Source organism: Aquarana catesbeiana, linkage group LG04 (assembly GCF_042186555.1).
Source record: "Aquarana catesbeiana isolate 2022-GZ linkage group LG04, ASM4218655v1, whole genome shotgun sequence".
In the NCBI taxonomy this organism is placed as follows: Eukaryota; Metazoa; Chordata; class Amphibia; order Anura; family Ranidae; genus Aquarana; species Aquarana catesbeiana.
In genome coordinates, this window is record NC_133327.1 from 371844686 (window position 1) to 371988864 (window position 144179).

The 144179-nt window shown below is 43.5% G+C and overlaps 1 protein-coding gene across 1 annotated transcript; it reads left to right on the forward strand.

The window, feature by feature from the left end:
- The first annotated feature begins 11143 nt into the window (after window positions 1-11143).
- Window positions 11144-78855, forward strand: AMD1 (adenosylmethionine decarboxylase 1). The gene is made up of 9 exons (XM_073627087.1): window positions 11144-11631; window positions 49868-49954; window positions 51139-51265; window positions 61881-61983; window positions 62526-62568; window positions 63849-63993; window positions 72694-72786; window positions 72874-73029; window positions 75168-78855. The coding sequence occupies exons 1-9, from the start codon at window positions 11522-11524 to the stop codon at window positions 75303-75305; spliced, it is 1002 nt and encodes a 333-aa protein (XP_073483188.1). The 5' UTR covers window positions 11144-11521; the 3' UTR covers window positions 75306-78855.
- Window positions 78856-144179: the final 65324 nt, after the last annotated feature.

Below are 144179 nucleotides of genomic sequence, written 5' to 3' on the forward strand. Positions count from 1 at the left end.
TATGAAGATTCACAGAGGCTTGCTGATAACAACATACCCAAAGATATGCAATAAATCCAGTAATATCTGGTAAGTACATTTCTTTTGGGGGATTGTCATTCAAGCATCGCGGTGTTGGTTAATCGTCTGGAGTAATTCATTATAATTTACCCTGAACACTTCTCTTTTGGAGCGGATTTTCCTTCATCTTTTTCACATTTTGGCTGCCTATTTTGTCAAAAGTGGACTGTGTATCAAGTTTGAAAGACTTTCAGGATATATAAGCGCTATTAGTGTCCTGTTAAACTGCTGTATGGTCTTGGCCACCGTGCTGCAGCTAAGTTTCAGGGTCTTGGCAACCTTCTTATAGCCTAGGCCATCTTTATGTAGAGCAACAACTCTTTTTTTCAGATCCTCAGAGAGTTCTTTGCCATGAGGTGCCATGTTGAACTTCCAGTGACCAGTATAAGTGAGTGAGAGTGATAACACCAAATTTAACACACCTGTTCCCCATTCACACCTGAGACCTTGTAACACTAACAAGTCACATGACACCAGGGAGGGAAAATGGCTAATTGGGTCCAATTTTGATATTTTCATTTAGGGGTGTACTCACTTTTGTTGCCATCGGGTTAGACATCAATGGCTGTGTGTTGAGGTATTTTGAGGGGACAGCAAATTTACACTGTGATACAAGCTGTACACTCACTACTTTAACATTGTAGCAAAGTGTAATTTCTTCAGTGTTTTCACATGAAAAGATAGAATAAAATATTTTCAAAAATGTGAGGGGTGTACTCACTTTTGTGAGATACTGTATATATTGTTTGAATGTCATCCAGGGAGGATGTTTCAGAAGCAAGGCTTTATGCCCGGTGGGGCCACAAAGTTAATATTTCTGGATCAAGGATGAAGGTGAGTATAAGACCAAGTGGGTTGCATTCATTAACCACTTGTCGACCACGCACTGTAATTTTACTCCTATAGTGTTGGCCGCACAGAATCACATCTATATACGTGATCCTGCATTTTGGGTGGGGGAGTGCATGCCTGCCCACCCGGCTGTGCTGTCACTGGCTCCAACATATGCCGATCAGCGGTTCCCGCCCAATGATTTATGGCCAGGACTCACCAATCGTCGGAGAGAGTGACAGGAGAGAGCTTTATGTATGTAAACAACACAAAGCAAAGTGGGGAATAAAAATCAGCACATCCCTTAGTAAAAGCACAACACATTAAACATAGTTAGGCACACATTTACCCTTTTATTGCCCCAGATGTTAACCCCTTCCCAGCCAGTGTCATGGTATGTTATTAGCACTGATCACTGTATTAGCGTCACTGGAGATGCCAGTGGCAGTTAGCCAGTTCCCTCAGTGTCAACGATAAGTCGCTGATCACTGCCATTGCTAGTCTAAAAAAAGAAATGAATAAAAATTCCAGTATATATCTCATAGTTTGTAGATGATATAACATTCTACAACATTCATGCAAACCAATCAATATATACTTATTGGCATTTTTTTTTTACCAAAGACATGTAGCAGAATACATTTAGGCCTAAATGTATTAGGAAATTCCATTTTTACATTGTTTTTTATTGGATATGTTTTAAAACAGAAAGTAAAAAATATTTTTTTTCGAAATGTATGCTCTTTTTTTTGTTTATAGCGCAAAAAAAAAAAAAAAGCCAGTAGTGATCAAATACCACCAAAAGAAAGCTCTATTTGTGGGGGAAAAACATTATATAAATTTTGTTTGCTTACAGCATTGCAGTGCTGAGAAGCAAAAAATGGCCTGGTCATGAAGGGGGTAAAATATAGTATAGTGCGGGGACAGCTGCTGCATCACATTTTTGTTTGCTGTTTTGTGTGTTTTTGTAGAGCGTTTTTGGAGTGGCACTATTCATTTGAATGGGCCTCCCTCCGCTCCAAAGAAGCTCAGGGACCAAATATTGGCAGAGCCAGGAGCATTTGGCGGTGCGATTTTTTGCCACAATTTAGCGCTTTTTGTCGCTTGACAATCGCGGCATAATTGCACCGCATTTGCCACAAGGTTTAGGAGTGTGTCTATGGGAATGTTTGACCATTCTTCCAGAAGCACATTAGTGAGGTCAGGCACTGATGTGGACGAAAAGGCCTGGCTTGCAGTCTCCTCTCTAATTCATCCCAAAGGTGTTCTATATGGTTGAGGTCGGGACTCTATGCAGGCCAGTTATGTTCCTCCACCCCAAACTCACTCATCCATGTCTTTTGGTAATATAGTGTATGAGGGGTTGGAGGGAGTGTGGGCTCATTAACACTAATGGTTGGTGGGCAGTTAAACCCCTTACTGCCCCCCCCCCTTCCAGCTGCTGAGGCCAGGAGTGTACACATGCTGCAGCAGGAATTCTACCCCCTGACACTTTCAGCAGGCATAGCGCCCACTGAATACAATCCATTAACATAAATAGGGCTGCTCTGCCAAACTGCGTGCAGTGCACTTATTTGCGGCACGCTAGTTTAGCAATCAAGGGGTGAAAGCAGGCAGTAAGGAGGCCATACAACACATCCTTACCATCTGCAAAGTGCTCTGTAAGGAGCTTGTGTGAAAGCTTTTAAGTAGTGATTTTGTGAAATTTCGGCCACCGAAAATAGGATTTTTCAACGTTGCGCCGAAATATAAAAAAGTGCTGATAATAGCTTCCAAAAACGCCCGCGATTTTACCTCGCTAATGGTGCTTCTTATAGGTCATGTGACTCAAAAATGCATCAAAAGTGCAACACAGGTGCATTTTTGATGCGTTCTTGCTGGGTTTTCAATGCATTTCAATGGGGAGGTGCAGTTTGTCAAATATGCACCAAACATGTAGCAAGCAGGTTTTTTAATACCCATTCAAAAGGTGCCAATTATGGCCGACAATCAATTCATATTCATTTAAATTCATTATATTCAATAAAATGTTGAATATAATACAATTATCTATAATATATATATATATATATATATATATATATATATATATATATATATATATATATATATATATATACAGTATTGGGGCATTGTCCTTCTTAAAAGACGGGACTATTTGGATGAAATGAATCGCTTACTATCTGATAGGGACACTTATATCATTCTTAAACGTGACCCCACTTCTGGATATAAAATACAACTTAATAATTTAGTCCAAGAGGGTTTCAAAAAAGGTATTGTGAATAAGAAAGAAATTGAATTTTTGATTCCGTTGGCACCTAAAATGCAGATTACTTATTATTTACCTAAAATACATAAAAACCCTATGCAACCACCTGGTAGACCTATAGTGAGTGGCATTGACTCACTCACTTCTAGGGTAGGTAAATACGTGGATTTTTTTCTACAGCCACTGGTAACAACGACCCCTGCATTTTTAAAGGATTCATTACAGATTATTAATGAAATGTCACAGTTACATGTTGAGGGTGATGTCCTATTAGTGACGGCGGATGTTTCTTCATTATACACCAATATCCCCCATGACTTAGGTTTTCAGGCAGCTAGATATTTTTTAACCAGAGATGAATCCATAAAACAATCCACTAGAGAATTTGTCTTAAAATTACTTAAATTTGCGATGGAACACAATTTTTTCTACTATGATGGGCAATATTTTTTACAACGCACAGGCGTGGCGATAGGGGCTAAATTCGCCCCCAGCCTCGCCAACCTTTTCATGGCATTGTGGGAAAATGACCACATTTTCTCATGGAGATGACCCCGCCTACTTTTTTGTCGTTGATTCATTGATGACGCCTTCTTTCTTTGGAAAGGAGATGTAGATTTGTTGGATTCCTTTATAAATAGGGTTAGTTCCAACCAATGGGGCATCAGGTTCACATATGCATACAGTGTAACCTCTGTTAATTTTTTGGATCTTACAATTACCAAGGCTGAAGGACAGTTGCACACCAAAACATTTTTTAAAATAACCAATAGGAATGGATATATTCCTATTGGGAGCTGCCATCACCCAAATTGGCTTAAAGCTATACCTAAAAGCCAATTTCAGTGGGTGAGAAGGAATTGCTCGCATATTGAGGATTTCTATACCCAAGCTAATGTTCTGAAAAAATGTTTTGAAGGTAAGGGGTATGACTCCAAAGCATTGGAAGAAGACCTTCTGAAGGTAGCCGATGTAGAAAGGGAACAATTCCTTAAACCTAAGATAAGTCAGGACGATAATAAAAAGAAAGGCCATGAATGGGCCTTTATTACTACCTTTTCTTCACAGCACTGTTGGGTGAATAGGATAATGAAGAAACATTGGAAAAATTCTTAAGGGAGATAGGATTATGGGCCCTCTCCTTCCTAATAAACCCGACATTGTTTATAGAAGAAACCAGACTTTAAAAGACAAACTGGCACCCAGTGCTATTGATTTGCCCCCCAAAATTAGTATGTTTGGCAACCTTAAAGGATTCTTTCCATGTAAAAAATGTAAGGTGTGTAGGACTTCCCAAACTATTAAAACAACTTCTTTCACTTCCAATGTTACAGCTAAAGTATATAATATTAAAGATTTCATTACTTGTGGAACTGTGGGAGTGGTCTACCTACTTATTTGTCCATGTGGGCTACAATATATTGGAAGAACAACCCGAGCTCTTAATATCCGGATAGGAGAACATCTAGGTAATATAAGGAGAGGCTTCGTTGGACATAGTGTGTCCAAACATTTTAGACTATACCACAATAAGAATACAGCTTTACTTAAGGTGATAGCAATAGAAAAATATACCCCCCATTGGAGAGGAAATAATTTAAGGAGACATATATCTCCCCATGAAACCAGGTGGATATATGACCTTCAGAGTTACAGTCCCCTGGGACTCAATGTAGAATGGGATATCAATTGTTATATTGACAGTAGATAATAATAATTTTTGTAATTTTTGAAAAAAAGTTTTTAAAATATTATGTTGGATTGGGATATCCCACCCTGAGGATATAAAAGCTAATATTATCTCATATTAATCTTCTCTGTATAGGGAAGAAGAGATCAATATAACATTGTATGTATGTCATTTCTTGCTGCTATTTTACTTTGTATATGGGAGTTAATTAATTTCTATAGGGAACTATTCGTTGAATGGATGCATATATTATTTCTGGTTGGACTGCTGCACGACCTAGAAATGTGTCCCTTATATGCATGCCTTATATACTGAATAGGAGAAATATAAATCAATAATGTTTTTAATACATAGGAATTGCCATATTTTATTAATATTCAATTTGTATTAATAATTTTTTTAGAATATTTTATTTTTATTCTTATTTTTATTTTCTGAATTTAAATATACATTTTTATTCTCTTTCTCCTACTCCAATTTAATTTGGAGATAGAAGATTTTTTTTGGCTAATTTTGAAGTATTTTAGCCGACAAAATGAACTGCTCTATTGGATGACAATGGGAGGAAGATACTGATATGTTACTTCCGTTGTCTTTCCTGCCCTTGGAGTATATAAACGTGATGTGCTGGCGTCTGGTCATGTCTCCGTTCTTAGTGGAAGCCTGTTGAGGGGAAACGCGTCGGGTGGAGCAAGTGTCTGTGACACCATCACGTTCTTTTCCTTTGCAGTTAGCTGGTTTGATCCTCTGCTGCTTTTATGCTAGCTGGAGCTAGCTTTTTATCCGCTTTTTTTGTTCCTGTTGATTGCCGTGTAATTTGGAGTTTACAGTTCAAAGTTTTTCCTGCTTGCTGTGAATGTCTGCCGTGACAAAGTGCTGTGAATATTAGTGACTTTTTAAAAAAAAACCTTTTGAATACATCTACACTATGAAGTCTCCCTTTGTTTTGTCTCCACTGAGGGGTTAAACTTCAGGACGGTCTCTGGAAAGAAAACCCTACTAAGGGTACTATCGTTTTCCTCACCTGTGGATTCGAGCTGTTGAATACCTGTCCTCTGGTCCTTGAAACCAGACAAGGATATCCTTCTTTCTCGATTGAAGTGGAGGTGGAGACCCTTGATGCCGGCAGGCTAATGCACCTGGCCTATTTGATCTCTAAAATCTGAGGTCCAACATATCTGGTAAGCGGCTATCTTAAACTTTTTTTGGGCTAGAAGAACACTGATATTCTCTCAAACACGGAAGAATTGTGGCTGATTTATATCTTCTTACTACAAGTTGGGACTATTGTTTATTTGCCTACCAACAGTTTTTTGCAGTCATAAGAATGCTGATTTTGTGATTTGTATCTATTTATTTTCACAACACAATTGGTTACATGTATTTGGTAAATATTTAAATTCACTTACCGCTCATCACATTAAGATTTGTGTTAGTATACTTTATCTAATTTTAGCAACTCAGTTGCACACTTATTTTGTTACATATATAATTTTTTGTATCATATTACCACTTGCGGATGCGCGCTTGTAATATTTTATGATAGTTTTGGGTCTTTTTGTATTTTGGGCTTGCACAAGCAGCTGCACTGTATTTCTGTTTATTTATTTGGTTAGCGCAAAATATACACTTTTTGATATTCAGACCCTTTGCTCAGTATTTAGTAGAAGCATCCTTTTGAGCTAATACAGCCGTGAGTCTTTTTGGGAAAGATGCAACAAGTTTTTCACACCTGGATTTGGGGATCCTCTGCCATTCCTCCTTGCAGATCCTCTCCAGTTCTGTCAGGTTGGATGGTAAACGTTGGTGGACAGCCATTTTTAGGTCTCTCCAGAGATGCTCAATTGGGTTTAAGTCAGGGCTCTGGCTGGGCCATTCAAGAACAGTCACAGAGTTGTTGTGAAGCCACTCCTTCGTTATTTTAGCTGTGTACTTAGGGTCATTGTCTTGTTGGAAGGTAAACCTTTGGCCCAGTCTGAGGTCCTGAGCACTCTGGAGAAGGTTTTCATCCAGGATATCCCTGTACTTGGCTGCATTCATATTTCCCTCGATTGCAATCAGTCGTCCTGTCCCTGCAGCTGAAAAACACCCCCACAGCATGATGCTGCCACCACCATGCTTCACTGTTGGGACTGTATTGGACAGGTGATGAGCAGTGCCTGGTTTTCTCCACACATACCGCTTAGAATTAAGGCCAAAAATTTCTATCTTTTTTCTTATTTCTATCTCATCAGACCAAAGAATCTTATTTCTCACCATCTTGGAGTCCTTCAGGTGTTTTTAGCAAACTCCATGTGGGCTTTCATGTGTCTTGCACTGAGGAGAGGCTTCTGTCGGGCCACTTTGCCATAAAGCCCTGACTGGTGGAGGGCTGCAGTTATTGTTGACTTTCTACAACTTTCTCCCATCTCCCGACTGCATCTCTGGAGCTCAGCCACAGTGATCTTTGGGTTCTTCTTTACCTCTCCCATCAAGGCTCTTCTCCCCCGATAGCTCAGTTTGGCCAGACGGCCAGCTCTAGGAAGGGTTCTGGTCATCCTAAATGTCTTCCATTTAAGGATTATGGAGGCCACTGTGCTCTTAGGAACCTTAAGTGCAGCAGAAATTTTTTTGTAAACTTAGTCAGATCTGTGCCTTGCCACAATTCTGTCTCTGAGCTCTCCAGGCAGTTGCTTTGACCTCACAATTCTCATTTGCTCTGACATGCACTGTGAGTTGTAAGGTCTTATATAGACAGGTGTGTGGCTTTCCTAATCAAGTCCAATCAGTATAATCAAACACAGCTGGACTCAAGTGAAAGTGTAGAACCATCTCAAGGATGATCAGAAGAAATGGACAGCACCTGAGTTAAATATATGAGCGGCACAGCAAAAGGTCTGAATACTTAGGACCATGTGATATTTTAGTTTTTCATTTTTAATAAATCTGCAAAAATGTCAACAATTCTGTGTTTTTCTGTCAATATGGGGTGCTGTGTGTACATTAATGAGGAAAAAAATGAACTTAAATGATTTTAGCAAATGGCTGCAATATAACAAAGAGTGAAAAATGTAAGGGGGTCTGAATACTTTCCGTCCCCACTGTATATATATATATCCGCCAGCTCCTGCGGATCCTTCGATCCAACTGTCCGCCGCAAAATCGCAGTCCCGCTATAAGTTGCTGATTGCCACCATTACTAGTATAAAATAATTCAAACAAATAAAAATATCCCATGGTTTGTAGACGCTATAACTTTTGCGCAAACCAATCAATATACGCTTGTTGGAATTTTTTCCACTTAAATATGTAGCAGAATACATATTGGTCTAAACTGATGAAGAAATTTGATTTCTAACATTTTTTTATTGGATATGATGTATATTATGTATAGCAGAAAGTAAAAAATATTGAGTTTCTTTAAAAAAAATTGTTTTTTGTTGTGTTTATAGCACAAAAAAATAAAAAACACAGGTGGTGATCAAATATCATGAAAAGAATTTCTTGGGAAAAGTGTCATACATTTTATTTGGGTACAGTGTCGGTTAAAGTAATGCATTGCCGTATTGCAAAAAATGGCCTGTCATAAAGGGGAGTAACAAGAAAAATACAGAAAAGAGGGTGCACCAGCCAGTGCATTATCCCAAGTATATTTATTAATATTAATAACAAATTAAAAACTACTCACAAACGTACGGAAAATTTAAGCTTTGTAAAAGCCACCTTGTCGTGGCAATCAATCCTGAAACTGACAGTCTCCAGATAACAGAGAAGACATCATGTTTTTTGAAGCACATGATTAGAGCCAGCGGCTCTAATAGGCTTCAAAAAGGGTAGGCTTGGGGCGCAGAGCACTGCGTCCTGATCCCACCCAGCTGTGTGACGATAGATAATTAATTTTCACTATTTTAACATTAAATCTTCTCCCGCCAATCAGGAAGCAGGTGTGAGACCTGTTTCCCGATTGGCCAAAACATCAGGCATCCAATAGGATCCCTGGAGCCAGGGAGGAAGCCGCTGGAGCCAGAGAGGAAGCACGCCACCCTGGAGCTGCTGCCCGGACCCTGTTAGCCTGGAGCCGCTGCCCAGACCCCACTGCCCGGACCCGCTAGCCTGGAGATGGTGCCCGGACCCCGCTAGCCTGGAGCTGGTGCCCGAACCCCACACCTGCTAGCCTGGAGGGGGGATGTTAGTGCCGCGCCGCCAGGGGGGTGGTTGTTTGTCACCCCCCGAACAAAATACCCAACAGCCACCACTGCTTTGGGGTCTTTGCTGGCTGTTGTGTTTCGTAAGAATACCTTCTTCCTCAGAGGCTCTGGGGATGAAGGCATTCCTTTGAAAAGAGGCTCTGAGGAAGAAGGTATTCCTTCCGAACATGTCAGCCAGCAGAGACCCCCGATTACTTATCTGGTTATCTGGAGACTGTCGGTTCCAGGACTGATTGTCACGACAAGGTGGCTTTTACAAAGCTTTATTTTTCCATATGTTTGTGAGTAGTTTTGAATTTGTTATTAGTATTATTAAATATACTTGGGATAATGCACTAGGCTATTTTTCTTGTGACTATTAGGGCATCCCGTCTTTGGAGGGCAGCAAGGCCTGAGACACCATCCCTTGTACAGTAGACCACCTGGACGTCACACTAATGCGCAAGAGTCAGTGGCAGCCTGTCCATTAGCCATTGCGTCTCTGATCTACATGCAGGGTGCCAGATCATGGATTCCAATGGGGGGGAAGGGGTGTTTTTTTTTTATGCATATGATTAGAGCCAGAGGCTCTAATAGGCTTCAAAAAAGGGTGTGCTTGGGGCGCAGAGCACTGCGCTCCGAGCTCATCCAGTTGTGTGACAATAGTGAATGGTTATTCATTATTGCCATACTGATCCTCCTCCCAGGCCAATCAGGAAGCGGGTCTTGAGGCCTGTCACCCAAATGGGCTGAAAGGACAGGCCATCCTATTGGAAGCCTAGGAGGAGGAGGGAGGAGGAGGGAGGAGATGCACGGCTAAAGCCACCATGATGCAGAAGAGGAGAGGACACAGGAGCCGCTGCCCGCCGTCCATAGGAGTGCTGTCCGCCCACAACCTAGATGGGGTAAGTGCGGGGCTGGATGAGCGACTGAGGGGGGGGGCTAACCGACCGACCGACCTAGAGCTGGCAAGAGTGTTTGTTTGCTGCTTTTGAACGGGAGTAAACCTTCCGGAGGTCAAGTGGTTAACTAAAAAGTTTATTATGATACAATTATGATACAAGGGGTGGGCAGAAGGGGCGCTGCCCTGGGCCTGGTGGTATCATGTGAGATGGGGGGGTACCACAAGGAGATTTGGGGGGAGGGGATTTGTGTTGGAAGAGGGACTTTGGGGGTAAGTATTGTTCTAGGAGGGGAATTTTTTTTTTTGTGGGAGGGTTGGGATGCTAAGCGTGGTGATTTAGGGGATTTGTTTTGGGAGGGGGAAGAATGTTTGTGCTAGGTAAGGTGATTTGGGAGAAATTTGTGCTGGGAAGGGGGGGGGGGGTTTGGAGTGGTGGGGAGCAGATGTGTACTAGTAGGGGAAATTTTAGGGGTAGATTTGTGCTAGGTGGGGTAATTTTTTTTTTTTGTGGGGGGGGGGGGGTAAAGATTTGTCCTAAGATGGGGGGTTTCAGCAAGGGAGTGGGTTTTTACTGGGAGGAGGGTGAATTAATGCTTATGTTTTTGTGGGGAGATGTTTGCTGACACTTAATGCTCATATCTTATAGGGGAAGGGGGTGCAGTTTGGCATGTCCGCCCTGGGCTCTAGATGAATTTGTCCCAGCACTGCTCTTAGGGTTAAAAAATATTTTTTGCATGGCGTGCGGCTTTAACACAATTTTACCCGTATTGAATGAGAGGCATGTGGTGCAACTCCAGCCTCACTGAGCTAAAAAAAAAAAAAAATCTAGTAAAAAGACACAACACATTACACACTGCTGAAAAGATGCAGCACGACACCAAGCGTGTATAAAAAAAAAAAAAAAAAAAAAAAGCAAAAGGTGCAGCCGGTCTAGACCAATAATCCCATAAAATCCAAGCAGCCAAAATGAATGAAGACTAATGATGGGAAAGCCTCAGCGAGGAATCCGCAATGTGCGGTGCCAGCATGACTAAGAACCGCCCACCTCCCTCCCCCTCCTGCTGCTGGCCGTTACATTCCGCCCTTCCTAGAATCTGCAACCAGACACCAGTAGCGCCACTGATAGCGTCTGGGGGGGCGGAGATTCCGCATGCGACACCCTCTGCGATTGGCGGAAAAGGTAGTACCTCGTGACATCAGACTGAGGTAGGACGGGCCTACTATAAAAGTCCCCCGGAGCCGCGCACTCGTTGCTTTACACAGTATGGCCGGCGATATTAGCTAGCGCTTGCTTTGCTGCGTTCTCTGTAACAGGGGAATCAACGGGAAATAAGAGACTGTAGCGGAGAAACTCACACTCTTATCCATCATATACAGGAAACAACACTGAACGTCACCTTCCCTCACACCAAGAAATTAAAAGAAAAAGCTCTACGCTAACACTACTATTTAAATTGTGAACAAGAATTAAAAAAAAACACAAGAAGAGGAGAGGATTAGACGTGAATCTCTATTTTTCCGTTTCTCGTTATTTTTTTTCTGCGTTGTCGGTGGGTTTCCGGCTGCCGTGAGGCGGTGAAGGAGGAGGAGGGGAGGCGATGGAGGAGAACGGCGCGCACTTCTTCGAAGGCACCGAGAAGCTGCTGGAGCTTTGGTTCAGCCAGCAGGACGAGAGCAAGGGAACCGGAGACCTTCGAGACATCCCAAGGTGAGGAGAGCTCTCCCCGCCTTCTATTACCGGGGTCACGTGTCCTCCCGGTGAGAGGAGCGGCCATGCATGGTGATCCGTGGCTGCCCATGTGCTCTCTCGGGGGGTGTGGGGGGAGGGGGAGCAAAAGGCGCACAGACCTTCCATTTTGATTTCTGCTCAGCCTCTCCTGTCAATGTTGGAGATGGCCACCTATGGATGCAGGGAGGCCCTGCCTGCTTCTACTTCCATGGTGACACCACATGGGGGGAGGGAGGTGAGGTCACCAGGAGGGCACAGTAGTCCTCTTTATTTGTCACATATATGGGGGGCGCCTGTTATGTCATAGAAATAGATGCTGGGTGGGAGGGAGGTTGACAGTCACAGCCCATGGGGGGTACCATGTGCAGCACCCACGAGGGCCCTTTTGGGCTAAGGAACCCATTAGTTTGTTTTTTGTTTTTTGGGCCTGCTGTTATTGTGGACATGACTGACTTATTTCCAGCTGTCGTCATACTATAAATATGTTTTTACGTAGGCCATAGTTTAAATGGTGGGAGCCTCCAAAATTCGTCACTTTAGTGGCCACCACCAGCTTAGTTCTCGTGTCAGCTTGGTGGGAATCCCTGACGTGTTCGTTCCATTTTGGTGGTGTTCATTCATTTGGTGCTCAGTCATAGAGAATGTTACCAGGCCACCCTGCTGCTATTCAGACCACCTGTCTTATGTGCTTGTTGGCCGTTTTGGCGTGAGAGGAGCTAGTGGTTTATTTTTGGGGTGATGGCTTTTGGCAACCATTCCTTAGCTATTCTCAACCTGCGGTCTACGCAACACAAGGATTCCTCTAGAGGCTTGTGGGGGTTCACTGCGCTCCGGGTTGACCAACCTTGCATGTGATGGTACCTGCGTAATTCTGGGTCTGATTACTACTCGGTGAATCCACCAGCAGGACACCAATGACCTTTATAGCTGTTTATAAGGTTGGGGGGGGGGTGTATTTTAACTGACCACCAGTGTCAGGTGTATTCTCACCACCAAAGGGGCTCCCTGATATGAAGGGCTTTGCATATGACGGTGCCTGCGTAGTTCTGGGTCCAATACCACCCAGTTGATCCATCAGCAGGTCCCCAATGACCTTTATAGCTGTTTATAAGGTGGGGGAGGGGTATTCTTTTAACTTACCACTGTCAGGGATATTTTCCCTGCCAAAGAGGCTCCCTGAGATCAATGGCTTTGCATGTGATGGTGCCTGCGTATTCTGGGTCCAATACCACTCAGTGGCGCCACCAGCAGGCCACCAATGATCTTTATATCTGTGGGGGGGGGGGGGGCTGTTTATATATTATAAGGGTTTTTCCCCGGGGAAGAAAGGTTGAGAGACCAGTCTAATTCCAGACATGTGAAGTGGTAAAATTGGTGTTAGGCTAGCCGGACATTATCCAATTTTCTTATTCAATTTCCTTTAGATTTTCCTTCAACTATGTAGTCCAAGGGGCCTGCCTGATTGCAAATTGAAAGTGTTTAGGTTTGACTTCATATTATATGATTTTGGTAAATCTAAAAAAGAATTGTACGAGAAAATTGTATAATGCATGGCCAGCCTTAGAAGCATGAAAAGCTCTGTGGCATATGTGGTTTAAGAGTAGATCAGGTATAAGGCATGATGTGTCCTAATGTATGAAGAGGGTGGGGCTGTGCAGCTCCTGAGCTCACCACTGAGATTTCCCGGGTCGGAGCCCGTGCTTGCTTTGCACACGTTTCCGAATGGCTTCTCTTGCTGCTTGCCCTTATAAGGGGAGACAATCAATGAGATTATGAATGTATCTGTGTGAAAGGTGTATATATACGTATGCCTAGACACATCCAGATTCTGTTTACCTTAGTGTTCTGGAGATTGCAAAATTACAATACAAATATTAATCTATGGAGAGCTTATTTTATCTCCCTTAGATTATATGGAGACAGTGTAGCATAATTTACTGTGGTTACCAACGTGGTTGAAGGAAACTTTGTGTCGCAGTGCTCCTGGCGGCAGTTGTGAAGATATATCACCTCTGCAGGAAAAGGGACCTGTCCTCATTGATTTTTTTTTTTTTTTTTACCATCCACCCTTGTAACCTCATACAGCGGAAAAAAACTGATGGCACTATTTGGACACAACAGTGCTTTTATTTTTTTAGATTTAGAACCTAAGCAAGCAAAGATTTGCCCTGAACACAAAAGATGTGATAGTGATGTCAGGCTGGTGATACTGTAAAGGGTATAGCATACATGAGCAGATTTCCCACCAATAAAAAATGATTCTAGGCCATATTTATTATACGGGATTTATATAGCACCAACATTTTGCGCAACGCTTTAAAACATTAGTCAATACAGGAGGAATCGGAAGGCCCTGCTCCTTTGATCAGTTCTGTGTTCATCTTTCGAATTTGGCAGACAGGTGTTAGTGGCGTGTGTGCAGCTTGGTCCTTTTCTCCATGGGAAAGGAAATGATTGTAAGTGAGATTGCTGGAAATTCCGTTTTGATAACAGTTCTGACATTGAAAAGCACTTGTACGCTGGATTTTATGGGCCAACCTTGAAACACCTACAAAAGTCTTGACAGAAACAGTTCAGGTTTATGCATGTTGCAGTGGAGATTTAGCACAATGAAAATTGAAATTTGTATATAATTAGGTTTAAGCTGCTGCGATCTGATTTTTTTTTTTTGTAGTGCAACTTGAAAGTGGTTTGCATATTCTTTGGGGGGAAAAATTGTGCTGGAATCGCACCAAAGTAGTAGAGGAACGTTTTCCAAAATCGCTCCATGCTGAGTCACATTGATGTGAACGTGCACCATTGAAAACAATGATTTTTTAAAAAAAATTTTATTGTGTGATTCTTTGTGACTAATGTTGCATCTGAAATTGTACTAGCGTGAATGGAGCTATAGTAATTATTTATACTGGTTCTGTAATACCTAAATGAAACAGGAATATAACCTACTGAATGGTAGCATCTAACACTGCCATAAAACCATTTTAATAATTTTTGTAGTTCAGTGTATACAGAATATTGGTAACTAAACACAGCTAGTATTGTTTCCAAAGCCATTTAAAATCCTGCTGGGTTAGAGAGCGCTGTAAAACCTTCATTCTGGCTAGCATGTGCCTGCTGCAGTTACACGTGAGTTAGGTTAGGCCAGCCCCTTACCACACTGAAGTCTTTAGCATCCAATAGGATGACAGTGGTGATATGAGGAATTTGTCAGCTGCCACAGCAGATCCTTTTAACTCCTACCACTCCTAAGGGGAGGGGGGGAGAGGCTTGAGTTATTTATTTTGCTGAATAATGCATAATATTAAACATTATTTAATTACTGCACAGTTGATTTTGGCTGTTTTCTGTAAGCAACCTACTTTATATCAAGAGCGCTTGAGCTTTTACTATAGCGAAGATTATATATATATATATATAATTTTGAGATGCATGTGCAGCTAATTTTCCACAAATGTTATTGTCACTGTGTACAGTGCAGTTAGTGTGAGATCTGATTTCTGTTCAAAATGCAGAACTGCCCTGAAATCATTTGTCCTATAGAATGATTGGCAAATGGTACTACCTTTCACATAGTGGTTTCAATAATACATATTTGAATTTTGTCCAAATTGGACAGTTTGCCCTAAAAATAACCACTGCAAAAAATCACGCAGACAATTACGACGTAGGTTGGGGGACCTTCTGCCCTCCAGCTGTTGAACTACATGTCATATGAAGTATTGCAAGACTGATGGTTGCAATCATGACTCCCAGAGGCATGATGGGATTTGTAGTTTTTCAAAATCTGGAGGGCTGCAGGTTGCCCACCCCGGACTTGGTTAGATTAAGCCTAAGCTCAGTGACCAAAGAGAAAAGCATTTTTAGATGTTAACCTCCCTCATTATGCACTTGAGGTTTAAAACGTAATAACCCCCCTGGAGGAAACAGTTTTACTTCAGTAATACAATGGCACTCGATAATGTAGGTCTCCTGGCGCCAGCTCTGGTACACACTGCCAAAGTTCTCATAAGCTGAGTGATTGATGACCTCTGTTGCTGGATATATTAGTGCTGCATACGGACTACCAGATTAACAGACCTACAGCACAGTGCCAGACTTTTTAACTAAACAGGAGCAATTCAGCTAGCCTGTCTATTTACAAAAAAAATGCCAAGAATCAGAATTCAACTAAGTCCCCTTTCAGCGGGTCTGCCTGCTCAGCTGGGAATCTGTCCGCTGATTCCCACTGAGCAGGCGGATGACAGGTCCGTGTCTGCTCTGCTTATGCAGAGCAGCCATGGACACAGCCCGCTTTCCTCCTTGGGTGGTCGGGTGGAAACAGACTGACTGTCATCCGATCTGATCCGCTGTCACTCGATTTGTCAATCCGATTGTCATCTGATCTGGTCCCCCTTCCGCCACTCCATGGAGGGTAATGGATGGTCTGATCAGTTCCACCTAAACTGTGAAAGGCCTAACTTTCTAGTCTGGATCCTGTGTAATGCTTTAAGATTCCTAAGATGTTGATACACCCTGGAAATTGGTGCATAAAGTGATCAGGTAAATGGACTGGTGATGCAGACCTCACAGGCTTAAAGCGTAACTTTTGTTGAGAAAAAACATTCCCCTCTGGGTGATCTATGTAAATTAAAAGATTTTTAACAAACTTTGTTTCAGATTCCTATCTTTTTTTTATTTTGAAGAAATCCCTGTGTGCTTCTGTATCCATGTGGGAAAGTGAATCTAATGGAAGTGGTTTCACAATTATCAGTGAGCTGTGCACCTGCATGGCTCTGAGGAAAGCTGCTGGGCCTGCATCCCTTTAGACGTCCCATTTCCTATTGGAAGTATCTCACCAAAATGAAATTTTTGTTGCAGGGCATGCCTGAAATCTGATTTGTATCTTAGTGCAGACTTCTGGGAAAATCCGTGAGCCAATCGCACAAGCAGGAAATGTTTCAGGGGGGTTTCTGTACACATTCTGTGTACAGAACACCTCCAGGTAGCCATATAGCATTTTCTGAAAATTACAGAGTTGCCGATTCAGAAGGAAAGGTAGTTTTTAATAACATTAAATTATAATATAACTTGTGTCGCAATTGTATACGCTTTATTTTTTTCTTAACAATTTTTTTTTTTTTTTGCCACAAAAGTGGAATCCTTTAAATGGCATTAGGGGAATCAGGGAAGCTTTAGTTTGGTCTGGAGGAGTTTTTTTTGTAGTAGATAAAATCATTTTAGGTCACTGCATGTTAGTGGTGCACCGAAATTCCGGTGTCAAAACCGAAAATGCAGGTTTATTTAAAAATATATACTGTATTATATTCAACTTTTTATGTTGAATCTGTTTTTAAGTTTTCAACAAAATTAAACAATACAGAATGAAAGCATGGGAGTATCAACCTGACTCCAACGGATGTACAGGTATACATTGATATCACCATAAGAACAACTGAACAAATATTGCATAGGTACGATAAAATATAGTTTAAGGCATGGTAAAATGAGCATTACTGTTATTGATTAACCCATAGTCCACCAATAACAAAGTTGTAGAAAACCAAGCTCAACAGATATGGCATGAAAAATATGGTGGCGCTACCGTGAAAATAACCATAACCTTACGTACATAAAAGTGAAAGGGATAATGGGATAAAGGTAAATAATGGGGGGGGGGGGGTGTAGCCATTTACACATGAGGGCCCAGGAGAAGCAGCATGAACTGTATCTTCTACAAAATCATCAAAATTGGAGGAGAACTGGAAGTGCAATCATACAGTCCACGTAATGGTGTGGAATTCGCTCTTCTCAGCATCCCACGCAATCATGCATTCTAGGTGTTCCTGTCCATTTCACAAGCCCAATCGGCTAGAGAAGGGATCGCTGTTTGGTACTAAGATCTAGAGATAACTGAGCGAGCAGCTGTCAAAACTACAAATTAATCTTTTTGATTTTCTTATAGGAGCCCAGCAACATAGACAGTATAGTTATGCGAGGTTCATTTGGGAATTTTTTTCCCTCACATTTTTTTTTTTTTTTTTTATAGAGATGGAGAATTTTATCCCAGAAGGGGATAATTTTGTTGGCAAGTACCCCATATGTGTGTCATGGTGCCAGGGGCCCGTAAGCATCTCCAGCACGTATCTGGTGCATTGGGATCGATTTTATGTAGAATAGTAGGGCAGCAATGGCACCTAGACACAATTCGGTAATTTCGCTCTTGAGCGTGATAGACAATTTAAAGGAAAGCGCCAGTGTTTTGCCCCATTCCATATCATCAGGAGATGCATTAAGTTCCCAATCCCATTTTGCAAGGAATGGTGGTGGATCTGGGAAAGAGATCTGATATATCTGGGATAGTGCGTGGTCCGGTCTGCTAGATTGGGACAACAGGTGGCCTATTCAAGTCGGTCGTGTTTGGCATTTTGTCCAGAAAGTGTCAATTGAGCATGTTCAAGCCAGGCACCAGATGGGTTATGGCAGGGAGCATGCAAGATAAGGGAATTGGTTTATTATCTCAGTGTATGGCTCAAAAGAGGAACATCAGATTTTTGCCATGAAATAAATTTAGAGTTAAGACAAGTCAGAGAGAGAGAATGGAGTCCAGAGTGGGGTCAAGGGGCTAGGTCTTAGAAAAAACTTGGTAAGGCAACTGTCCCAGATTTGTAGCGTAACGGGCAGTAGGTTAGTAGGGGTTCTGTTCATGGTAACGACGTGAGGTTGGAAGATATCGGGTCATTTTCTAATGACGTCCACAACTTTAGTGGTACCAATCAACTATCCAGATCAGCGACGCTGCATGGAAATAGAACAAGAGGTTAAGAAGAACAACACCTCTAATCTTGGGTAATGCTAAAGTGGAAGGGCCAATCCTAGGCCTCTTATGTTGCCAGATAAAATTATGAATAGTCCTATTGACCATCGGAAAGAAGCCTTGTGGAGTGGGGACAGTGATTGTCTGGAAGATGTATAGAAATTTAGGCAGAATGTTTATCTTGACAGTTATACGGCCAACCAAGAGATGTTCGGTTTATCGTATGTTTTAAGACATGTATGAATGGTCCACACTAGGGGCATTAAATTGAGATTCGACAGGGTAAACAAGGAGGTAGGAATCTGGATTCTAAGGTATTAGGCTTTTGCTGCCATTTAAACACGAATGTAGCCTGAAGTTGGGATAAAGTAGTTTTGGGCAAAGATATGTTGAGGGCCTCAGTTTTCTCATAGTTTTCTTTGAAGTTACTAAGCCAAACTCTGTGAATGTTTCGACAATGACGGGCATAGAGATGTGGATTACAAACATATAATAGGTCATCTGCACACAGAGATAACTTATGACGTTGGCCAAATAGACCCTGAATATTGGGATTTTGTCTGATGGCAAGATAATCCATAATGTGTATAATGGTGAGAGAGGGCACCCCTGGCTGGTTCCATTATGTATCCAGATTGGATCTCCTAGTAGGTCATTAGAGCAAATCCTTGGGATTTCCATAGAGGGCTAGGATCTTGCGTAACATGTTAGACCCAGGGCCCACTTGCTGAAGCGTGCTCTCAAGGAATCGCCAATGAACACGGTCAAAAGCCTTTTCGGCATCGATCGAGATCAAGCAGGCAGGGATTTGGCATTTTTGGGCGTAGTCTATCAGGGTAATGGTTTTAAGAATGTTATCCCTGACCTCCCTCTCATGGGTAAACCCCACCTGGTCAAGATGGACCAGGTTAGATATCGGTGGCAAGACAATTGGCCAATTTAGAGTATAAGCAAATATCGATATTGGTGAAATAGGGCAATAGCTACCACATAATGTAGGATCTTTCCCGGGCTTGGGTAAAACTACTATATGAGCTTCTAGGGCTTGTCTCGAGAAGGGAAAATCAGGGAGATAGTGCTGTGTTTTTGTGAGAAGCGGTAGGAGAGCGTCCTGAAAGGTGAACAGAATAGCTGTCCGGTCCTGGACTTTTATTAAGCTTAAGAGAGGATAATCGCCATCACAAGATCGTCCTCTATAAATGGTCGCTCTAGCTCTTGCGCTACAGTCGTAGGGAGAGTCAAAAGCGATGTGGTGGCGATATACTTGTCTATTTTGGATTGAAAGGTCTCTGAGGACATATTAGGAGGGCAAGTTGGTAGGCTATATAATGTGGCACAAAATTAGCAGAAAAGCTCATTATTTCATTAGGATGATGAATAATCTGGCCATCTGGGCATTTAAGCTCGGGAATAGAGGTAATACTATTCTTGGCATGGAGGGCTCTGGCCAGCATTCTGCCTGGCTTGTTAGCCTCAACATAGAACAGCTTGTGTGTTTTTGTCCCTTATGGACAAAGTCTTCTGTTCGAATACGTGCAGTAATTTAAGTCTAGCATCAGATAAGGCAATTTGTGTGGTCGGAGATTGGTTGTTTATGGGATTGTTCCAGGTCAGTGATACGAAGTGACAGCTCTTGAATCTGAGCAAGTCTGTTTCATTTAAATCTAGAGCCATGTTGAATAAAAACCCCACAACACACATTTTAATGCCTCCCACTGGATCGGGACAGAGGTATTGTCATTACCGTGGTCAAAGATGAAATTGGAAATAGTGGTGCAAATTTCTGTCACACATGTCGTCTTGCAACAGTGAGTCATTCAATCTCCATGTCCAGTCGTGACCAGGAAAATCAGGTAGGGAAAGGGACAGATACACTGGCGCATGGTCAGACCACAATGTTGCCTGTCCTACTTTGAGGTTGGTATGTCAAGGTGTAATGACTTACAAGAAAAAAATCAATGCAGGAGTATGATTTATGAGCTGCAGAGTAGCAGGAATATTCCCTGTCCTTGGGTGGAGGATGTGTCAAACATCCATCAAGTTATGTTGGACCAAAAATCTTTTAACCTATTTGAGTGAATGAAATAGCGCTTCTGCCTGATGAAGTATCCAGTGCAGGAATGAGGATGCTATTGAAGTCTCCAGTGAGAAGGATCACTCCTTCAGCAAAGTCGATCAATTTCTGGAGATATTGAATGGTAAGTTATTTGGTCCTGGTTAGGGATGTATATGTTAGCCAGTGTAGCCAGGTTTTTGCCACTAAGAGAAATTTTCAAAAACTAATATCTCCCACGAGTAGGAATAGATTACTGATTTGTGGAAGGCAATTGCCACCCCTCTATTTCGATTAGGTATAAGTACTATGGAGCCACGTCTGATAGTATTTATTCCACAACAAGGGAATATGGTTTGAGCGAAAATAGGTCTCTTGAAAAAAAAAAAATTACAACGATCTTGGACTTGTGAAAATCATATAATATCTGAGATTTCTCAGCAGGTTTATTCAAGCCACGGGCATTGAATGAGCACAAGTAAGTGGTAGCATACTTCTGAGAGCCTCCCATGGGGTGGAAGAGGAGAAAAAAAAAGGGGGAGGGAAAGGGATAAGGAAATGAGAAATAAGCAACAAAAACAGGGCGTGGCTTGGAGTCAGAGTGTGGCTGCTTATATCTGTAGCTCTGGCTCTACACAGACATCCTGCGTCCGATCCTTTCCCAAAAGGCACCAAATCCTTCCTAAAGAGGGTGGGATCTGGAGGCAGGCATGGTGGTGAATAAATACGTGCCACTCGCGCCCCAATCAGCGGCGGAACAACTGGCACAGTATCGCAGGCAAGATGGTGCCGATCCCTCAGCCAAGCTTGAAGCCACACTGCAGCCCTCTCCCATCTCAGCTCTCTACATCAGGGGTGAGTGACTCACTGCCTGCTGTGTTCCACACTTAGGCTGACCTAACTTCATTAGACTGCCCTACATGCTCTGAAGACTGTAATTCTTCAGGCCCTCCTTCAGAGGAGCCTACCCTGGCTGAAATCATGCTAGCTATAAAAGACTGCAAGGGCTCCCTTACAGTTCAGATGGAAAGCATCCATATTGATTTTTCCCTATTGAAGCAAGATGTGCAAAACTTGAGGGAGCTAACATGGGGGGGGGGGGGATTTGGGGGAAAAAAGCAGCTCCCTGGAGAACACAGTACAGCTGACACTGTGCATACGGCTACTGATGAGCTGGTGTCCCTTAGAACCAAAATGGAGGATTTAGAGAACCGCTCTCGCAGGAACCGCTCTCCGCTTTGCAGGGTTCCCTAAGCGTTCAGAGGGGGCCCGCCCTGAAAGGTTCCTTCACTCCTGGCTGTGAGATGTTTTTGGGATGGAGGTGTTGTCCCATGCCTTCCTCATTGAGCGTGCACATCGCACGTCCCCGAGGACCTTACGCACGCTCAGAAAAGCGCTGTGGTGTTTCCAGCTACTGACGTCACAGGCCGCTTCCTCGGTTTGCTGCTCCGCTCCTCTGCTAGACAGGCCGTGTTCCGTCCCGGCTCGCCGCCAGATTGTGGCATAAGTTTTGGGCTTTCCTGGGAACCGACGTTCGTCCCTCCACTCTCTTCTGAAATACATCCTATCCAGAACATCGTTTTTACATGTAAGTGGATACTTTTAACTTGTCAATTGCAATAAACCTTTTACTTAGAGGCGTTCCTCTCCTTTTATTTTGTCAATTCTCAATACAGTCACCATCCTGCGCCTTGCTAGAGAAAAGGGCCCACTCAAGCTTAATGGTAATATCTCCATATATCCAGATTTCTCCGCTGAAGTTCAACGCCAGCGCATATCCTTTGCTGCGAAAGACCGCCTCCGCGCTGAGGGCCTGCCATATGCAAAGCTCTTCCCTGCTAAGCTGCGGATCATCCATGAGGGTAAAGCTCACGTCTGCACTTGTCCAAAGGATGCTATGGCCTGGATAAATGCTCGTTTTGGGGAAACAACCTAGACAACGCCGCAACTGATCCTGTACTGTAGTTTTTCTTCCTCTCTGCCTCAATACTCATCTCTCCTGAAGCAAGTTTGAGCACCCTTGGTTCACCCTATACTTTTTGCCTCCTATACTCTGTTGCTACAGATGACCTGAGGACTGCACCCACCCCTTCTTTCCTTCTTTGCTGCTATGTTACCCCTGTGACGGAACTGTCAGATGCCATTGTAGGCTATAACACCTGTCTTAATCGGTGGGTAACCCCTGACTTGCCTTATGACTACCACTGTTTGTGCCTTTTTTTACAAGTTACTGTTATATCCTGCCTGATGGAACCTTTGCTCTTACAGAGAGCCTCACTGGACCCACTGCCCCCCCCCCCCCCCCACTTCAGTAGGTGGTGAGGCCACAGGTTTTTGTTTTCTTGTTTAGAGAACCAAAGCTCACTATGTTTGGGATAGCTAAGCAGGGTAGGAGGGAAAGGGGATTTCATTTTTTTTTTTTTTTTTTTCTTTTCCTTTTTTTGGCCCCCCTCACGTTTTTTAGTTGTTGGGACTGACAGGACATCAAGGTTTTTTTCTGCTGCCATTTTTTCTGCTCCTATTGTAGATTCATTTCTGTTGCTACAGTGAATTTTTTCCGGTGTCTCTCTTGTGCAGCAATGTTTTATGTTGTATTGCATCTCCCTACGATCCTCCCTATGTTATGCTGTATATGACTGAATATGGCTAATGTGCTAAAACTGATCTCTTGGAATGTCGGGGGTTTGAACTCTCCTCTTAAGCGGTCCGTGGTATTCTCTTTCCTTAGACATAAGCCGCATATTGTCTGCCTTCGAGAGACTCACCTCACCAGTGCTAAACTGCGGTCCCTTAAACGCCCTTGGCTGGCTACACAGTACCACGCTACACCTCGCTAAAAAACGTATGCTGTCACTCAGAAGTTGTTCGAGCACAGCAATAAGGCAGGTCGGCTACTTGCATATCTAACTAGGCCGGACCGTACTCCCATCTCTATTCCTAGGATTCTAACTTCTCAGGATAGTTAGCGATTGCCCTCAGGAGACGATAGACTCCTTCCTCGCCTTCTATTGTTGTTTAAACACTACTAGGGCCCACTACTTCGATGCCCAACTGGACGACTTCTTGACCCAGACGGTGCTTCCCTGACTTTCTGACCAAGACCGAACTGAATTGGACCAACCTTTCTCTGTTGAGCTCTCCCTGGCAATTTCGCAGCTCCGACTCGACGCCAGGCTTGGATGGCTTTCCAGCTGAATGGTATGCTCAGTTTCAACACCTTGAGTCCCGTCTTACTCAATACATATGAGGCCTTGAAAGATGGAGTGCTCCCTCCTATGAGAGAAGCTTTAAATATTTTGATACTCAAACCACTGAAAGAGCCACACAAATGTGACTCTTATAGGCCACACAAATGTGACTCTTATAGATCTCTCTCTCTCTCTCTCTCTCTCTCTCTCTCTCTCTCTCTCTCTCTCTCTCTCTCTCTCTCTCTCTCTCTCTCTCTCTCTCTCTCTCTCTCTCTCTCTCTCCTCTCTCTCTCTCTAATATGGATGTTAAAATTCTGGCCAAGATCCTGGCCAATCGTCTGAATGGGGTTGTTGCGAAATTGGTTGGGAGTGATCAAGGGGGATTTATACCAGGCCCTTCAACCAGAATGAATATTCGTAGATTGTTCCACAATTTTACCTATCCCCATGACTGTACCTCTACCTGTGTGATTGTCACTAGACACTTGTAAAGCCTTTTGAAGTGTAGTGGCCTTATCCATTTTGGGTATTGCAGCTGTATGGGTTTGGCCCTCGACTCATAGCGTGTATATGGCTACTCTACAAATCACTGCTTGCCCAACTGAGAATTAACTCTCAGGTCACTGAGCCCTTTCCGATTACTAGAGGCACCAGGCAGGGGTGTCCTTATCGCCCCTCCTGTCTGCTTTGGCTATGGAGCCCTTGTAAGGATCCGTAGCTCTCCGATCATTAAGGGTCTTCCTATTACATTGGAGAGCGTATAACTCTCTATGCTGATGATACTCTAGTCTATCTAGCGACTCCTCATACATCTCCTGTCTGAAGTTAACACGTTTGACCTATATTCCTGGTGAACTGGGATAAATCTATCCTATTTCCACTAGATCAAACTGTACTCCCACTGATTCACTTGAGTTCTAAACTGCAAGTTGCTAACTGTTTTAGATATCTAGGGGTTATAGTTCAGTTACCATTATCTTTGTATATTGCCAATCTATGCCCCCTACTGCTACAACTACAGACACAGACCAAACGGTGGAAAGATCTGCCCCTGGTCTCATGGGGAGAGCCTTAACATGATTTACTTACCTAAACTACTGTATGTTATGGCTAATTCACCTTGCAAAATTCCCAAATCCATTTTTAAAAGCATTGACTCCATTTATATTGCGTTCCTTTGGAATGGGCAGTCCCCTAGAGTTGCGCTAGAAATTCTGCGCCTCCCCTCACATATGGCAGGTCTGGCATTCCCTAACTTCTACCTTTACTACCTAGCATCCCAGCTGGTTAACAGTCATGCGTGGCTCCACCTTAACTCTGATAATGCCTGCACCACTACTGAGGGAGCCATAGTTTACTCATTTTACACACTCCACAACATTGTCTATAGGGGATTCACACCGCCTGGACCGGGCATGTTGATCCAAACCTCCCTATTCCAAACGGTAGTTACGAATATGTCCACTGATTCATGGCAGACCTCCCCCAACAGTCCCTTGTGGTTCATCTCTAACCTCAAGGAGTTATGTTCTGTACCTGACCCCATCAGATGGACATCAAAGGGGGTGAAATACCGATGTTGTCTATATACCCCCCCAGGGTTTTAAATTCTTTTCTCAACTACAGACAGACTTTGACATCCCATCGACATACCTATTTTACTATTATCAACTCGGACATGCTTTACGTACTCAGTTTGGTTCTCTGATCAGTCCTGATAAGACTCCTGACCTGGAAAAACTTCTGAGAGAAACTTATATCCCACGTATTCCTCCACGCTCATGACAGGCACTAACCCTAAGTTTCGGAGTTCTCAAGAGAGGTGGGCCTCCTTTGATACCTCTACCACAGAGGATTGGTCTGAGTTCTGTGATACTTTCAAAACCTTATCTCCTTGAGGGACAGGGTGAGTCAACTAAAATTTTCCATCATTCACACCTGACCCCGCTAGACTGTATAAAATGGGACTATCCCCCTCTGCTGACTTCTTCCACGGTTGCGGACAAAACTGCTGATTTTTTTTTCCCGCTGCTTTTGGACTTGTACACGACTTCCGGGTTGACCAAGGCTCATTCATATCTTCTGCACTGTTTGCCAAATATAGTGCACCCTAAAAACTGCTGGGCATATTTGGTGACCTCGCTGTCCATCCTCAGGCTAAGCGACTACTTCACATCTTCTATTTCTATGCGAGGACATCCCTCCTGATGACGTGGGAAGGGTCAGAGACCCCAACACGGAATATGTGGCTGAAACTTGTCAATGATTCCCTGCCTCCTATATAAACTTTTGACATCTGTAAGAGGACCAAAGCATTCCACAAAATATGGGGCAGATGGCTGGCTAGCCCATTGACGCTCTCCCCTGTACTACCATGACAGGGGTTCACCTTGTGAGTGTTGTATTAAAGAGGAACTTCTATTATGCCCAGGATGTTTAAAAACCGTATCGCTTACTTCTCTTTTTATATCCACTGGTAGATGTTATATCTAGTTTATTATTGCACACTGCCCAGATTTTCATGATATACTGGATTAGGAGCGTTCTGTTATCGGTGTTGTAGTTTTTGTTTGCCTTTTTATTTTATGTCTGTATATCGTAAAACTGCAATAAAAATATGTTTAAAAAAGCAACAAAAACAAAGATGCTAGTAAAGAGTCTAGCACCACTTTGGTACCCTAATTAGGGATGGCTATGAAAGCCAACAGGTGTCTACCTGTCTTGAAAAGTCAAAGCCAAGCAGAAACTCTGAATCCTACGAGGGGAGGGAGAATAATTGAATCTCAAAGTGTCAAGGCAGTGTCCCATGCTGCCATATAAGAAGCACTAATGAATAATATATAATGAAGGAAGAGAGACAACCTGACCCAGAATGGTTAGAACATGTAAAATATCACAACAGTTAGACAAAAACATCATGTAAACACCGCATAACCATTGTTATACCTATTGGATTCACAAGGGGAGTATCCTGGTAGGAGAGAGGAAAGGATCTAAAGATCGAATGAGATAATGCACCCCACAAAAGGAGTCAGCCCCATTAGATTTAACAGACCCTGCACATATAAGAGGGCAAGGATCCCCCTACATACTTAATTCTAAGGGGGGCGGATTGGAGGCCATCCCCGAGGGTCCCCTTGGAATCCACACCAATATAGATACTTCCGATCTGCCCTAGAATAAAGTATGCCATATTGGAAACCCTACAGCTATATGGAGAAACATAGGGATATATATAAAAATTTTAAGCAATACCCAAGCCTAAGGCTTTCTGGTACAATATTTTTATTGAAAAATTAAAAAATAAGGCAATAATAATAATCCTTCGCAGGGGATGTAAAACATGAGCACAACCTAGTGCCACCTAAGATTCATATATGCAAGTTTTCCGCAAGAGAAACTATCAAACAGTAACGACCCTTTAGTCAAGAGGTCAGCTTGCTCAAGGATTCGGGTGTGGCCAGTCTGTAAAATCAGGATAAAAACATTGGAAGTCCAACTTGTGAACCAGTGACAAAAAAAACAAACCTAAAAAAAACGAAAGGGAAAATTATTGGGGGGGGGGGGGGGCGAAGAATTAGAAAACAGAGGAAGTAGGAAATGAGAGAAGATCACAGAGCAAAGGAGAGAAAGGAAGCGCAGGGGAGAGAATTCCCCCAGGCCAGGAGGCAGAAGAGATAAAGTTGGGAGGCCTAGGCTGGTCGATGCAAGGTCGGAAGAGCGTAGAACCACCACGGGCCCCCATACCTTAATAAATTTAGCATGGGAGTCATGGAGAATACTAGTCATCTTCTCATTGATCATGAGTCGTTAGAAAGCTCTTCACTTCCATGAATGAGATCCCCTCGGCTTCCTCTATGCCCTAGCAATTGTCTGTTTGGCTGTAATGAATAAATAGCCAATTTCTGTTGATAAGCGAAAAGGCCTGGGATTGGACAGTTTAGCAACTCCAATTTGGCGTCTTTGCGAGTGGGCACATGAAAAAGCCTAAACAAAAGGCCAAATACCCTCGACCAAAATCCCACCAGGCGAGGGCAAGACCACCATATATGAAGTTTGTCTCCTCGTTGGTCACAACCTCGGAAACATTATCACTGAGTTGGGTTGGATCTTGTGATACGGGCCAGGACCCAATACCAGCATAACACCTTGTAGGCTGCTTCCAGAGTAATCGTATTACAGAGAAATTGGCAATACTGGACCAGGCTTTGCTCCAATCCGCAAGATCAATGGGGACAGGTCTTTTTCCCACTTACGGGCATAGGATAAGGAGGCTAGGGTTCTGCTAGAGTTGACAGAAGGATAAACTAAGGATATAGTACCAGGGGCTTCAGGGGAATGTAGACAGGAGTGCTCAAAGGCTGTCTTCTGGTATGGAAAGGTGTCATGGCACGATGGGGAGGTTACCCAGCGTCGCAATTGAAGAGATCGGAAAAATTCCGCCAAGGTGGCCTTGTGGGTCTCTTGAAGCGAAGCCCATGAGGGGAAGGTGCGATATCTGAGAAAGTGTCGAACCTGGGAGAACCCATGGGCAGGCAACCATGAAAAGATGTGTGGTTCTAAGCCAAGAGGGAACATGGAATTGTTCGAGAGGGAGGCGCGGAAGGAAGGGAGAGATCAGCCCACCGGAATACCGAATACTCCAAAAGAACCCAGAGTGGAATGTCAGAGGTTGACTGGAGCATAGCAAGTAGGGGGAGATTTGCGCTGCTTGGTAGTATATTGTGATATTTGGGAATCCAAGCCCACCTCTCAACCTATGGGTATATAAGGTGAGACGGGAAACCCTGGGGCGCTTGTAGGCCTAAATAATGGAGAGAAGCCTATTCTGGAGAAGACGCAAATAAAACGCAGGGACCCGAACCGACAGTTTGGAAAAATATAAAAGCTTCGAAGGATGGTCATCTTCACAGCGTGAACACGGCCAATCCAAGAAAGGGTGGGGAAACGCCAGGATGTCATAAGCGCCGTGATGGAGCGCAATAAAGGAAAGAAATTAGCAGAAAAGGAGGGAGTCGGCTTAAAACCCAGGTAGTCTAGAGTCGAGCTGGCCCAGCGATTTATGGGAAGGTAGATTGGAGGTGCGAGACCAAGGAATCCGGAAGAGATATTCCGCACGGTGTTTTTGCTTGAATTGATCTGGCGCGCTGAGATAGTTTCCCTACCCAACCTACAATCTCTCTTAAACCGCTTTGCTACTGTTGGATTAGTAAGGGTCAAGAGAGCATCGTCTGCAAACGTACTGACTTTGTAACTCTCACCCGCGTATGGGATTCCCGTAATGTTGGGGTTGGCTCTAATGGCCATAGCCAACGGTTCAAGGGCTAGGATACAAAAGACAGGAGAAAGGGGGAAACCCTGCCGTGTTCCTGTAGATATAGGAAAGGAGGGTGATGAGCAGCCTGCATATCAGACAGCAGCCGAGGGAGAGGAGTAGAGCCCAGTCAGCCAGGAAAGGATCGAGTCTTCAAAACCCCACTGCTGAAGTACATATAAATACCACGAGAGGGAGTCGAAAGTTTTATATATGTCAAGCGAAAGGAGAAACCCCTGGAATTTTGCAGTGGTGCAACAAGGTGATCAAATGGACCACCTTCCGGACATTGTCCCCCGCCTTGCGACCTGGAACAAAGCCAACCTGGTCCCTGTGGATCAGGGAGCGTACATATTAATGCGTGAGCTCAAGATCTTGCCCAGGAGTTTCACGTCTTCATTTTAGCAAAGAAATAGAGCAAAAGGCCTGAGGTTCACTGACATTCTCTTCGGTCTTAGGAATCCTAGAAATATGAGCTTGCAAGGAGTCAGGAGCAGGCTGTGCTCCCTGTTTCATGTTATTGAAGTAGGCCGCCAAGTGGGGGAGCAAGAGAGAAGAGAACTTACAGTAGTACGTGCCAGAGAAGCCGCCTGGGGCCTTTGAGAGCCAGATGCCTTTGATGGCCTGGGCTACTTCAGCTTTGGAAATGTTTGCTTTGAGGGTTGTGTGCCGCAGAGGAAAGGGCGGAGGGGGAGAGATGAAGGTCGCGAAAGGAGTCTGCCAGGTCAACAGGAAACCGAGAAGGCTTACTATATAAAGTAAAGTCGGCAAAGGCTACAGAAACTTTGGTTGGGTTGCCGGTAATATTTCCTCCAAAAGAACAGAGGCGTATAGGCTTGTGGACACGACCCGTCGCGTTAAGTTTTCTGGCTATAACATAGCACCTGGCTTGTTTGCGCAAGTGAAAGATTTGTGTTTGGGCGGAAGGGACATTTTGACGTCGCTTCTGCCCAGCAATGGTATGGAGATGCCCTCCATACCCTTCCGGTCCGGAAGTGGTTAAACATTTGATGTTTTATATTTTCTCTTGTGAATAAAATATGGTTTAGGAGATTTGCAAATCATTGCATTCTGTTTTATGTAGATTTTACACAACGTCCTAACTTTCTTGGAATTGGGGTTGTAGAAAGTACAGATTCCCTTTTGGTTTAAAAAAAAAAAAAAAGTTTGTCACTTTAAACAGTTTGCAAATATGTCAGCTGTATATGAATAGGCTTGACTAAAGTTCAGCTTTCATATAAAGACTTCTCTATTTCAGGGCATTGCACCATGTAAATGAACACCTGGTAGAAGCTGCTGAATGCGAATCGGGTTTTGATGTCAGGCTAATCGCGTTTCTTTGTATGCATAGTATATTTTGCTTGAGGACAATTGAATAGAGTTGTCAATAGATATTAGAGGTTTTTAAAAAATGCAGGCAAATACACTGGAAGATTTTCACAAATATTTATCTCCATGGAAATTCTTTGTTTAGAAAAGAACCTCTGTGAACAAACAAGTTACTTTCCACAAACATCTGCTGATCAATTTAATGTGGAACTATCTCCCTAGTATACTCGTCTCCACCTTCCAGTGATGCAGCAGTTACATCCCTTGCTAGCCTCTGTTAATTTCCCTGGTGGTTTTTGGCCTCTTGGTTGGCTGGTGGGGGATGACATCATCTCTTGCATGTGTATGGGAGTCAGTCATTCCAGCGCAGCCCAAGTGTGCGGAGAATGCACGCATTTGCATGCGCTGCTTAGTGTTCATTCAGTAGAAAACTGTAAGTTTGTAGGTTGGTTTGTGTCATTGCAGAAGAGATAAGCATGTCTCTCCTGCAGTAAAGTTGCCTGCTCACAGTGGGTGTTTATGCAGGATAAAATCAGCATTACCTGTCAAGCCGGATTGGATAGATGGAATGAAAGTTGCTGGTTCAGCAGGAGCCAGTCAAATTTTGATGCATGTGTGGCAACTCCCACTTAACAGCATTTGATCTAATTGACTTCTGTCATTCGGGCTTGTTGAAAAACATTTCTTGATCAGCCAGGAGGATTCCTCTATCCACTTCGCTTGTGTGGATGAAGGAATCCATTGTTTTTTGGGGGTTTTCCCCATCAGCACACTGGCTGATCAAAATGGGCCATCTATAGTCAGTTTCTTGTCTAGTTTTAGGTGGCAGTACTGTAAGAGTATAGCTGACATAGCGTTTATCAATAATCTTAAACCACTTCCTGCCAGCCGTATGCAAAATGACGGCCGGAAAGTGGTTGTTATCCTGATTGGGTGTCAGTCTGACACACCGCATCTCCAATCTTGGTACAGCGCCTCTGACTTAGGCTCTTTACCACAAGATCATCTGTGTCCAATCACAGCTGATCACGGTGTAAACAGGAAAAGCCGTGTATCAGCTTTTCCTCTACTTGCACTGACAGGCACGAGTAGAGGAGAGCCGATCAGCTGCTCTCCTGATGGGGTGGGGGGTTTCTGCGCATTGATTATCAGCACAGACCCATTGGGAGGTGCCCACCCAGGACCACCAGGGATGCCAATCAATGCCCAATATGGCCTACCTCCTGATCAGTGCTGCATATAAGTGCCTCATCAGTAATGCCTCATCAGTGCCAGTCAGTGCAACCTCATCAGTGATGGAAAAAACATACTTATTTACATTTTTTGTAACAGACTTTTTTTTTTTCAAAATTTTCGGTCTCTCATTTGCAGCGCAAAAAATAAAAACCCCAGTGGTGATCAGATACCACCAAAAGAAAGCTCTATTTTGTGGGAAGAAAATGATAAAAAAAAATTATTTGGGTACAGTGTTGCATGACCGCGTAATTGTCATTCAAAATACAACAAAGCTGAAAATTGGCCTGGGCAGGAAGGGGGGGGGGGGGGAGTGCCCTGTATTGAAGTGGTTAAAGTGGTAGTAAACCGTTACACTACTTGTACCTACAGGTAAGCCTATAATAAGACTTACATTTTAGGTACTGTGAATATCTCCTAAACTTGTTTAGGAGATTTTCAGAGCATGCAGCCCCGGGGCATGTGCTCTGAAGGTCCACACAGTGGCACAGTAGTGTAGAATGGAAAACGCCCTTTCTCCTGTTCATTGTAGAGCAATAGATTTGTGAAGTTTACTGAGAAGCCTAAACAGAAAATCTCCTGACCCGCTCAGTAGTCCTGCTGATCCTAATTTCAATACAGAACATAGTAGTATTGTGGAGGTCTACGAGCTGTTGGCTACTACTCTATATGGTGTCTGTTTTTTCAGCAGACTTCACAGGAAAATGTACAGTCTAAAGCTGAGCAGTGTTCAGTAGAAGAGCCAGCAGGAGAGATAAGTATTTAGGACCTATTCGCACTAGACTTTGTCTATTACATTAATGAGTGAACACTAACATGAGAAAAAAACACTTAAATTTTTTTCTGATGCAGCGTGAGCTGTGTTGGGATTCTACGAAGAATAAATGGCACTGCAATATGCTATAATGCATGTGACATGCAATGTGGTAATGCACACAACGCACTACACTTGAAAGGTGTGAATTGCCCCATCTCTATTCCTTTGTGGGGACAGCTGCAGCTGTTTTTTTTTTTTTTTTTTTTTTTTTTAGTGCTGACCTGACATGGTTGCTTTAAGGAACAATTACTAAGATTGTTTTTACTGACTGCCAACAGTTGCTTTAAAAAAAAAATGCCTGTTACTGTTTTGACAGCTTCATTTTGTGTTTTCCCTTATCGTCTTTCAGGACAGCACCTTGAGAGAGCGTGGCTCCACCCACTTGACAGGAAACACACCTCCACCAAACTTTAAAAGGAGGCTCCTTCCCACTTATCATCAGTTTATGTGTTTCCTCCGGCGGGAACACATGTGGGAGTTTGGAGCTCTCAAGGTTCTGTCCTGAGAGAACAGGCTCCCTACTCCACTATTTTTACCTACCTCAGGAGAGCCGATTCCTCCCATTTTCCACAGGCTTACGGGTGCCGGGTGGATGGGCTCCTTCTCCCTCGTCAGTGCTCGGGGAGAGCCAGGACTGCTCCGGGTATTGCTGCTCCCAGGCGGAGGCGTCGGGCATGTCAGGCATTTCTGTTTGTTTTTTCTTGCCTGCACATGTTTTTTTCCCTGACGCCGCCGCCATCTTGGAAGGGCAGTCAGAGGACTGCATCCGCCGGATGTGAGGTATCCGGAAGTGGGGCGGCATCCATGGAGCAGGCGCCAGGCGTCATTTCCGCCGGAAGCACAGGGGGAGGAGGGAGGAATAGGTCTGGTGCCTATTTATTGCCGGTTCCGGTCCGGCGCACAGGTGCTATTGGAGTCCGGAACCGGCGTTTTCGCCACAAGCATCACGCTGCTGCCTCAGCATGGATTCAGGAACCGCAGCGAGTGGAACAGGCACAGGCACCAGCAAGGCCCAGGTAAGGAGCAGACTGTAGTTTCTGCTCAGCTTTACTGTGGGGTCTCTCTCTAGCCCTCTTCTCTCTAAATGTTAGTGAAGTTTGAGGGTATTTTTTCCCCCTGGTGGCGGAGGGGCCTGTCAGGGCACATGAGTCTGATAGCTTTTCTCACTGTGCACCTGTGGTGAGCAACCTTGAGTAATCAGGCTGACTCTAAAAGATGGTTTGTCTTTTTTCTCTCTCTGTTTTTCCCTTATCATGGCAGGCCAAGAGCTCTGACCCTGGGATTAGAAAGAGATGCCCTTCATGCAAAATTAAGTTAAATGAAGGCTGGAAAAAGGCTTTATGTCAAGCATGTATTGACTCCTTGGTGAGGGAAGAAACCACTTCCGCATGCAGTGATCTAATCGCATCTGCCAAAAAGGAATTGGATGCTACCATTCAATCCTTCAGATCCTCACTCACCTATCCATCTGCAAGTCAGCCCACTACCTCACAGTCCTCACAAGGCTCACTGTTAGTCCCGGCAGTAGAGGCGGAAATGGGTCCTCTGAACCGGGAAGGGCTTTCCCCATCCCATTCTAATGAATCGAATGAGGATAGTGATGAGCTGGAAAATATGTCTTCCAAGTATAAATTGTCTTTGGATCAGGTGGATGGCCTTTTAAAGGCTATTTATGCTACTCTAGGCCTTGAGGAAGAGCATAAGGAGATGTCTTTACATGACAAGATGTATGCAGGGCTTAGTGAGTCTAAGTCCCGTACCTTTCCAGTCCATGCAGTGATTTCTGAAACAATCAGAAAAGAATGGGCTGACCCTGATAGGAAACCATTTTTCTCTAGGGCTCATAAGAGAAGGTTCCCTTTTGATGAAGACCCAGCAGCTCTTTGGAATAAGGTTCCAAAACTTGATGCAGCCTTTTCTCAGGTGTCAAGATCTACTGATCTAGCATTTGAGGACATGGGGATCTTAAAAGACCCCATGGATAAAAAAATGGATCAACAGCTCAAGCGGACTTGGCAATCCATTATGGGCAACCTTAAGCCAGCAATGGCAACTACTTGCATCTCCCGGAACTTGGAGTATTGGGTAAATCAGCTTAAAGCTCATATAATAGCAGATTCCCCTAAACAAGAGATCCTTGACTCCTTTTCTACCCTCTCAGCAGCCGTAGCCTATGTCTCTGATGCCTCAGCAGAGTCTATCAGGATGACAGCTAAGGCGGCAGCCCTTGCTAATTCGGTTAGACGGGCTTTATGGCTAAAGACTTGGCAAGGGGACACAGCATCTAAAAACAAATTATGCGGGGTCCCTTTTCTAGGAGACTTACTGTTCGGCCCTGATTTGGATTCAGTTCTGGACAGGACTGCAGATAAAAAGAAATCTTTTCCTGTCAAAAAGAAGAAACAACCAGTCAAACGGTTTTTTCGTCCTCAAAGGGCTCAGGAACAGAACAAGTCTCAAGAGAAAAAGAAAAGCTGGTCAGGGCAGAGGGGTAAGGGCAGAGGAAATGTCCTTTTCCATCCTCCTGCGTCAGCCAGCAAGACGCAATGACAGTCGGTTACAAGTAGGGGGAAGACTACAAGACTTTCTCCCCTATTGGGCAAGCATAACAGAAAACCAGTACATCCTGAATATGCTAGCCCAGGGTTACAATATAGAATTTTCAGATCTCCCCCTAGAAAGGTACTTGGTGACAAATCTTCCAAGAGATGTAACAAAATCCCTGGCAATGAAGAGCCTATTAAAGGATCTGATAGATCAGGGGGTTATGACTTACGTCCCTCAGGGGGAGCTTTATCAGGGATTTTATTCCCGTATATTCCTGATAAAGAAACCATCCGGAGATTTTCGGTTAATCCTAAAACTGAAACCGCTGAACAGATCAGTCCAATACAAAAGGTTTCGTATGGACTCCATCTTCACAGTCAAGAATCTATTGACGAGGGAATGCTTTATGGCATCAATAGACCTTCGAGATGCCTATCTGCATATCCCTATAGCCCCGCAGTCCCAAAAATTCCTAAGATTGGCGATAAATTTGGGAAAAGAGGTTCTGCACTTGCAATTCAGGGCCCTCCCCTTTGGCCTGTCTTCTGCCCCACGAATTTTCACAAAAATAATGGCAGAAGCGCTTGCTCCTCTTCGCATGCAGGGGATTGCGGTAATTCCGTACTTGGACGACCTACTCCTTTTTGCCCCCTCCAGGGAAAGACTGCTAGACAACCTCGGAAGGACCCGAGGTCATCTAGAAACCCTGGGTTGGATCATAAATCTGCAGAAGTCAAATTTCGTTCCAGCCCAGAAAATACTATTCCTGGGGTATCAGATTTGTTCAAGGGAACAAAAGATTTTTCTCCCAGAAGAGAAGAAGGGGAAAGTCCTGAAGGTGGTAGCGTCCTTGCAGGCAAGCCAGCAATTATCAGTCCGACAAGTGATGTCATCCCTAGGAACCCTAACAGCAACCATACCAGCCATTCAATGGGCAAGGTTACATTTCAGGCCTCTCCAGAGCTTTCTCCTGAGAATATGGAATCACAGGTCAGAATCTCTGGAAGCAAAGGTAAAGATACCCACCAAAGTCAAGAGATCACTTTGGTGGTGGAGAAGACAGGAGAATCTGTCAGAAGGCCTGCTCTGGTCATTTCCAATAGAAAAAGTGGTAACGACAGATGCCAGTGTATGGGGTTGGGGAGCTCACTTAGACCAAGACTTCGCGCAAGGAATGTGGTCTCGGACAGAGGCAAGGAGGTCCTCAAATTGGAGGGAACTAAAAGCAGTCGCCTTAGCTTTAGATGCCTTCTCTCCCATCCTTCAAGGTTCTCATGTCCGAGTCCTCTCAGACAACGCCACTACCATAGCCTACCTAAACAAACAGGGGGGTACAAGAAGCAAAACACTTCAGTTGCTAGCTTCAAAGATCCTGGTTTGGGCAGAAAAGCATGTTCGGTCCTTATCAGCAGTCCACCTCAAAGGCACCTTAAATGTAGTGGCAGATTATCTAAGCAGAAGGCGGATTCAGGAATCAGAATGGAGCCTGAATCCGGAAATCTTTGCAATGATTACCAGGGCCTGGGGTCAACCGCAAATAGACCTATTTGCATCACAGGAAAATACACAACTCCCAGTATTTTTCTCTATTCACAGAAACGACAAGGCCCAGGGGACAGATGCGTTAATCCAGCTCTGGAACTTCCATCTGGGTTACGCATTTCCTCCTTTCCAACTTATCCCGTTGGTGTTAAGGAAGATACAGAGGGAGAAGGTGGAAGTAATCCTAATTACTCCATTTTGGCCAAAAAGGGCATGGTTTTCCACCATTCTACAGATGGCAGTCAAACCATTTTGGCGGCTGCCTCTCCGGCAGGACCTGCTCCTACAGGGTCCAATACAGCATCCGGGAGTGGCCAGTCTAAGCCTCACGGCCTGGTTTCTGAGGAGCAGTTGTTAAGAAACAAAGGTCTGTCACAACCCTTGGTAACTACCTTACTTTCCAGTAGGAAAATAGTGACCAGAAAAATCTATGCTAAATATTGGAAGGTCTTCAACTCTTTTTGTCATTTGACTAAGAGAAAAGTTAAAAATTTAGTGTCAATTTTGGAATTTCTTCAAGAAGGGGCAGACAAGGGATTGTCAGTCAGCACCCTTAAAGTTCAAGTAGCTGCTTTGGGAGTATTTCTAGAAAGACCAATCTCTTCTGAGCCCTTGGTTATAAGATTTTTCAAGGCACTTACCAGATCTAGACCAGCTCCGGCTAAGCACTTTCCCAATTGGGATCTATCAGTGGTCCTGCAAGCCCTTACAAAGGAACCTTTTGAACCACTACAAGGAATCTCTCTAAGGAATCTTACTCTTAAGACCTTGTTCTTAGTTGCAATAACGTCAGCAAGGAGAATTGGTGAGCTGCACGCCCTATCTGTTAAGAGACCCTTTTTAACCATCTACACAGATAGGATTATACTTAAAACCGATCCAGGTTTTTTGCCAAAGGTAGCGTCAGCACACAATAGGTCGCAGGAAATCATCCTGCCAACCTTTTGCTCTAACCCTTCGGGGGAAAAAGAAGGCAAATTCCACAATTTGGATGTAAGAAGGACTTTATTACAGTATCTGGAGGTAACAAGTAACTTTAGATCCTCGGATTCTCTATTTATACTTTTTTCAGGTAAAAGGAAGGGCCAACAAGCTTCTAAGGGGTCTATAGCTAGATGGCTTAAATCAGCTATTCTAGCAGCCTACGCTCAGTCGGGGTTATCTCCCCCGCTGGGAATTAAAGCACATTCTACCAGGGCTCAGGCCTCTACATGGGCAGAAATGGCTGGTGCCACCCCAGATCAGATTTGTAGGGCGGCTACGTGGTCAAGTTACCTTACGTTTGTCCGTCATTACAGACTGGATCTTCTGTCAGCCAGTGAACAGGCTTTTGGCAGAAAGGTCCTGCAGGCTGTGGTCCCTCCCTAAGTGGGTAAGTCTCTGTTATCCTCTCAAGGTGCTGTCCTGAAAGACGATAAGGGAAAAATCAAGTTAGACTTACCGGTAACTTGTTTTCCATGAGTCTTTCAGGACAGCAGCAACCCGCCCTTATTGTATTAAATTACTATGCTGTGACTAACCATATTCTGATTATGTGTTCCAGCTTGGGCCGGAGGTTCTCTACTACTACTACTGATGATAAGTGGGAAGGAGCCTCCTTTTAAAGTTTGGTGGAGGTGTGTTTCCTGTCAAGTGGGTGGAGCCACGCTCTCTCAAGGTGCTGTCCTGAAAGACTCATGGAAAACAAGTTACCGGTAAGTCTAACTTGATTTTTTTACCTTGTCTCCCTGCCCCCAGTCTTTAGTTATGGTAGGCAGAATAGTATTCTGAAACACTGGATAAAGCTGGCCATAGACTGATCGCAATTCGCCTGCTTCAGCAGAAGTCGATTGTGTGATTGACTTCTGTTCAAGGGACGTACTGGAAATCTCTTGTCAGCTGCTACAACCACTGATCAGTGTACCCTGTCAGTGTCAGAATACAATGCCCCAGTGGCGTGGAGGTCGGGGCTGAGCCAAGCTGTCTGTGTCTTTTAAAATGTATTTATTGAGATTTTTAGAAAAAATGTACAGCACGAGATCTCAATACAACAGGTAATGCCTAAATAAAAAAAACATACAATATGGGCCAGTGGGTCAATAATGAGAGCAGTGCAAGAAAAGATGGCTATTTATACTATAACAGCCAAAAAGGCCACATGACCGAGCTTCAGATATTCAGCTGCGCATAGGACTTTATGAACTTGCAGGGTCTGCATCTCAGCTGATTGGGGCTGCCCGACACAATTATGGAGAAGGCAGTATTCGCCCCCTGAACAAACTAGCAAACAAAGGCCATGAAGCCCCCAAAAAATAAAAAGCAGAGGAAAGTGAGGGGGTAGGGGGAGAGGGTAAGGAGGGGTGCTGTGGCAGAGCATCACATAGCCACAACGTGCATATCATAAATCACCTCCGGTTGAAAGTAAAAAGTGGTCCAGTTGCAGAACAGCATTATGAGTGGCCCATGGTTTCCACACTTTTCACAATTTCGTTCAGGATGGAGGTCCTATTTAATTTTTTTATAAACGACCTGGAGGATGGGATAAACCGCTCAATCTCCAGTATTTGGGGACAATACCTAGCAGGGCAACTTTTCTGCAGGATGTGGAAACCTTGCGAGAAGATCTGAACAAATTAATGGGGTGGGCAACTACATGGCAAATGAGGTTTAATGTAGAAAAATGTAAAATGCATTTGGGTGACAAAAATCTGAATGCAATCTACTCACTAGGGGGAGAACCTCTGGGGGAATCTAGGATAGAAAAAGACCTGGGGGTCCTAATAGATGACAGGCTCAGCAATGGCATGCAATGCTAAGCTGCTGCAAGCAAAGCCAACAGAATACTGGCATGCATTAAAAAGGGGATGAACTCCAGAGATAAAACAATAATTCTCCCACTCTACAATACTCTGGTCTGGCCACACCTGGAGAATGCCCACCAGTTATGGACACCAGTCCTTGGGATGAACTGGAGAGAGTCCAGAGAGGGGCAACAAAGCTAATAAACGGACTGGAGGATCTTGGTTATTAGGAAAGATTACAAGCACTGAACTTATTCTCTCTAGAGAAAAGACGCTTGAGAGGGGATATGATTTCAATGTACAAATACCATACTGATGACCCCACAATAGGGATAAAACTTTCCACGAAAGGGAATTTAAAGACATGCAGACATTCACTAATAGAAGAGAAGAGGTTTAACCTTAAACTGCGTAGAGGTTTCTTTACTGTAAGAGCAGTAAGGATGTAGAATTCTCTTCCACAAGCAGTGGTTTCAGCGGGTAGCATTGATCATTTCAAAAAACTATTAGGCACCTAAACAACCATAACATACAGGGATATACAATGTAATATTGACATAAAAGCACACAAACACAGGTTGGACTTGTCTTTTTTTTTTTTCAACCTCACCAACTATGAGGTGAACTTCTCGTACACCGTGGTCCCCATGAGTTGATTGACTTCAGCAAGGTGGAGGAACTGTTGACGCCAGCAGCTGTCTGTCTATAAACGCAGGCAGCGGGGCTCGGGAACCAGCCTCTTCACTTTGTTATATGTAAAGGTTTACAACCACTTTAACCACTTCACGCAAAACGACGTACCCGTATGTCGGTACTTTGGCGCTAAATACCGAGGTTATGGCAGCAGCTAGCTGCCATAACTTTGGTATCTTCGGGAACGCATTGCATTTCTCTTTCGGATCAAAGTGGTCTCCGTGGCGGATTTGCCGCAAAATCACTTTCATAAGTGGCAAGAGGTGCCCACCTCCCTGCCGCGCTTTGGTTGTCCCTGCCGCTTACTGGACTCGCCGGTAGAGGCGAAAACTATCGCAGCCTTTCCCGTGGATGCCTGGCTGACGAGTGAGGGGAAGATGGCCTCCGCTCGGCTCCATAGCATGGGAGGGCGGAAACTACGTCCAAACGTCACTTCCGCTCATAGCTCTGAAAGGAGAATTTATTTTTTATTTCTTATTGCAGTTTAGTGTAAATATGAGATCTAGGGTCTTTTTGACGCCAGATCTCATATTTAAGAGGTCCTGTCATGCTCTTTTTCTATTAAAAGGGATGTTTACATTCCTCGTAATAGGAATAAAAATGACCCAAAATTGTTATTTTTTTTTAAAAAAGGCAGTGTCTAAATAAGTAAAATAAGAAATTTTTTTTAAAGTGCCCCGTCCCAACGAGCTCGCGCACAGAAGCGAACGCACACGTAAGTGGCGCCCACATATAAAAACTGTGTTCAAACCACACATGTGAGGTATTGCTGCGATCATTAGAGCGAGAGCAATAATTCTAGCCCTATACCTCCTCTGTAACGCAAAACTGGTAACCTGTAGAAATTTTTAAACATCGCCTATGGAGATTTTTAAGGATAAAAGTTTGTCACCATTGCACGAGCGGGCGCAATTTTGAAGCGTGACATGTTTGGTATCAATTTACTCAGGGTAACTATGTTTCACAAAATAAAAAAAAAAAATTGGGCTGTTTTTTTTTTTTTTTTTTTTTTTTTAAATTCAAAAGTGTATTTTTTTGCCCCCCCCCCCCCAAAAAAAAGTGCCGCTGTGCAAATACGGTGTGACAAAGTATTGCAACAACTGCCACTTTATTCTCTAGGGTGTTGGAAAACAATATATCAATGTTTGGGGGTTCTAAGTAATTTTCTATCAAAAAAAGATTTTAACAAGTGTCAAAAAGAGGCTCGGTCCTTAAGTGGTTAATACTGTACAATTGGTAAGGAAAGACCTGTCAAGGAATAAATGCAGCCACCACATCAAAGGACATTTAAGCTGCTATCCCCATGGATCTGTTATATAAAACTATATACCTGTAGTCTGCCGTTAATGTTAAAACAGAGCAGATCTAAGTGCACCTTATGCGCTCTGCCCTTAGTTGAAAAACGAATAAATCTTGTGCAATTCATTCATGTTGTATGGATTCAAGATCTGCCTAATGGTTCGTTTTTTGTTTTTTTTTATCCTGGATAAGATACCCTACAAAATGGTTCATTGCCATTCTTGTCACCATAGTTTCTTGGGTTAAATAGGTGAAAAATTAGCCTGCTTGTGCTTTTATCCAGAAATGCCCCCCCTCCCCAAAATAAATTGTGACATTCCTGACACATTATAGCACCCCTTGTACTGTTGACTTCTTCCTGCCTGGTCTATAGCAAGTTGGGGAGTTGGTGTGTAGATATGAACATTTCTGACGGTTGGAAGACGTTTTTACCCTTTAGGAAGACTTTTTTGCTTCTGGATGTGTAATTGGACAGGGTTGTGTGACAACAGGAAAGCTTCAGTGCATATTGAGCACTGATTGTTTTCTATGATCAAAGCAAGTGTTTCAGATGTTTCATATAGGGAAAGCTGGCCATATACATGATACAATTTTCTTCAATTTCTTTAAGATTTACCTTAAACTATGTAGTAGAAAGGCCTGCCTGATTGCATACAAATTGAAAGTTTAGGTTTGACCTCCATAATATATGGCTTTGGTAAATCTAAAGGAAAATTGTATAATGTATGGCCGCTTATCAGTCTTCAGTACTAAAAGCGTGGGTATAGACTTTAGTTTGGTTAGAGAGACTGGCAGTATCTCACCACTATAAGCCCAGGTTTACACTGCTGCAGGTTAGAAATCTTGCGAGTTCAGCTGATTTCAAACCGGCAATGCAGTCCAACTTCGGGGGCGGTTTAACAGACATCTGTGTGCGGGTTCATGCACAGATGTTGCCAAAAGTATTGCCGTACCGATTTCGGATGGTGCCATTGCCGGCAATAGCTGCCAATTTGGCATGTGGTCTGACATGTCAAATCACATGCCAAATTGGCCCAATGTGAATGTGGGCTAAAAGCAAATCCCTGTAGTGGGTCTTGTACTGAGTGTGCAGGATGTGATAATGCAGGATTCTCCATTGTATGCAGCCGCCGGGTCTTCTGTTTACCTCGTCAAAAGGTTGTCTGTCTGTCGTTGATCTTTTTAGTTTCCATTGGTATCTGATATTCACTGGCACCAAATTACTTAACAAAACACATGTTCATGGATTTCTATGCAAGGGAGAGGAGCTGATCACAGGAAGATGCTTCAAGACCTCCAGATGTGGAAAACAGCAGTATACATTCACATAATCGTGCAGTATATATGAAAATATTTTGTAGTTTAGTTCGTCTTCTGAGATGTAAAGTACTCATTAAACAAAACTACCCTGGCAGGCTTTACAGCCAAAAATAGTTATTGGCATTAAACTTGACTTCTCTTGGGAGAAGGGAATTGTATGAATTCAAGAATCCAAGGATCTCTAGGGTGTTTCTATTGGGGCTTGTAGTGTTTTCCCACTGAAGAGCGATCGTGTGGTGATATCTCACATTTTCACCACCTGTTTTAACTCATAAGAGCCTGCACCACCACTCTGCAACCCATGCACTTGAATGGGTTGTGTTCGGCAGGCAGGGTATCGTTTTTGCTGGGAAGTAAAGCATCATGGTCACTGCAAGTATTCAGCCCCATCTGGCTGGAATGGTAAAAAGGTAGCTCAGCCACCTGTTTACGGCCCCCTGCAAGTATAAATGCTTCAAATCACATATTTGAAAAGCTTTATCTAGTGACCAAAGCGGAGATTCACATCTTGGGGGGCAGAATGGGATGCAAGGTTGTAGCATTGTCTATAGTGATGTGTGCTGGGAGTAGGAGATAGACTTGTGGCATGTTTGAGTATCGGGCAATGTTGTAGCCAGACTGAACTCCAAAGCAAAATTTGCTCCAAACTGAACAGAAAGATGACGGGAAGGGACAACCAAGAGATAACTTTAGATTCAAGCTGAATATCAAGATGCATCAGTGTCTGATTGCAACATCTGTTGCTTAAGTGACAGTGGGCTTAAAGTGGTTGTAAACACTTACAGACCACTTTTACCTACAGGTAAGCCTAGCTTAAGGCTTACCTGTAGGTGCAAGAAATATCTCCTAAACCTAGATGGTTTAGGAGATATTTCCAAAAGACAGGCACCGATGTCTACAGCGCATGCGCCGTAGACAACGGCGCACTGAGCGTGTCGTCTTTAATGGCGATCATGCCATTAGTGGTGGCACATGCGCGGTAGTGACGTCATAGCGGCTCCGGGCAATCAGCGCCGGAGCCGCGATACTCGAAAAGAAGATGGACGCTTCGTGGAAGAAGGGACAGCGGTGACATTGCAGGCTCCTGTATCAGGTAAGTGACACATAATGGGCTACTATGCGATGCATAGTAGCCCATTATGCTTTACCTTTGCAGGGAAACAAAGAGGAAGTAAAACCCATTAGGGTTTACTTCCTCTTTAAAGACTCCATTGTTGAAAGAAACATAAAAAAGCAGACTGAAGTTTGCAAAAATACATACTGATAAGCCACTATGCTTCTTGGAGAATGTCCTTTTGGATAGACGACACAAAGCTGGGGTTTAGTCAAGTCCAATCAGCTTTATGTTCAGACAAAAAATAATCTTTAAGACATGAACACTATACCCACTGTGAAACATAGAGGAGGCTTGTTTGTTTTGGAGCTGCTTTGCTGTGCATAGCTTGGATGCCTTGAGTCTGTAGAATGAAATTTAAAGACTATAAAGTTAATTCTAGAGTGAAACTTCTGTCCAGTGTCTGAAAGGTCTCTCAGGTGCAGTTCATCCAACAGAATGGCACTGATAAAAGCAACCAAGAATGGCTAAGAACAAAATATCAGACTAGGGCCGAAACAACTCATTGATCAACAACTAATCGGTTATGAAAATAGTTTATTAGTAGTAATTGTAATTAGTTGGCCTGCATGCAGAATACATTATTTGTTTACATATCAGGAAATGCAGTGCAGAACACAGCTCAGTACACCGTCCATACATGTCAGAAAACACAGTGCAGCACACATACAGCTCGGTACACCATACATACATTTCAAGTGCCTGAGAACTTGTGAATGTGTGAGCAGCAAAGCCTCATCTGACATGTAGTCTTGGGCAGGAAGTAAGTGGTTCTAAAGGCAGAAGGTTTTTACTTTGCTATAGGGGCACACTGTACTATAAAAGTAGGGATGCACCGAAATTTCGGCCACTGAAACATATCAGCTGAAAATGACCCTTTCGGCAAAAAGCCGAAAGAATTTTTGCAGATACCGAAAGGGGCGGCGCCTATCAGGGGGGCTTCCTATATTGTAGAAGAGAGGACAGCAGCCGCCTGTTTTATTACAGCACCGGGAACATCACAGCTTTCATTTCAATAGCTGTGTGTTCCCCACTGCACGCCGTCACATACATATAGCCCCTCCCACTTGTCCGGGCACTTTGATAGACAGATCATCACCTGTCCAGTGTCCCCATTGCAGCCAATGTCCCCAGTAGTGCAGCCAGTGTCCCCATTGCAGCCAGTGAAGGGAGAGGAGAGCCGCCGCCGCCTGTTTGATTACAGTGTCGGGAACATCACAGCTTTCATTTCAATAGCTGTGTGTTCCCCGCTGCGCGCCGTCACATACAGCCCCTCCCCACTTTGATAGACAGCTCACCCGTCCCATTGGCTAAATTGCTAGAACAGCTGCCTTTTCAGTTGGTAGACTCTGCCCCCTTCCGTGAGTTTGTGGAATGTGCAGTTCATCAGTGGCAGGTTCCCAAACGCCACTTTTTCTCACGGAAGGCGATTACGGCTCTCTACCTGCATGTGGAAGGCAATGTCTTGGCCTCGCTGGACAGGGCGGTCAGCGGTAAGGTGCATATTACCAATGACTCATGGTCCAGCAGGCATGGACAGGGACATTGCCTATCTTTCACGACGCATTGGGTGACTCTGCTGGCAGCTGGGAAGAATGCAGGACAAGGTCCAGTAGTGTTGGAGGTTGTTCCGCCACCACGCCTCCAAAATGCTACTACTGGTGATTCTGACACACCTCTCTCCTCCATCCCCTCCTCTTCTTCTTCCTCCATGGCCTCTTCCTGTGCTTTGTCCTTGGAACCAGTAGGCGTTCAAGGGGGTACGTAGTACGCGGTGCTTGAGCTGGTGTGCTTGGGGGACAGGAGCCACACTGGGGCAGAGATTTTGTCAGCTCTGCAGGGGCAGGCTCAGAGGTGGTTAACGCCACGCCAACTTAAGGCAAGAATAGTGGTTTGCGACAATGGCACCAACCTCCTCTCCGCCCTCCGACAGGGACAACTGACCCATGTGCCGTTTGGCTCACGTCCTTAACTTGGTGGTGCAGCGGTTCTTGGGCAGGTACCCGGGCTTACAGGATGTCCTGAGGCAGGCCAGGAAAGTCTGTGTGCATTTCCGCCGGTCATATAATGCCAGTGCTCGGCTGGCTGATCTCCAAAAAGAATTTAACCTGCCCAAGAACCGCCTAATCTGTGACATGCCCACCAGGTGGAACTCGACGCTGACCATGCTGCGGCAGCTGCACACGCAGCAGAGGGCCATCAATGAGTACCTGTGCGACTGTGGCACCAGGACAGGGTCAGGGGAGCTTGTTTTTTTTTCCTCACACCAGTGGGCCATGATCAGGGATGCATGCACTGTCCGATCGCCATTTGAGGCCACGAGGATGGTGAGCAGTGACAGTGCATGCATCAGTGACACTGTCCCTCTTGTCCACCTGTTGGAGCACACACTGTGTGGAATAATGGACAGGGCACTTGAGGCAGAACAAAGACAGGAAGAGGACTTTGTTAGCTCTCAAGGCCCCCTTTATCCAGACAGTGTTCCTGCGTGCCCGCAGATCACAGAGGAGGAGGAGGATTGTGTCAGCGTGGAGGTGGAGCCTGGCACTCAACATCAGCAGCAGTCTTCAAGGGATCATTTACAGTCCCAAGAAACCCATGGACTTGTACGTGGCTGCGGATCATGTCGTCCTCAGTGACCCAGGGGACTCTGGACCGAATGCCTCAGCAAACCTACACTGCATGACCTCCCTGATCCTGCAAAGCCTACGGAAGGATCCTCGTATTCGTGGTATCAAGGCGAGAGATCAATACTGGCTGGCAACCCTCCTTGATCCACGTTACAAGGGTAAGGTTGCCGACCTTATCTAGCTGTCGCAGAGGATATAACCTCTTTGGGAGGCCTTGCAGAAAGGTCTGTGCAAAGCGTTCCCAGAGGCTTGGGAGGTTACTAACTCCTGTTCCTGGACAATGTGTTGCTGAGGCTTTGGTCGGTCAAAGAAGGAGCGATGGAGAAGGTGGCCGTCTGACCGATGCGTTCAAACAATTTTTTTTAGTCCGCAGCCCCAAGGTAGGGTCGGTTCCAGCAACCATCGCTAGCGTCTGTTTTACATGGTGCAGAAATACCTAGGGGCAAAATCTGCCTTGGACACCTTTCCCACCAAAAATCCTCTGGGTTACTGGGTGTTGAGGATGGATCACTGGCCAGAGCTTGCACAGTATGCAATTGAGCTACTGGCCTGTCCTGCATCCAGCATTCTTTTGGAACGCACATTCAGTGCTGCTGGAGGCTTTGTAACGGATCACAGGGTCTGCCTGTCCACCGACTAGGTCGATCGTCTGACCTTCATAAAAATGAATCGGTCTTGGATCACCACCAGCTACCAAGCACCTAATGCTGATGTAACCGAATAATTTTTTTTGAAATGTCAGATCCTTTCAAGACTGCCTATGCTGATGCTGAGTGATTATCCTCTTCCTCAATGATCATGCTGATAGCTTGTAAGAACATTTTTGGTTCTGGGCACCGCCACCAGTGCCCAAGGCTCAAATTTTCAGCCCCTGTTTAACAGGAGCGTATAATTAAAATTTTTGATGCAATACATTGCAGCAGGGCTCATTCCTGCGCTCCAACTATAGCATCTGTGTTGTGGCACCAGTGCCTAAGGCCCAATTTTTCTGCCCCTATTCAACAGGGACAGAAAAGGCCCCTACTTTCAAACATCTAACTTACAAACAACTCCTACTTGCAAACTGAAGGAGACAACAGGAAGTGAGATGAAATCTACTCCTAGAAAGGGAAATTCTCTCCTGTAAGAGTTAATATGGGAAAAACGTGTCTCCTCTCCACTGATGCTTTATCACCAATCCTTTTTTCACTAAAAACCCCAAATTTTCAAAAAAACATTTGTCATTGGGACAGAAAGTGAGGTGAAATCTTCTGAAGAGGTGCACAGACAGCAAAACCAATGTTACAGGGATGATAACCTTTCCCTATGTTTTACAAAAAGCTTAAAAATTTATTTTTTTTTGGCTGGAGCTACACTCTGGAGCTACACTTTGAAAACGTACCAGTTCAAAATTACAAACAGATTCTACTTAACAACAAACCTACAGTCCCTGTCTTGTTTGCACCGCCTGTGTACTGCTGTTCAGAGTATATAGGGCCTGGGGGCCCCACGCCTTTCCTTTTTTTAATTTGGGTGCGGGGTTCCCCTTAATATCCATACAAGACCCAAAGGGCCTGGTAATCGACTGGGGGGGGGGGGTACCCATGCTGTTTGTCTCACTGATATTCATCCATATTGCCGGGACCCGACATTACATTAAAGCCGCAAGCAGTTTTAAATGACTTTTATTCCTTTAAAAATGTCATTTTGTGCAGGGACTGTTCTAAGCACGGGAAACACGTGCCACTTTACAGGCATACTATAGATACCACCCAGGTACAATATTTAAAGGAATATTTCACTTTTTTTCAATTTAAGCATCATTAAAATCACTGCTCCCGAAAAAAACGGCTATTTTTAAAACTTTTTTTTTTTGCATTGATACATGTCCCCTGGGGCAGGACCCGGGTCCCCAAACCCTTTTTAGGACAATACCATGCATATTAGCCTTTAAAATTAGCACTTTTGATTTTGAACGTTCGAGTCCCATAGACTTTAATAGGTTTCTAAAGTTTGCGCAAACTTTTGGTCCATTCGCAGGTTCTGGTGCGAACCGGGGGGGGGGGGGGGGGGTTTGGCTCATCCCCAAAATAGAGCAATTTTCTTTCCTTTAACTTGTGGTTGAAGGAAAGAAAATTGCATAACGTATGGCCTGCTTAATGCAGCCCCATATTAGTCTTTTTTTTTTTTTTTTTCTGTTCAGTGGGTTAAATAAAAAAATAAAATGCCTCAATTTCCCCATCCAGTATTATTGAATTACTTCCACTGAGCTATTGTATTCTGACTGTGGGGTGACTTCTCTGCCATCAGAATACATTGCTCAGCACTGCTGGCTATAGCCAGCAGCTCTGATCGTGCGGAAAGTTTCCAACAGACAGATTGTACAGAAGTCAATCAATAGACTTTCTGTACCACCAGCCTACCCAAACGTGTATTGAAGTTCATCTGGTCTCTGCTGAACTGGCCAAATTTCGATCCATGTATGGCCAGCCTAAAGGTTGTACAACAAAATATTAGGATAAGGGTCCTATAGTTTGTCATGCCTTTTTTTTTTTTTTTTTTTTCCCCTCCAAAAGTCATAAATGTCCAACTGTATGAGAGTGTAAGAAGGCAATGGGAGACAGTTGATGGGGAGGGGCAAGGTCTGCTTTAACTAATTTCTCACTTTTGGTTTATCAACTAAATTATGCAGAACTCTGTAAATTCCTGTGGATCCTAGCGGCAAGGCTTTGATTCAGTTTCCCATGCTGTGTGTTGCAGTTACTGAATGAAGCTTTGTGCATTTAAAGCAGGGTGGATAAAAAACAATTTTTTAAACAAATCAAAGTCTGATTTTTTTTTTTTTTTTTTTTTTTTTCATTTTAAATCAGATTTTTAAATTTTTTTTATCAACTTTTTTTTAATAAAATGCTTTTGAAGTATCTATCTAAAGATGGGTTTTCTATTCAAGATACATTACTAATTTAGTTTATTCAGCATGAAATGGAGCTTTGTCATGTAGCATGAGGCTGTATATTCTGCAATACTTACATTTTTGGTAAACTATGGATCCAAGCTCTGCAAGCTGAGATAACATGCACTGACAATGTTTTAATTAAAGTAAAGAATTTGAGTAGTTATCCAACTATGTGTGATTACCTATTACCTAAAATCGGTTCGGATATCGCTGTTTTACTAAGCTGACAGCTTATTCTAAATGGGAAACCTTCATTTTGTTTGCAAATAATAAAGATTCTAACTACCAGCAAGAATAAGTCCTTACATTTAAAGAGCACCTGCCATTTCAGATCCATCATGGCAGCGCCGTTAGCAGGCATCCACTCCACCTGTTGCCGTCACGTCCCTCACCAACACTGCCGCATCACCAGTCGTTCCATTAAAGTGAATAGGACTGTCGGTTGGTCAACAGCAGATCAGAGGAGGAGCCGCTGAGGGACAGATGACAGTTGCTCTTTAAAAATTCTGATTTAAATCAAGCCTATTCACTAGTGATTTAAATCAAATCCATCTTGATTTAAAGTTATGTTGTGGTTTGAATACTGGTTTCCCCTATGGTAATATATTTGCTATGTTTTCTGTTTCAGGTTTGAGTGGGACAAACTTTTGGAGAATGTTCATTGTCTGATCATAAGTGTGACAAAAACTGACAAGCAGGAAGCTTATGTACTCAGGTAATTATGTTACAAAAGTTTATTTTGATTAGCTTGGTAGTTAACTTCTAAAATGACCAGTGTGACAGAAATTCAGTTTACATAATTTACGTAAAAACATTAAGGCTCCATGCACACTGAAGCTCATAAACGGCTTTTTTTTTTTTTTTTTTTTTTTTTTTTAACAGCCCGTAAACGCCCCTTTGTTATCCTATGTGTCCATGCACAAATGGACGTTTATCAGCAGTGGCGTTTTTTGGGCTGTTGTCTGAACGTCCTAAAATCGCGCTCAGGAGCTGTTTTTCTGACCACAAAAGCTGATAAATGCTCAAACATGGCCCACCAGCGTTAACGTTGTTTGATCCACTGAAGAAAAAAAAAATTATTTTTTTTTCTTAAATAAAAAACGCTAACGCGTAAAAACGCTATCTCGAAAACTTTGAAAAACTCACTGCAAAGCTACTGTCGTTTTTATAACGTGTAATGTCCAGTGTGCATGAGGCCTTAAAGTTTTTTTGTGTTTGAGGAATTGGGGGAATCTCTGATGTATCTTGTGTTGCCTCAATACCCCAGTATAAAGTCCCTGATTTGACTTTCACCTGCAACCTTTTGCCAAGACAGATGGCTCTGTGTAGGAAATTTCCTTGTCACTAGGCTCATACTTGGTGTATTTCCACTTTATAGCCATTTGGGATAACCCTCTACTTTATATTTGTTACATGTTCCCATTCACATAGTATAACTTTAAAAAATATATTTAAATTTGCTGCTTGCCTTTTTTTAAATGCACTTTTCTGAAAACTCCAGGACTGGAAAATCCTGCTTGGCTTCCTTTTTTTCTGTAATGTTTGAGGAGCTGGGAAGTTATGTTTAGAATTTTAACTCTGGGTATGAAGGAACACAGTAGTTTATAGCCCTATGTGAGCTAAATCTTTGATGACTTGTAGCTCACATAAGTCTTTGCTTTTCTTTCTCTGATAGCTGAGTGGAGCAGCAGAAGAGCAAAAAGGAAAGTAGGATTGCGGTGGTCTGCATCAGGTGATCCTGTTTGCCCTGCAATTTGAATTTTATGCCCAAGTCAGCATATAAGGGGACTCTAGTCTGTCCAGTGTACCTTGGCTCTTACCACTTAGTAAATGTGTATTTTCTTATTGCTCTCAACTGCATAAAGTCTTAACTTTTTTTTTTTTTTTTTATATATACAGTGAGAGTAGCATGTTTGTCTCCAAGAGACGTTTCATTTTGAAGACATGTGGTACCACCCTCTTACTGCAAGCACTGGTTCCCCTGTTAGAGCTCGCTAGGGAGTATTGCGGGTTTGATTCCATTCAGGTAAGTTGAGTTCTTTTCTAGTTCAGACCTGAAGTGATTACTTACTGTCCAGGGACATTTACTAGATTCACAAATAGATGTGAATAATTGTTAACCTAGATTTGCTGCTGATTACTCACAGGTTTTTTGTTTTTTTTGTTTTTTCTTATCACTTGCCGACCAGGCTTTTTCTAACACCTTTTACAAGTTTGAATCTGTATTTTTTTTTGCTAGAAAATTACTTCTAATACCCAAACATTATACATTTTAGTTTATTTTTTATTTTTTTTTTAATTTTTTTTCTTAGCAGACCCTAGGGCATAAAATGGCGATCGTTGCAGTTTTTCACTCAGTATTTGCACAGCGGTTTTGCACATGCAAATATTTTGGGAAAATATACACTTTAAAAAAAAAAAAAAAAAAAAAAACAGTGTCCTTGTAAAATCATGTAATCCATTCTGTAAAAAGATTATATAGTGTGCAGTGTCTCTCCCTGTGGAAAGTACCTTATTCACAGCGCCGTTGGGCCCTCACGTGACCCGCTGGAGATCTTCTCCTCTCCTCCCAGCTGACGTTAGCCCCTCCCTCTGCAGTGCTCGGAATAGGAAAGAAGAGCTCTGGCGGATCACATGAGCGCCCAGCGGCTCTGTAAATAAGGTATTTCTCATTCGTTCATTGACACACAGCCTTCTTTATTCTGAGCCATAGGGTTATATCGCCCCCTACAGGAGTAGGACCATGGGCATAAAAAAGACTTGGCTATGCCCATGGGCAGTCCTAGGTGATATACACCCCCCCCCCTCTCTGCTATAGGCCTTCAGGTTTTTTTCTGCCTAGTCAGGACCTAGTTCCCTGCTGGGATCTCTTGTCCTGGCAATGTAAAAAAAAAAAAAAAAATTTCTGTAGTTTTTTTTCCCTGGTGAGATCTACAATCAACTGATGGGCTGAACATTCGATCCAGTGGGCACCCCATTCTGGCCTGCGAGCACGTGCAGACTGCAGCTATGCGTTAGGTCGGCTGCGACATAGCCCCACTGTACGGAGGCTGGCCATGCGTATTAAACGTCTCACAAGGTCACATACGACCGGGTCATGGCTCAAGTCGCAGCACCCCTCATAGCCGACAGCCCCCCCCCCACTTCGGTGGCGAGGAGGTTCTGTCTGGAGCGGTGCCCGCTTGGTCCTGGTATGGTGAGTAAACGCCCCCCTGTCCCCTTAGGGGGTTTTTGTGGCGGACGCGGGCCCCTCCACGGGTCGGTTGGTCCTGCGGGTCCCCTCTGTCCCTGCACCCTCCTTTCCTGGCCCTGGAGTTCCCTTGGTTAAACCGCCTAGGTGCTGTGCTTATGGGGGGGTGGGAGGAACTGGGTCTGGTGCCCGTATGCTCTCTCTCTCTCTCTCTCTCTCTCTCTCTCTCTCTCTCTCTCTCTCTCTCTCTCTCTCTCTCTCTCTCGCTCTTGCTCTCTCTCGTTTTCACCCTGGGAGGCTACAGGGTTCTCCTGCATCTTTGGTAGTCTCGTGTAGCACGGCCGGTGGCAACTTTGCTGTAGCCGGCGTCCTTTTCCCTAGTGCCTGACTTCCTATGTTTGTGTAGCTTGGCGGCCATGATATGGTGGATTTTGGCTCAGGCAACGGCGGCCATTACTGTGTGGCTCAGGATGGTGTTTTTGGCAGGCGGAAACTCCTCCTTTTAACCCGGCGCTGACTCATGTGTTTTCTTCTCCTTTGGACCCAACATGTGTGCAGGTCTACATCTTGGGCAGCAAGAGCTACGCCCTCCTCTCTCTGCTGCAGGTGGGGTGTCCTGGCGGACCGGTACCACTACCGGTGTGGGGGGGGGGGTCCCATTGTAGTGGTCACTCTTTGTGTGGGGCTCTTTTTTTTTTTTTTTCTCTCTTTTTAGAGTCTCAGGAGCATGTTTCTCCACCTAACCCCCTGTCATAGGCTGCAGGTTCCTCTGGGTCCCAGTCATCCGTTGATTCACTGGAGTCCTTTGTGTCCCGGGTGGAGATGGCTCTTGGGCAGCGGACTAGCAAGAAGCGTCCCCTAGCTTACCCTGCTTCATCTGTTTCTTCAGATCCTGAATCTGATTTGGTTGCCATGGACGGGGCCCACCCTGCGGGGTCTGCGGCCGCGCTCCTAGATCTTTCAGACAGTGAAGATGATTCTGCTTGTGTGTGGGAAACTTTAAAAATGGAGGATGCAGCCATGGCTGCGGTGGAGGTGCCATTCCCCTTTGGCACCACAAGCCGCCTCGCACAGCAAAAGTGTTCCCTTATCCCTCCTTTTTTGACAAGTTTGTCTATAAAGAATGGGAGCGTCCAAAACGCCCCTTTGTGATCCCAAAGTATTTTGCTGTGCATTATCCCTTTGAAGAGAGTCTGCTCAAAAAATGGACAACTCCACCTGTGGTGGATCCCCCAGTTTCTCAGGTTGAACAAAACCTCTGCTTCTGGTTGAGGACTCTCCGGCCTAAAGACCCGGCTGACAGGAAGGCAGTGTCTCTGAGCCGCACTGTATTCTCTATTCCGGGTTCGGCGCTTCGGCCGGTTTTGGCTATTGCTCTGGTGTCGCAAACGCTGACAGAATGGGCGAAGCTGTTGCGCCGTGACCAGTTTCCTCCTGCCTTCACAGATTTAGTGGACCAACTGGTCCAGGGGCTGCAGTTTGTCTGCGATGCCTCTTTGGACGCAGCTCCCTTGCTTTCTAAGCTATCTGTTTCAGCGGTAGTGCTTTCGATGGGTATTGTGGCTGAAGTGTTGGACTGCAGACCAAACCTCTAAAAAGGCCCTAGCTGATCTGTCCTTTCAAGGCGATCGTTTGTTTGGGGCCACTCTGGATGATATTATTAAGAGTGTCACGGGGGGGGGGGGAGTACTTTTCTTCCACAGTCAAAGGGGAAGGAGCCAAGTCGCAAGCGTGGCCCTTCTCTGCACACAAGTTTTTTTTTTTTCGTCCCTCAGGGTCCACTGACAAAGGCATGAAGTCTTTCATGCCCCCCTCGGGAGGTCCCAAGCTGTCCTGGTCAGGCAAACCGAGAGCAGGCTTTTCCAGACCCCCAGATAAGGCTCCTTCGGCATGAATGGGCGCCCTCACCCACAGTCTGGGTGGGGGGACGTCTTCGCTAGTTTTCGGGCCAGTGGACCTCCCTGATAAACGACAAGTGGGTCCACAAAGTGATTGTCTGTTTACAAGATCGAGTTCCAGACTTGTTCCCCAAGCAGATTTTTTCCGTCCAATCTGCATCTGTCTCCGGACCGCTTGTTAGCCCTTCGGGGCGCGGTGCAAGGTCTGTTGCTCCAAGGGGTGATTGTTCCGGTGTCAGAACGTTTCCAGGGCTTTTATTCAAACCAATTTTCGATCCCCAAAAAAGATGGTACGGTACGTCCTGTTCTGGACCTCAAGGTCCTGAACTGCTATGTGCAGAAGTTCAGAATGGAGTCCATTTGCTCCATGGTGGCATCTCTTCATCAGGGTGACTTTCTTGCCTCCATCGACATCAAGGATGCCTACCTGCACATTCCGTTTTGTGCACAGCACCAGCTGTGGGAGAGGAGCATTATCAGTTTGCGGCGTTACCCTTTGGTCTCACCTCTGGTCCTCAGATCTTCACCAAAGTGTTGGCCCCGGGTTCTGGCGCTGCTGTGCCAGCGAGTAATTGCTGTTCTAGGCTACCTGGACGACATTCTGCTGTGAGCAGAGTCCCCAGCAGCCCTGAGGGGTAACATGGAGATCACTGTTCAGACTCTGGCAGATTTTGGGTGGTTGATAAATTACCAAAAGTCTGCCTTGATTCCAGTACGGAAATTGGTGTATCTGGGTCTGACTCTGGATTCCGTGTGGGCCAGAGTGGTCCTTCCGCAGGAAGAACTCCAGAAATTACAGGCGGCAGCCTGCTTGCTGCTGTCCAGCAAAGTGGGTCTCCCTGTGGACTTGCATGCGGGTACTGGGCCTGATGGTGTCTACGTTCAAGGCGGTCCTGTTCGCTTAGTTCCATACGAGACCCCTACAAAGGGAGATCTTGTTAAAATGGGACAAATGTTCTCTGTCTCTAAACAGTTAGATTCGGCTGAGTCAAGAAACCAAAGGGTCCTTGATCTGGTGGCTTTGTTCCCCGGCTCTTCGGCAGGGAAAATCCTTTCTCCCGCTGTACTGGGCGGTGGTCACCACCGATGCCAGGCTGTCCAGGTGGGGAGGAGTCCCTGGGCCTGAGTCACTGGACGCTGGAGGAATCCAGGCTACCTATCAACATCTTGGAACTCCGGGCGATCAGACTCTGTCTGGATCATTGACAGATCGACTTTAGGGGCTCCTGATACGGATCCAGTCAGACAATGCCACGGCAGTGGCCTATGTCAACCACCAGAGAGGAACAAGAAGTGTGTTAGCTGGCATTCTACGGTGGGCAGAGTGTTTCGTCCTGGCCATCTCAGCCGTTCACATTCCAGGGGTGGACAACTGGCAGGCAGATTGCCTCAGTCGTCAAGTATTGGATATTGGAGTGGTCGCTCCATCAGGAGGTATTTCAACAGATCTCTCTAAGCTGGGGATCTCCAGAGGTAGTTCTGATATCATCCCGAATCAACAGGAAGGTGCAGAGCTTGGTGGCCAGGTCTCGGGACCCTCTGGCAAACTCTCTGGTCGCTCCGTGGGGCCAGTATCGTCTGATCTACGCCTTTCCTCCGCTGAAGCTTCTGCCGCGCAGGGACGAGGGCAAAGGAATTCCGGTCATTCTAGCGACCCCTGTCTGGCCTCGTTGGCCCTGGTACGCCTGGTCGCAGACTCCCCCCTGGCGACTGCCTCTTAGGGAGGATCTGCTATTCCAAGGGTCGATCTGCCACCCTGCTTTACCATCGCTGGCTTTAACGGCCTGGCTATTAAAAGCCAGGTGTTGAAGGATAGGGGCTTATCTGCATCGCTGATTCCGACGCTGCTCAAAGCTAGAAAGTCTACTTCCAGTAAGGTATATTATCGGACGTGGAAAGTGTACATTTCATGGTGTGAGTCAGTGGGGTTTCACCCACGTTCCTTTTCGGTGACTTGGATTTTGCGTTTTCTTCAGAGGGGTGTTTAAAAGAATTTGGCCTTGAGTACTGTCAAGGGCCAGGTGTCGGCCTTGGCGGTTTTCTTTCAACGCTTCCTGGCTTTCCAACCCCTGGTGTGTACCTTCATTCAGGGAGTGCGACATGTGGTTCCACCGGTGCGATCTCCCTTGCCACCGTGGGACTTGAAGCTTGTACTTTCGGTTCTACAGAAGCCTCCATTTGAAAATATTCCAGAAATTCCCCTGCTCACGCTATCACAGAAGGTGGCCTTCTTGGTGACCTTTACTTCCGCTCGCAGGGTGTCAGAGTTGGCAGTGCTATCCTTTCGCACGCCCTACTTGGTAAACCATAGGGACAAGGTGGTGCTTTGTCCTTGTCCTTCTTTCCTTCCAAAGGTTGTCTCCGATTTCCATTTAAATAAAGACATTGTGTTGCCTTCTCTGTGTCCCAGGCCGCAACATCCGAGGGAATTTGCCTTGCACACCTTAGATGTGGTACGGGCTCTCGGGGTGTATTTGGCGCCCACTGAGTCTTTTCGAAAGTCACTCCCTGTTCATAATCACGGACGGACCAAAGAAGGAGCTATCTGCTTCCTCTGCTACCATTTCTAGATGTATGAGGCAGACTGTGACCCAAGGGTCGGGTTCCCCCCTTCCTGGTGAAGGCGCACTCGACTCGGGCGCTGAGTGCCTCCTGGGCCTTCCGTCGGGCGTCAGTAACGCAAGTTTGCAAGGCGGCCACCTGGTCATCAGTGCACATTTTCACAAAATTTTACAAGGTGGATGTACTGGCATCTGTGGATGCTTCTTTTGGCTGCGGTCTAGGGTTTTTTCCCTCCTGAAGGGGTTTTTTTTTTTTTTGCTGGTCAGGTGGGCTCCAGGTTGTTCTCGCTGAGCTCCATTTTGTCTGGTTGGCCTGTTTTTTTTTTGGCTGCCCCACCCCTCATGTTTGGCACTGCTTTGGGACATTCCTATTCTTCTTAATAAAGGCTGTATCAATGAACGAATGAGAAAATAGGATTTTTGACTTACCGTAAAATCAGTTTCTGAGTTCATTGACAGACGCAGCACCTGCCCCTCTATGGAGTTTTCATACTTCTGATACTGCTTGTTACATGACTGAAGGCCTATAGCAGAGAGGTGGCTGTATATCACCTAGGGCTGCCCGTGGGCATAGCCAAGTCTTCTTCTTTTTTTTTTTTTTTCTGCCTAGTGTCCTACTCTTGTAGGGGGCGATATAACCCTATGGTTCTGAATAAAGAAGGCTGTGTCTGTCAATTAACTCAAATGGATTTTATGGTAAGTCAAAAATCCTATTTTTCCACAATAAAGTTACACAAGGAGACACACTGCACACTATATAATTTTTTTTACAGAATGGATTACATGATTTTACAAGGTCTTTAACTAGGATTTATTTTGGGGATTACAGAATTTCAGTGCTGACTCCTGAACTGACGGGAGGAACTTTTTTGTACCGTAAAAAAGAGACATCCCCTGAAAATAAGCCCTAGTGTGTTTTTTGTAGCCAAAATTAATGTAAGATCCGGTGTTATTTTTGGGAAAACACAGTACTAAGTTACCAATCATTAAGCAGGATAGTTTGTTTTCAGACAGACCTGCCAGTTAATTTGCAGTTATATAATCAGCAAGGTACAAAGGAAGCACAGCTTGTATGTGTAGTTGGTAAACCTGGCTGTGCCATATACTGTATATACAGATAAAATGAAAGACATACACCGAAACATTGTATTTAAAGACAAACACGCAGTGACTTTTACATGTATAGCAAAACATTAAATAGACTACAGTTCCCCTTTAAGGATACTGATTAAAGTTTTTAAATTTGTATTAAACCCAAACGCAAATTTAATTTTAGCCAGGTGATCCTGCCAGTAAGTCTGTTTTTCAATAGAATAATCTATCCTGCAGATGTAATAGCTGGAGGATTGAGAAACTCTTACGGACAGGGGTGCTTACAATGATCAGCTTTTATATATTTATGGAAAACCTTTTATCCCAAAAGGAACAAAACTGTTGCTGTAACTGCTTAAAAATTGTTAGATGGAGCTTGGCTTTTATCTGTTAGTGTATTTTAAATCTGCTAGTACATCTCACTCCTCTCCTCCCAGACTCACAATGCTGCTGTTCAAAGGTGTCGTTACTCCTTCATCCAGAGTGGGGGCTCTCTAATACAGGAGGTGTTACTGGCCAGATCACCAGGTGAACATGAAAAGGGGTGGAGGGAGAGCCTAAAACGAATGCAGCCACCACGATCGAATGATTGGTAGGCTGCAATATGGTATTCTAGGTTTTGGGTTTAATATCGCTTTAAAGATATTCTTGGTCAATTTTAGTACCAATTGAAAACCGAGACTGCTGCTCCTCTCTACCAGTCCCGTCATTGGCTTCCTCTACCCCACCGTATAAAATTCAAAATACTAACAATAACATACAAGGCTATCCATAATATCAACCCCAGCTACATTACCAACCTTATCTGCAGATATCACCCATATTGTCCTCTCCGCTCCTCTTAAGACTCCTGCTCACTAGCTCCTTTGTATCCTCCTCTCATGCTCGCCTCCAGGACTTCTCTAGAGCCTCTCCCGTCTTCTGAAACTCCCTTCCCCCTGTATGTCCGGTCAGCCCCTACCCTGTACACCTTTAGGAAATCCTTAAACGCATTTATTCAAGGAAGCCTATCCCACACCCACCTAAGAACTGTACCTGAGCCATCCCCTTCATACCATCCCCCACAGCTATTACCTTTCGTACCGCCTCCCCCTCCCTTTTAGAATGTAAGCTCCACGAGCAGGGCCCTTCTGTCCCTTCTGTATTGTAATTGTGCCGCACCCCCACATTGTAAAGTGCTGCGCAAACTGTTGGCGCTATAGAAATCCTGTATAATATAATAAATACAAATTTTAGTTTAAGCTGTTCTATACAGTATCTCACAAAAGTGAGTACACCCCTCACATTTTTGTAAATATTTGATATCTTTTCATGTGACAACACAGAAATAATGACACTTTGCTACAATGTAAAGTAGTGAGTGTATAACAGTGTAAATTTGCTGTCCCCTCAAAATAACTCAACAAACAGCCAGCCATTAACCACTTGCTTACTGGGCACTTAAATCAACCACCTGCCCAGACCAATTTTCAGCTTTCAGCGCTGACGCACTTTCAATGACAATTGCGTGGTCATGCAACACTGTACCCAAATGAAATTTTTATCATTTTTTGCCCCACAAATAGAGCTTTCTTTTGGGGGTATTTAATCACAGCTGGGATTTTTATTTTTAGCTAAACAAAAAAAATGGAAAATTTTGACAAAAAAAAAAATCATGTTTAATAGTTTGTTATAAAATTTTGCAAACAGGTAATTTATCTCCTTCATTGATATGCGCTGATGAGGCGGCACTGGTGGGCACAGATAAGGTGGCACTGATAGGCACATAAGATGGCCCTGATGGGTGGCACTGATGGGCACTGGTGGGTGGCACTGATGGGCACTGGTAGGCGGCACTGGCAGGGGGCACAGGTGGGCACTGGGGATCTGGCGGCAGCTCGCCGTGATCGGGACTGATGTCTCTCAGCCGCCGGTGATCGGCTTTTTTCTTCTCCTCACGCTGTCAGCGCGAGGAGAAAAAATAGCCGATTATCGGCTCTGTTGACATCACATGATCCGCTGTCATTGGCTGACAGCTGATCACGTGGTAAGGGGTCTGGATCGACCCCTTACTCTGATCTGTGATCCAGCGAGTCTCATAGACTCGCTGATCACAGAGCGCGCAGCGCATGCCCAGCAGGGGGCGCGCAGGCCGCTCGGGCTCGGGAGGACGTCAATAGACGTACTCCCGGCAAAGCAGGTCTACGCTGTAGCCGTCATTCAGCTATAGCGCGGATCTGAAGTAGTTAATGTCTAAACCGCTGGCAACAAAAGTGAGTACACCCCTAAGTGAAAATGTCCAAATTGGGTCCCAATTAGCCATTTTCCCTCATCAGTGTCATGTGGCTCGTTAGTGTTACAAGGTCTCAGGTGTGAATGCGGAGCAGGTGTGTTAAATTTGGTGTTATCACTCTCCCTTACCCTCCCACTGGAGGTTCAACATGGCACCTCATGGCAAAACTCTGAGGATCTGAAAAGATTTGTTGCTCTACATAAAGATGGCCTAGACCAGTGATGGCGAACCTTGGCACCCCAGATGTTTTGGAACTACATTTCCCATGATGCTCAAATACACTGCAGAGTGCCAGAGCATCATGGGAAATGTAGTTCCAAAACATCTGGGGTGCCAAGGTTTGCCATCACTGGCCTAGACTATAAGAAGATTGCTAAGACCCTGAAACTTTGCCGCAGCACGGTGGCCAAGACCATTCAGCGGTTTAACAGGACAGGATCCACTCAGAACAGGCCTTACCATGGTCAACCAAAGAAGTTGAGTGCACATGCTCAGCGTCATATCCAGCGGTTGTCTTTGGGAAATAGACGTATGAGTGCTGCCAGCATTGCTGTAGAGGTTGAAGGGGTGGGGGGGTCAGCCTGTCAGTGCTCAGACCATATGCCGTATCACATTGGTCTGCATGGCTATCGTCCTAGAAAGAAGACTCTTTAAAAGATGATGCACAAGAAAGCCTGTAAACGGTTTGCTGAAGATAAGCAGACTAAGGACATGGATTACTGGAACCATGTCCTGTGGTCTGATGAGACCAAGATAAACTTATGTGGTTCAGATGGTGTCAAGCATGTGTGGTGACAAACAGGTGAGGAGTACAAAAGACAAGTGTGTCTTGCCTACAGTCAAACATGGTGGTGGGAGTGTCATGGTCTGGGGCTGCATAGGAGCTACAGTTCATTGAGGGAACCATGAATGCCAACATGTACTGTGACATACTGAAGCAGAGCATGATCGCCCCCCCCCCCCCTTCAGAGACTTGTGCCGCAGGGCAGTATTCTAACATAACCCCAAGACTACCACTGCCTTGCTAAAGAAGCTGAGGGTAAAGGTGATAGACTAGCCAAGCATGTCTCCAGATCTTATCCCTATTGAGCATCTGTGGGGCATCCTCAAACGGAAGGTGGAGGAGCGCAAGGTCTCCAACATCCACCAGCTCCGTGATGTCGTCATGGAGGAGGACTCCAGTGGCAACTTGTGAAGCTCTGGTGAACTCCATGCCCAAGAGGTTTAAGGCAGTGCTTGAAAATAATAGCCAGACAAAACGTTGACACTTTCCGCCCAATTTGGAAATTTTCACTTAGGGGTGTACCCACTTTTGTTGCCAGCGGTTTAGACATTAATGGCTGTGTGCTGAGTTATTTTGAGGGGACAGCAAATTTACACGGTTATACAAGCTGTACACTCACTACTTTACATTGCAGCAAAATGTCATTTCTTCGGTGTTGTCACATGAAAAGATATAATAAAATATTTACAAAAATGTGAGGGGTGTACTCACTTTTGTGAGATATTGTAAATATTGCTGGTTTCTACCATAGCTTTTCTGCTGTCTAGTCTGAATTTTTGTTTTGCATCTTTTTAATCCCGTTTGGCCAAATCCTTTTTAAATGGTTCAATGTCTTATTTTATAGAACTTTTTTTATTCACGGAAAAATTTTATGAAACCAGACCACCAGGAATACCCGCACAGAAATTTCCAGGAAGAAGTTGAATTCCTAAATGAAATCTTTCCAAGTAAGTTGTATGTCTGTCCATGAGGATGATTGTTGCATAACTAGTGGTGCTAAGCCGGCCATAGACGGTTTGAATTTTGAACCATGTATGGGCAGGCTGAATGTACCAAGTTGATTTATCAACTTGGGAACAACCAGCCTGCCGGATTTTACATGCGATCGCTAGCAGTTGTAGTCGCTAGCAATATTCACTGTCTTCTCCTGGCAGGGACGGCTTCCCTGACCGGGAAAATACAATGGATCAGCAAGATGGATTCCCCTCACCACTGTCTGTGTTGATGGGGGAATTGAGCCAATTTCTTTCCTGCAACTACAGGTTGCAGAAATTAGCTCTATGGCTGGCCTTGGAGCAGAGGGCAACCCTTTGAACTTCAGACTCGTTCTCATTTGTCATTTTCTTTATTAGTAAATGTTTTCTAACATGCTCATTGGTTTCTTTGATTTATACGGGATAATCCTTATTGGGCAATTCATTGACTAGGACTTTGATAATGTTTTGAAGCAATTTTTTTAAACCTTTTTTTTTTTTCCCTTCCATTTTAGATGGAGCAGCTTATTGCATGGGACGTATGAATTCTGATTGCTGGTGAGTTTTCTTGTTGGGAGGTTTTAGGAAAAGACTAGAGGGTATTGGCTCTAGATCAGAGTGGAGAGCACACCTGGCTGTATGCGTTAAACAACTTGTATTGGGGTCTGTGGGTTTTTTTACTAAAATTGAATAGTGCAAAATCTGTGCAGGTCTGCATAGAAACCAATCGGCTTCTAGGTTTTATTGCCAAAGCATAATTGAACAAGCTGAAGTTAGAAGCTGATTTGCTACCATGCACAGCTGCACCAGTTTTAGTAAATCTCCCTGTGTCGTCAGTTTGTTTGCCACTAAATAGTTTCTCTCCCTATACAAGTTAATGTGACTACAAAAGCATTTTTATGCAGCTTAAGTCATTTTGCAGGTCAGAATTTCAAATGCACCTAATGGGGAAAAATCGCCCCAAAAGCTGAAATGAAGTTAAGTTTGGCTCGAGTTGGGTATTCATTTTCTTTATAAAGAACTCTGTACATGCAAAATACACCTCAAATATGGCATCCTGTGTACTTGTTTCCCAATTTGGGGATTCTGCTGGATACTATTCTAGATTTTGTGGATAAACTTGATTTCTCAAAGCTATGCAAAGAACAGTAACCCGTAGTCATTTTAAATAACCTTGCAAAACTAAAGTAAAATTTGGATGCTGTAGCTTGTTGGATATTGTTTGCACTACTTTTGGGGAAGGGTTAAAATCTGCCCTGTAGCAAAAGGCCTTATTCAGCCTAATGGTCTGCAGTATGAAATGTAGTTTAGTTGGCGCGTTTGCCACTATTACAGTTTAAAGGATTAGTTCACCTTTTGGAACATGTTGCATATTCCAGCAGATGCAGCCTCTCCTCCCCTCCCAGTGACAGCAAGTGGTCATCTTCAGGCACACACTGTCACTATTTGAAGACAACATGGCTGGGCATCATTCATTCAGAGTGCTGTGAATGGGGAAACTAGAAGTCCCGACAGCCTTTGCGCCTGTTGGCTTGTAGATCTCAATGAACTATCATGGCGCCATTGTCTCGTCTGTGTATTGGTCTGTTCATACAGATACACACTGACAAGAAAAGTCTGCAGGAGTCCTGCATGGAACTTGTGATCTGATGATTGCTGGTGCAATGCTTTTCAGGCTCCAAGTAAAACAAAAAAAAAAACTGCAAAAAGATTTGCATTTATTTATTTTTTTTAAAAAAGGTGAACTTTATTCTTCAAGCACGGGCTGAGGTCAAACCTTAGAAACAGATGCAAAAGTAACAAACTACTGTTCTTTGTTTTTTTTTTTTTTTTTATAGGTACTTGTATACTCTGGATGTCCCAGAGGGTTTTGTCATCAATCAGCCAGACCAAACACTGGAAATTTTGATGAGTGAGCTTGACCCAGAAATAATGGACCAGTTCTACATGAAAGATGGTGTTACTGCAAATGATGTCACTCGTGTAAGCTGAACTTGAAATGTAAAATCCTCTACTGCACTTCACCTTTTGTGAAATGAATGTGTGGGCTGACTTAAAGTAGAACTAAAGGCAACACTTTTTTTTTTTTTTAAATTTTGGATAGTGTAAGGGAGGGTTATAAACCCTATCAGTGTTTTAGCCATCTTTGTCCTATTAGGGGGATTTCTCTTTACTTCCTGTCTCATAGCCAAAACAGGAAGTGAGGACATTTCTCCAGTGTGAGAATCCTAGTTGTTGACAGCACCAATGTCGCCATTGAAAGATTTCCTCCCTATTCCTGTTCTGGAGACAACACTGAATTTGGGATTTTTCACTTTCACTGTTGGAGGTAATGGTAAATGGGGCAAATGATGTGAATCTTCATAACAGGCACACAGTGAAAGGAAAAAAAGCAAGTGTTCTAATCCATCTCCACACTCTAACTCTTTAGTTGTGCTTTAAATGCATTTACAGGTCAAAAACCCAACTCTGGACAATTTTTTAAATGGTCCCCCCAACAAGGGTTTAAAATGAAAGCAACTCCTGCTACCATACTCATCACCTCTTTGTCACTAGATGTGATTCCTCAGAGCTGAAGCGGTTATAAAGTCTAGTTTAAAAAAAAATAATAAACATGTGATACTTGTCTGTTCTGTACAATATTGCATAGAGCGGCTCCAAACCACCTCTTCTGGGGCCCCCCCACCACACGTGACTAGGGTTGCTACATCATCCCCTTAATCCAGGACACGTTAATTACACAGGTTCTGAGGCTGATTTAATGCAGATAACTCACCAAGTGAGTTTAATTACCACCTTAATCAGCCACAGAACCTGTGTAATGTGTGCCCTGGATTAAAGGGATGACGTGGCAACCCCACACGTGACATCTCTTCTGCATGTGCCACCATAGCAAGATGCATTCTATGGGAGCACTTGCCGACTGATTCCCAATTCGTGCTGTGTGCATGCATAGACACGCTGTGGCTCGGCCCTACCCTCCTCATTTGACAGCAGCAGGAACCAAGGGCCCTCGCTGCTATGTCTTTTGAGTGCACAGACAAGTGTAGCGCTATAGATTTTTAGACGCTTATGATATAATTTGGATAAAAATCTGAAAAAGAAGAGTCTATGTCAATCCACAATATACAAAAAATTAAGTCTCTGGTACTCTTCAGGTGTCTCTTCAAATACAAAGGACTGTTAGTCCAAAGGGTATATAATTCCTTAATCACCACGTGGATAACACATGCAAAGAATTAGGTGTGATGGACCCTCCACATAGAAAAAGTGAAGGCTTACCAGAGGGATTGAACTCATAGGAACATACGTTCAATGAGTCAATATAGCTTGTATCACCAGCAGGCAATTAAAAGGAAGGACCTCCCAACTGGATGGCGACAAAACTCCAAATGTATCCAGAATCGTAAAGGAACTTTCTTTGAAATGGATGGCAAACCTTCCCATGGATCATCAGCTACTCCAGTGGTTCTCAACTCCTGTCCTTCAAATTTCAAAGAAAGTTCCTTTACGATTCTGGATACATTTGGAGTTTTGTCGCCATCCAGTTGGGAGGTCCTTCCTTTTAATTGCCTGCTGGTGATACAAGCTATATTGACTCATTGAACGTATGTTCCTATGAGTTCAATCCCTCTGGTAAGCCTTCACTTTTTCTATGTGGAGGGTCCATCACACCTAATTCTTTGCATGTGTTATCCACGTGGTGATTAAGGAATTATACCCTTTGGACTAACAACAGTCCTTTGTATTTGAAGAGACACCTGAAGAGTACCAGAGACTTAATTTTTTAATTTTTTGTATATTGTGGATTGACATAGACTTTTCGTTTTCATATTTTTATACAAGTTATATCATAAGCTTCTAAAAATCTATAGCGCTACACTTGTCTGTGCACTTATTTTTGACAAAATCCTTATTTGTTGTGTGAGCTGCTGTTTTGTTGGGTAAGCGCAGGGTTAAACTTTTTTCTCCTATGTCTTTTGAGGAAAGAGACCAGCATCGCTTAAGACGAGCACAACACAGGATCGAGAAAGGACTCTGGTAAGTATAATGGGGGTGATACAAAACACATTTTTTACTTTAATGCAGGGAATGCATTAAGATTAAAAATGTCTTTCCTTTACAACTAGTAGGACATACTGTGAGTACAGGGTGTCATGGATTCACCTTCTGAAGGATCATCACCCCTGCAATTGTTATGTTGTCACCATAATAGTGTTGCACTCTACATCGAGGACTGCCCATCACCAGAAGGTACAGGGAAGGGGAAAACAGGGCAGGGTGCGGGGGAAAGCTTTGTTAAGAGCCTTTGCATTGCAACAAGGTTGCACTGATTGTGGTTGCAACCCTCTACAGAGGTAATACAAAAATAGACATTTTATTTTGAGAGATAGTGACTCCTCCCACTGGACCACAGGGAACGCCTTCTTCCTCCAGATCTTTAAAGGGAGGCAACTCCTTACCACACAGGTTTCCTCACCTGTTTTTTTCCTTTTTAAGGACCTCAGCCCTCCCGACTTACCCAGGCCTTGCAGCAGTATGTACGGGCTCCTCTTCACCCTTTGTGCTCGGGGAGAGCCACAGTGGATCCGGCCGGCCCGCTCTGCTCCAGCCAAGCGGCGGCTATGCATGCAGTGCCACCATTTTTCGGTGGCCCGAGAAGTGTCTCAGCCACGCTGGAAGTGACCTCATTTCAGGGCAGGTCGGCGTAATTTCCAGCACAGAGGGAAGAGGCAGGGTTGGTACTGGCATCTATTTCCGCTTCCGGTCTAGGGCAGTGGCACTATGGGAGTGGGGCCTGTCTGGGTACTTTAGGTTTCTATTCCTTTCTTAAAGTGCACCTTGGGGTGGTCCACAAACTGCAAAGGCCTCCTGTTTTTTTTTTCCCTTTTTGTTTCCTCTTAGGCCAAAAGCTCTGATTCAGGCAAAAGGAAATGCCCCTCATGCAAGGCCAAAATGGGAGAGAATTGGAAGAAAGCCTTATGCAGTACCTGCATTGCTTCCTTAATTAAAGACGAATCGGCTTCTGTTTGTGTTGACTTGGTGGCCTCAGTCAAAAAGGAGCTGTATGCGACGATTCAGTCATTCCGTGACTCTTTGGCTAATCCAACGGCTAGTCAGCCCTCCACATCCGAGTCTTCCTAGGTGTAGCTCCCTGCACCAGAGAACCTTTCAGAAGGCCCTTCTACCAGGCAATCTCCCGCTCCTTCCAGTGAAGGTTTGGAAGAGGAGGGTGAGGGGGGCAGTAACCCCGTTTAAATTTAAATTGTCCTTGGAAGACGTTGACAGGCTTCTTAGAGCCATACATGTTACCTTGGGCCTAAGTGAAGAAAAGAAAAACTAATGCCGCTTGTACGCGGGTCTAGGTGAACCTAAAGTTCGGGCTTTTCCAGTCCATTCTGTCATTTCAGACTCCATAAAAAAGGAATGGCAGGAACCAGAAAAAAAACTCTCGAGCCTGCAAGAGACGTTTTCTGTTTGAAGAAAATCCCTCTGCTCTATGGAACAAGGTTCCCAGGCTGGATGCTGCCTTCTCCCAGGTCTCTAGATCCACCGACCTGGCCTTTGAAGACATGGGGGTCAGAGATCCAATGGATAAGTGTATAGATCTTTTGCTCAAGAGAGCTTGGCAGTCTGTCGAGCAATTTAAAGCCAGCAATGGCTACAACATGCGTAGTCAGGAATTTGGAGTACTGGGTTAACCAGCTAAAAGCTGATATGGTAGCGGATTCACCCAAACGGGAAATTTTTAATTCCTTTTCCACCTTGTCCTCTGCGGTAGCCTATATAGCGGATGCTTCAGCCGGAGCAATTAAAATGTCGGCTAGATCAGCAGTCCTAACAAATTCAGCGAGAAGAGCATTATGGCTGAAGACTTGGCCAGGTGATGCGGCATCAAAGAGCAAGCTCTGTGAGATTCCTTTTTCTGGGGGCCTTCTCTTTGGCCCTGATCTAGATACCGTTCTAGACAGGACTGCCGATAGGAAGAAATCCTTCCCAATTTAAAGAAAGATGCAAACCCCAAATCGTTTTTATTTTTATTTTTTTTTCAACCTCAAAGGGCTCAGGAGCAGGACAACAAGTCCCAGGGGAAAAGGAAGAATTGGTCCTCACAAAGAGCTAAAAGAAGGGCAGAATCCTTTTCCATCCTCCTACGCAAGCTGAAAAATCCCAATGACTTGACCCTGCGAGTTGGAGGAAGGGTGCAAAATTTCCTTCCGAAGTGGTCAGCCATAACATCAAACCAGTTTATACTGACCATTCTCTCTCTCAAGGCTGTGCAATAGAGTTCACGGAACCCCCCCCAAGAAGATTTCTTGTGACGAATACCCCAAAAGATCCAGCAAAAGCCCTGGCCAGGAACTGATGAAGCAGGGAGTAGTAATTCAAGTGCCACCAAAAGAGCGGCAATGGGTTTTCTCACGTTTTTTGGTAAGAAAGCCAACGGGGAAATTACGATTGATCCTTAATCTAAAGCCTCTAAACAAATCTGTTATGTACAGAAGGTTCAAGATGGACTCTATTTTTATTTCTGGCAGAAATCTGCTGACCCCAGAATGTTACACAGCGTCAATAGAGTTAAAGGATGCATAACTGCATATCCCAATCTCGCTTCGCTCCCAGACGTACCTCAGGTTGGTGGCAAAGATGAATCGCACCTTCCATCATCCACAATTCAGGGCCTTGCCATTCGGGCTGTCTTCCTCACCTCAGATCTTTACCAAGGTGATGGCGGAAGCCCTAGCTCCGCTTCGTCTTCAGGGAATTGCAGTGATTCCCCATCTGAACTTGGCCAAAGCATGCAACCATCTGGAATCTCTAGGATGGATTCTAACCTACAGAAGTCTTCCCTAAACCTGTCACAAGAGGTTCGCTTTCTGGGCTACGTAATCAATTCAGTGAAACAAAACATTTTTCTCCCTCAAGAAAAAAAAAGTACAAGGTCCAGTGCACGGTGTTGATGCTGCAGACCAACCAGCCGATAACAAGAAGGCAAGTTATATCTGCATTAGGAGTACTGACCTCAACAATGCCGGCTATTCAGTGGGCAAGGCTGCATTTCAGGTGTCTACAAACATTTCTCAGTTTGGTGGTGGAGGAGTCGGGAGATCCTATCAAAGGGCCTAGATTGGACCTTTCCAATCGAAGACTGACCAGACTCCAGCGCTTGGGGATGGGGGCCCCACCTAGAGGAAAACTTCACCCAAGGAAGTTGGCCCAAGAGGGAGGCGATAAGGTCCTCAAATTGGAGAGAGCTGAAGGCCTTATCTCTACTAGTTTTTGCACTGGATCTCCTGTCTCACCACGTTCACGTTTTGATGGACAATGCCACAGCTGTGGCTTATCTAAACAGACGGGGGCACAAGGAGCAGGTCCTTACAGGCACTAGCAACAGAAATTCAGCTGTGGGCAGAGAGGCACTTGCTATCCCTGTCAGCAATCCACCTAAAGGGGACCCTGAACAGAGTAGCAGATTTCCTGAGCAGGCATCTCATTCAGAAGGCAGAATGGTCTCTAAATCCGGAGAGCTTCACAACAGTATGTGGGGACAGCCGGAGGTGGACCTGTTTGCCTCAAAAGAGAATGCACAGGTTCCTCTTTTTTTTTTTTTTCCTTAAACAAGCTTGGGTCACTAGGCACAGACGCTCTAGTGCATCCATGGAGATTTCACCTTTGGTATGCTTTCCCCACGTTTCAATTAATCCCACTGGTATTAAAGAAGATTCAACTAGAGAAGGTACCAGTCATCCTAATCACTCCATTTTGGGTGAAAAGGGCCTGGTTCTCAACTGTTCTGGAAATGGCGACCAAGCCTTGCTGGCATCTACCTCTGACAGGATCTGCTAATCCAAGGTCCAGTAAATCATCCAGCTTGTCTCTCCCAGCCTGGTATCTGAAGAGCAGCTTCTAAAACAAAGGGTTTTCAGACCGTTTAGTGAAAACATTACTATCAAGCAGGAAAAGGGTAACAAGAGCCATCTATACTAAGGTCTGAAAGGTCTATAATTCATGGTGCGATTCATCTGCCCAAGACCCAGGGAGCCTTGTTTCCATCTTTGAGTTCTTGCAAGATGGAGCAGATAAGGAACTAGCAGTCAGTACCTTGAAAGTGCAGGTTGCTGCACTTGCAGTATTCTTAGAAAAATCAATGGCCTTGGACCACTGGTAGTCAGATTTTTTTTTTTTTTCTTACTTTTTTTAGAGCTCTTACAAGATCCAAACCAGTACCGCTTAGGAGTTTCCCCAAATGGGATCTGTCAGTCCTGCAAGGCCTAGCAAAGAGCCTCTGGAAGATTCATCTCTCAGATGTCTCACTCTAAAAGCTGTGTTTCTGATCGCCATCACTTCAGCACATAGGATCCGTGAGCTACACGCTCTGTAAATTAAGGAACCTTGCCTGTCAGTGTTTCCGGATAGTTATACTTGGGACAGACCCAAAGTTCTTACCCAAGGTAGCTTCAATATATAATCGTTCACAAGACATTGTGCTTTCAACCTTCTGTGCTAACCCATCGGAGAAGGAGACTTTTTTTTTCATATGTTGGACGTCAAAAGGATTTTGTTACCTAGAAAAACAAAAGGACTGTAGGTGAACAGACTCATTATTTGTTCTTTTTTTAGGCAACAGGAAAGGTTGCCAGGCTTCTAAAGGTTCTTTAGCCAGATGGCAGAAGTTATCCATTCTGGAGGCATATTCACATGCAGGCTTGTCTCCACCCACAGGAATTTGTGCAGACTTAACCAGAGCGCTTGCGGGAACTTGGGCCGAGAGAGCTGGTGCCACCCCTCAACAGATTTGCAAGGCGGCAACGTGGTCAAGTTTCCGCACCTTTGTGCGACATTTTAGGCTGGACCTCACATCTGCCAGCTACTAGGCATTTGGTAGGAAGGTCCTGTAGGCTGTTGTCCCGCCCTAAGGGGGTAAGTCTCTGTCGTCCTCTCGGTGCTGTCCTGAAAGACGCCTTGGGAAAATTCAAGTTGGACTTACTGGTAACTTGTTTTCCAGAAGTCTTTCAGGACAGCAACGACCTGCCCTATTGGTTTAATGCACTATGTTATGACTAACATATCTGCTTATGTGTTCCAGCTGGGGCCGAAGGTTCTCTTCTACAACTGAGGTGTGGTAGGGAGTTGCCTCCCTTTTAAAGAACTGGAGGAAGGTGTTTCCTGTGGTCCGATGGGAGGAGTCACTATCTCTCAGGTGCTGTCCTGAAATACTTCTGGAAAACAAGTTACCGGTAAGTCTAACTTGAATTTTTAAATGGTGCACTTAGTTATCAGCAGGTATCGTCACTTCTAGTCGCTATCTCCTCTGCAATGCAATTGGCTACTCTCTGCAAAGTGTCTCCACAATCAGCTCACACATTCATACTACCTAGGCTTGCCAATAAGTTGCTCAGATACTGTGTATTTTAGTTTTGAGTTTGGGATGTGGCTAATCCAAAGCAGACAGTAACAAGAATTCAGTACTTGGTGATACAGCTTAGTAAAAATACCCGCTTACACATCTAATACTTCTAGGAAAAATACTACAGCTATAAGTCAGGCTATGCTTCTAGGCCTCACATAAGTACTTGGAGTATTGCTGCTGTCAGCAGTTGCTGCAATACTCCAAGAGCAAAGAATACAGTCTAGACATATGGGGGAAACTGGGAGCAGCTTTAGGTGATCTGGTGGATGATAGCCTCCTTTTGCTACCAATAACTGTTAGTGGTAGTAAATTCTGTACTACCACTTGTACCTACAGGTAAGCCCATAAGGCCCCTTTCACACTTGTCCTGCGACTTGGGACTGCAAAGTCACATGACAAGTCATACCCCATGATTTCCAGTGAGTACCATTCATATCTGTGCAACTTCAAGTCAGTCCCTGCACTACTTTGGTCTGACTTTGATGCAACTTGAGGTCCATAGACCTCAAGATTACACAGGCATTGCTTCAAGTTGCATCAAAATCGTGGCAAAAAAATTGGGGTAAAATCATGTGACTTTCAGGTCGTACAAGTGTGAAAGGGGCCTAATAAGGCTTACCTGTAGGTACTGTGAATCTCCTAAACTTGAGCTCATCGGAACATGCGCTCTAATGGTCCGGCTTACAGTGCCAGACTGTCAGAGCCAGTGCTGGAAACGGCGGCTCATGTGCAGGAATAACATCATGGTTCCTTCCAAACGCATGGCCAGAGCTAGCACAGACGGGAACATGTTGGCCCTCTCAGCAGTGACTTTACAGCGCTAGAGGGCTCCGTTCCAAGGGAGGTATTTCATAATGTGCTAGTATATGATGCATACTAGCACATTATGCCATTGCCTTGCAACTTTTTTTGTTTTGTTTTTTTGAACATCTGCGATTTACGGATGGTAGCAGGATATGCAATACCAGTGCAATGATGGGTGGGCTCAGTGGCCAGTAGGATAGTTGTACTAGAAGGTAGGAAAGAACAAAGTGATAGATGATGTGATCAGTATACAGTATGCAAAATGGCATCACAGGTTTTGGGGATCCCTAGACACTGAAATTAATCCAAGGATGTTACCAAGCAATCTGGAAGTGTCAGTTTTTGTAACAGGGTAGTGAATGAAAGGTAGAGCGAGCCCACAGATTTTACTTTAACCAATAATGCCTTCAAATTAAAGCAGTTTTTACAGCATTTTTATTAAAAAAAAAAAAACTGTTTGTTTTCAGATGAGTGGAATTCGTGACCTGATACCAGGTTCTGTCATTGATGCTACAATGTTTAGTCCTTGTGGTTACTCAATGAATGGGATGAAATCAGATGTAAGTATTTTCAGAATGGATTGGATTACCACTTTCATTATCTGATGTGTGTTCATGCTTGCTAATATATACATTTTATTACTTTAGGGAACTTACTGGACTATTCACATCACTCCAGAGCCAGAATTTTCCTATGTTAGCTTTGAAACTAATGTGTCGCGGACAAGCTATGATGATTTGATTAGTAAGGTTGTGGATGTGTTCAAGCCAAGGAAATTTGTGACCACCCTCTTTGTTAATCAGGTAAGGCTTTGTTTAACTGATAAGACTGAAAAGAGCATCAGAACAGGCTTTTATTTGATAACTCTTAAATGCTTTGTTTGAGAAGCATTAGTTTACTGCTCATAAATGTGAGCACATGGCTTGATTGTGACCTTGAACACGCAAATAAACTATTCAAATGTTCTAAACAGAAGACTTTTCAGACCCGTTCTTGCTCACCCTTTTGTACATTAACACATGTTAAGGCGGACCATTTAATGGACCCTCAACACCTGTGCTGTGGCAAAGCATTAACATCTATATTGCTGTGTGCTGTAATATAGATATATTCTCTTACCATATACTGTGCGCGCAGTGGGATGCCATTCGAAATGGTAATGCTAATATACAGCAAGATACTATAGCAGCTTTTGCTAGAACTTCGCTTTAGGACTTGTTGCAATGCATACATATAAATCCAACCTAAATTGCTTATTTAACTACTAGCCGACGTCATACGACAGCAGGTTGGCTTTCCTGCGAAAATCGCTGTAGCTGTATGTCGGCTCGCACAGGCACGATAGTGTGGCGGCATGCCCGCAGGTCGGGCAGACTCTGCCGGCGACCCGCAATCGCCTAGTACAGACTGTAAACAAGGTGGATCCCTATTCTGACAGGAAACATGACAGATCTACTGTTCCCAGTGATCTGTCATGTCCCTGCCAACCCATCCCCCCTACAGTTGGAACACACCCAGGGAACACAGTTAATCCCTTGATCGCCCCCTACTGTTAACCCCTTCCCTGCAAGTGTCATTTTTACAATGATCACTGCATTTTTATAGCACTCATGTAATAATGTCACTGGTCCCCAAAAAGTGTAATTTGGGGTCAGATTTGTCCGCTGCAATGTCGCAGCCCCGCTAAAAATCGCAGATTGCCTCCATTATCAGTAAAAAAAAAATAAGTTATTAAATCTATCCCATAGTTTGTAGACTTGATAAGTTTTGTGCAAACCAATTAATATACGCCTATTTGTTTTTTTTTGTTTTGTTTTTTCTTTGTAGAAGAATATATATTGGCCTAAACTGATAAAACATAATAAATATATATATATATATATATATATATATATATATATATATATATATATATATATATATATATATATATATATATATATATATATATATATATAAATATACATATACATTTTTTTTTTTTTTTTTTGGGTTATGTATTATAGCAAAAAGTTAAAATTGTTGTTTTCTCAAAATTGTCACTCTTTATAGCGCAAAAAATAAAACCGCAGAGGTGAACAAATACCACCAAAAGAAAGGGCGTCCATTTTGTTTGGGTACAGCGTCGCACAACCTCGCAATTGTCAGTTAAAGTGACGCAGTGCCGTATCGCAAAAAATTGCCTGGTCATTAAGAAGGCAAATCCTTCCGGGGCTGAAGTGGTTAAGATTAATTTACAAAAACTAAAACTGAGACATTTGTGTATCAAACCTGTAGCAGAGGCCTTCTAGCTTTAATATAAGCTTAGGAGCTCCATGCCACATTAGGATTGGGCAGCATATGCAATTTTTTAAAACTAAGGCTAGCCATACAGGATTAATTTTTTTGTTCAATCAGCAGGTTGAATGCAGAAAACTATTTCCCCCATCCACATCGCATTTTTTTTTTTTGTTTGTTTTGTTTTTTTTTTCCTGCTGATTGAATTGAAAAAAAATTAATCCTGTGTTGGCCATATAGGATTCAGCCTTTGTTTTAAAGAAGAAAAAAAATGGGTAGGCTGCCGAATTTTAATGTCACAGGGAGCTCTCAAAAAGTGCGCTTTTGTATTCTGCCGGCAGGGAAGGCTTCAATACAATGCTTAGTGTTGCTGGCTATAGCCGGCAGCACTGATCCTTTGGGAAAAAACTTGACAGGCTGGTTGTACACAGGTCAGTCAAATCGACTTGTGTACAACCAGGTAGCCCATACATACATTCATATAAATTTGGCTGGTCCCTACTGAAACAGCTGAATTTCGATCCATGCTGGCCAGCTTAAAGCAATTTGGTCTCTTGTATTTTAATTCCATATGGTAGTTCCATCTGCCATATAAACTGCTCTTGTAATGTTCAGTATAAGGAAGGATATGATCTTTGACTGTATTGTTCTCTTTCCCCTCCAGAGCTCCAAATGTCGTACTTCATTCACTTGTGCTCAGAAGATTGATGGCTTCAAGCAGCTTGATCGCCAGTTTGCTCAGTTTAATGATTACAATTTTGTGTTTACCAGTTTTGCTAAGTGCCAGCCACAGCAGAGTTGATTAGAGAATATGAGAAAGCGTAAAAAGAAAACCAATAAAGCAGGTGGTGGGTGCTTGCTAGCTAATGTTGCCAGGATCCATCTTTTCCACAACCATCACCTAGTAGCTGGAAGCCTTGACTATTATCCTACTAGAAGTTTGACTTGTAACCATTATTATATTAAGGAGTTAGGTAATTTGCATGAATGCTCTCTCCTGTGTGTAGGTATTCTATGCCACTCTTGCTGTGAAATTGAAGTGCATGTAGAGAAGTTAAATGCATACTGTACTAGACTGTATCATAATTGTAAAAATGCACATAGTTCAACGGACAGCATAGGTTTTCTACAGGTGTCGCCAAAAATTCCCCACAGACAAGGCTTTCGTCCCCATTAGTCTGTCCTGTGTCCACATAACTTGTTTGACTTGTGCTTTAACTGTAGAGTTACATGTGTGCCGTATTTTCACTGGGAACATTTTCTGGCTATATGTAATTCCTTTTTTTTTTTTTTTCACAAATTACATTTGTTTTTTAATACGGATAGAACCTAGATGAAACTGTAGAGGACATCACCATATTTTTGTATTTATCATGAAAATACAAATGCCCACCTCCTTGAGCACTCTACTAGTGGTTTAGGTGCAGCCTACAACTATATTTTGCATTACTTGGGCAGCTGACCATAGGGAAACATTGATCAAAATAAGGCCCCTTCCACACAGAGCGGAGTTGGACTCCACCTGCTCAGTGGGGAATCTGTTCGCTCTCCTCTATGGGTGGTTGAATGTAAACGGACCACCTGTCCATTTACACGCAACTGCCATCTGGATAGGAAACAGATCCCCATCCTTCTGGGTTTTTTTTTTTTTTTCAGATTGGATGTCAACTAGTGTAAACAGACACAAGTTCGTTTACACTCGCTGGTCTATAGAGGAGACTGGAGGGTCCCATCAGTCCGCTAGTGTGAAAGGGGCTTAAATGTTAAAAAATAAACAGGAAGATGAAGTATTGTAATACAAGTGAATTTTTGCACAATGTGTATGAAAGCTTTTATGGTGGCAGCCATTTCCAGTCTTGGTGTCACACAGTGTTAAAGTTGACTTAAACTCTTAAGGTATATGACTTTTTATAAAGTTGGGTAGTGTTGGAGAGGGAATGGGGGATATAAGTGCCCATGTTTTTGTTGGTTGCAATCAGCAGTTTCCACAGCAATCTAGCTCACCTAATCCAAACCCAACATTGTTGGGTTGCGTGATCTGCATCAGCTCTACATTAAGGTACCAACGCCGGTGTCTATTTTTATTTCCAAGACTCAGCTGAGGTTGGTGCACTGCTGCTACAGCTCCAGATTATGTGAACTGGCATGCAATGAGTTCTGCTTTTCTGCATCCAAGGTAACTTCTTAGAGATCTCTATCCTCCCTCTCAATGCCTGCCTAATTGAATAAAATACTTAACTTCAGAGATTAGGTATGCTTTTAAGATGACTGTTCATTTATTGCAGCTTCCATTGGAGGGTTTTGATACAGGTGTTTTGCTCTGTGTCATACACCCTTTTAGGTCAAGTAATGTGCAAACATTTAGAGGAGTACACAACTAGTTTTACAAGTGCCCAACTACAATGCATTTGCCAGCTAAAAGGATTGAATTCTCTGCAATGAAGTATACATCAGTTTGCATAAAATATTTAAGATACTTGTACTATGCTAATGTAGATGCTTTGATACAGGCGTCATTCACCCTAGACAAATGCATGGGTAAAAGGAAAGTCTCTTTTCTGCCGTTTATTGACAAACAGCCTGTATAGGAGCAAGCAGATCATGGTAGGCTGGGAGAGAAGTAGGGAGAATCATGGTAGGCTTAAGAGAAATAGGGAGAATCATGGTAGGCTTGAGAGAAATAGGCAGAAGCTTGGTAGGGCAGACCTACATTCTGGAGTGCTAAATCTGCTGTCAAGGTAGTGGATGATTGCTGTAAGTGCAAAATTTAAACTGTAGGCAGGTGCTTTTGGTCAAAGTAGTGGAGGGGTCTGCCACTTAATCACTATTACTTTGAGTTGTTTTTTGGTCGAAAAGGCTTTATGCTCTGTGCTGTCAGATCGGTTTGCTTGAACTGCATCTTGTAAGGGGGTATCAGCCTTGAAGGGGAGTGTCCTTGAAATTCCCCATATTACATTCCTTGTAAAACGCTGTATGTTTTGGGTGGTTTCGTTTGTAACTTGGCGTGTTCCTCATATCCAACTTGGTTATGGGCATCTTTTCTCCACCTTCTGTAGGGTTTCTTTCACTGGACTGTAAAAGGAGCTTTGTTATTTGGTTATAGATATGCACTTGTAAGTCTACACAGGCTGTCTGCCCAGAATTGATGGCAATAGCACATGCCCTGTTGCTTCTTGTATAACACTAATCACCTGTATACTGAAATACATGCACCACATGTATGACATGTAAGCAGCAGGTTTCGTTAAGAATGCAGAATTTCGTTAAAATGGTGCACAGAGGTCCCCCTGTAGGCAAACCTCTACCTAAGCAAATGACGCACAAAGTTCTGCAGTAGCATAGCATCTGGTGACAGGTCTTGAATAAAGGTGAAGGCTATTAACTAGCCTACTGGTGATACAGCTTTGGGACTTGGCTCTTCTGGTCCTTCTAAAATGTGTTACATAAACATCTGGTTCATGTAATAAAGGTATTAATTACAGGTGACTTGGGAGTTGCAGTCTCAATGCTCTGACAGTGTTGGCCTGGATTGTTCTCTACAAAACTCAGTAACTATTTCTGATTGTGCAGGTACAATATGTTGTAAACCAGTCCAGATATTGCCTTTTCTTTTGTCACTCAAAAAGGGAACCATGTGACATTGTGCATGTGACTACTCTTCTGTATTTGACAGTGCTGTGACCTAATCAGCTCTCCTTTGTGAAATGGTGTAGTGATTACTTTTTTTTATACATAATTACCATCATGTAACTTGAGAAGTAACTGGAAAATCTGGACTGGTAATATTTAAATGAAGAATTTAAAGCATAATGGAAATTCTAGAAGGATCAACTTAAGCTTTTCAGAAAGTGGCTGCATTTTTTTGAAACAAATGTATTGCAGGAGTGACATTTGTTGCTTTTGACCCTACATCCTAATATTTATATATCCATTCTGGATATGATATAGCACTAGCTTTGGTGGTGTTAGACACTGTTAAATGTCTGTGCATTTGGAGGTTTCATTCCAGATGTTTCCAAGCAGTTTATTGCTTGAATAGGGTATTTGAACATGTGTTCATTTTGAGGACCAATATTTGAAATGCCTTAATGTCTAAATTATTGCAAGCTGCCGCCCCCCCCACTTGTTACTGTACATTAGGCACAAGTAAAGTACCTAAGCATACCACATCAAATGATACTGCTGACCTATTTGGGGGTGGAATAAGATCAATCACTGTGTTTAGGTTCTCTAACTCAGTAGGATGAGGGGAAATGTTGGTGTCTTTATTTCCTCTACATTGTTTAATCATTGGACCTGTATTGAAATTCTGTACCACGACCTAAAGCTTCAATAAAGTGCTTAATTCATGAGTCATTGATTGGGTTTATCCTTTAATTTTAGCTTTTTTACACCATCAGGACAATAAAGACAATTTGTCAGTGGATTTTTTTTTTTTAAATCATTCATTGAGGGACACAGGAATTCTGAAACTATCTGGTTATATGCTTCTGCCTACAGGAGGTTTGTACACTGGCAAACAGAAAAAATGAGCTCTAAAGGAACAGGAATCTTTTAAAAATTGATGGCAAGGTGAATGCAGAGAATTTGCATTCTTCTGCACGAAAGATGCGGATGGGACGCTCTTGCACTTTCCAGCACAACAGAGACCCTAAGCACAAGGCCAAGCTGACACTCCAGTGGTTACAACAGAAAAAAAGTTAAGGTTCTGAAGTGGCTATCTGTCTCCTGACCTTATCGAGCCATTCGGCGATCTCAAATGTGAGGTTCACGCAAGACGAATAATGGGCAGCTATACCATTGAAAGAATTCAGGGCCCCATGGACAACTATGACAAAGAAAATGCACGCTATTAAGAACTAAGGATATGCAGACTTCTGAACAGGGGTCATTTAATTTGCTTGTTGTCATGTATTGTTTTATGATTGTGCCACTCTGTTATAACCTACAATTCAATATGAATCCCATAAGAAACACAACTGGTTTTGCCTGCTCACTCATGTTTTCTTTAAAAAAAAAAAGTACATACTGTATTACCAATTCTCCAAGGGTATGCAAACCTTTGAGCACAGCTGTGAGTGTATATATAGGGAGATATTTCATATATTGCAGTACATATCACCCTGCATTTGGTGACTCTGTTAAAGCGGTTGTATACCTATATTTTAAACTTTTACCTACAGGTAAGCCTATAATAAGGCTTACCTGTAGGTAAAAAAAAATCTCCTAAACCTGTACGGTTTAGGAGATATTCCCCTCGCAATGAGCTGCTAACTGCAGCGGCGCATGCGCACAGGGGATTCTCGGCTATAAGCCCAGCAGATGCTGGACCTTGCCGGAAAGAAGTCTCCCGCGCTCATGCGCGGGAGTGACATCGCGGCTCCGGCCACTCACGGCGCCGGAGCCGCGATACCCAGAAGACACGCCGAGGGGAAATGTCAGCTCCCTCGGCATGGACCGGGTGAGATGCCGGCGCCTCGTTCTAAGGTAAGTATCTCATAATGAGCTAGTATGCGGTGCATACTAGCTCATTGTGCCTTTTCCCTTACAGGTGTAGGGAAAGAAAAAAAAGTCAGTGGGTTTACTACCGCTTTAAGAATTTGGGTCTTTTAGAATTCTAAGACCTTCCTGCTACACCCACTGTTTTAGGACTTCCCCTATGTAGACTGGAAATCCCTTAAGGGTCCTGAGCCCCACCTGAAATTGTGCTAGTGTTTCCCCTTGGAAAAAGGATTCATCAATGGGTGGTCAGTGCCAATTTGGATTCTTCAATAATGTTAAAATATGCCCCTGTGTGATGGGTGCTACTCAGCCCATCAGACAGGGCTTGGGTTTCCCATTCCCTTACTAAATAGGTTTTGGGCAATTTAGAATTATGCATGTGGTATTGCCCTTCGGCATAATGGGGGGGGGACATCAAAAACGTCCATATTTACGATTCTATACCCACCGTTGATTCAGAGGAAGGCAAAAAAAAAATAAATTGGCTATTCCCTGGATCAACTATACCTACTGTATAACTATTGGTATCCAGTTATATTATGCGCATTTAGGAAAGAATCCAGGCCTTTCTTAAATCAATCTACTAGGTTGGCCAGAACCAGCTCTTGATGGAGTCTATTCCACATTGTCATTGATTACATTTCTGGTCCTCCAGACCTAAAGAGTGCCCACTTGTCCCCTGTGATGACCTTGACGTGAATAATGCAACACCAAGTTCACTATTTGTTTATTTTTAAATGTTGATCATTCCCATCACCTCTTCTCAAGAGAGAATACATTAGGTTCAGACAATCTTTCCTTCTAGCTGAAGCTCCTACATGCCCCTTATCAGTTTGGTTGCCCTTCTCTGCACTCTCTAGTTCCCCAATATCCTTTTGTGAACTGGTGCCCAAAACTGAACTGCATACTCTAGATGAGGTCTTACTATTTGTACGGGGAAAAAAAAAATGATATCCCTCTCTGCAGTCCATACCTTTTTTAACTCCTTCTGATCCGTGCTATAGCTGAACGATGGCTACAGCGCGGATCTACTTTGCCGGGAGGCCGTCAATAGACTTCCTCCCCTTTGCATGCGCTGTGGTCACCGAGTCAATGAGACTCGGGTGATCGGAGTAAGGGGTCGATCCCAGCTGATCACGGGATGTAAACAGAAGATCTGTGATTGTTTTGGGGGTTTTTTTCTCCTCACGCTGATAGCGTGAGGAGAAAAAAAAAAAGCCGATCACCGGCTTCTGTGCAAGGGACATCGGTCCCAAAGAGGCGAAACCACCTCATCTGTGCCTGCCAGTGCCATGAATTGGTGCATAACAGTGCCAGCAATCAGTGCTGCCTATTAGTGGCCATCAGTGCAGCCTCTTTAGCATGCCTCAATAAAGAAGAAAAAATACCTGTTTGCAAAATTTATTAACAAAATATAAAATGTTTTTTTCCCCCTTCGTCTTTCAGGACAGCCACCATGAGAGATAGTCTCCTCCTCTTCCTCTAGGAAACACTGCGCCAGCCCATAAATTCTTACTTCCCCCTGCCAGACCTCAGTATTAGTGTTTCCTCCAGTGGGGAGACACTGTGCAAGGAACCGGGCCACTCAGTCAGGGTGACTGTGGCTGTTTATATTTTTGGAGCCTGTAATGGGAGCAGGGGCTTCCTAGGTGCATGGGAGGGACTTACCCCTCGTTCTGTTGCCACCACTTCCTAGCCAAGTGCGGCTTCAGGCTGTGGGGGTTCCCTATCGCGGCTACAGGGCTGCAGCATGCAAGCGTTCGCCTTTCCTGTATACTATACAGACCGCTCTCTTTTTTTCTTTTTTGGAACTAGGCGGGCCGGGCGACGTCATTTCCGGCGGAAGGGCGAATGCTTGCCTTTGACCTGCGGCTTCCGGTTCCGGGTCGCGGAGCTGATAGGGAAGCCAGGCACAGGCTGGAGACAAGTCTGGGACGCGCACAGGCAGCGTGGGACTCGGTAGTAGCAACCACCTGCAAGTCATGTCGGAAGCAGATGCTCAGCCAACGGACACTACCTCCAGCCTTACTAAGGTAAGAGTGCCCTGGGGAAGAGTACTCTTTATCTAGGATTGTCCCTCCATGTATAGTTCCTGTCATGGGGGGGCAGACACCTTGGGTGGTCAGGGGGAGGGAGGCTCAGATCCCCACATATTAAGGAGGGTCTAGTGCACTCCCAGGGTTGTATCCTTGTTTTAAAAAAAAAAAGAGACAAAATGTTTGTTTTTTCCTTTTTCATGTATTTCAGAAAGCTACAGAGAAGTCTAAGTCTACACATAGCTCTAAGAAGAGGTGTGCCTCTTGCAGGGACACATTAGGGGAAGCATGGACAAAGGTCTTGTGTAGGGAGTGCATAGACTCCCTTGTTAAAGAGAGGGACTCTGAACAGGAGTCAGGACTTGCAGCCTCGGTAAAGGAGCTCTCGTCCACCTTTTCTTCATTTAAAGCCTTATTTGAAAGGTTTCAGCCTCCCATTAGTCCAGCTCCCCAGGATACAACCCCGCCTCAGGCTCAGGGCTCTGCTCCTGCCCAACGTGCAACTTCAGTTAGGGCAGAGGAAGCTCCAGGGCTTTCCGGAGTGGAACAAAGACAGCCAGCCAGACAGTTCCTCCTCCGATTCCCAGGATGGTTCAGAGGGGGAGGACCAGGACGGGGAGTCCAGGAAATCCTCCAGATATAAAATTATCCCTGCAAGAGGTAGAGGACCTCTTAGGGGCTATTTATACAACCCTCGGTATTCAGGAGGACAGGAAACCCCTGACCCTTCATGACCAAATGTACAGGGGCTTGGGGGAACAAAGGAGAAAAGTTTTTCCAGTACACGAGGTACTGGTTGAAACTATTAAAAAGGAGTGGCAAGATCCCGAAAGGAAACCCTTTTTTTCTAGATCCATAAAAAGGAGATTTCCGTTCTCGGATGATCCTGCATCTATCTGGAATAAAAATCCCAAGTTAGATGCCGCCTTCTCCCAGGTTTCCAGACACACAGACCTGGCATTTGAGGACATGGGGGCCCTGGTGGATGTCATGGATAAGAGAATAGACTCTCTCCTCAAAAGGACTTGGGATTCAACAATTGGTAACTTAAAACCTGAGTTGGCTGTCACAGTAGTGGCTCGCAATCTGGAGCACTGGCTCTCTAAGATCCAAGAGCATATTGAAGCTGGAACGGCAAAAGAAACCATTCCATCTTCTTTCCCTACGATTCTGCGGGGTATCGCCTACATAGCTGATGCCTCGGCAGAATCAGACCGTATGTCGGCCAGATCAGCGGCTCTGGCTAATTCGGCCAGGAGAGCCCTCTGGCTAAAAACTTGGCCGGGCGATAGCGCCTCTAAGGTCAAGTTGTGCGGGATACCGTTAACGGGAGACTCTCTCTTCGGCCCAGGGTTAGAGACCGTCTTGGACCGCACAGCAGACAGGAAGAAATCCTTCCTCCCACAGTGGGAGGCAATATCCCCCAATCGCTTTATCCTAGGGGTTTTAAGAAGGGGGTACCATATCGAATTCACAAATCCTCCTCCACGGAGATTTCTTGTCACGCACCTACCCAGGTGTACGGAAAAAGCCGAGGCTCTGTTGGAAGCACTAAGAGATCTGGTAGATCAAAATGTGGTTCTCAGAGTTCCAAGGGCCGAGGAGGGAGAGGGTTTCTATTCACACATCTTCGTAGTGAGGAAACCCACAGGGAAATTCAGACTGATTCTGAATTTAAAGCCCCTGAACATGTCAGTGACATACAGAAGATTCCGTATGGAGACAATTTTCACAGTCAGAGCCCTGTTGCCCCACAACTGCTTTATGGTATCGCTGGACCTAAGGGACGCGTATCTACACGTTCCTATAACAGAAGCCTCGCAGAGGTTTCTTCGGCTAGCAGTAGACGTAGGTGGAACAACGGTACATCTACAGTTTCAGGCGCTGCCTTTCGGGCTATCCTCCTCGCCCCGCATTTTCACCAAGGTCTTGGCGGAGGTGATGGCCTTTCTTCGGCTCCAGGGAATATCAGTGATAGCATATCTGGACGACCTGCTCCTATTTGCAGCGTGTCCACTGCAGTTAGTCAGAGATCTAGAACTAACAAAGAGGGTTCTTACAGGTCTAGGGTGGCTAATGAACTTGGAAAAATCCAGTTTGATTCCCTCTCAGCGCATCACGTACTTAGGCTATCTGTTGGACTCAACGCTACTGAGAGTGTTTCTTCCAGCAGAAAAAGACTGGACAGGGCAGTGACTGTTCTCCAGTGCAGCAGTCAGGTCTCCATAAGAGTTCTGATGTCGGCCCTGGGACTATTAACCGCTACCCTCCCAGCAGTGCAATGGGCAGGTCTGCACTTTCGTCCCTTACAGTCCTTTGTCCTAAGGGTGTAGGATCACAGTCAGAAAGATCTGGACACCTTGGTACAGGTTCCACCCCAAGTAAAGAGATCCCTCTGGTGGTGGAGGAAGGTCTCAAACTTGTTGCAGGGTCGTCTGTGGTTCATCCCAGTTTCTCAGGTGGTAACCACAAATGCAAGCGGCAAAGGTTGGGGGGCGCATCTGGGTTCCCTTTTAGCACAGGGCACCTGGGAGGGTGACGAACTAAGATGGTCGTCCAATTGGAAGGAGCTGAGGGCAATCGGGCTAGCACTCAGGTTCTTCAAAAAGGAGCTACAGGGCCACCATGTTCAGGTGCGGTTGGACAACTCGTCCGCCGTGGCCTATGTAAACAAACAGGGCGGCACGAGAAGCGGAGTCCTGTTGGCCTTAGCATCAGACATTCTGAACTGCGCCGAGACTCACACTCTCTCACTCTCAGCAGTCTTCCTGAGAGGAGAAAAGAATGTGATAGCAGACTTTCTCAGCCGAACCAAACTGAGAGAGGGTGATTGAAAACCTCCTGGTTGAGGATCCAATCTCATTTCAGAGAAATGGGGTCCTCCAGAAGTAGATCTGTTCGCGTCAAGAAACAACGCGAATGCCCCTTGTTTTTTCTCCCTAAACAGAGGGGAGGGAGCACGAGGGGTCAACGCATTGATCCAGAACTGGCATTTCAGAATCTGCTATGCCTTCCCGCCCCCGGCGTTATTACCGGCAGTTCTCAGGAAGTTCCAGGTGGAAAACACGTCCCTGATTCTAGTAGCACCACATTGGCCAAAGAGGGCTTGGTTCTCAGTACTCAAGCAGCTAGCGGTCGAACCTCCCTTATTCCTGCCACCTCGAGAGGATCTCCTCTCACAGGGCCCAGTCCTCTGTCCACAGGTACACCAATGGCAGTTAGCGGCCTGGCTACTGAGGAGGGTATGCTAAGAGCTAGGGGTTTTTCTGAGAAATTAATCTCCACCCTCCTCAACAGCAGGAAGAAGGAAACACGCCAGATCTATAAAAAGGTCTGGGTACGTTTCAATGAATGGTGTGCAGAAGGCTCCTTTGCGGTACACAGTCCCTCAGCTGTGTTGGATTTCCTTCAGTGCGGGGCAGATAGGGGTTTATCCATAAGTACCCTTAAAGGTCAGGTGTCAGCACTCAGTGCTTATTTAGAAAAGCATCTGGCCACCAACCCATGGGTGGTCAGATTCTTTAAGGCTCTGTCTAGACAGAGACCGGTTCAAGGCCCTCCCTTTCCCAAGTGGGACCTATCTTTAGTTTTACAGGGCCTGACGGGAACCCCCTTTGAACCTTTAGAAGGATGTCTACTAAAGGATCTTACGTTAAAAACAGTTTTTTTGGTAGCAGTGACAACTGCCAGGAGAGTCAGTGAGATTGAGGCCTTATCTGTTAGACCTCCTTTTTGCGTTATTTTTCCAGATTGGATCATCTTCAAGACTGATCCAGCATTTTTACCTAAGGTGGCTTCTGGTTTCCACAGAAGTCAGGAGGTAGTTCTACCCTCATTTTGTCCCAACCCCTCGGGGGAAAGGGAATTAAAATTTCATTCTTTGGATGTAAGGAGATGTATCCTTCAGTACCTAGAGCTGACCAAGATGTTTAGAAAGTCAGACTCTTTATTTGTTTTGTTTTCTGGGGCCAGAAAAGGATGCAAAGCGTCTCGACGCACTATTGCCAGATGGCTCAGAGTAACCATTGGCCAGGCCTATACATTAGCAGGGAAAGAAATCCCAATGGGTATAAGGGCACACTCTACCAGAGCTATGGCAGCTTCTCAGGCAGAAAAGGCTGGAGCAACGCCAGAGCAAATATGCAGGGCTGCAACATGGTCCAGCTATTCCACTTTCGTAAAGCACTACAGAGTGGACCTGGTGTCGGCTAGTGAGCAAGCCTTTGGGCGAAAGGTATTGCAAGCTGTAGTCCCACCCTAACTGGTAAGTGCTCGTTCATCCTCTCATGGTGGCTGTCCTGAAAGACGAAGGGGGAAAATTAAAGTTAGGTACCGGTAACGTCTTTTCCAGTAGTCTTTCAGGACAGCCCTAGTTACCCACCCGAAATTTTGGGGTGTATTGTAAAAGACCAGAACGCAGCATGATAATGATATGGGATAGTATGTTATGTGTTCTTGTGTCTCCCCAGCTGACCGGAGGTAATCTTTGAATATACTGAGGTCTGGCAGGGGGAAGTAAGAATTTATGGGCTGGCGCAGTGTTTCCTAGAGGAAGAGGAGGAGACTATCTCTCATGGTGGCTGTCCTGAAAGACTACTGGAAAAGACGTTACCGGTACGTAACTTTAATTTTTTTTTTTTTTTTTTAATTTGGTCTTTTTTAGTAAAAAAAAAAAAAACCCAGAGGTGATCAAATACTACCAAAAGAAAGCTCTATTTGTGGTGAAAAAAATGATGAAAATGTCATTTGGGTACAGTGTTGTATAACCGTGCAATTGTCGTTCAAAGAGTGACAGTGCTGAAAGCTGAAAATTGGTCTGGGCAGCAGGGGGGTTTAGGTGCCCAGTAAGCACATGGTTAATACAAAAAAGGATTTTGCTAACTTTGGAACCACAGCTTGGCATTGCATGCTATTAAGCTTATGATCTACCAGAAAACACAGATCCTTCTCCACCATTGATTCCCCCAGTTGTACACCCCCCCCCACCCCCAAGTATGTATTATGCCTGCATATTTTTAACCCCCAAGTGCATAACTTCATATTTATAAATATTAAATCTCATTTGCCACATAGTTGCCCAATTAAACAATGCATTAATAGCCTAAACCCTCCCGTTTAGCTTGGCGTATAACATGGGTAGGAACATCTTCTTTAGTTGGTGTGTGAAAAGACGTGTGGACAAAATAACAAAAGGACTAATGAAGCCAAAAAAATTGTAAATGCAACACAATATATCAAGAAAAGAAAATGTTTTAAAAGAAAAACAGGAAGTTCCATAGGAAGTAGAGGGGAGACATTGCAGGAAGAAGCAGCAGAGGAGGCTTCCTGGGAGGGACTACACAACAGTAGGTCATCGAGGTACTGAAGAAGGACGGAACCATGGCTATAGGCACCCAAGACTGTAAGGTGGCCTGGAGAGCTATTGATTAGACTGCAGCCATACAGCTTTAGCCGCAGACCCAGATGCCGGTATAGGTTGTTGGGAAATCTCTAAACCTCCCATATGCTTGGTCAGACCGCTGTGGTCTTCTGAGTCGGTAAGGAGCCTCATATTCACTTGGGTGCACTCACCTCTTGGGAGATTGGATTCTCTTCTTATCACAGATTCTGGATCAGTTTTTTTGCTATGTTTATGAACTTTTCATCTTTTGAAATGCACTAAGTGTGATGGGACTTTTTGTATGAACTTTTTTCTTCGTTTATATGATACTATCACTTGATTACTTTGAATACCACACATTCTTCTAGTGATCACAAAATATTCTTTATATGGTATGTTTTCATGATATATTGTGTTGCATTTACAATTTTTTTGGCTTCATTAGTCCTTTTGTTATTTTGTCCACACGTCTTTTCACACATTGGTTATCCTTAGCGCTGCATTGTTTTTTATCACTGATATCTGAAGTTTGTGTCTGACTTTTTGATGCTAGCTGCTTTGGTATTTTAGGGTTAAATCCCTGTTTTCGCTCATTGCGTATCAATTTTAATTAGGTTTATAAGGCTAATCCTTTATAGCTATCAATCATCTACTAGGTTTCTAGCGCAGCGTTAACCCTTTGGTTTTATATACATCTTCTTTAGTTGGTTCAGAATTGCAGATTTCATGCTGTGGCACACCAAGTCTTAGCGATTCATTGCCAAGTTATTCAGCATGCTCATTGTCCTACCTTGGCTACCACATTTTTGCAGATTTGCAGCAGCCTCTGCTCTATGGTAACTGGATGAGTGACCTTCATTGTCAAGCTATGGCCAACAAACCTGGCACCAGTCACTGTGGTGCAGGGCCAGCAAACCTTGGAGGTTCACTGCTGCAGCTACTGTATATCCCCCTCTCTGAGAATGAATGAGTCTAGCTGTTCCTGGGGGTGATGCTGTGCTGCATGCAGCAAACACCCTTCCTTCTGGTAATTGATCGCTGACGCAATATGTTGCAGCAGAACCTTCTAGGCCCTTTTCTCCACATTTAGGCTATGGCATAACCTTTGATACAATAGTTATTTCTTGGGAGACGGTTCTAAGTGCACCTCTGAACAGGAAGTGGGTGAAGATAATGGCTCTCATTTTCAGAATCACGATGGCTAATAAATGTGATTTTTCTCCAGCTCCACAAGCTCACTGCACATTGTAGACTACAGCGCTACTCTGTTGGAATACTACTGGTTATCTCACCTCTCGCAAATCCTTCGCTCTTGAACATCAGCCTGGCAGCTTTGTGCCTATCTACATGCTTCTTTCCTATTAACTCTTATCTGCTAGTATTGCCTCTGGAACAGTCTGCTGCCTTGGAGCATCAGCATTTAATGGTCCTCTTGGAATGTTCCATATGCCTAGCTGAGTATCCTGTCTCTAAAACCTCATACACATGATCGGACTTTATACAAACTTTCCCGTGGATTTTTGTACATAGTGCATTGGCCGTCAACTTATTAAGCATACACACGGCAGGACTTTTTAGGCAATAAACCCAAACGTAGTGACGACACTTCAAAAGAGGACGTTCAATTCTCTGACGCCACCCTTTGGTCAACTTCTGTATTGTTGTCTGATCTTTTGCATTGGTTCTGAGCATGCGTGTTTGTACTTTGTACTAAAGTCCGATGGTTTTGTGTACACACGATCGGACTTTGCTCCATCGGACTTTTGTTGCCTCCAAGTTTTTCTGTTCGCACAGCCAACATTTGTCCGATGAAAACTGAAAAAGTTTGTCTGATGGAGCGTACACACAGTTGGATGTTGCCTTAAACCAGCTAATTTGCATGTTTGTTGTCAAAAAGTCAGATCGTGTGTACGGGCCTTTAGGCTGACCATACACTATACAATTATCTTGTGCAATTTTCCTTTAGATTTACCAAAACCATATAATATGAGGTCAAGCCTAAACAGTTTCAATTTGTATGTAATCAGCCAGGCCGTTGTATTACATAAGTTTTTTTTTTTTTTAAAGAAACAAAGGTTTAAGTTTCATACAAAAAATGTATACAGGACAACTGTACAATGCAATGTATATAATAAAGAAAGTCTTACAACCCAATGAAAAAACTATAAGAACAAAAAAAAAAAAAACAACACTGGTGTCAATTATTTTCATATGAAGACATACAAACAACATAAAAGAGGTTAGACTGTACCAATGTCATGAGCACTATACAGATTAGGAGGTGCAAGTTGAAGAGGATTGTACCCATCTATCCCAGATTTTATTATACTCGCCCGGGCACCCTCTATTAATGTAAATCACCTTTTTGTAGGGTAAGGTATTATTGATTTCAGCAAGCCAGGCAGCTAGCGTGGGGGCAGCAGCCAGGATCCAATTCCGGGCTATTAGCTTTCTTGCTGCAAGTAATGTTTCATGGACAAATTGAAGCGTATATTTGTCTATAATGGTATTGGGAAATAAGCCCAGAAGGCATTGCTTGGTGATCCAATGATACTGTGAGCCCAACTGGTCGTGAAGGAACTGAACGACCTGCGACCAGCAGCCTTGAATCCGAGGACACTGTCAAAGGAGGTAGTCAAAGGTGCCAACAGAAATCAGACACCTAGGACACATAGAGCTGCGGGAGGAGCAGAATTTAGCCATTCGTTGCGGTGTCAGGTATGCCCTATGTGTAATATAAACTTGTGTAAGTTTGTCAGACAGTTTGGGGGACACCAGCTTGGGAGTTTCCAGCACCGCACCCCAATTCTCGTCCTCCAATTCTCCAACACCATCTACCCACCCCTGCTTAATAGAGTATGCTAGTTTAGTCACAGCTGGAATGGTGAGCATATTATAGAAAACAGATATGAGCTGACGTGGTTCATCGCTATATAGCACATCCAGAACATCTAGGGACGACAGAGCGGGATAAGTACCCATAAACTGAGCATGGAGTACATGTCGTACCTGAAAGAAGCAAAAAAACATATGGTTTGGAAGGTTGAATTCTGCTTTCAACCGATTAAACGTCCTAATCTCTCCATTGTGAAAAACATGTGACAATAGGTATATTCCCTGAGATATCCAAATAGAGGGATCAGTGACCTGAAGAAGCTCCGGGAAAAGTTTGCAGTACCATAAGGGGGTATCGCCATGGAACACAGAACAATCCATCTTGGACATCACCAGGTCCCAGACCCTTTTATGGTGAAATGACAGACCAGAACGATTTGGAAACAGCATAGAGCCCTCCAGTTTAGTCAAATGACCTCGTAGCACATCACAAAATGGGTGCGGGAGTTGTGAGTCTGCTGGGCTACATACCAGGGCCAAATATCTGTATTTGTCTGACTTGTCTATGTGATATAAATGGGAGAGCTGTGCTGCCAGGTAGCAGGACCCAAAGTTTGGGACTGCAAGGCCCCCCCAATGTAGTTGGACACTGAAGAGCCTTCCAGGATAGCTTGTGCCTGCCAGCCCCCCATATAAAGGATTGTAGGAGTGTGTCCATGATTTTGAAGTACTTAAATGGAACGTACTGTATACTGGAGAATGCCATAGCACATATAAAATTTTAGGCAACAATATCATCTTAACTTGACCTATGCGCCCTATCACCCCCACTGGCAATCTTGCCCACGTCTGTATTTTGGATATTTTGGAATTAAAGGCTCCACATTCAGCGAGATGAAGTTGGCCGTGGATCGGGAAATCTGGATTCCCAAGTGTTTAAGGGTACTAACTCTAACTAGGGGCAAACTGGCCTGTTCCCTTGACGGGGGGGAACACATCCATGGGGAGAATCTGGGACTTGTCCCAATTCATTTTGAGTCCTGAGAACCTACTGAAGGGCCGTCTGGAGGGAGGGGCCAGATTCCAAGAGATACAGTATCATATCGTCGGCATATAGCCCCACCCTCTCCTCCACTGAGCCAGATGTCAGCCCGTGAATATCCAGATGTACCCTAAGTGCCACCACCAGCGCGTATAGGAGGGGTGAGTTGGGGTACCCTTGTCGTGTCCCCCTTGAAAGTGGGAAGGTGCCAGAGGTCCAACCATTAGCCACCACCCTGGTCTGCGGTGCATTATAAAGGATAGTAAGCCATTTGACAAAGTTGGGGCCGAACCCTAAACGGCGAAGACACCGCCAAAGGTACTGCAACTCAACCAAGTCGAAGGCTATAGCTGCGTCAAGGGAAACAATTACTCTAGATCCTATTTGATGATGGGAAGCCTGAATATTCATAAAGAGGCATCTAGTATTAAAGGCTGTATTTTTTGCTGGCATTCCTGATCAAAGCCGTTTGATCAGGGTGAATAAGGGAAAGAATGACTTTATTAATGCGTACGGCTAAGATTTTGGCTAAATTTTTAATTTCAGTTTGCAATAGTGAGATAGGCCTATATGATTCAAGTAGGTGGGGGTCCTTGCCAGGCTTAGGGATGAGAACTATGATGGCTTTACGCATAGATTCGGGAAGGGCAGTGGCCTCGAATATTGCTTGATAAAGAGCAAGGAGTCTAGGGATTAGGATATCAGAGAAGTGGACATAAAATTCAATAGGTAGGCCATCAGAGCCGGGAGCCTTAGCTTTCGCAAAATGTGAAAGGGCAAGCTTAATGTCGTCTGTTGAAAGCGGGGCCTCCAACATATCCACCTGTTCATTGGTCAATTTAGGGAGTGTGAGGCCATCGAGAAGGTTTCCCAGGTCCTATGTGGGATAGCTAACCTTAGATGTGTATACTTCTTGGAAAAAATCAACAAACTCCCTGACAATCATGGCAGGGTCCGGGAGGACAGCTGCCATATCGGACCATAAGGTAATAAGCACCAGAGGTCTGGAGTCCAGATGTGCCAAATAGGCGAGCAGTTTACCCGGACGTTCACCCTGTTCAAAAATCCTTTGTTTACTAAAGAACAGCTTATGCCGTGCTCACTCCTGGCACAACTGGTCAACCGCCCTACTTTGAAGCTTTAGCTGTGCCAGTGAGGCGGGTGATGTCACATAACTACCCTCCAGTTTAGTCAACTGAGCGGTAGCTTGAACATAGGCAAACTTAAAATCTCTTCTAAACCTTGAAATGTATTCAGTAGGGAGCATTCTAGCATGTATTTTAAATGCTTCCCATACAGTCAGTGGGGAGGACGTAGAAGTATTATTGTGAAAGAAGAACCCCCATTCCATGGCTAGTCTATCAGTGTCAGGGAGAATGGTTAACCAGAAAGGATTTAATATCCAGTTCAGTGGAGGAGGGTTGTTGTATGGTGTCAGCTCAACCCGGTAGGGGGAATGGTCCGATAATATTCGGGGGCCAAACCCAACATTTTGCAACCTGGGGATTAGGGTGTGGGAGAGCCAAGTGAGATCTATCAGGGACTTGGTGGAGTGGGAGCTAGAAAAACAGAAGTAGGCTTGTCGCTTAGGATATAGGTGTCGCCATGTGTACACCAAATCAAAGATCGTCATTAGGCAGCTGAACCTGGTGTCCCGATCTGGCATAGGAGTCTGTGAGCCCAGGCCCATGCGGTCCAGATAGGGATTGACCACCTTATTGAAATCTCCCAATCATATTGCCGGTGTAGTAAGACGTTTGGCCATGAAAGAGAATCCCTTGATAAGAATGGTGGAGTTGAAAGGGGGGGGATATACCAGGCCAGAATCAACAGGGGATTACCTGCTATCTTAGCATGCAAGAATACATATCTACCCTGAGGGTCCAGAGTCACTGATTGAAGCTCAGAGGACACTGATAGAGGGCAGATGTGGTAATATACATATGAAAATGCACCAGGCAATCAGCATAGGAGTAAATAGCAACATACTTATGGTCATACTTATGCAGCAAACATATAGAATAGACACCAAGAAAATCAATAAAAAATAATAGAGAGACCCTAACCCTCCCAGCTCTACACATTCCCCAACTCGTGCAAGCATAAGTCCCAAGAAAAAAAAACAAAATCGGTAAGATACCGTAGCAGACACCAGTGTGGTACCCGAAACGGCAAGCCACCATCTGGGGCAACAGACTTAAAACCGTGAAGTATGGAAAAAAATAAAAGAGTAATTCCTTTTATCAATCCTCTGGCGGGGGGGCGAAAAACCTCTGAAAACCACTGCTTGCAGCAGGACTCCAGTGGCTCACCAGCCGTGGTCAATAGATAAGGTTGGAGAAACAAACCACAATATTGCTCCAAGACAGTAGGCGGTAGTACAGCACGAGGTAGTCCCATAGGTGATAAGATTTGTATCCCGGGTAACAGCTTGTCCAGTGTCAGTAGAGAGAGGGGTGCACTAATGCGACAAGAAAACGGAACATAAGCTAAAATAGACGGTCCAAACATGAGTGCACATCCCTCTGCAAAGTTTAGAACAAGGACAAGAATCAAAATAGGATAATGGGCATAAGCGTTCGATGTGGGGGAGACAGCATAGGCCCTTACAGTACTCACTGCTTAGGTGGGATTCAGCTGATCCAGCAAAGCGCTGGCAGCTCCCGGCTCCTTGAAAAAGTGGACACGTTCCTCCTCAATGAAACGAAGGCGAGCAGGGAACAACATTGCATATTTCAAGTGGCGGACTCGCAGGCGCCTCTTGATGTCTGTAAACTGGCTGCGTTGCCTCTGGACCTCTGCGGAAAAAGTCTGGGAAATCCATGATCTGGTGATTGTGTAAAGGTATGTTACCCTTCTCTCTGGATAAGCGGAGAATAGCACTGCGGTCCATATAGCTGAGAAATTTTGCAATAAATACCCACGGTGGTGCTCCCTGGGATGGCTTTTTGGCAGGCATCCGATGTGCATGCTCTACAACGAACGATTGTGAAAAGGCCTCGCGCCCATACGTTGCAATTAATATCGTCTCAAGGAAGGTAGCCCGGTTGTTACCCTCTGTGCCTTCAGGGAGGCCGATAAAGCGCAGGTTGTTCCTCCTTATGCGATTCTCTAGGTCATCCTGCTTCTATTGGAGTTGTGCGATGAGGCGACTCACTTGATTCAATGACTCTTGCAGAGGAGGGAGAGCATCCTCCATGCGGCCTAAACGATGCTCCAATTCCCCAACTCTGTCTCTCAGTTGCTGCATATCTTGTCGGAGCAAAGATATATCCATCTTCACCTCCTCTATTCTGGTGGTAAGGGAGGTTTGGCAGGTATCAATCGCTTCCAGGATCTCGCTCTTGTCGGTAGCACGAGAGGCAAGCGATGAGGACAGGGAGCCACCATCTTTGGCCTGTGCCTGTCCGTCTTGATGGCGGGATTTGTCAAGTTTGGCGTCCGTGTCCGCCGCTTTGCGGGGTGGTGACATGTCTCCACTACATACCGAGACTCTAGAGGTAGGTTACCGGGCTGGTAGCTCGTGAAAATGGGATCAGGATCAAAGAAGGAGGTTACTGCCAGTGGTGCCCAGCTCAAACACGTCTCACCGCATGCAGCTTCAGGCCACGCCCCCCCTGCACTACATAGTTTAAGGTAAATCCAAAGGAAATTGAATAAGAAAATTGTATAATGTAAGTCATTGGGATGAACCTGGCAGACTTCCCCTTACCACAAATTAATCTTCCACTATGTGATGCAAGCCCCCTCTGAGCTAAAGGTGTTGACTCCCACCTCAGAGCTATCACTAGAACTTTCAGGTGTGTCAATGCACATTGCAAGGGTTGTAGCAGACTCTTGCCTCTTCTAAAGAAAAAGCTGTTTGCTTCAGTCCTTTCAGACTGATTTCTGAATGGTTTTTTCAGTGTTTTAATGAGGAAAGCTACAGTGTCTGCATCTCTTAAGAAGTAGTTACCCCTTCAAAAGCATCTTACTAAAAATGAAATAAGGGTGTAACATGTTGCTAAAGGTACAAATTGCCTTAAGGTCCCTTGTACGACCTGAAAGTCATGTGACTTGAAGCAATGCCTGTGTAAGCTTGAGGTCTATGGATTGCATGTCGCATCAAAGTCGGACCAAAGTAGTGCAGGGACTACTTTGAGGTCACTGCAACTTGAAGTCGCACAGATATGAACGGTACTCATTGGAAATCATGGGGTACGGCTTGAAAGGGGCCTAAAAGAGAGAATTTACAGCCTGATCTAAGCAATGCTTGAGACACTCCAGGTTTGAGGATTTGGCCACAACTGACAAGTAGCATATCTATCAGATCAGTTTTTGGAAATGGAAGCACACAGCTGAAAAATTTACAAATCAACTATTTGATGACTTCCTAGCCATTGAGTGGAAACACCAGGATAAGGCCTTCTCTGTTCCCAGCTGTTGTGACACTAATTATCCCTTTCAAAAGGACCTAGTAAAGAAGTGGTAGACCCATCAGTGTCCCTCCTCTGCAAGGTGACAGTCATCCTGGATGCAGAATCTGCGCCCTTTATTGATCGTTATTTGCTTTTGCATTCCTCACTCATGCCAGTGTTAGCCTTCATGTGAGTGACCAGGGCATTGACTGAGTAGGCCGAAAGACCTTCTTAATACTTTTCTGACCTGGTAGATCATCTGGTGCCATCCATTCGGCTCACCTAATCTCCCACTCTACAGCTACTGCACTGAGGAGCATTCTATGTCTTAAGGTGGTGAAAGATGGTTGATGTTTGCCTGACTTCTACTATTACTGACTTTATAATATTTCAGATGTCTAACTAGGAGAGGTAGGCTTGCTGGCTACAAGACAAAGTTTCTATTTCATCTACACAATTTTTTTTTTTTGTCTTAAATCTCCCACCCTTTAGTGCAGCTTCGCACTGTGTGAGGCCCTAAAGAACCTTATCTCTCAGAAAATAATGAGTTCCTATTTTTTTTTTTTTTAGTTTTTATTCAAACCTAACCCCAAATGAGACGGCAGAGCTTCTATGCTCTTTACAGTCCAGTCAAGAAATGTGTGGCTTACCACAATTATGAGGGTTTTCACCAAGACCCTGACCCTTTTTTTTTTTTCCCAAGACCCTGACCCTTCTAATTAGGACCCTGCCCCACAGAGAACTGCAAACCGCATACAGATGACTGGAAACGCTTCAAAGATTCAGCTGGTTTTTAAATTCTACGAGTAGTGACATCAAGGCTAAATTACAAAAAAAGGTTCTAACATTTAGTTGAAACTCCAAAATCCTTAAAGGCCAACTCTGGGCAAGTTTTTTTTTGTACCCATGAATAGTAAAAACTCAACTTCAGTCCAGAGCTGTGCCCCACAGTACCTCTATTGCCCTACAAGATGTTCTTAGTCTTCCAGGTTGAATAATGCCCAGCTTCGCTTTATGACCTCCATCTGCTAGGCATAACTATTTCTTATGATCATCAGCTCCATCCAGTGACCAAAATTCAGTATTTTCCTGATTCATGCTAGTCTTATGAATGAAGAACCTCCAACTTAAATTGAAAATGGCCTAGTAACATTAAATTTTGTCAACGTTCGCAACAAAGGAATGTCCAGTTTCGCAGGATGATTAGTTCTGCAAATTCTTTTATGAAAACACCCCCATGCAATACTCATTCTTAACAAAGAAGTAAAATGACCCAAGCATTTCAATTCTGCACATCAAATTTTCTATAAACATTGGCCATACAACCACACCTTGCCTCTTGGTTTGCATTCAGATAGTCTTAGGCTGTGTAAAGCATTTGTTTAATGCGCCACTATTTAACAACATACAGTATGTTTAACCACTTCAATACAGGTCACTTATACACCTTCCTGCCCAGACCAATTTTCAGCTTTCAGTGCTATTGCACTTTGAATGACAATTGTGCGGTCATGCTACACTGTACCCAAACTAAATTTTTATAATTTTGTTCCCACAAATAGAGCTTTCTTTTGGTGTATTTGATCACCTCTGCGATTTTTATTTTCTGCTAAACAAATAAAAAAAAGACCGAAAATCTTGAAAAAAAAAAGGTTTTTTTTTGTTTCATTTACAAAACTTTGTAAATAAGTAAGTTTTCTCTTTCACTGATGGGGCTGCACTGACGACACTGAGAAAACGGCACTGATGGGCACCAATGAGGTGGCACTGATGAGGTGGCATTGATGGGCACTGATGATGGGCACTAATATGCAGCACTGATAGGCAGCACTGATAGGTGGCCCTGATATGCAACATGGATGGGCGGCACGGATGGGCACTGATAGGCGTCACGGATGGGCACTGATAGGTGGCACTGATGGATGCCATTCAGTGCTAAACAATAATGCCTTCCAATCAGTGATGCCCATTGTGGGCACTGATTGGCATCCATTGTGGGCAATGATTGGTATCCCTGGTGGTCTAGGGTGGCATACCTGGTGGTGACATCCCTGGTGGTCCTAGTGGCATCCCTGGTGGTCCAGTGTGGTCATCCTTGGGGGGGGCTGCACTGATAATCAATCAGCACAGACCCCCCCTATCAGAGGAGCATCTGACAGACGCGAGTGAGGAAAAGCCGATCAACGGCCATTCCTGTTTACACTGTGATCAGCCGTGATTGAACAGGGCTGATCACGTGGTAAAGAGTCTCCGTCAGAGACTCTTTACCTAGATCGGTGTTGCGGGGTGTCAGACTGACACCCCGCAGCAACGATCGCCGTGATGTGCGCCCGCCGGGATGCGCAACGGCTCAATATCCTGAAGACGTCATATGGTCAGGATATTGAAACCACTTTGCCGCCGTCATTTTGCTATATGGCGGGGGGCAAGTGGTTAAAGGATACATTATAAATTTAATTCTACTTAGCTGGAAGAAATTGTTTTCAAAACCTTTTATTTTCTTGCAGTGCACCACAAGATAGTTACTAAACTAAAGGTACTTTATGCTTGCTCGGTAATGAGTATTTTTAGAATCACTTAGCAGATATCACCAGAGGCTGAATCACTTAGTTGTGTAATCTCCCAAATATGACATTGAACCAGGGTTATCATTTGTGATAGTAGAAGAAAATGGTGTAGCTACCTGGCCATTGTTCAGACTGGGGTAAGAAATAGATTTTGTATCCCTCCTCTATCAAACACTGCAACTGGGATAGATGTCAAAGTGGTTCTCAAGCTAAATTGTTTTTTACTTCAATGCATTCCATCATTTTGCAACTTGCTGTGCCCACCTCCCTAAATACTTACTCGAGTCCTTAATTGATTCCAGCGCTGTGCATGACTGCATCTCTTCTCTCCTCTCCTCTCCCTCTACTCACAGGGACTGAGGTATCAGCGGGAACCGATAGCTCCTGCCGTTGTCAATCAAATGCTGTTTGGAGGGAATGGGATGTGAAGCCAAGCTGAGCTGTGTGTGTCTGTGGATGCACAAAGCCCAACTTGGGATCAGGCCTGCACGTCTGACCCCTATAGCAAGCTGTTTGCTATAAGGGCAGCTGGAGAAGAGGAGGAATAGACAGTGCTGACGGGGGACCCCAGAAAGGATTTGAGGCCTCTCTTTGAAATAAAAAAAGAAAGAGAAAACCTGCGCTATCAAGCAAAAAATTAATATAACTGCAGCTGCAACAAAACCACAAATATCAATGAGGTGAAAAATTACATACAAAGAAAAAATTGTGCGCTTGCATTAGATATTTAAATCTATATTACTACATGATTATCATAAGTAGATAAACAAATAAATAAAAAAATAAATAAAAAACACCATCAAAGTTAATTGTGAGTGAATTAGAAAGTCGCTATGCTACAGAGCAAACAGCGACATGTAAGTCAAATACTAATATTGACCATTGCATACATATAAACCAACAATAAAGTTATAAACTGGTGTGCAAAAAAGAAAAAACAAAGGTTATTCCACCCAAGTGCAAAGTCATAAAGTTCAAAATTGCATCCTGAGTTGCAGGAAAAACACATACCCAAAGTTCATGAATTGCATTCCTTAGTGTGTATAAATATATATATACATATAAATAAAAAACACCATCAAAGTTAATTGTGAGTGAATTAGAAAGTCGCTATGCTACAGAGCAAACAGCGACATGTAAGTCAAATACTAATATTGACCATTGCATACATATAAACCAACAATAAAGTTATAAACTGGTGTGCAAAAAAGAAAAAACAAACAAAGGTTATTCCACCCAAGTGCAAAGTCATAAGTGAAAAAGTTCAAAATTGCATCCTGAGTCGCAGGAAAAACGCATATCCAAAGTTCATAAATTGTATTCCTTAGTGTGTATAAAGGAATAAGGGGACGTGAAGGGACCTCCAACCACCAGTGGATCCGAAGGTTGATAATAGATGTATCCTTACCAGACACGTTGGACCTCCTTTATAGCAAGGTCTTAGAAGCATGCAGATTTAGCCCTCTGCAGGGACAGTAGATGTCAGCTCACCACACAGCTGGAGATGGTTCCGACACTTCCGCATTGATGTAAACACTCCCTCGTTTGGACTCGTAGGTAAAGAAGGGGAGAAAGAAAAAACTCCAATGGTATAGTATGTAAAAAAGGGGAATTTTATTGCCTCAGACAACTAGGCATCTTTAAAACATCCAAAACATAAAAGCCGGCAAAATATAAAAACAACAGAGATGCCCGTGCTAGGTTACATGGGGCTCTATGGTGATCTGGCGTACACTGCGTAGCCACGCCCTACATGTTTCGTGATAGGTCACGTCTTCAAAGGGGCACGGGCGACGCAGTGAACCATCGCCATTTATAGTACTTCCTTACATTCAAGCCTCGTTTTCATCTGAGTTTCAATTACAATCTGAGCATGTGCAAAAGATACCAAGCCTCGATATGGCTCCCGTTATAATGCTTCCTCTCTATTCAAGCCTCGTTTTCGTCCAAAGAATGAATTTTCCCCTTTTTTTGTTGCTAAATGTCTATTACTGTAGGAGTAGTGTCCTACAGTATGTAAAATGGGACGATTTGACCCAAAAATAACTAATTGCTTAGACCTACAATAGATGACATATATTAGTTTGAGATGAGAAGAAAATTTTGGCCATATAAAGTGTGCTAATGACATTCAGGAACAAGCTTCCTGGTTTGCGTTTCATAATGCGAGCTACGTCGAGGCTTGGTATCCTTTGCACATGCTCAGATCGTAATTCATTCTTTGGATGAAAACGAGGCTTGAATAGAGAGCAAGCATTATAACGGGAGCCATATCGAGGCTTGGTATCCTTTGCACATGCTCAGATTGTAATTGAAACTCAGATGAAAACGAGGCTTGAATGTAAGGAAGTACTATAAATGGCGATGGTTCACTGCGTCGCCCGTGCCCCTTTGAAGACGTGACCTATCACAAAACATGTAGGGCGTGGCTACGCAGCGTACGCCAGATCGCCATAGAGCCCCATGTAACCTAGCACGGGCGTCTCTGTTGTTTTTATATTTGCCGGCTTATGTTTTAAAGATGCCTAGTTGTCTGAGGCAATAAAATTCCCCTTTTTTACATACTATACCATTGGAGTTTTTTCTTTCTCCCCTTCTTTACCTACGAGTCCAAACGAGGGAGTGTTTACATCAATGTGGAAGTGTTGGAACCATCTCCAGCTGTGTGGTGAGCTGACATCTACTGTCCCTGCAGAGGGCTAAATCTGCATGCTTCTAAGACCTTGCTATAAAGGAGGTCCAACGTGTCTGGTAAGGATACATCTATTATCAACCTTCGGATCCACTGGTGGTTGGAGGTCCCTTCACGTTACCTTATTCCTTTATACACACTAAGGAATACAATTCATGAACTTTGGATATGCGTTTTTCCTGCGACTCAGGATGCAATTTTGAACTTTTTCACTTATGACTTTGCACTTGGTTGGAATAACCTTTGTTTGTTTGTTTTTTCTTTTTTGCACAACAGTTTATAACTTTATTGTTGGTTTATATGTATGCAATGGTCAATATTAGTATTTGACTTACATGTCGCTGTTTGCTCAGTAGCATAGCGACTTTCTAATTCACTCACAATTAACTTTGATGGTGTTTTTTATTTATATGTATATATATATATATATATATATATATATATATATATATATATATATATATATATATTTATACACACTAAGGAATGCAATTCATGAACTTTGGGTATGCGTTTTTCCTGCGACTCAGGATGCAATTTTGAACTTTATGACTTTGCACTTGGGTGGAATAACCTTTGTTTTTTCTTTTTTGCACACCAGTTTATAACTTTATTGTTGGTTTATATGTATGCAATGGTTAATATTAGTATTTGACTTACATGTCGCAGTTTGCTCTGTAGCATAGCGACTTTCTAATTCACTCACAATTAACTTTGATGGTGTTTTTTATTTATTTTTTTATTTATTTGTTTATCTACTTATGATAATCATGTAGTAATAAAGATTTAAATATCTAATGCAAGCGCACAATTTTTTCTCTCTTTGAAATGCCATTGCACAGAGCAGGTAAGTATAATATTTTGAATACTTTAATTGAAAAAAATTGACTTAGAAAGGCTTTAAAGTCTGATGATTAAAGTCTAAAATCTGATGATTACTCTTAAGCTGGTTATACACTAGAAGATTTGCAAATGGAAATTCATACAAACATTCGTATAAAAAATTCTCAGTACATTTGATGGCTTGAGTAATGTCATTCAAAAGTAGTTCAAAATTTAATTTGATTTTAAATGAATGGACTTTACCAACCAAAAAACAAATATTCTGATAAAAATTTGTACATATGGAAACATTTTCCATCCTGCTCTTTAAAATTTTCTTGTTACTGCAGTCTGAAAGGAAAGTCGATTTGACTCCTCTAATCATTAGAAAATTGAACAAAAGTTTTGAAAACTAAACAGTTTAAACAAAATTCTACTGGTGTATATGGCCAGCTTTAACCATGTCTAGCCCATGTCCATAATCAAATGCTTGAAGCACAATTGTTCATTTATCAAGGATGACATAACAATTAAACATTGACAGAGATTTTAACCTTGCAGTTCCACTGTAACATACACTTCAAAGAGAAGTTTGGGAATCAAAAATAAAAAACAATCATACTCACCTAGATGGCTGCAGCACCGATTCCAGCTGCATCTGTCCCCCATCTCCTCTACACCAAGAACTGAATGATCAAAGATCCCTGATCGCTCGGTTCTCAGTCTTCAGGGAGTCCGTGACGGTCAATGGCTCTTTCTGCCCCTCCAGCGTTTACTAGAGAGCCAGGCTGTGCAGGGGGTGGGAGTGTCTGGCTCAGTCTCCCAGGGGCTCGCTGAGAGGCTGAGCCAGCTGCCGGTCTAGGCGTCTGGGTGGATCCTGACTGTAAAGTCAGGAACAATCCACCGGCTGACTAATGTCAGCTGACAGCGGACGTTAGCCAGTTGTCACCTGAAAACTGATCACAAGAATGAAGAAGTAGGGCCAAAAGAGCTTTGATCCTACGTCTCCCATTTAAAGCACATGTAAAGGCATTTTTTTTTGTTTTGGAGTCGCAAAGGATTAGAATGGCTTTTACGGTTTTATTGATTTCTGTGTCTGTGCTAGGGCGATTCTCTTTATTTGTCCTGGTGACCAGGATAAACCTCATGTTTGAGTAATTTGTTTCAATTCCCTGTAGCGTCTAGAAGATAGAATGTAAAGAGAAATCTTTTGGCAAAAAAAAAACCTGGCGTGGGTTTTTGCCATATCCTATTCTATCCAAGATTAATTTTACTACACTCGTAAGTAGATCTAAAAACAACTCTAAAAAGTTCCTCTATAACTTGCATGTTTCAAAAATTACAAGTAAGTTGGTAATAATGGAAAATGAAATCACCACTGGAGTGTCAGATACTTCACCTAAAGCACACTTACAATTGATAAAACGACACACGGTACAACTGGAAGTCATAAGTAACACTTTCCTGGAGAGATACATGCATATTACCAGGGCAGCACGCAAATAATTTAGCCTGCTTGTAACATTATATAGCAGACATTGTACAAAAAATAGCACCATGAATAAGATAGTAGTGAGACCACGAGAACCTTGGCAGCCGGTAGCATAAATCATGCATAGAATTTGAGATTGACATTACATATCATGTGTCTCTTCTAAGAAGGCAGATATACATCAGCTAATCTAAATATAATCATTGCAAAGGAATAAATCTAGTAAAAGTCCTGTTTGTGAATCTGTATATGACAAACAGTTTAGGATACTCAAATCATTATGTATGTTCTACCTTATCCCTTTAAGTCATGTAAACTTGATAGCTGTCCGCGTCTCCATTAAACAGATTTACCCTAGCATCTTGTCACATTTTAAATGACAGCTGTCCGAAAACGTGAAGATTTCTTGTTGACTTTTCTGGAGATAACTGAAATTTTAGATCGTTTCTCAGTACTTTGTCATCAGAACAACAAATGGAAGTAGATCTCCCAGAAAAATTGCAGGTGGTAACAAATCATTGAGAACTGTCAGCTACCTAAGGAATGGTTGTATCATCATTTTTCCTGGTAGAGTAGTAGGACCATGAGGCTGCAATGCATCCTCAAATAGTCCTTAAACTTGTACAGCATCTTGTCCTTTCTGCCCACTACAATTCTGTTAAGTGACTGCCCAGTTTTCGATAACACTACTACTGGAAAAATTAAAGAGGAACTCCTGTTTTTTTTTTTTGAAGTAGAGACTGGTTAAAACTTATTCTGGATTTTTTTTTTTTCCCATAGGTGTCGCATTGGGCATATTTCCCATCACTTGCTGTCCTATAGATGCAACAGCAAGTAAGAAGAAATCTCTCTAAAACGAGAAAAATCTAATCCTTCCCTAATCCATCCAAAATCCAAAAAATGAAATTGCCTTTAGATCAGTGGTTCTCAACTCCAGTCCTCGGGACCCACTAACAGGCCAGGTTTGCAAGATAGCTGAAATACATCACAGGTGATATCACTTGCTGCTCAGTGATTGCAGTATTCTAGTCTGCAACTCCCCAAGGTAATACTTAAAATCTGGCCTGTTGGTGGGTCCCGAGGACTGGAGTTGAGAACCACTGCTTTAGATAGACTTTGGGGGTCTGTTTACGAAAAAGAACATAATGTGTGAATGTCTTAAGGATTCACACAGCCGACATGAATAATCTCCATACTCAATATGTTTATTTTCTAAGATTGTCAGCTCCATCTAGTGCCCATATTGCAGTATTTTCCTGAAACACTGTATGGAAAATACTGCATTATAGCCACTGGAAGGAGCTGACAATCACAGGAAATAAACGTATAAGGCAAATTTAGGGAGTTTTCGTGATGGTATTGCGAACACTTCAGACATTCGCACAATTAATTATTTTTAAATAGACCACTTTGAGTAGGATGTCCTCTCTCCAGTTCCACTACCACTTGTTTCCTTCATCTATGCTTCTTCTTCTGACTGCAACAATCTGCTTACTTCTAGCTGTGTGATGCTGAGACACATTCTTAGTGAAGCTGTAAGGTTCTTACAGGACAGTAAATAAAAAAAAGGTTGTATATTGACTGAGGAAGGAGTAGGGTTATTTTTTTGAGTTGGAGATCTGCTTTATGCACTGACATTTTAACCACTTGCCGACCGGCTCAAGCCGATGTACGTCGGCAGAATGGCTCTGCTGGGCGAAACACCGTATGGGTACGTTGTTCCCTTTAGGAGCCGCCAGGGGGCGCACGGCCCAGCATGGCGGGGGACCTGATGCTCGTGGCCGGCGGGCGCGATCGCTGCCGGCTACCGGTGATCGTGAGCACGAGTTCCAGCACAGGGATTTCTTTGTGTAACCACACAAATACCTGTTCTGTCAGGGGAGAGGAGACATATTGTTTGTTCCTACTAGGTAGGAACAGCAATATGTCTCCTTCCCCAGTCAGTCCTATTCCCATACAGTTAGAAACACTAACTAGGGAACACAGTTAACCCCTTGATTGTCCCCTAGCGTTAACCCCTTCCCTACCAGTGACATTTACACAGTGATCAGTGCATTTTTATAGCACTGATCACTGTATAAATGTCAATGGTCACAAAAATGTGTCAAAAGTGTCCACCGCAATGTCACAGTACCGCTAGAAATCGCAGATCACCACCATTACTAGGGAAAAATAATAAAAATGCCATAAATCTTTCCCATAGTTTGTAGACGCTATAACTTTTGCACAGACCAATCAATATACGCTTATTGCGATTTTTTTTTTTTTTTTTTTTACCAAAAATATGTAGAATATATATTGGCCTAAACTGATGAAGAAATTTGTTTTTTGAAAACATTTTTGGGGATATTTATTATAGCAAAAAGTAAAAAATTTTGTTTTGTTTTTTTTTTCAAAATTGTTGCTCTTTTTTTGTTTATAGCGCAAAAAATAAAAACCGCAGAGGTGATCAAATAACACCTAAAGAAAGCTCTATTTGTGGGGAAAAAAAGGACACAAATTTTGTTTGGATACAGCATTGCATGACCGCGCAATTGTCAGTTAAAGTGACGCAGTGCCCAATTGTAAAAAGTTCTATGATCAGGAAGGGGGTCAAATCTTCCAGGGCTGCAGCGGTTAAGGTAAGCAATGATTTTAATGAGATCCCTGATTCTAAGAATAGGTCCCAGGATCTGTTGCCTTCCTTTCACCACTGAAATATCCGGCCTTGAGCTGGTCATCTTCCTTCCTGACATCCCCAGAATGGTCTGCAATTTGCAGTTTCTCACTCCTTTTTTAACCACTGCCGGACCACCCACCGTCATTATACGTTGGTACTTTGAAGAGGAATATCGTTGTTATGGCAGCATCTAGCTGCCATAACCCCGTTATCCTCTTCTTCAGCGGGCAGTCCGCTTCAAGATAAAAGTGGTCTCTGCAGCGGATTCGCAGCGAGATCACTTTTATCGGCACTCCGAGAGCAATAATTCTAGACCTCCTCTGTAACTCAAAACATGCAACCTGTAGAATTTTTTAAACATCGCCTATGGAGATTTTTAAGGGTAAAAGTTTGTCGCCATTCCACTAGCGGGCGCAATTTTTAAGCGTGACATGTTGGGTATCAATTTACACGGCGTAACATTATCTTTCACAATATAAAAAAAAATGTGCTAACTTTACTGTTGTCGTTTTTTTAATTCAAAAAAGTGTATTTTTTCCCAAAAAAGTGCGCTTGTAAGACAGCTGCGCAAATACGGTGTGACAGAAAGTATTGCAACGACCGCCATTTTATTCTCTAGGGTGTTAGAAAAAAAATGTATAATGTTTGGGGGTTCTAAGTAATTTTCTAGCAAAAAAAAAAACAGTTTTTAACTTGTGAACAACACATCTCAGAAAGAGGCCTGGCCCTTAAGTGGTTAAATCGTTGTTTTGATGAAAGCAAGGGTAATTAAAAATTCAATAAAGGTAACAATGACTAAAAAGAACATACTGCTCCCTTCACTCACATCTTTGCAGCTGATGTGCATGTGACAGACATGGAACTCACATCACATGTATTGGACAAAATGTGATGTTTAACTGCAATGACAGTTAAATCACAACATTTTACAAAGGTAATGCTATTTTCAGGTGATCCCTGTCTTTATTTAAATGAGCCTGTTCCTAATGCATTATAACCTGGGGCTTATCAGTAATTTTTACAGTATATACCCCCAAATCCAACCCCATCAACAGAAAAAAAATTAAAGAGAGCCAGTCAAGATTGGATGTATGTATAAATGTGTCTTCATTTAATTTTCCCAGGCTTGTTTAATAAATTAGGTACTTGCTTTTAATACGCCTGACACTAGTTAGCTATAAGCTAACATTTAAATATTGCTGCCTGACCTTACACAAGGCACACTCAGAAAATAAAAAGTAGCATAAGGTCCAGGCACTTGACAAACCCTCAACTGTCAGACTTCAGGTGACATCTCTTCCTCTAATTGCCCTTACTGTGACAGTTGTCATATTTGTGTCTGGAATGGCTCCTTTAACATAACATTCCTATTGTTAATTTGGGATTTGTCATTGCTCTGAGACATCTTGTGGAAAAAAAAACAGTGTTATACTGTCATCTAGTGTCCAAAAAATATGGATGCAACAGAAGCCAGTTCATACACTACATTTTACAGAACAAACAAAATGGCTGATATGAGATACGATAATAGGAGCCACAGGGTTTCCCGCTGCAAGAAAAATAGTTCAAGTAAGCAGAAGCTCACATACTGCCACTTTCTGCATTTAAGAGAAAAGAGATTAATATTATTGATTTATATAGCAACATGATCTGCTGTGCTGTGCAAATGTCACAAATATGGACAAGTAGAGATGAATTAAGGCAGAATAGGGCCCTAGGCAAAGTAAAAGCTTTGGCGATGAAAAGCCGAACCATTTGTCTGTATCGGCATCGTATATCAGAGCAAAAAAAAAAGATTCTAACTGGGCCCCCTGCACACTCACTAGGGCTACTGGCTAGGTTGTCTTGTGGATAAATGTACTCTGAAAATAGCATACATACATAAATATTTAAAATTAATGTATACAATTACACTGCAATCTACAACAGGGCTGTGAACCCTGTTAGTTCAAGTTTAAAATGTAAAGGTATCCAAAGGAATCTGCACAGATAATACACTTGCCTAGACCACTGTTATAGTTCAAGAGGCACAAGGTTATAAACATAGGTCCTAGTGATACAGCAGCAGACAGAGGATGAGGAAGAACATTTTGTGGAAACACATTGATGTGCAGGAGGGATTGATATCTACACAGGTTCATTTGAGCTCACATAGTAAACCCTAAATGAGCTTCCCTTCACATCTTGCTCCAGGTACAGGTCCACTTAAGGCAATGTTACAAAATGTGAAAAATACTTTAATTTTACATATGGTCTTCCAAAAACCAAAAACACATTCAACAATAAAATTAGACCCTGTGGTCTTATACAAAGTGTATTGCCCTCAACATCAACCCCAAGTTTCATCTGGTTGAGTGAAGAATATTCTAGTCCCCAACACACATCCCCAATAGAAGTCTTATTTGTACAAAAGGAAGCAGGCTTTTTTAAGGGTTCAAACAGTGAGCTTATAAAAGTCAGTCCACTGACCAGTTGTCAGATTCAGGTTTGCCATGCCTACTTTTATTCATTTAAAATGGGTCAAAGAAACTGAAATAGTTCCAATATAGGTGTACTGTATATTCAGCACAGATTTGTCAGCTGTATGGTCAGCTCAACCTTGTCCTGAGGTGCTAGCGTTGTATGGCCACTTGTTAATCCTTTTGTTTCTCAATAAACCCTCAGCACACTGCTGACAATAGTTTCATAGTAGGTAAGGTTGAATAAAGACAATAGTCCATCCAGTTCAACCTGTGTAGGTATATGTGTGTCAGTGGCGATAATCCTGTCCCATATTCCTGTATGTTGTGTTCACTAAAATGCACATCCAATAGTCTTTAAAAAAAAAAAAAATCAATACTCCCTGCTGACACCACCAATTGTTAAAAAGAATTCCACATCCTCATAGCCCTGACAGTGAAAAGCCCCCTACGCAGCTTAAGGTGAAAACCGCTTCTCCTCCTATTTCATTGTGTGACTGCGTGTTCTCTTACACTCCCTGAGACTGAATAGTTTTTTCCTACGCTGGGATCACCATTGAGGTATTTGTATACTGTTATCATATCTCCTCTCAAGGGTCCCTTCACCAGGGAGAATACATTTAATGCTTGTAGTCATTCCCCGTATTTGAGGTCCTCCAGCCCCCTTATTCATTTTGTTGCCCTTCTCTGGACTCTTTCAAGCACATCCTTCCTGAGTATTGGTGACCAAAACTGGACAGAATACTCCAGATGTGGTCGAACTAGAGTTTTATAAAGTGGCAGTATTATAGTTTTATCTTTGGAGTAATATCACTTTTTTATGCAAGCTAATAGTCTGCTGGCGTTGCTTGCTGAAGCTTGACATTGCATGCTATTGCTCAGTCTGTTTTCTACCAGGACCCCCACATCTTTTTCCATCCTTGATTCCCCAGCGGTTCTCCCCTAGTGAGTAGTTTGCGTTTATATTTTTAGCCCTCAAGTGCATCACTTTACATTTCTCCACACTAATCCTCATTTGCCATGTAGTTACCCACCCCATTATTTGATTGAGCTATTTATCCCATCCTCTATATCATTTACGAATAACTTAAACAGAATAGGTCCCAAGACAAAGCATTTGGGTACCCCCCCCCCCCCCCTACCACTCCAGACCAGTCTAAGTACATATTATTTATCACCACCCATTGGATGCGCTCCTGTAACCAGTTTTCTTTTTTTTTTTTTTTTTTTTTTTTAAATTTTTTTATTAAGAAGATAATAGAATACATCAATCGTCAAAATGAAAAAGGAGCACATCGCTCATCGAGTACAAAATGTAAAAATAATACTTCATTCGTAAAAGATGACAACAATAAATTATAGGCAGATATAGGCTGGTAACACAGCTGGATATCTAGTTATGGGCCTTGAGAGTCCCGGCGTCGGAGCCCCTTCTGGGAACTAACTGCTCCGACGAGCCGGGTCTCCCCCAGCCCATCTCTCCACAAACAAGTGAATAACTGTCTAGAGTACAGATACACGCCTACAGAAACTGAAAAATGATAAAAGGTAGACAACCAAAAGGGGTTTGTATCACTGTAACCATGGAAGATCATGTCAAAAACGCATTTATACATTCGTTACTGGGAAAAAAAATAAATAAATAAATAAATAAAATAAAAATAAGAAAGGAAGAGAACCAATTGGTCTGTCTATCTCTCATAAAGGGTCGAATTTTGGTTTGATGATCCAGTCCATAACATGTTATGTTCGAAGGTTAGAAGGGTGTTACCTTTGAAGATCTGCCCTGAGGCATATAGCCCAGATAATTAAAAGTACTGAGAGCTTGAGGGACCAATATAGATGTGTATAGAGGACAGGAGAGTGAAAGGAGAAAAGGAGTAAAACAGGAGGGGCAGAGGGGATAGAGAGGATGAAAGGGTTAGTTGATCTTCAGGAGTTATGGGAGGGAAGTGCACAGGAGACCTCAAAGAGGGGGGGACCGATAGCCCCTCAGCTAAGGACCACTCCAGTGAACTATCTATCACACATACAAAGGATGCCCTACTAGATTTGCCCAGGGTTCCCAAATAGCGTTAAATTTATCAGTAGTATCTAGGATAATGTTGGAAATTTTTTCTTGCAGCATGATCCACGTGATTTTTTGCTTGGCTAACCGGATGGATACTTTCGGTGATTTCCAGGCCCTGGTGATGGTCATTTTGGCCCCCACTAGAATAAACTGGATCAGCTTCTGTGTATGTTTAGAAATTTTTGGTATGGGACCATTTAGCAATGCAACAGTTGGATCTTGTTGCAGAGTACAACCGCATGTTCTGCGGATAAGGGAGAAGATCTTGTTCCAATACATTCTGATTTTAGGGCATTCCCATAGTATGTGTAAAAGAGACCCCACATGACCGCATCCTCTAAAGCAAAGAGGTGACGTTAGCGGATAGATTTTGGCAAGACGTGACGGTACCAGATACCAGCGTGTGAGAACTTTCAGCCCTGCTTCGCTAATTGTAGTATTAACCATACCTTTAAAGGAGCGAGCAAAATTAATATGCCACTTATCCAGGTCCCAGCTGAAGTCAAGATCTCGCTCCCAGCTTGTCATGTATGCTGCTTTTTCCGTGGGTTCCGCCAGGGATGAGTAGATGAGAGAGATACCCCCTTTGGTGTCCGAGGCTGAAGCACACCATTGTTCATAAGGCGTTACAAAGAGATGGTTCTCATTGTCCTTCCATACCCGATTTAAAAAATGAAAGAGTTGAAGGAATCTAAATTTTTCGGTTGGGGGCATTTCGAGTTTGGAGGTACAGTATGCTAGAGTGAGGGGACCATTAGAGTTGAAGAATTGACCAATTCTATAAAGGCCCTTGTCCAGCCACCATTTAAAGGCCCGAATCTCCAGGCCAGGGGGAAAAATATGATTTCTGAAGATATGTGCCAGGGGGTGCCATGTGGAGATGAGGGGTTTGAACTTATGGAGGGCATCACAGAGTTTCATTGAGTGAGATAATGTTGGTGCTAAAATAGGGGGGCGTTTTTTGGGGATATTCCAAAGCAGAAAGTCTAAGGTGAAACCGGGAACCGCCTCACGCTCCATGCTCACCCAGTCTGGTTTGGGTCCTTTCATATAAATAGTTGAGAATTGGCTCAATTGTGCTGCCTGATAATACCACCACAGATTGGGGACCCCTAGTCCTCCCTTTTTTCTGGGCCTAAAAAGCACCTCTTTAGAAAACCTGTGGCCTTTTTTATCCCAAATAAAACGGATTATGGCAGATTGTAGGCGTTGAATGTGCGGTTTGGGGACTGGAATGGGTAAGGAACGAAAGAGATAAAGTAGCCTAGGTAGGAGTGTCATTTTAACTGCATTCACTTTACCCAACCACGAGAGCTTATATAGCGACCATTGGGTCAGGTCATCCGTGAGCTTTTTGATCATGGGGGGAAAATTATATTTATAGAGAGTATCTATGCCAGATGTAAGGTTAATGCCAAGATAAGGGATAGATGTAGAATTCCATGAGAATGGAAATTTACTCTTTAGGTTATTTACTATGTCTGGAGGGGTGGAAACATTGAGAGCGACTGATTTGGATACATTAACCTTAAGTCCGGAAGCTAATTCAAAGTTTTGTAGAAGTTGCAATATGTTGGGGATGGAGGTCATGGGAGACGTGACGAACAGGAGGACATCATCTGCGAATAGAGCGCATTTGTGGTAATTTTGCCCACAGCGAACTCCATGAATGTCTGGGTGTTGTCTAATCGCGATGGCCAAGGATTCTATAGCCATCGCGAAGAGAAGGGGAGAGAGAGGGCATCCCTGCCTTGTTCCTTTCTGTATGGAAAATTTATCTGATAGATGTCCTAGTAGTCTCACCTGTGCCTTAGGTTGATGATAGAGGGCTCTTAATATATTGATAAAGTTAGGGCCGAAACCCCATTTACCTAAAATTGTGAAGAGATAGGGCCAAGCCACCGTATCAAATGCTTTTTGGAGATCTATGGAGAGGAGGAGGCCCCCCTGGGGAGATCCCCCATCCCACCCCGATCTCATTAGGGAGACTGCATTTATCGCTCTCCGTATCTGGTCCGGTCCCTGTCTCCCTGGTATGAACCCTACCTGGTCCTTATGTATGTAGGTATCTATAAAAGAAGCGAGTCTATTGGATAATATTTTTGTCATAAGTTTTAGGTCGTTATTAATTAACGAAATAGGTCTATAGTTACTGACATCGCTGGGATCTTTACCTGGCTTAGGTATAACTGAAACAAAAGCCAAATTGGCATTTGGGTCTAACGGAGATGCTTTAGCTAAGGAGTTGAAAAGGCGGGCCAGGTACGGAGAAAGGGAATCTATAAAAGTTTTGTAATAGTGGTTTGAGAAACCGTCTGGGCCTGGGGAGTCCTTTCTGAGCCCTTTTATGACTGCTCGGATCTCAGATTCTTGAAATGGGGATTCCAGTATGGAGCGGTGAGATTCGGAAATTTTTGGCAATGGGATTTTGTCTAGAAAAGCATCCAACTTTTGTTGAGAAATTGGGCAATCGTCGGAATACAGATTGGCATAAAAGGATTGGAATGATTTAAGAATTTTACTTGGGTTTTGGGTTTGCGATCCGGATTGGGTTTTTATTTTAGGTAGGGCAAAAGACCTGTGTTTCGGGGTAAGTTTGGACGCCAGCTGGGGGCCAAATTTGTTCGCTCGTAGATAGAAACTGCCGCTGAGCCAATGGAGGTGCTTTTCTGCGTTGGAAGTCAAAGCTGAATTAAGGGATAGCCTAATAGAATCTAGCTTAGATAGAGATGTAGGATTGGGGTTCAGTTTATGGGACTTGCTGAGATTTTTGTATTCTTTCTCTAGTTTCTTGATATCAATTTGCCGTTCTCTCTTTAATTTGGCTGCAAATTGGATCAATTTCCCTCTGATTACTGCTTTGTGAGCATTCCAGAGCGTGCTAGGGGAGATGTCTGCCGTGTCATTCAATAGAAAATACTCTTTAATATCCTTTTCTAGTATAGTACAGTGGACGGGGTTAGCTAGGATTTTCTCGTTTAGACGCCAGGTGCGTGGGCCAGATGGGGATAACGAATTGGATATTCCTAGGATTACTAGGGAGTGGTCAGACCACGGAACATCGTGGATGGAGGCTTGATTAGCAATTTGTATGTCAGAGTTCAATAAGAAAATGTGGTCGATTCTAGCATATGTCTTGTGGGGTGCTGAATAGTGTGTGTAGTCCCTTGTTGCGGGGTTTAATTCCCTCCATGAATCAATGAGTCCCACCGAGTGAATAAGTTTGGCAATCTGGAGGCTTTGTTTGGGGGGTCGTTTCAGGCGAGGGGTCCCCTGAGCTGCTTTATCTAAGATCTGATCAAAGGTAATATTGGAGTCCCCTCCCATAATCACCCTACCCTCAAAATGGGGTGAGAGAGTTGCTAGTAAGGAGGAGAAGAATTTAGCTTGGCCTTTGTTGGGGGCATAATAGGAAATGAAAGTGTATAGATTACCTTCAATCAGTCCTTTGATAAGAATGTATCTTCCATCATCATCTCGCACAGTTAAAGTGTGAGAGAAAGGGGTTTGTTTGGAGATTAGGATGGCTACTCCTCTCTTTTTCTCGCTAGCGTTTGCGAGAAAAAAAGTGGGGTATTTGTTGTGTAAAAAAGAAGGCGAGTAGTTTGAGGGGAAATGTGTTTCTTGGAGGAGCACTACATCTACTCCTCTTGAGTGATAGCTTTGAAAAGCTTTGCGTCTCTTGACGGGTGAGTTGAGCCCTTGAGTGTTATGGGAGGCAACTTTAAGTGACCTCCGTAAGGTAGGTGGGTCAGTCATTTTCACTAAGGGAGTAACTCTGGTGCAATAGGTGTGTTCCTACCCGGTTCCTTGATGATGCAGCATGGAGTCTGGGAGAGAGATCTTGCTGTCGCAGCGGAGGGCTCTGGGTAAGGTCGGTCTCCTGTGCACCTTCCTGAAATAAAAAAAAGGGGAAGGAGGAGAAGAAGGGGGAGAAGGGAGAGATAAGAGAATGAAAGAAGAGAGGAAGAATCATTAAATAATACATTCTAGTAACTTCAAAAAAGACTAGGCATAAAAGCCCAGAAAATCCAGGAACTGGACTGAAAAGTTCAGTTCGAGTCTGAGACCCAAAAACAAAAGGGTCTCAGAAAAACAAGAACAACCTCAGCCGAGGTTGTTAGTCTGGTGTAATCAGTGGGAGAATCTCCCCCGATCACAACAGAGGAAGTGGCGATGCTAGCCCAGCCGAGCCGCCGGGGCCCCATCTAATGGGGAACAATGGAACCTAGTAAGTGTGAACACAAAAAATTTGAATAATATACCCATATAAAAGACACGGATCAAAAATGAGGAGATGAGCCCAAACTCTAAGAGGTACAGGGGCAAATCACTGTTTTAAATAAAAATGACAAAACAAAACCCTCCATAGGGGAAGGTCCATTAATAACCGGGAGGGGGGGTGGAGGGTAGGAACAGGGAAGTGGGAGGGAGGGGGAAGAAGTGAAGTGAGGTACAAACTTATGCCCTGGTTTCCCCGTAAGTCAAAATAACCTCAAGTGCAGTCCATTATGAAAACCGAGGATAGTTGTTGGAAAAAAAAAAAAAAAAAAAAAGGGGGGGGGGGAGGTGAAGGGAAACAACCCGGAGTCATCTTCGTCCATCTTCATTGCAGTGAAGAGAGTGGGGGAAGATCAGGTAAGTGCGACCACCCTCGCTGATGGATAAGTGGGGTCTGAAAGGGTGTATGCAATGTACACCATAGCCTCTCCTTCAGAGGGTACAACCTTAGGGAGAAAAGGGAGTCACAAAGTCCTTATAAAGCTGAGAAGGGATGACTTCATCTTGGAGGAAAGGAATCGCGGTGACGCTTCGTTTGCTGTTTGTTCCAGAGGGGGGTGATGGGGCTGCCTGGAGGGGGTCTCTTAGAAGAACTTGACTTGGATGGAGGATCCTGGGGGGAAGCTTCTTGAGAGATGAATCCAAGTCGCAGGAGTAAGTGTTCGCCTTCTTGGAATGAGGAGAATCCATACGATCTTTCCTTATGTTGGAACTGAAGGCGGAACGGGAAAGTCCAGCGATATTTAATTGATTTCTGAGAGAGGATTTCAAGCAGAGGTTTTAAGGCTCTTCTCTTTAGGATTGTAGTTTTGGAGATGTCAGCGAAGACTTGAATCTTGTTTCCTTGGAAGGATAATGCGTCTAAATTCCGAGATCTTTTCATGACCTCCTCTTTGGTCTCGTAATAGTGGGGCTTAACCACTATATCCCTCGGGAGCCCGTCCTGTCTGGGTGGTTGCAGCGCTCTGTGAGCCCTGTCAATCTCCAGTTTGCGGTCAGAAATATCTGGGATCAGTTCTTTCATGAAAAGCTGCACCGTGTCATGAATATTAGTTACAGACTCAGGGATACCTCGAATACGGAAGTTTCCTCTCCGATTACGATTTTCCAAATCGTCAATCTTCCCTAAAGCTGTTTCAAGTTGATCTTGCATCAAGTGAATGCAGTCGGTATTCTGATTGGTGCGCGCAACCGTTTGATCAACTGCTTGTTCAATCAGGTCAATGCGGGCCCCCAAGCTCTGTAGGTCTGCCTTAATAGACGTGGTGATTTGTGCTGCGTTTTGGGCCAGGCCTGTGGCCAACATGTCTGAAAAGCAATTCAGAAGTTGTGCCATGTCTGACTGGTGGGGATAGTTCGGCGGTGCTGCCTGTTGTATAGCAGGGGATGGGGCGGAATCATGCTGTGAAGGGATATGGAGCATGTCAGTTAGGGTCCTGTTAAAAACGGAGTCTTTGCTTGTAAAATAGGCATTCTTGGGGGAGATGTTACTCACAGAGGATCCCGGTGTGATGTTGGGAAGCTGATCTTCCTCTGGGATGTCAGCCATGATGACTCCGTCTCCTGTGTCTGCCTGTGAGGAGGTCGCGGCCGCCATCTTGGATGTAGTGGGGTCGGGTAGGCCAAAGGAGAGTTTCCTGCTAGCCGCTGGGCGCTGTGATTGGTTGGGCATGTAGATTTGTGCCCGCTAGCCTCCTCTACCAGCGGGTGTTAAGCAGGGACGGTTCCGCTAAATAATCCGGCGTCTGGGGACCGCGGAAGGCTCGGCTGTGACGGAGCTCCCGTTCAGAGCGTCTTCCCGGGAGTCCCGCGCATGCGCCTCTGCTGTAACCAGTTTTCTATCCAAGAACAAACCCCATGATCCATGCCTACAGACCTCAGTTTGTAGATTAAGTGGTTATTGGGTACTGTATCAAATGCTTTTGCAAAATCCATATACACCACATCCACAGGCCTTCCCCTATCTAGATGGCAGCTCACTTCCTCATAGAATGTTAACAGATTGGTCTGGCAGGAACAATTTGTGCGTAAATGCAGGAATGGCAATAAATTGCAGAATAAATTGAAAAATATACCTTTCTCACGCTATCTATTGATAACACTCTTAGAAAACTGAGCAGATAAACATTGGCATGCAGGTTAAAAGTCAATATATTGCATATGTGCACTGATCACTGAGATCCTTCCTCTTGATAACAGTAACGAATCAGTCACAGACACTGATATGTCTTATAATGTTTGCTCAATCCAATATCTCAACAAGGGTTGTTAATAAATTCTAGGTCCAAAAACATTGTTCCAAATATAAGCTAGTGGTTAGTCTCTAAGGCACTTGTTCACTATTATTCATCTTTAATGATAAAAAAGTGAAATTATATGTGAGTGATAAACAGGAAATCTGTCTTACTCATTAAGCAGTAGTGGTAAGGTAGACTCTAAAAACCTATACCATGTCCAATGAAGTGCAATTTCCTTCAGATGAACTGGAGATGGACAAAAGAAGGGAAGTACAATTTCCTTTTTAAGTCTCAGTGGGGCGGGAAGTGCGTCGGCGGTAAAGTGCCGCTATTTTTAGCGGCGCATTACCGTCGGATTTGCGGCGCTATTTGGCCGCTAGCGGGGCAGCTTTACTCCCCGCTAGCGGTCAAGAAAGGGTTAAAAACCACCGCAAAGCGCCTCTGCTGAGGCGCTTTGCCGGCGGTATAGCCGCGGTGTCCCATTGATTTCAATGGGCAGGAGCGGTGAAGGAGCGGTGTATACCTCCCTCACCTCTCCAAAGATGCTGCTAGCAGGACTTTTTTTACCGTCCTGCTAGCGCACTGCTCCAGTGTGAAAGCCCTCGAGGCTTTCACACTGGAGACACAGCAGCGGCTGTTTCAGGTCAGTTTGCAGGTGCTATTTTTAGCGCAATAGTGCCTGCAAAACGAAACAGTGTGAAAGGGGTCTTATAGTCAAACGTTTAAAGACAGCAACTGAAAGGGTGGATGCAGGATCAGCTCTTAGGATAAAAGATCCAGTGAGTGGGAAAACTGCTGGGGAAAGGGGGGTATCTGCATCCAGGGTAATTAGATCTGAATACCAGTCCCTCACTGACCAATACAGAGCTATCAGGATGGTAAGAATGCCTTCCAACTCAATCCTCTGCAGGGATCTGGAAAAACAAAACATTTTTCAAGGAAGAAAAAAAAACATACATTAGGGTGTACTCTGACCTTGGGATGACCAGAATATTTCCCATTTGCCAGGGAATTCATAAATCTTGCAATTAACTTATAAGACTAAAATTCCACGCTTCGGTATAAATATAGTTGTAGCCTCCCAACAAAGACTCCACAAAGTGGTATCCCAAAGAATATGTAATAAAAAACGGGGATGTTGGCGCTGCTAATAATAGATGTAATTGAATCAGTCTGTAATAAAAAATTATTCAGTGTCCCATATTCATATTTCCATAAAAAGTGACTTGTGCTAATTTCCAATTATTGCGACTTTATGTCCTCTTCTGTACATCAAAATAAGGTGACTTCTTGTACATGAAATAAAGTGACCAAGTGCATCAAAATAAGGTGACTTCTTGTGCTCCCAAGTGTATGCACTCACCAGAAGCCCCCACCCCTGCAGGGGTAAAGAGCGTGTAGTAAACTGTATCTCCAATCTGGATATTCCCAGGGGATAGCAAGCTCTCCTACTCCGGAACAGAATGTGTATAAAACGGCATCCACATGTAATCAAAAATGGGCATCCATAGCGTAAATCAGATAAAAAATATTTATTTATCAATAAAGAATTAAAAAAAGGACTTTTCGTTAAAAAACAGGACTAACAAACTGCCCCACTAACAAAAATGGATAGAGGCAACCAGTTCCTGGGTCCAGACTATGGATGCCCATTTTTGATTACATGTGGATGCCGTTTTATACATATTCTGTTCCGGAGTAGGAGAGTTTGCTGTCCCCTGGGAATATCCGGATTGGAGATACAGTTTACTACACGCTCTTTACCTCTGCAAGGGCGGGGGCTTCTGGCGAGTGCATACACTTGAGGGGGAGCACAAAAAGTCACCTTATTTTGATGAACTTGGTCACTTTATTTCATGTACAAGAAGTCACCTTATTTTGATGTACAGAAGAGGACATAAAGTCGCAATAATTGGAAATTAGCACAAGTCACTTTTTATGGAAATATGAATATGGGACACTGAATAATTTTTTATTACAGACTGATTCATGGATTGTATTTATTTATTGTCATACAGTGATATATTTATATATTTTTTTCAGTCCGAATCATTCACAGTTTTCCAATATTTTTTAATTTTCATTACCAATCATTTATACTTGGCACTTTATCTTGCAATTAGATATTCACTCAATACCAATTAGTGCCGGTTAGTGTAATTATTCTATGGTGATGCATCATATCTGATGTGGTGAGAAAATGTTTTTTCACTTATTTTAAGGTTCCATTACATTGTTGAGGGATTTGCACTTTATACTTGTTTTAAATTAGATAATACCACTAGCTACAACCAATCTGAGTTCTATAGTTCTACAGTGTTTCTAGTTTTATTCACTCTTATGCCCCGTACACACGGTCGGACATTGATCGGACATTCCGACAACAAAATCCTAGCATTTTTTCCGACGGATGTTGGCTCAAACTTGTTTTGCGTACACACAGTCGCACAAAGTTGTCAGAATTTCCGATCGCCAACAACGCGGTGACGTCAACCACGTACAACGAGACTAGAAAAGGCCAGTTCAGAACCAAGCGTGGCACCCTTTGGGCTCCTTTTGCTAATCTTGTGTTAGTAAAAGTTTGGTGAGCGATGATTCGCGCTTTTTCAGACTCGTGGCTTTCAGATCGTTTTCTGCAGTTCAGTTTGTGCTTGTGGGTTTGTATCTGCTCTTCAGTGCGTGCAAGCAAGTTCCGCGTGACTTAGTCATTGTGTTCTTGTGCGTTCGTTACTGTTTTTCAGGTCGCTCTTCACAGGCCTTGCTGTTCTTCAGTGCGTTCTGTTACTTCGTTCTGAGCAGCCGACCGTTTTCTAGCCATGTTGCGTATACGTACTCCTCGTAGAGTTCGTGCTGTGCGGGGGCTTGGTGTTGGGGTCCTGACCTTGACACAAGTCCAGTCCATGAACAGGGTGGGGAGGAGTTCATGGACCAAGAATTGGTTGCTTCAGCGTGACCAGTTCTCTCATATGCCTTTGCTCCGTGAGATCCGTGAGAATAATCCTGATGATTTCAGGAACTTTCTCAGGATGACGGACCCCGTATTTCACCGTCTGCTGGCTTTTCTGACCCCCTATATCAGCAGACAGGATACCTGCATGAGGCAAGCCATCACTGCGGAGCAGAGGCTCGTCGCTACCCTGCGGCTCTTGGCGACAGGGAGAAGCCTGCAGGACCTCAAGTTCTCGACAGGCATCTCCCCCCAGTCTCTGGGGATCATTATCCCAGAGACCTGTTCTGCCATCATCCTGGTCCTACAGAAGGAGTATATGAAAGTAAGATTTTTATCCTTTAATATCACATTTGATTGTATTTAATGTTTGCTAATATATTGTATTTCTCTCCTCATTCCCTAATTACCATGATTGTAATATGCTGTGAATGTCCCCTTTGTTCTCCTTCATGCTGGATTTTTATGTAATTATTTTTTTTGTCCTTCATACATATTTGCCTTCACTAACCTCCCCAGCATGCTCTCCTGACCTATATTCACCTCATGTAGTCACTTAACAATGTATTTTATCAGCTCCATAGTAGTGCTTTACCCCAAACACCCCTAAAATGTTTTGAAATGTGATTTGTGCTTTAAATTCAGGCAGAGTGCCAGAGGCTTTTTTTTTTGTGGTGTCCCCAAATCATTTTTATTAACCCTCCCTCCCCCCAACTGCTAAGTCAGCTGATCCCAATTCTCTATCTATCCTCAATCATCTATCTGCTGACTTTGCCAAACCCATACACACTATACCCACCTCTTTTGTGGTCAGATGTATAGATGAATTCCCCAAAGCATGTAGTGCAAGGGCCTGCCTGTATACTTTCAAATGGTACTGTTGAAAGTTTTTGTATACTATTATTATCTTGATAAGTAATAGCAGAATGTCCAAATGTGCTCAAATGTGTACAGTGTGTATTTATATCTTTGTATTATGACACTTCTTACCTGTCCAGTGAGCTGCCAATAGTGTAACTAAGGAGGGGCTGTTCCAAGTAATACCCTGAATTTAGGCATTCATCTCTCAATAAAGTGGAGAGGGTTACCTGTCCAAGATCCCCCCCCTATAATGTTAGAAATGGCCCATGAGAGGGGGGGGGGGGGAATATGATAGGTGTACCTTATACTTTGGTGTTGTAAAATTCCCCTTAATAAATGTTATCTGGAGGTTGGCCAAGAATGTTTGTGTCTAATCTGCTTGCCATGTTTATGTGCAAAAATACTAATTTTTTTTTGTTTTCCTCAACAGTTTCCTTCCACGCCACAGGAATGGCAGACTGTGGCCTCCCACTTTGCCCAGCGGTGGGACTTTCCTAACTGCGGAAGGGCAATTGATGGGAAACACGTCCACATCGTCCCACCACCCAACTCGGGGTCATACTATTATAATTACAAAGGGTTCAATAGTATTGTGATGTTGGCAGTGGTATCGGCTAATTACAACTTCTTGTATGTGGACGTGGGGAAGAATGGCCGGATGTCCGATGGTGGAGTCATCACCCAGACAGAGTTTTACAGGCGTCTCCAGAATGGCAGCTTGGACTTGCCACCTCCAGAAGACAATGTGGAAGGACTCCCATTCGTCTTCTTTGCGGATGAAGCATTTGCGCTGGGGGACCATCTTATGCGGCCATTCCCGTTGAGGACCCTCACCCCGGAACAGAGGGTTTTTAATTACCGGCCGGCCAGAGCCAGAAGAGTGGTGGAGAACACATTTGGAATCATGGCCAGCTGGTTCCGCCTATTTCTGACACCCATCCATATGGCGGAGTATAAACTTAATCATATAATCCTGGCATGCTGTGTTCTACATAACTTTTTACGCCAACATTCTGCCAACTATGCTGGCTCAGTTGGGCCTGAGGCCGGAATTCTACATGAAACAACCCTGACGGCGCTTGAAAGTGGCCGTCCTGGCTTGCCCTCCCTGAGTGCCCATGATGTTCGGTTAAGATACCTTGAGTTCTTTGCGGGTAGGGGGGCCATCAATATGCCAGACAGTTTGTAAAGCCTTTATCAAATAAAAAAAAGAAATCTTTGGTGACATTTACTGCTTGTGTTTGTTTTAGCTGACCCTGACTGAAATGTGGGTAGTCCTGAAAATGGCGTGATTGTGTAACCTTATCCAAAGTTGGCTGTTATTTACTAAAGGCAAAGACACTTTGCACTACAAGTGCACTTGAAACTGCACTGAAACTGCACTTGTAGTGCAAAGAGGATTTGCCCTTAGGAAATAACCCCCATTTTCACAGAAAGCAGCAATTACATCACCACAAAAGTGTTGTAGCGTTGAGACAGTAATCCACACATTCTTGATTCACAATCTTTTTAATACCTGCACAATCACATGTGCATTTAGAAAAGGTTTTTAAAACAAACCAACATGTTTGTTGTATAACCTTTTTTGGGGTGGCATTATCAAAAATAGAAATATCCATTTAAGATAAAACAGGCATGTGTAAAACCAACAAGAAAGACACAAATCTTGAACTTACAAAGTTCACATTTGGTAGAACTTGAAAGCAATATCATACATGAGTATTTAGGAACTGTGTTTGATATTGCGTTCAGATGGGGTGAAGTCACCCCAGGAAAAGCCAAATTTGATAGATGCACACAATTCTGCCAATGTCAACATGTGCTAGCTGCCATCACGGGGGATCAAGGGATGTGTTTTAGGGGAGAAACCCCTTCCTCTCAGCTACTTTATTATTGAGGAAGGGGTTGCACCCCCAAAACGCGTCCATTGATCTCCCGTGATGGCACATAGCACATGTTGACACACTGTGTGCATCCTCCAAATTTGACTTTTCAAAAAATCCCTCAAGCATTTTTAAGATTGTAGCACACAACAAAACAAAGGGATTTGGAGGGGTTTTAAATTCGTCTCAAAACATCAATGATGTTTTTAGTTTTTTGAATAACATCATTGATGTTTTTCTTGAGGTTTTCCAATTCTAAATTACACCCCATGATCTCCCCGATCAGGATCTGTGCACTTTCTGATGTGAAAGGATCTGGATCCACAACATCACGATCACCTAAAAAGAGAGAAACCAAACAAAAACAGGCATCAAAAATATGCCGGCATCCATCTCTTACCTGAGTCTGTGGTCGCAGATACTCACCTGTTGTGGTGACAATTTCCACCACATCTTTTTCCTCCTCTGCTTGGGTTGGGGGTATTTCCCCTTCCTCCAGAGGTGGGGGGTCTCTGGTCTCCTCGGATGAGGGGTGTCCTCTGAGTCTTTTCTCCCCTATGTAAAATAAAAATGGTATACTTAGCACACAGATATTTGATGGCAGAACTATAAATAGGAAACATTGCTTGGAAGTGGGGTACAATTGTCTATTTTGGCCGAATTCCAAAATGTAGCATTTTCAGTGTCCTTTGTCAAGCTTCAATACTTTTTACCTGTTTTAAACAAGCTTCACAGATGGAGTCACCCCTATAGTATACACTGGAGCACCTGTGTGGGCCCCCTAATAAAAAGGGTGTTCATGTGTCCCACACTAGTGCTCCAGTGTCCAGATGTGAAAACTGCTGCTGAGTGTCCTCTCCTTACACAGAATCTAGTTTGCATTTCATTCTAGTAACAAACCCATCTACACAACCAAATTAGTTTCATACAAGTAGGGCGTCAAAAATGTGGCCAAATGCATATGGCCAAAATAATGGTGTTTTATAGTCCGAAATAAAAATGTTTGATACGAACGAATAATGGGCCCATGAACATTTGCCATTTTAAAATGTACACTTTTAAGAAAAGCACATGGAGCAGCACGAACGTAATATACAGAAAAAGATTGGGAACACAGGACAACTACTTACTTTTTTGCAGCACTCTCCGGATCTTTCTGTACTGCTCATGTTCTAGTAATTTGAGGTCCGACCACCGCTTCCTGAGCTGATCTTTCGATCGTCGTACCCCGAAATTCCGGTGCAGACTCCTGACCACTTTCGCCATGATCTTGGCCTTTCTGACATTGGGGTTGGGGTAAGGTCCATACTTCCCGTCATAGTCGGCCCTCTTCAGGATGTCGACCATCTCCAACATCTCCCCAAAGGACATATTTGAGGCCTTAAATCGTCTCCTTCTGGATCCAGACATTTCAGGCTCCGGGCTTTCCTCCTCCTCCTCCTCGTTGCTGTAATTAGCACGCACCTGCTGTGTATCCGCCATGTGCTCTCCCCCACTGCGCAGAACGAAAAGGGGCAGGGAATAGCCTAGCAGGAACGTCAGGGGCGGGCGGAGTTAGACGCATGCGCAGTGTGTATAAAGCATAACACGCGTGCGTATTACGTACGATCTGTGAGCGGAGGAAGGAGCATCGGAGGCGCCGATCGTGATAACGAAGATAAGATCTAAACTTGGGCCTATACTGCTTTGAAATTGAAGCCTATATTGTAACAAGATTAGGAGAGTTTGCCCTGACCTTAGGGTTTGTCTCGTGTTGTGTCTTGCAGAGAAAATGGGTGGCTTCAATGACCACAACTTCCTCCCCCTGTTCATAGACAAGTACAGGGAGCTGCCCTGTCTGTGACAGGTGAGACATCCCCATTATAATCATAAACAATAGAGGCAGGCAGCGCTGGAGAAACTGCTGGAGTTGGTGAAGCCGGTGGTCCCCACAGCAACCATCCCCTATTTAAAAACCAAAATTGGTGGCCTGAGGAGCACTTATCTTAGGGAGCGCAAGAAGGTCACGGATTCCCAGAGATCCGGAGCTGCAGCAGATGACGTTTATGTCCCCAGGCTCTGGTACTATGAGAGACTGCGATTTCTGTCAGACCAGACTGAAGTCAGGGAATCCCTCTCCACTCTTCCTTCCACTCTTCCTTCCACCCTAGCTGAGGCTTCCGATGTCCAACCTGGGCCTTCCAGCCAGGAAGAAATGGAGGAGCCCAGCTTGAGTCAGGTATAGCATTGTTCTACAGATTTCTGGTCAATAAATAAATGATGTTTACTAGATGTTATTATTGATCACTAATTGATGATTGAAAAAAGTGTTTTACACATCAATAGACATTAGTGGGCACCCAAAATTGGGACAAGAATGAAAAATGCTGGGCTCAGAATGATAGTCTGTTATATTTGTTAACATTCAATTTGCAACAGTCAGGAGGTGAAAATTGTGTGTGATTGATGAATAAAAAAATACAACTATGTCCCTTTTTCATACACAGGAAGACCTCAGCCAGGAGGAGGCTGTATAATGTGGCAGCCAGGAGGAGGCGGGGATTAGTGGCAGTAAGGAGGAGGTGGGGCTAAGTGTCAGCCAAGAGAAGCCTGGGACAAGTCGCAGCCTGACTGAATCGCAGGTTCCTCCCCTCCGCCTTCCATACAAAAGGGCGAGGAAGGCGACTCACATGCAGGATTCTGCGCTCAGGCTGATTCAGGAGGCTTCTGTGTCCCTCCGAGCCTTACCCACTCCTGAAGAGGCCTTTGCCTGCATGGCTGCCACAAAACTGCAGGGCATGCAGGAGGGTCAACGCAAGCTATGTGAGGACCTTCTTTAGTCCTAAGTAAAGGGGTGAGTGGGGAACTAACACCCAAGACCGACGTGATTGAGTTGGACCATCCTCCTCCTCCTCCTGCTGCCACAACTCCACCTCCAGAGCCACAGCGTGGAAGGAGGCGTGGAAAGAATACCAGAGAGTGATGGCCCTGGGTTCAGTCTGGTCTGACAAAAGCTGCAGTCTCTCGTATGACCACAGCCTGGGGACACAGATGTCATCTGCTGCTTTCCGGATCTCTGGGACTTCTGGACCAGGCTGCACTCGCTTAGATAAGGACTCCTCAGGCCACCAATTTTGCTTCAAAATAGTTGATGTGTGCCCTGGGGGTCCAAGACTTCACCCATTTCAGCTGTTTCTCCAGTGTTGCCTCCCTCTTTGTTTAGTTGTGAGCCCTTAATAAATGTTTTTTAATGAAAATTATACTCTCCTATGTGTGTTTTCATTCAAAAAGGACAGTTTGTTGGTGAGGATTCAGGTACATTTCTAAAGTACAATGTGAAATTAACAAGAGACACCAACACCAAACAATCTCCTACAGATTAAATAATATAAGATATCAATGGTGTTGTGGTAACTTGACACACAAAACACACACAAAAATATTCTGGAGTCCAAATAAAAATCCAATAAAACAAAGATCAGCCTTGAAAAAAATACAAACCAAAAATAACTAATCTGCCTTAAAACCAAAACAAAAAAAAATCCTACACCAAAATAATGTTGTCAGATGTGACAAATCAAAATATATTAAGGGAATCCCGCTAAATAATAAAGAAAGAAGTTTGTGAGAAGTCTGTGTGAATTTGAGCAGCAAAACTACTTAATTCTTCTCACATTATAAAGAAGAAGAGAGTGTGCTGTATTAAACCATTTTTTACATTGCACCGTGACGAAAGTGCTGTATCCATTGCGAATGCTAAGTTTACCAGACCGAGCTGTTCCGTGTCGGAATTTCTTATGAGCATGCGTGGCACTTTGTGCGTCGGAAAAGGCCACACACGGTCAGAATTGACGCGATCGGATTTTGTTGTCGGAAAATTTTAAAGCCTGCTCTCAAACTTTGTGTGTCGGAAAATCCGATGGAAAGTGTCCGATGGAGCCCACACATGGTCGGAATTTCCGACAACACGCTCCGATCGGACATTTTCCATCGGAAAATCCGACCGTGTGTACGGGGCATTACTGTCCTATATGCTCACTGTGTGTGGGGGAGATTCAATTACATCTATTATTAGCAGTGCCAACATCCCTGTTTTTTATTACATACACTTGCAATTAACTTGTCTACTTTGCAGTTCAGAAAAGGGGCCATCGGTTCCACATCCAGTGTCCCCCAGTTAGGAGAGATCCACTTGATCACCTCTGCTTGGAGGGACCACTCTCCAAGATTCAAGCATTGAGAAAAGGAACACTAAAGAAGTTTGCTTGGCAACTGCCTACACCTGGAATACAGACTGCGGATACTACTGTACACTACATTACTACTCTACTTATTCTGCTGTGGTGAGACTTCTTCTGTCGCCCTAATGGTTCATGTATGCCACCACCATCAGATTGAACTTCTAATGGATGGTTCAATGCAGGAATGCCAAAAAAATTACTTCTCTGTGGTGTTTAACTACCTGTCCATCAGGTCGATAAAATGCTGAGGAGAGTTTCTTCAGCCATTTCCTTATACAAAATCTGAGACCAAAACTGGCTGCAACAGGGAACCTGCCACAGAATAAAGTGATCTTGAGAGGGATTCCAGTTTACCTGTTGATTCGTTATGAAGGGAGCATTCCCAACAGAAATGAGAGTAACCTTGTTCAGCTGGGAAACAAAGTAGCCCACTTTTTAAATGATCATCAGGAAAGGGATAAAAATAGAAAGATGCCTGGGAAATAGCAAAGGAACAATCAGGCGGTTTTAAATCTTCAAACAGAAAGACCTCAAATGAGGGAGGAGTGGTGAAAAGAGGAAGAAGAGAAAGGGGGGTGAGATAGAGAGGGGGGAAGGAAAGAGAGAGGGGGTGGGAGGGGGGGAGGAGAGAGGAGGTGGAAGGAAGGGGGAAAGGGGGGGTGGGAGGGAGAGGTGAGAGGGGGTGTGAGATACTACACCAGGAGACTCTCCCATCCTCCCCCAAAAAAACTACACAGGACTCTCACCTTCCTGTACCCGCCGACTCCTTTTTACCAGCTGTGTGTAGCGAGGTTGCCAAGGCATGATCACAGCCCAGGACTCTGACCTGCTCTGCCAAATGAACTACTTCTGGGATTGGAGGCTGCAGCCACTACATCCGGCTTCCGCTTCATTCCCCTGTCACCAAATGGTCAGTCCACAGCTGCCCCTGGTGTCATCCCTCTGGAGGGTGTCACCCGGGTGCGGTCCGCACCTCCTTAGCAATGCCACTGCTTAGCAGAAAGCTTGGTCCTGCGGGTTTCCAGAGGAACCACCATACTCAAAGAAGAGGCAAATGTATCATCTGATTTAAGTTCCTCTGTAACTGTTTGAATGAAGCTCACCACGACTTCCTCCTGGCTGACAAAGGAAGAAACAATTCTCCAGTGCTCAAAGACTGAGAGGAATCAGACACATAAGCTTGGTTATTGGACAAGGTTGCAGTGAAATTCGATGATACCACACATTCAGAGTCAGGTCATGAAGCAGGGGAAAGATGGGGTGCTTGACTCCAAAGCCCAGGCTGATCTCCCAATCTTGGAAAACACGAACATCTCCATAGTCTACCTGGAGTTTGCATGTTCTCCCTGTGCCTGTGTGCGTTTCCTTTGGGTACTCCAGTTTCCTCCCACACACCAAAGACATGCTGGTAGGTTAATTAGCTTATGTCTAAATTGTCCCTAATACGTATATGTACATACAGTGAGTACACCCCTTACATTTTTGTAAATATTTTATTATATCTTTTCATGTGACAACACTGAAGAAATTACACATTCTTTGCTACAATGTAAAGTAGTGAGTGTACAGCTTGTATAACAGTGTAAATTTGCTGTCCCCTCAAAATAACTCCGCACACAGCCATAAATGTCTAAACCGCTGGCAACAAACGTGAGTACACCCCTAAGTGAAAATGTCCAAATTGGGTCCAAAGTGTCAATAGTAGACATAAGGGGAATACAAAGACACTGAATTTCAAAAGAACCAAGTTCCCTAAATGACGATCCTTGCTAGAAGATAATAATTGGGATAAAATCTTAGGAACACAAAGAACACAGAGAAAAAAATGGGTATGCTTTAAGAGCATATTAAATAAGGGCATTGGCCAGTTCATCCAAATGGGAAATAAATTTAAAAGAGCTAATAAAAGTCCTGGGTGGCTTAACTCCAACGTAAAATGGCATATAAAAATAAAGGAGAAGGCCTTCAAAAAATACAAGGCTGAGGGATCATCATCAGCATTCCAACTTTAGAAAGAATGCAACAAGAAATGTAAGGGTGTAATAAGGGTGGATAAGATAGAACACGAAAGGCACACAGCGGAGGGGAGTAAAAAAATCTTTAAGTACATAAATAGTAAGAAAGGGAGGATGATGAAGGGAATCTGGTTACTACGGATGGAGAGAAGGCGAAGGTATTGCATTTATTCTTCTCCTCAGTCTTCACAAGGGAAACGGGGGGGGGGGTCAGTAACCAAAACTGCAATGTTTATCCTCACAACACGTCACACGAAGCACCCGTATGGCTAACAGAGGACAGAAAATAGACTTGAAAAACGCTCCGTTTAAGAGCCGCCAGAGGGCACGCAAGTGCCGCTGCAAGGCAGGGGACCCCATGCACGTGGCTGATGGTCGTGATCACCGCCGGCCCTGCACAATGCACGAGAGCCGGCACTGGGATTTGCGTGTGTAAACACACAAATCCCTGTTCTGTCAGGGGAGAGGAGACATGTAGTTTGTTCCTACTAAGTAGGAACAACGATATGTCTCCTTCCCTAGTCAGTCCTATCCCCATACAGTTAGAACACACCTAAGGAACACACATTTAACCCCTTGATCACCCCTAGTGTTAACCCCTTCCATGTCAGTGACATTTATACAGTAATCAGTGTATATTTATAGCACTGATCGCTGTATAAATGTCAATGGTCCCAAAAATGTGTCAAAAGTGTCCGATTTGTCCCTCACAATGTCGCAGTACCACTAAAAATCACAGATCACCGCCATTACTAGTTAAAAAAAATAATAATAAAAATGGCATAAATCTTTCCCATAGTTTATAGACGCTATAACTTTTGCGCAAACCAATCAATATACGCTTATTGCAATTTTTTTTACAAAAAATATGTAGAAGAATACATATCGGCCTAAACTGATCAAGATTAATATTATAGCAAAAATTAAAAAATATTGTTTTTTTTTCAAAATTGTCGCTATTTTTTTGTTTATAGTGCAAAAAATAAAAAACGCAAAGGTGATCAAATACCACCAAAAGAAAGTTCTATTTGTGGGAAAAAAAGGATGCAAATTTAGTTTGGGTACAGCGTCGCATAACCGCGCAATTGTCAGTTAAATCGACGCAGTGCCAAATTGTAAAAAGTGCTCTGGTCAGGAAGGTTGTAAAATCTTCTGGGGCTGAAGTGGTTAAGGAACTCAGTCAAGTAATTGCCAGACCATTGTTCCTAATTTTTACGAACAGTCTACTGACTGGAATGGTACCAGCTGATTGGAGAAAAGCCAATGTAGCACCAATATTTAAAAAGGGTCAAGATACATCCCTGGGAATTACAGACCAGTTAGCCTAAAATCAAATGTATGCAAGCTCTTGGTGGGATGATAAGGGACTATATACAAGATTTTAGTAATGACCATGGTATCGTTAGCAGTAATCAGCATGGATTCATGGAGAATCGTTCTTGCCAAACCAATCTATTAACCTTCTATGAGGAGGTGAGCTGCCATCTAGATAAAGGAAGGCCCATAGACGTGGTGTATCTGGATTTTGCGAAAGCATTTGATAAACAGCTCAGTCTCTATTTGCAGATTATACTAAGCTAAGCAGGGCAATAACTTCTCCACAGGATGTAGAAACCTTGCAAGAAGATTTGAACAAATTAATGGGGTGGGCAAATACATTGCAAATGAGGTTTAATGTAGAAAAATGTAAAATAATGCATTTGGGTGGCAAAAATATGAATGCAATCTACTCATTAGGGGGAGAACCTCTGGGGGAATCTAGGATGGAAAAGGACCTAGGGGTCCTAGCAGATGATAGGCTCAGCAATGACATGCAATGCCAACCTGCTGCAAGCAAAGCAAACAGAATATTAAAAGGGGGATTAACTCCAGAGATAAAATTATAATTCTCCCACTCCACAAGACTCTGGTCTGGCTGCACCTGTCCTCAGGAAGCATGTGCTTCAAAACTAATAAAGGGACTGGAGGACCTTAGTTATGAGGAAAGGTTACAAGCACTGAACTTATTCTCTCTGGAGAGGAGATGCTTGAGAGGGGATATTATTTCAATGTACAAATAGAGAGGATCATGCTCTGCTTCAGTATGTCACAGTACATGTTGGCATTCATGGTTCCCTCAATGAATTGTAGCTCTCCAGTACCGGCAACACTCATCCAGCCCCAGACCATGACACTTCCACCACCATGCTTGACTGTAGGCAAGACACAATTGTCTTTGTACTCCTCACCTGGTTGCTGCCACACACGCTTGAGACCATCTGAACCAAATACGTTTATCTTGGTCTCATCAGACCACAGGACATGGTTCCAGTAATCCATGACCTAAGTCTGCTTGTCTTCATCAAACTGTTTGCGGGCTTTTGCATCATCTTTAAAAGAGGCTGCCTTCTGGGACGACAGCCATGCAGACAAATTTGATGCAGTGTGCGGTGTATGGTCTGAGCACTGACAGGCTGCCCCCCCCCCCCTTCAACCTCTGCAGCAATGCTGGCAACACCCATATGTCTATTTCCCAAAGACAACCTCTGGATAGGACGATGAGCACGTGCACTCAACTTCTTTGGTCGACCATGGCGAGGCCTGTTCTGAGTGGAACCTGTCCTGTTAAACTGCTGTATGGTCTTGGCCACCGTGTTGCAGCTCAGTTTCAGGGTCTTGGCAAACTTTTTTTTATAGCCTAGGCCATCTTATGTAGAGCAATAATTCTTCTTTTCAGATCCTCAGAGAGTTCTTTGCCATGAGATGCCATGTTGAACTTCCTGTGACCAGTATAAGAGTGAGAGCAATAACACCGAATTTAACACACCTGCTCCCCATTCACACCTGAGACCTCGTAAAATGAGTCACATGACACCGTGGAGGGAAAATGGCTAATTGGGGCCAATTTGGACATTTTCACTTAGGGGTGTACTCACTTTTGTTGCTACCGGTTTAGACATTAATGGCTGTGTGTTATTTTGAGGGGACAGCAAATTTACACTGTTATACAAGCTGTACACTCACTACTTTACATTGTAGAAAAGTGTAATTTCTTCAGTGTTGTCACATGAAAAGATATAATAAAATATTTACAAAAATGCAAGGGGTGTACTCACTTTTGTGAAATACTATATATGTAAAGCGCTGTATAAATTGATGGCGCTATATATAGTGAGAAAAATAATTATTTGATCCCCTGTAGATTTTGTAAGTTTGCCCACTTACAAAGAAATGAAGGGTCTTTAATTTATCTCATCAAATTTGTTTATTATTTTCTAAATATAACAAAGATTGACAAATTGAGTACATATAAGGATGGTTGAACAATATTTAAATAGCAATAAAGCTAAACATATCCTGATTTATGAACAGGATGAGTACATAACAATTTAAAAATGTAACGTGTAGCGCAACGAATAAACCAATAAAGTATTACATCAAAAGCATTAGAAAAGTCCATCAGAAGAAAAAAGTAAGCTAGTGACTATTGTTCATTTTGCAAGAGCAGCAATAAGGAGATCAATCTAATAGGTATATATTAACCACTTGCCGACCGGCTCACACCGATATACGTCGGCAAAACGACGTACCCGTACGTCACACCGTCATAGGCGGCCAGCGGGTGTGTGCGTGTAGCGGGAGCGTGCCCGCGGACTCGAAGTCCGCCGGTGGCCGCGATTGTGGCACAGAGAGGCAGAACGTGGAGATGCCTATGTAAACAAGGCATTTCCCTGTTCTGCCTAGCAACATGACAGGGAAGTACTGCTCTCAGTGATCGGGAGCAGTGATCTCTGTCATGTTCTAGTGAGCCCATCCCCCCTACAGTTAGAATACACTGAGGGAACACACTTAACCCCTTGATTGCCCCCTAGTGTTTAACCCCTTCCCTGACAGTGACATTTACACAGTAATCAGTGCATTTTTATAGCACTGATCGCTGTATATGGTCCCAAAATAGTGTCAAAAGTATCCAATCTGTCCGCCGCAATGTTGCAGTCACGATAAAAATCTCAGATCGCCGCCATTATAATAAAAAAAAATTAATAATAAAAATGCCATAAATCTATCCCCTATTTTGTAGACGCGATAACTTTTGCGCAAACCAATCAATATATGCTTATTGCGATTTCTTTTTACCAAAAATATGTAGAAGAATACATATTGGCCTAAACTAAAGAAGAATTTTTTTTTATATATTTTTTTGGGATAATTATTATAGCAAAATGTAAAAAATGCTTTTTTTTCAAAAGTGACGCTTTTTTTTGTTTATAGCGCAAAAAATAAAAACCGCAGAGGTGATCAAATACCACTAAAAGAAAGCTCTATTTGTGGGAAAAAAAGGACGTCAATTTTGTTTGGGTACAACATCGCACGACCGTGCAATTGTCAGTTAAAGCGATGCAGTGCAGTATCGCAAAAAAGTGCTTGGTCAGAAAGGGGGTAAGTCCTTCCGGGGCTGAAGTGGTTAAAAACAGAAGCGATAATGCGTATAAGTACCACATAATATTAAAAGAAAGGTAGAAAACAAAAAATAGGAGTAGATAGAGGGAAGAGGGTAGAAAAAAGGGGAGGGTTACAAGTGGTGATGCGATCCCAAATGAATAGAAAGTATAGTCAAGGCAAATAGAGTAAATTTACCAAGGCAATAATAGTGTGCCATCAAAGTCTGGAGGTAAACAATGCTTAACCACTTCCCGCCCGACTTATAGCAGAATGACAGCCGGGCAGTGGTTCTGTTTTCCTGACTGGGCGTCATATGACGTCCAGCAGGATAACATGCCAAAGTGCGACAGCACTGAAAGCTGAAAATTGTCCTGGGCAGGAAGGGGCAAAAGTGCCCGGTATTGAAGTGGTTACCCGCTTCCCGACCGACCGCCACAGTTATACTGCAGCAGGTTAGCTCTTCTGCGCGAGCCGTCGTAGCTATATGTCAGCTCGCGGGGTCGGGATAGCAGGCGCGCGCATGGCGCCCGCTGCACAGCGTGGGTGCTGATGCTCGTGGCCCACGGTCGCGATGACCGCCGGCTACGAGCGATCGTGAGCAGGAGACACAGAACAGGGACGAGTGTGTGTAAACACACACTTTCCTGTTCTGTTCTGACAGGAGTGACAGATCGTGTGTTCCTATTAGCTAGGAACCACAATCCGTCACTTTCTCTAGTCAGTCCCGTCCCCCTTCAGTTAGAAACACCTCCCAGGGAACACAGTTAACCCCTAGATCGCCCCCTAGTGTTAACCCCTTCACTGGCAGTGACATTTTTACAGTAATCAATGCATTTTTATAGCAAAAAAAAATTAACTTTTTTCTTTAAAAAAAAATGGGGATATTTATTATAGCAAAAAGTACAAAATAATGCGTTTTTTTTCAAAATTGACGCTCTTTTTTTGTTTATAGCGCAAAAAATAAAAACCGCAGAGGCAATCAAATACCACCAAAAGAAAGCTCTATTTGTGGAAATTCATTTTGTTTGGGTACAATGTCGTACGACTGCGCAATTGTCAGTTAAAGCGACGCAGTGCTAAATCGCAAAAAAGTGCTCTGGTCTAAAAAATAGCAAATAAAGAAAAAATAATATAGCGCATATGATTGCGACACTAAACATTTTGTAATTGAATGTTATTAAAAATGACCTTTCCTTTTCAATCTGCAGCCAATGTAATTTTCTGAAAATACATTGCAATATGGCTACCTGGAGTTTTCTGTACACAGAATGTGTACTGACCACTTCCAAGAAACATCATTTCCTACTTGTGTGATTGGCTCACCAATTTTCCCAGAAGTCTGCCTAATGCCCTGTACACACGAGCGGAATGTCCGACAGAAAAAGTCAGACGGAAACTTTCGTATATACCGATCGTGTGTAGGCCTCATCGGACTTTCTTTTTCAAAAGATCTGACGGACCTAGAAATGGAACATGTTCTAAATATTTCCGACTGACCCAATTTCTATCAGTAAAACCGATCATCTGTATGCTGGTCCGACAGTAACAATAATGTCATTTTTTGAGAGATACTTTCAATATTAGCCCGTCTAAAGGGATGCAGGCCCAGCAGATTTCCTCATTTGTGCCCTGTAGCTCCACACCTGGCAGTTAATTATGAAACCGCTCCCATTAGACCCACTAAGAACAGGGGCACAGACAAACACACAGGGATTTCTTCAGAATAACAAAAGGTAGGAATCTGCAACAAATTTTGTTATAATCCTTGCAATGTACATAGATCACCCAGAGGGGAATGTTTTTCTCTCAACAAAAGTAGAGTTACACTTTAACCCAAGGAAGCCAGAGTTTCTCAAATTGACTAATTCGATCTCTTTCAATTGTTTCCATTTTAGCATAAATAAGAGCTTTATTAGTTCTGTGTATGGTTTTAGCTAGAATTAAATATCTAGTTTTTAATGCCTTAGCAATGGTTTGTTTTGCGGCTGTAAAAGAAGGCGAAATTGATTCTGTATGATCCCATCAGGTTTCAGGTTTAATAGGGCTGTAGCAGGATTGGGCTGTATAGGTGTATCAAAGATTTTGGAGGCTAAGTCAAAAACTGCCTTCCAGAATTTTTGGGCAATAGGACAATCCCGCCAAATATGAAGTTGAGTGCCAGACTCTGAACAGCCGCAAAAACAAGCTCCAGGGTAATCAGAAGCATATTTCGATATTCTAACGAGGACCAAATACCAACGGGTTAGCACCTTAAAGTTAATTTCCACAGCAACATTAGAAGAAGCAGTCTTAGTGGTGGATCATATGCTGAACAATTCAGTAGCATTAACTGAGCGATTAAGATCTAGTTCCCATTTGGAGACATATGAGGGGGGACCAGTATTAGTACTAGCAAAAATTTGCTTATAGAGAAACGAAACAAGTCTTCTAGCATGAGGGTCAGAAATACATATGCGTTCAAACCGCAACATCTGGGATAGTTGGGAGTTGGAATTGAGATAAGGTTGGAAAAAAATTTTGATTTGCAAATATTGGAACAGTTCCTATTGAGGAAGTCCAAATGTATCACACAAAGTAGGAAAAGAATGCATGCAGGAGGCAGATACCAAATTATATAAACGGGATAAATTAGCTATATTCCATGCTTTGAAAGAATTAGGTGCAATCCAGGCAGGGTAAAAAGTAAGATTTTTAATAAAAGAAAGGAGCGGTAAAATGAGGAGATTGAAGGCCAAGAGAAGTTTTGAATCTGTCCCAGATAGATAAAGAATGTTTTGTGATAGGATTGTGAATAAAAGTATGATCAGTTGGTCTTAACCATAACATGTTAGATACTGAAATAGGGTCACAGTCAATAAACTCAATTGTTACCAATAAAGACATTTCTATAATTGCATGGTATTTTGGTAAATGTGCAAGGTGTACAGCATGATAGTAAGCAGAAATATTTGGGAGACATAAACCTCCGCAGCATTGTGGGAGACAGAGTGGATTTAGAGGTTTGAGGTTTCATTTTACCCCAGATAAAGGAGTGAGTTGTATTCCTAGGTATGGGTGTAGGTATGAGAACAAGAGAAGGGAAGTGAATCTTTAGCAAGTTGAAGGTCTGAAGGAGGCAAGGAAATGTTGAGTGCAGTCGATTTTTGATAGTTAACTGTTGAGCCCGAAATGTGTGCAAAACAGTTTAGGACAGAGGAGATTAGGTGCTGTGATATAGGGAGATAACGTGAAGCGTAAGATGCACATCTGCAAAAAGACATACTTTATGATGACATCCAGCTAATTCAATACCTTTTATGTTTGGATCAGATCTAATTAAATGGGCCAAGGGTTCACTGAGGAGTGCAAATAGAAGGGGAGAGAGAGGACATCCTTGACGGTTGCCTCTTCCAATAGGGAAAGAGTCTGATTTAAAACCAGCATATTTGATAAATGCATTCGGCTTGTCTTACAAGGATGAAATCCAGTTTAAAAAATGTGGTCCAAACCCCCATTTTTGAAGAATATATTGTATGGCCATGAGACAGTGTCAAATGCTTTTCTTATATCGAGCGATAAAAAACACGCAGGTAGACATCTGGATTTAGCAACATGAGCGAGTAAAGAAGCTCTATGAATATTATCACTATGAATATTATTACTTGCTTGGCACGATGAACAAGTTTGCCTATTACTTGATTCAAGTGGGTCGCAAGTATTTTAGCTAAAAATTTAATGTCAATATTAAGAAGCAAAATAGGACGGTAATTTGTCCAAGAGGTTCTATCAGATTTAGATTTGGGATGCATGGTAATTATGGTCATTAAGGATTCTCAACGAAAAGAGTGTCCCCTCAACAACGTATTGAAGGCCTCAATTAGAATAGGAGATAATATATCATTAAATTTCTTGTAGTAGGAAGCATAAAATCCATCTGGGCTGGGACCTTTATTAAGTTTTAAAGCCTTAATAGCCACGATGACTTTTGTTGCAGAGATGGGACACTCAAGTCGTTCACAGTGGGTTTGTGAGAGTGTTGGAAGGGTAATATGTAAATAAAAAAGGGAAACAGCAGCAGCATGTGTGTAAAATTTTGATAGGTTACTTGTGTATGAATCATGGTTTAGTTTGAGTCACACAGATCTCGTAGGTTTTTGCAGCGTAATGTTCGAGTTACTAGGGTATCTGGTTTGTTTGCTTTGAGGTAATAAAGGTGTTGTGATTTACGTAATAATTTATCTGCAGTCAGTGAGAAACAGGTTGAATTCTAAGCGGACTCTATCAAGCTTAGCTTTAGTAATAGGGGAGGGAGAATTTTGGAATGCACTGTGACACAGATTGAAATAATTGTAGAATTTTTGGTGAAGGAGCTTACGCTCATATTTGAGATATGATGCTTGCCGGATAAGCGTACCTCGAATTAAAGGTCTATGGGCTTCCCAAAGAGTGAGAGGGGAAATATCTGCAGAAGTGTTATTAATCAGATAATCATTGAGAGTAGACATGTGCACTGACAAAAAATGTGTTCGTTTTCGTTTCATTCGTTTTTTTGCTTTATTTGGAAATTCGAAAGTTCGGAATTCTGATTTTCAAATTTTCTAATTTTTGGACTTCCGAATTTTTACATTTTTGAATTTCCGAATTTTTGAATTTTCAAATTTTCAAATTTGTGTATTTCCGAATTTCTGAATTAAAAAATTAGAAGATCTGAAAAAAAGAAAGGAAATCAGTAAAATAATAACTAACTAATAACTGTCATATTAATAATATACACTGTGTATCTGATTAATAAAGTGCACAATAAAATAAATCATCAAAAATGTCCATAGTAATCATATGTGAACAAATCTTGTGTATGCTCCAATACCGTGAAAAATAAAGTGCAAACATGCTTCAATAAACTTGCTTAAAGTGCTTCACCCGAAGTGATAACAAAATGTGCTCACCAGATCACCTCGGCCACACAGTGACCTCAAAGCATGACTAATGGGAAGGACTCCTTCATTCAATGCTGTAGCTCCTTTATGCATCCCATTCCAATCAAGCAATCATATATGGAGGAAGCTGGATCCCAATCCACTTTGCAGGTATACAAATGTAGGTGTCTTCACCTTGTAATATCTCTCCACTGCACTGGGGCGGTAGGGGGCGTCGGCGGTAAAACAGCGCTATTTTTAGCGCTGTTTTACCGCGGTATTCGGCCGCTAGCGGTGCGGTTTTAACCCCCCGCTGGCGGCCGAAAAAGCGTTAAAACCACTCGTACAGCGCGGCTATAGCCGTGCTGTCCCGTTGATTTCAATGGGCGGGAGCGGTTTAGGAGCGGTGAATACACCGCTCCTTCACCGCTCCAAAGATGCGGCTCGCAGGAGATTTTTTCTTCTCCTGCCAGCGCACCACTTCAGTGTGAAAACCCTCGGGCTTTCACACTGAACAAACAGCGGAGGCTGTTTAGGGGCGGTTTGCAGGCGGTATTTTTAGCGTAATAACGCCTGCAAACCGCCCCAGTGTGAAAGGGGCCTTATTGATTAAAAAGAGCACTTACATAGTCCAGCATGAAATCACAAACAATCCACTCAGGAGGAAGCAGAAACCGGTCCGACGCCGGTATAAAACTCGCAATGTGCGTGGTGCATTTCAGGTGTGCAAGCAATAGTATAGCCTAAATCTAAAAATTTAAAAATTTTAAAATTGATGTTAACTATGGTAGTATTGGTAACTTTTTTTCTCTTATGTTGATATTTTATGAGGTTGCCTGCATAACTATTAGTAGGGAATATCTCCTTAGGCTCTATTCAGCTTGGAACGGTTTTGTCATTATTTTTTTAATGATGTTTTACAAGTATTTCTGATGCACTTCTTTTAAGCGATTGTATACGCCCTAAGGGTAAGCAGAATCCGTCTTTTAATTGTTTTTTTTGCTGAGTCCAAAAACGTTTTATTGTTTTTTTGTCTATAGAAAGCATTCTTAATGATCCTGACCAATCGCAGCCATTTTTGCTGCTATTTAGGCTCTGAGAAAATGGAGTCAGACCCACTTCCTGATGACGCGCGCTCTAGCGTGACATGCATAGAGGTGAGGCCTGACGCTACAACCACAGGAGCCCTATACTATTGCTTGCACAGCTGGGATGCACCACGCACATTGCGAGTTTTATACCAGCGGCGGACCGGTTTCTGCTTCCTCCTGAGTGGATTGTTTGTGATTTCATGCTGGACTATGTAAGTGCTCTTTTTAAGCAATAAAACATAAAGCAGTATTCCACTATATCCTGCTTTCTGTGGCTCTTTGTTGGGGAGCTATTTCACAGACCTACTTGATGCAAGTTGATATATGCAGTGGAGAGATGTTACAAGGTGAAGACACCTACATTTGTATACCTGCAAAGTGGATTGAGATCAAGCTTCCTCCATATATGATTGCTTGATTGGAATTGGATGCACAAAGGAGCTACAGCATTGAATGAAGGAGTCCTTCCCAATAGTCATGCTTTGAGGTCACTGTGTGGCCGAGGCGATCTGCACGTTAAGCAAGTTTATTGAAGCACGTTTGCACTTTATTTTTCACGATGTTGGAGCATACACAAGAAGATTTGTTCACATATGTCACATATAATTATTATGGACATTTTTGATGGTTTATTTTATTGTGCACTTTATTAATCAGATACAAAGTGTATATTATTATTTTGACATCTGATTTTTGTACTGGTTCCTTTGTGCTATATATATATATATATATATATATATATATATATATAATTTTTTTTTTTTTTTTTTTTTTTGCATTGTTATTAGTTTCTACTAATTTTAGGTGCAGCATTGGTATATTATCAACAAATAGTTTTTTTGTATTGTGGCACCGACACCCAACACTTTCCCCCTCACAACTAAAAAAAACTATTAAATTATAGGTATTGTAATTTACTTTCAAATTTGGCTGTTTGTGAATGTAACAAATACAAATTTATCTGAAGTTTCGGAATTATCCGAAATAACGAATGCCGCATCTAAACAAATGGAATGGGACAAATTAATAATAATAAATAATAAAAAAAAGGTTTTATTATTATTGTTATTTTTTATAATTAGATTGTTACGTTCCATTCGTTTAGATATGGCATTCGTTATTTCAGATAATTCGTAACTTCGGATAAATTCGCACTCGTTATGTTCACTAACAGCCAAATTTAAAAGGAAATTCCAATACCTATAATTTAAAATTTTTTTATTAGTTAGTTATTATTTCAGATTTTCGGGTTTTCAAATTTTCAGATTTTCGTTCTTTTGAATTTTCAGATTTTCATTCTTATTTTTGGATTTTCACATTTCCAAATTTTTGAATTTTCACATTTCCAAATTTTTGAATTTTCACATTTCCAAATTTTTGAATTTTCAAATTTATGAAACTTCAAATTTCTGAAACTTCAAATTTCCGAAATTTAGAGTTTTCCAATTTCCAAAACTTAGAATTTCCGAACTTCGAATTTTCGGAAATTCGAAAAGTACAGAATAGATTTTGCGGACAGGTGTCTTTTATACACATAATAAGTTGTCGTTAGGAGCACATTCTCACATTCTTAAAAAACAGCTTCCTGATGACGCAAATTACATTGCGAAACGCGTAGAGACTGCTGGGAACTTTCTCATCGCATGCCGCTGTGAGGAGACACAATAACAGAGGGGAAACAACCTGAGACACCGCTCTCCATATACACTGCTGGACTTGCTTGGTGCTGGCTTAAGGGCACCATAACATGTGAGTTTAACCATGTTTTTAACAAAATGAAATGATATACTATACCATGATGGCTACCCATATGTCTTTATGAGCACTGAACAGAGCAAGAGATACTAATACATTGCTTGGAAAGGCTGCTATTGGACCCATCACAAAGGGATTGGTTATCCTTAATGAACCAAAGGCGTTTATTCTTACTACATCTGGTGAGTGGCCATTGCATGAGGTGGTGGTAAAGTCACGATAAGTGGTGAATTAGGAGCACAATATATTGAAAAGGAATGTCATTGCACAGAAGTGATCACTCACTGAAACATGTTGATATGTGATATTTTGTTAGTAATATTGGCACATTGTTTAGTATTAATGATTTATTTAATAGCTTTTGGTAGCACCTACGTCATTGTACAGAAGTAATTACCCACTGAAGACATCTAGTGGGCTGTAGTGTTTTTGCACATGCTGAGCACATTTTTTGCAGCAAGTATTATATATGAATGTTGATATGTGATATTTGATGGTCACTAATATTGGCACATTGCACATTTTTTAATATTTGTCATATTTTATATTTTTTAGCACTAGCACTTTAACCACTTCAGCCCCGGAAGGATTTACCCCCTTCCTGACCAGAGCCCTTTTTACAATTTGGCACTGCGTCGCTTTAACTGCTAATTGCGCGGTCATGCAATGCTGTACCCAAACAAAATTTGCGTCCTTTTCTTCCCACAAATAGAGTTTTCTTTTGATGGTATTTGATCTCCTCTGCGGTTTTTATTTTTTGTGCTATAAACGGAAAACCGAAAATTTTGAAAAAAAATTATGTTTTCTACTTTTTGTTATAAAAAAAATCCAATAAACTCAATTTTAGTCATACATTTAGGCCAAAATGTATTCGGCCACATGTCTTTGGTAAAAAAATGTCAATAAGCGTATATTTATTGGTTTGCGCAAAAGTTATAGCTTCTACAAACTAGGGTACATTTTCTGGAATTTACACAGCTTTTAGTTTATGACTGCCTATGTTATGTCTTGAGGTGCTAAAATGGCAGAGCAGTACAAACCCACCAAATGACCCCATTTTGGAAAGTAGACACCCAAAGGAAATTGCTGAGAGGCATGTTGAGCCCATTGGATAGATATCCTATTTTTGCATATTTAAGCAGTGGTATCATACACAGAAGTTAGCACAATCCACTTTTATATTACATTCTTAAACTGACAGGATCTGTATACCACATGAGTACATACTATAGCCAGTCTGTGGGAGCCAGAATTATTGTTGGTTGGTAGGGGATCAAATACTTATTTAACTCACTGAACTGCAACTCAATTTTTAACATTTGTATCCTGTGTTTATTCTGGATTTTTGCTTGATATTCTGTCTCTATCATTTAAAATACACCTATGATATAAATTATAGACCCTCTTTATTTCTTTTTTAAGTGTCTGAGGTAATTCAAAGGAGAACCTTCATGCTTCCTAAAGTCAAAAAGCTTGAGCACTGTCAAATGTAAAGCTGCAAACAGTCCAAACAGGTCTGCTGTGGGGAGTTGCCAGCAGCTCGATAGAGACAGGACCTCTTTTAAGAGAGTGTTGGATACATTGCCAGGAAAAATAGAATTGTCATGCACAATGGCATTGGTTGTGATTCTGTAATGGTAAACTGGGTAAGTAAAGGCCATAGACATAATAAAAAGGAGTTTTCCTTCATAACCACTCATCGGGGCCAGTGAACAGCCTATACTTACCAACAGGCAAGTCTTCAAAGTTAGGCTGTGATCTCTGTATGGTCTGGAAGGCTGAACTACTGCAGTGAAATCTCGAGATCTGGTGGTCAGGTAAGGCACTGCACCAGGGGCGGACTGACCAGTCGGTCCATTCGGACGTGGACCGAGGGCCCGACCGCTGAAGGGGGCCCGTCAGCGCCACCTGCTGGAACCAGCTTGGGGTCCAGGGACAAAAAACTTGCTGCCTCGGAGGGTGAGGGGTGAGGGCGAGCGTCGCTGGGTCACATAGAGCAGTGATTTCTTTTTTACCCAGCGTCTGCTGTCATCGGATGTCCCGCCTCCTGCACTGGCTCTTTTGATAGACATCACACAGGAGGCGGGACATCTGATGACAACGGACGCTGGGTAAAAGGGAGATCCCCGCTCTGTGTTACCTGGTGGCTCTCCTCTCTAACCCCCATATACCGATCAGACTGCATGGAGGGGACACTGGTGAGGCTGCATGGAGGGGACACTGATCAGACTGCATGGAGGGGCCACTGGTGAGGCTGCATGGAGGGGACACTGGTGAGGCTGCATGGAGGGGACACTGGTGAGGCTGCATGGAGGGGACACTGATCAGGCTGCATGGAGGGGACACTGGTGAGGCTACATGGAGGGGACACTGGTGAGGCTGCATGGAGGGGACACTGACGAGGTTGCATGGAGGGGACACTGGCAAGGCTGCATGGAGGGGACACTGATCAGGCTGCATGGAGGGAACACTGATCAGGCTGCATGGAGGGGACACTGGTGAGGCTACATGGAGGGGACACTTATCAGGCTGCATGGAGGGGACACTGGTGAGGCTGCATGGAGGGGACACTGATCAGACTGCATGGAGGGGACACTGGTGAGGCTGCATGGAGGGGACACTTATCAGGCTGCATGGAGGGGACACTGGTGAGGCTGCATGGAGGGGACACTGATCAGACTGCATGGAGGGGACACTGGTGAGGCTGCATGGAGGGGACACTGATCAGACTGCATGGAGGGGCCACTGGTGAGGCTGCATGGAGGGGACACTGATCAGGCTGCATGGAGGGGACACTGGTGGGGCTGCATGGAGGGGACACTGATCAGGCTGCATGGAGGGGACACTGGTGAGGCTGCATGGAGGGGACACTGGTGAGGCTGCATGGAGGGGACACTGACGAGGTTGCATGGAGGGGACACTGGCAAGGCTGCATGGAGGGGACACTGATCAGGCTGCATGGAGGGGACACTGGTGAGGCTGCATTGAGGGGACACTGACGAGGCTGCATGGAGGGGACACTGACGAGGCTGCATGGAGGGGACACTGGCAAGGCTGCATGGAGGGGACACTAGTGAGGCTGCACAGAGGGGCCACTGGTGAGGCTGCACAGAGG

Excerpts from the sequence above, each read along its gene's own strand:
- AMD1 (XM_073627087.1), top strand. The coding sequence starts at position 11,522 with ATGGAGGAGAACGGCGCGCACTTCTTCGAAGGCACCGAGAAGCTGCTG. Across the intron at positions 62,569-63,848 it reads CGTATGAATTCTGATTGCTG|GTACTTGTATACTCTGGATG; the intron begins GTGAGTTTTCTT and ends TTTTTTTTATAG. Across the intron at positions 73,030-75,167 it reads CCACCCTCTTTGTTAATCAG|AGCTCCAAATGTCGTACTTC; the intron begins GTAAGGCTTTGT and ends TTTCCCCTCCAG.